At 43.5% G+C, this 135282-nt stretch overlaps 3 protein-coding genes and 3 long non-coding RNA genes across 26 annotated transcripts; 3 read left to right on the forward strand and 3 right to left on the reverse strand.

The window, feature by feature from the left end:
* The first annotated feature begins 21994 nt into the window (after window positions 1-21994).
* On the forward strand, window positions 21995-32933 carry LOC111936542 (uncharacterized). The gene is made up of 3 exons (XR_002868231.2): window positions 21995-22019; window positions 29241-29493; window positions 32509-32933. It is a non-coding gene; the product is annotated as an uncharacterized LOC111936542 (long non-coding RNA).
* A 14153-nt stretch (window positions 32934-47086) lies between these two features.
* Window positions 47087-51308, reverse strand: SDF2L1 (stromal cell derived factor 2 like 1). Its single transcript, XM_023937860.2, has 3 exons — window positions 51070-51308; window positions 50151-50347; window positions 47087-48951 (listed from the first exon to the last, which is right to left on the reverse strand). Exons 1-3 carry the CDS (start codon window positions 51236-51238, stop codon window positions 48673-48675), a joined length of 645 nt encoding a protein of 214 aa, XP_023793628.2. The 5' UTR covers window positions 51239-51308; the 3' UTR covers window positions 47087-48672.
* Window positions 51298-74329, forward strand: YDJC (YdjC chitooligosaccharide deacetylase homolog). 5 transcript variants are annotated; one of them, XM_023937547.2, is made up of 7 exons: window positions 51298-51640; window positions 54672-54886; window positions 60136-60308; window positions 67955-68114; window positions 68807-68906; window positions 69805-69982; window positions 71413-74329. In XM_023937547.2, exons 3-7 carry the CDS (start codon window positions 60151-60153, stop codon window positions 71720-71722), a joined length of 906 nt encoding a protein of 301 aa, XP_023793315.1. In that variant the 5' UTR covers window positions 51298-51640; window positions 54672-54886; window positions 60136-60150; the 3' UTR covers window positions 71723-74329. The 5 variants fall into 5 exon arrangements, with proteins under 5 accessions (XP_023793315.1, XP_086712514.1, XP_023793318.1 ...); XM_086856388.1 differs by lacking the exons at window positions 51298-51640; window positions 54672-54886 and adding an exon at window positions 59435-59521; XM_023937550.2 differs by lacking the exons at window positions 51298-51640; window positions 54672-54886 and adding an exon at window positions 59576-59718.
* Window positions 56314-68957, reverse strand: LOC111936540 (uncharacterized). Of its 16 annotated transcripts, none has more exons than XR_015277813.1 (7): window positions 68865-68957; window positions 61221-61440; window positions 60940-61135; window positions 58665-58801; window positions 58427-58540; window positions 57989-58244; window positions 56314-57436 (listed from the first exon to the last, which is right to left on the reverse strand). It is a non-coding gene; the product is annotated as an uncharacterized LOC111936540 (long non-coding RNA). The 16 variants fall into 16 exon arrangements; XR_015277819.1 differs by having other exon boundaries at window positions 56314-57372; window positions 61221-61343; window positions 68865-68953; XR_015277821.1 differs by having other exon boundaries at window positions 56314-57372; window positions 57989-58247; window positions 61221-61343; window positions 68865-68953.
* Window positions 73758-91219, reverse strand: UBE2L3 (ubiquitin conjugating enzyme E2 L3). 2 transcript variants are annotated; one of them, XM_086856391.1, is made up of 4 exons: window positions 91136-91219; window positions 82924-83019; window positions 79455-79641; window positions 73758-76444 (listed from the first exon to the last, which is right to left on the reverse strand). In XM_086856391.1, exons 1-4 carry the CDS (start codon window positions 91160-91162, stop codon window positions 76290-76292), a joined length of 465 nt encoding a protein of 154 aa, XP_086712517.1. In that variant the 5' UTR covers window positions 91163-91219; the 3' UTR covers window positions 73758-76289. The 2 variants fall into 2 exon arrangements, with proteins under 2 accessions (XP_086712517.1, XP_023793323.1); XM_023937555.2 differs by lacking the exon at window positions 91136-91219 and adding an exon at window positions 90487-90812.
* On the forward strand, window positions 91157-92922 carry LOC147649908 (uncharacterized). The gene is made up of 2 exons (XR_015277825.1): window positions 91157-91242; window positions 92686-92922. It is a non-coding gene; the product is annotated as an uncharacterized LOC147649908 (long non-coding RNA).
* Window positions 92923-135282: the final 42360 nt, after the last annotated feature.

Consider the following 135282-nt stretch of genomic DNA (forward strand, 5'->3'; position numbering starts at 1 on the left):
CATTGTGTCTGTGCAGGGTGAATATCAAGACTGTTTCTTTTTTTCTGAGAGAATATCTATTCCCATAAACTCAGAAAATTATCACGCAGTCTGATACATCTGTCTCTCCTTCAGAAATAACTATATATATGAGAACTAATTTTTTTTCCTTATTGAAAAGAAAGTACATGGCAAGCCCCCATTCCCCATCCATGGAAGGTACTGAAGCAAGGATTTGAGAAGGATTAGAGAAGTACCAAGGGTTGTTAGATGAACCAGAGGTACCTATCACATGGAAAGCAATTTGGAAATACCTGCCTTTTCCTACAAGCTGTATTCTCTGCTCTGGGAAAACACAGTTCATTTTTAGATCCAGTAAATAACAAGATGTTGGGTGACCACCGAAGACAGGCACTTCTCTTTTTAAAACCCTGCCAGCTAGCCATGCTCATTTCCAGAGTAACTCCTGGCACGATCACAAGCTGGTGTGATTTTAAACATAAGCACTTGGCTGTGGCCAGCAATGCCTTCAGCTGAGGAGAGGGAAATCCAGCCTTTTTCCCCTGGTCCCCGCTGCAGGAGCCTGCTGATCACACTGTGGGTCTCGCTCCTGGCAGCAATGCTCCCACAGCCCAGCTCCCTCCTGCCTCACCCCCTGAAAGGCAGCACAACTCTAATGACCTCCCATGCACTTACATCTAACAAATACATTTTTGAAAACAGAATCAGACCTCACACATCTACGACCACTTTAAAAGGCTTCTCACCACACCTTCTGGTCTCTGTTCTCTACACTGAAGTGAAAGAATGGTACAAAGCCCCCTCTCCCTGCCCTTCTCACCCAGTTCCTCCTGACAGAAGGAAAATCTAAGAAGAGCCAAACAAAACTACAGAGACAACTCTGGGTCCTATATACACAGGGAACAATTTCCACATCTGAATGCTGCTGCTAGAGGGCTGGGTGTAGCTTTACTATCACTTCTCTCCCTCTGTGTCCTCTGCTTGCCATGGATCCATGTGGATACTGTTTGTATCCACAGACAAACATTGTCAAGCCAGTCAATGGAAGAATCTTTCCATTACCAACTCCCAAAGACTGTCCTTTCCACCTGATGCTCACCCACTCATGCAAAGGGGAAACAAGCAAAAAATAATCACATAATCAGTCTTGGTTCACTTCTTCTTTCTTTGTTACTCCCAGCCATCAACTTTATGGATTATCTTTTATTGAACAGTGTGGGCTGAGCCATGTAAGGGCAAGTTTTCAGGGATACATTAGCATTTTTGTGATCATGTGTCACAAAAGGTACATGATCAGAGGCTGAAGACAAACACATGCGTCGCTGACACCTTACTGGGACTGTGCACAATTGCACTGGTTAATGTGAATAGTCAAAATTGGGCAAGAGCATAAAGGCCCTTCACACTAAAACAAACTAAATCTCTGTGGTAATGAGCCATGACATCCCACCTTAGCTGGTACACCCTTGTGCCATCTCTGTGGCAGAGAGCTGTGATGATGCACTATACCTCTGTACACAGAAAGCAAAGTCAAAAGGGGTACACTGTCCTTAGATAAGTCAGAAATAAGGAGGGAAACCATTTGGGAAGTTTTAATCATTGATTCAGAAAAGCCATAATCTGATAAAAATCACTGCTTGGATATAAATCCAATCTATGAATTCTTAATTGATGTTTGCTAGGGCAATGCTGCTCTGTGGAATTCAGTGGGACCACAACCATGTGGCTGTGCCTGATGACACCTGATGACACCTGAGTTTCTGTCCTTTACTTACTCTAATTGCGACTTCTTCAAATAAATAATTCAACAAGTTGTTTTGTGAAAGTAAACCAAAAAGATAGCTACAATCCATTTAACATTCAACTAGGGGAACACAACACATCTTTCTCCATGAACTCCTCTGCTTTGTTACAATCCCCTCCTTCTCAGCAGTCATGTCCAGGGCTCTCTCAGTCCAGCACCACCTAAACCCAAATGGGTTCTTGGGAATGGTTTCCCTTCCCCAGTGGAGACCTGAGGTACTCGTTACTTCTTACAAACCTCATCTCTTCCACTAATTATTGTCCTCACTTTTGCCTGCCCATGGCTCTCTTTTAGTCATCTCTTCCCTAATACCTCTTTGGTGACTAGAAGAGAACAGAAGGAGAGGAGATGATTCATACAAACTAAACTGGGGGTTGAACTTCGTTCAGTTCTGCATTTTTTTCTGAAACAGAGCAGGGGAAACTGCCAGCAGAGCCTCCTCAACCAGTCCATTCCCTCGCTGCCACCCCAATGCTACCCCCATTTTTCTGCAAGCCGTAAGAGTCACTGAAAAGAAGGTGGTGATTTTTCTGTCATTCTGAGCCCAAAGAAAGTCTCTGGCTTGGCTGCATGCAAGGTGGCAAATTTAATTCTCTTCTCTTAACTGCTTCTTCACTAAATCTATGCTGCCTGCTAATCTCCTGCATCCCTGTAGAAAAGTCACGACTGAAGACTCAAGTTGTCAAAACATCACTTGTCTCTTCCACCAACACTGGTGGAAGCATGGCTGGGCTGAGCCAGAGCGAAGTTGAGCGAGCTTTGAGAAAGTCCCTGTTTCCAATTTAGCACAGCTCCCAGGAGGTATTACATTTCCTGGTGCAGAGCAGAAAACGCTTTGAGATCCTCAAGCACAAAGCCTTGTTGTTTTATTCATTTGTACTGCTGAGCAAATTCTCCTTTTGAGGCTTCCAGTGGGGAAATTTCCTCCAGTTTCTCCATAGAAGAGTCCAGATTAAAGCTACCTTTACCCTTTTAAGGTCTAGAAAGCGTGATTTTTCAAAGACAGCCTTTATTTCCTGTACTCCTGGAAGATCTTTTTAATTGCAAGAAATACTCTCTTCCTAATTACAAAAGCATTTGAGCTCATCCTCTATTCAGTTGTGTTGGCAGAGCCTCTGGAAGAGTTCTTCAACCTGAAACTTCCAAGGAATCTGTTAGGAAACCCATCACAGCTTCCAGATAACACGCTGCCAGCTTTATTAAAAGAGCAATGCTCGAGCAGGCTTGCACTCGCATTGCAGTCATTCTTGGCACTCCTGCCGCCTCCTCCATCCAAGAATTCTGCACCGCTCATTCCACTGGCTGCCTCTTCCTACCATCCCCACAACGAATGCACCAAGCGCCTCCCAGGATCACCTGGAGCGCGGGATTTTGAACTGCTTTTGACAAAGACTCTGATGTGCTCCCCACTCCTCCCCAGGGAGCTGAGTGGGGCAGCAGCACTCGGAGAGGGCTTTGCAGCAGCAGCGTGTGCAGGGTGGCTTCTCATGGTCCCAGCCTCTCTGAGGTCCCACGTGTCTAACACAACTCCATCCCCAAGCACTGGGATACAGTTAACCAACCAGATCCCAAGGTTTTTCTTGAATTTTCCCCAGATTACAACCAGGGCAAGTTTGCTGCTGCTTCAAAACAATGTTTCTCTGATTACAACCTAGGCTGACAATTATAGTGATTTAAACCCTAACTAATTGTGAAGTACTTTGATCATGCTTAGCACAACTTGTGGTTTGTAGGCTGCAAATAGTTGAAAGGAACTCTTGGGTTCACAATTTCCTTGAATATAAATTTTATTTTGATATATAAGGTATGATTAAAATATTAAAATAAAGTTTGTGTTTGTTTTTTCCCTCATCCCATTTCTTTTTTGGTTGTTATTGCTGGTATAATTTTCTCTCCCTGAGCTTAATATTTACCACACAATTTGTTTTAGCTTAAACCTACTTCCCTTGTTCATTTGTTTTATTAAGAATAATTTCATAAAGGTGTTGTGGTTTTATTTTGGGGTTTTTGTTTTGTTAGTTTGGGGTTTTTTAAGCTGTGAAAGTTTTTCTTTTGGCCTTTTTTTTTGTATTGTTGCTCAGAGAACGTGGGTTGGCAGCACAAATGGCTTTCTCTGAGGCAGAGAGAAGGTATCCAGCAGCACTTGACTGACTCCAGACAGGGTTACCGAGAGGTTCTCTGCAGGCTTTGCAAAAGTCCCAGCCACAATTTGCACTGCACCAGTTCAGTCCATACAGTTTTTGTTAATGTAGTATATGGACAGTAAATCCTTCTATTTCTCTCTATTTTCTTTACATTTTTAAGAGTTTAGGACACTTGCTTTTACAACAGCAACGAGCTGCATCCATTGGTTGCAGCCAAAGCTCCTGTAAATGCTCCTTGCCAGGATATGAACATGGATCTGCACTGCAGGTCACATTTGCCTGCAGCATTCCTAGAGTGCAATTAAAGAGTGGTGCAGATGCTGATCCTCTTTAGGGAAGTTTTATCTTTCCCTCCTTTATGTTCTGTTGCTTCTGCCCATTGCTGGCACAAGCCTCCATCCAGGGCAGCCCTGGACCTTTCCCATCTCCAGCCCAGTGCGTGCTTGCCTTCCATGGGGTTGCAGGTATGAGTGGCTGGTTCAAAGGGAGGTGCACATGTTGGCCCCATCCCCGAACTGGCGCCTCTCTGCCTGGGAAACCTGAGAGTTTCTGTCCTTGCTTATGAACCGTGACATCTGCACATTCCTTGGGCGCTGACCCCCGGGGGCCAGAGGTCACCCCAAGGTCAAGCAGTTTCCTCTTTCACCACCAATAGAGACCTTGACTAGAGGTAAATTATGTTGCAGTTTAAGGAAATAATTTGAAACACTCTTGTAATTATAATAAATTTTGCTGTTTACATTTTAATCTTCAACCCTTTCACCTTCTGGTTCTCTTGCTTAAGAAAAAGAAGTGGGGAATTACATATTTAACAGAAAAATTCCTGCCATGGTAGACAGTTGAATAAATAGATGAAGTTCCAATAGCACAACAGCTCCAAGTCTTTGTCTGCCTTCAGCATGAGCATGCACTATTTTAAGTGTAAAATCTACTTACTCTTCAGATAAGTATGTTCATGCAGCAAGAATGGAAACATAATATTGTGTCAGGAATGTCACGTGATTCCCAATTCTCCATGTTGAGTAACTGTAAAGTTACTTGAAGAAAAATCTCGAGCACCTTACTCAGGCAAAATTCCAGTTGACGCCAATGAAGTTTTACAGTAAAACAGATTTTGACTCATGGCTATAGCAAGAGCAGCTGTTTTCCTGAGTATACGTTGTCATTTGATCATTTTCTCTTGCAGCTCACAAGTGCTGATGGGCTTGGAAAACCTTTCTTTCAAAGGAAAATGATCAAATAATTGCAATAAAGTCCTGTTACTTTTCAGCTGGGTACCGTTATTCCAGCTGATATTTTAAAACAAGACCCTAGACATGTACTACAATTCCTCATTTATCCAATGCACACTGTCATCTGAAAACTAAATTTAGAGCAACACAAGAAAGAAGCAGAGCAATTAGAGCAATAAGGTCTATGGTGATGTTCCGAGTTGAGAGAATGAACACTTGAGGAAAGCAGAGAAAACAACAAAACCACTTGGCATTAATGAACACACAGGGCTTTCCTTACAAGGACATCTGAAGTTTGTGCCAATCATCTTCTGAGAGAGAATGTCCTCAGGTTCCATCTGTAGGTGTGGGGGTGTTTGCAATCCTGCCTTGCTCCAAGGACCCTGTTTGTGTGCTCCCATAGTATAAGCACAACACAACAAGGCCAAGGAAGCGAACAGAGCAAGTGCAGTCGAGATCTGCACTCCATAATCTGTGTTCTGTCCCAGATGAGGTCTGGCTGTCTGAGGGCAGGCAACTTTCGTTCTCTGCTGCAGAAACAACACTTGCAAAGGAGATACAACAATCACTTTCATAAGATGCCTTCAGAGTTACAATTGCAACTGCTACTCTGAGCAACATTGTGTCTGTGTCTATTATTGCAGAGTCCACGTTTTGTGAACCTTGGATAACAAAAGCTCATGAAGTGATAAACACTGTGTTTAACAAAGGTAAAAAAAATAAAAGAAACACAGAGAAATAACGCAGGCTAAAGGTACTCACTCACCAGCAAGCAGAGAGGAACCTGCAGCAAGGAACAGTCATCATCCCCTCCCCAAGCACAGCCCTGGCTGCCCCACTGCTGCTCCCTCCCCACACCCAATTCTGTGAGCTGTGCAAGTGATGGACACATGGGGAGCTGTCCTTCTGTCCTCAAATGAAATAACTTCTGGCCTGAAGGGGTAATGGTGGCAGAGAGCAAGAGAGGAAGTCTTCTGCAGGAGGATGAGTGTAAGGTGTCTCTGCTCTGCTTGAGAGCACAGCAAACAGCAAGACACTCTCTGAAATGAGGCCCGATTCTGTAGCCAGTGAGTGCCATCTTTGTATTGGCATTACATTACCTAAATCTCTCAATCCTTTCTTTTTCATCCTGGGCTGCTCTTGTCTGCCCCCCTGGAACAGGGTACCAATGTCTTGGTCTCTTGTCTTGCCAGAAAAAAAGAATCATCTTGCAGCAAGCAGTGAGGATGGTGTTTGAATAGACACGCTCCTTTGAGATATACAGGCAGCCTCCTCAGCAACTGTTTTGTCCAAAAGTGCAGTTCCAATCCTCACACTGATCCACATCAATGATTTCAACAGGAGATACTGTTGGCTGGGTAGGAGCTGGAAGCCCTCCAGACCTCTGTTCTGGACGGTAGTGGAAAATCTGTTTCTTTAGCACTCTGGTGTACTTTTTGCACTGTACTGACACAGCCTGACAGTGTAATTCTACCTGCATTCAAAATCAGCAGCTAAACTCTCACTGCTTTCAGATGGAAACCGTTCCAAGCTCTTAATCTTAATTAAGTGCCCAAATTAGAAATTAATCAGCCTTCCATGTTCAAAGACTTGGAAACAGTGATTCTTTGTGTCTTCTTAAAACATGACAAATGAACTGTTCCTAAACACAGTGTATACAACAAATCAGTAGAGAAATGCACTGAGCTGGTACAGAGGCAGTAAAATAGAAACCCGTCTATATTGGACAGTACTGCTAAATCTGGTCAGTTCCCAGATCTGGCATTACACTCAGTCTGTGCAGAGTATGAGAAATGAAAGTTTGCTTCTGCAGTCCTCACTTTCCATTCATAATGCCCATCTGTTGCTGAAAGATTTCTGAAAAGCAAACTCCATCTCTCAGTGCAGAGGATGTCCCATTAATAGCTGAAATATGACTACAGGGACAGAGAGAGGTTTCCCCATCCTCAGTTTCTATGAGTATATTAAAATAAATCAGAGTCTTGATTTGGGATAAACCTAAGCAGATTACTCTTTTGGTGTACTGTGGCCTAAGTTCCTCTGATGATAGGTTATCACAGAAATCATGCAGGAGTTTCCAAGGATCCTCCCAAGGAGTAGCAAATATCTGTCATTCCTATCAGTAGTACTCAGAAAACTCAGCAGCAGTGCTGATCCAGAGTCTCACTGCACACATGTGCATCAGTGGAAACAGTATCAGACTCTTCATAAAACTGAAATGTTTTATTGTTTAACTCCTATGAGGTTTTGGGAAACAATGTCTAGTAAGAAAAGGCAAGCTAAAACCTGTCAATAGGCTGGACCACATTTTTGTCCAGCCTTGGGCTGAACTCAGAATACCACAGTAACTTTCCCCGCAGGAGATGGTGTCTCAGTCAAATTCTAGAGATGTGTTTCTCTGGGAATTCAGCCATGGAACTCCTGTCCTGCATTAGCTATAAACATGAGACAAAAGGATATAACTGAAATCCAAGAAGCCTGGTCTATGGACACGCCAGATTAGGAAAGCATCAGGGTACTGTGATCATTGGCAATCTCAGTGTCAAGTGCTAAGAACATGTATTTAAGCAGATCCACGTTCTGAGGATACTCTCATTTATTTTTCTATTGACCAAGACACAGTTTGTAAGATTCATGATCAAAACTTCAGCTCCCTTTCCCATCTTCTCTCTGGAGAGCTGTATGCTCCTCACACAGACAACCAGCTGGCATGACGAGTAGAGACCATGATATTTGCTTTTCCGAGGAACATATAAGTACAGGACAAATCAGGATAAGATGTGTCTGTGGTTTTATCCTCCAAGAAAGAAACAAATGTCCCAGCAACAGACTCACAGGAACCCAGTATTACTCAGAGCATTTTCTCTTTTTACATCTAAACATACATGATCACGCACAACCAAACTGTAGTCACAACACAAATAGGGATGGTCCCCCACAAGGAGATGGATGGAGGGGCAGAGGGACAGATGTGGAAACATTACCCTCAGTACCTTTTTACACAGCTCAGCCAGGTCCAAAGTGCCAGTGATGGCTATACAGCACAGGAAAAGGCAAATGGAACTTCTGTCCAAGAAGTACACAAGTTCTTTCCCTTTCCTAGCAGAGTGATTTTAGAAACTTGCTCCATCCATATCTGGAGACATCTGAAGTCGTTATTTTCTGTGTCATTGTGTGAAAGTTTTTAGGTTGGTCTGGAGAATACTTCCATCCCTTCTTTCTGATCATTTGTTCTCTTCTCTTACCTTCCCTAGTTTTAGTTCCATTCTTACAATTCATCACTATGTCTCCAGCTTTTCTTTCAGTTTTGTGATTATAAGTCTAACATCAGGGTTTTTCATCACAGAGTCAAAGACTCAATTTCATTCATTCTAGTTACTTTCTCTTTCTTGAAATAGCAAAGTTAGCTATTAAAGTATTTTGGTGGATATTCAAGCAAACTCAAAACTCAGCTGAAGCTTAGGTATTTCTGTGGACCACAGCAGAGCATGGTGAGGAAGGGAATGGAGAGAGCATCTAATTCATCTTTCTAACCCTCAGATTTCTGTCAGTGTCTGGCAGTTAGATGGAAAGCTAAATATGCTGCACACTTTCAATGTGTTGTCGTGGTCACCTGCAAAGCAACAACTGGTTGTGTTGGGATCAAGTCACAGGAGCAGGAATGGTCTGTCCCAGCCAACACTCAAAGGAAAACCAGAGCACAGGAGCAGCTGAGCTGACGTACTTCATGTTCACTTCTGCCTGACTCCAAAAGGACACTCAGCTGTTCAGCCAAGGCTGCCTGCAGCAGTAAAAGGATTCTAACCCCTGTGGTCTTGTACAGGATAAACTTTGCCCACTCTCTGCTTTATTGAAACAGCTATTCCTCTCCCAAATGAGTGCAAGCTGCTTGGGCTCTGACATTTCTCTCACCCTTCCTGCAAGACACAGAGCTCAGGAGCCCACTTCTGCTTCTGTTCAGGCAGTGCAGATTACTCATGTCTCTGCATGTTGTCTGACTTAACCCTTTTCAGCTCCTGTATCCCCATCAAATGCAGAACTTTTGTTCTGTTTTTCTGTTGTGTATGACAGTGCTGTTGGGAGCTAGCATGTCCTGATGCACTTGACATCTAAAGGACAGAACCGCAAATTTTCATAGGAGAAAAAAACCACAATAGCGAAAAGAAGTATTTCAGTCACATCTCATGTACAAGGGCTGCCTTACAATGAGCACCTGGCACCAGAAGCCCCCACCCCATCCTCTGCTGGGAGGCACGGTGGCAATGCAGGAACAGGGGAAATCTCACCAGGACAGATATTTATGCGAGTGACCTGTTCAGCCAGTGAAACCATTTTGAACAACAAGACAGCTTTTTTCAGTCTGAAGAAATCGGTACGTTCACCCCAGCCATTATTTATTTTATAAGTGTCCTGCATGTAATGAAAGGAACAATCTTTCTTACCATCTGCCTTGCTGAAAGGCAGATTTTGTGTGTTGAACAGTTTCAGAGAACTAATGGCAAAGTGCACATTACTAGCCCAGCAGTGAAAGCATTTGTAAACATCATCATCATCAAAGAGGCCTGGATCTGCAAAGGCTGTTTTTTGCCTTGTGAGTTTATGTCTGTAAATGACTAATTGGTAAAGTTTTATCTGCAGAAGGTGGTTGGTGGTGGAAGATATTTACAAGAAAGAAAAGCAGGAAATAATTCATCTTGAGAAGCTGAATCTAATCTGGGATGTTCATGAATTAAAATGAGCTTTAAAAATGGATCTATTTTCTTTTTAAAAATATATATAAAAATACAATATTACTTTTCATTAAATAAGAAATGAGAATGGACAGCCTGAGGGTATAAAAAACTGGAAAACAGGTGAGAGTGAGACCATATGTCTCTGTCATTTAGATCATGCAGGAGACACCACACAGGAGTGTTTTAGGGATGGAGGAGCTGACCACTTGCACCCACTTGCTGTGCTTACCACTAATTTATTAAAGCCAGAGAAGATACCATATTTTGAAAGAAACAACAGCTTCACTGTGGAAATAACCACTTAGATTTTGTTGCATTATTTAGTACAACCTCCAAATAGTCTTCTTCTTTGAAACAAAACCAAAAAGGAAGAAAAAGGTATAGCAGGCTGGAGAGCAGTATTTTCCTCTAGTTGTTAAAGTCATTTCACATGAGCTTGGTGTTCAGCTTCCACTGCAGGAAATATTGCTCTACCTGTCTAAAATAGCTCTTATCAGCAAAATAATGCTCACTATCTCCACTGAAATATCAAGAGGTGACTCCTTAAAACAGTTAATATGACCTCTAAAAAGTTCCCAAAATAAAGGAACAACAAGGATGCTGGAATCCCCATTAACTAAAGGGCCTCCTAGGCTTTCATTGGGTTATGGATGTGTTTAACTAATAGAAAACATTGCCCAGTCTGATTTCTGTCCTAGAAGCAAAATAGGGATAATTTAGTATCAGGAGTGATTAACATCATTTACTTACCCATTTTGTTATAGCTGTTACTGAATTTAAAATGCTACTCACAAATTAAATATTTTACAACCATTTTGCTCCTAATTAGTTGCAGATCACAGATTTCCTTTAACCATAATGGCTGTTTAGGTGGTGGGGTTTGCAATGCACATTGTTTTTTTACAATCGCTTCTGACATTTTGAGAATTTGTTTAATTTTGATTAATTTCAGTTAAATGAGATGAGACTGTACAATCTCTTTGGAATGGTCTGTTGTTTCAAAGTGTGGTTTAAGTGCACAACATCCTTTAGCTATCAATTTGCACACTTTGCCATATACATGTTGGACTTTGAGAGTCTGAATTAATGTAGCTTAAAGAGATGTTATCTTGATTGTTATTTGGATCAGGATAGTTTAACATACCCTTAATAAAAACAAATATCCTGTCACATAATGACCCTAAACTTTTTAGGGATTTCTTTTGATGATATCTTTTCATACAAGATTTAATTTGAATGAGAAATAGTGAAGTAGAAAGTGCACATCCTCTATATGAGCAGCAGAGAAAAGCTGGTTACTTTTTTCCAGCCACTACTGAATAGCAATTTTAGGATGCCAGGGGCTTCTGAAAGTTGTGCTGAAGCAAAGGTAGGTCTGCCAAGAGACAGGTAAAAGTAGTAAATGAACTTGATACTTTGAGTCTTCCCCTGTTAGAACAAAGTTTATGTGTGTACTTGGAACAAACCTTAATAGTTTGTTTTAAATATTATCAAGGTGTTTTTACTGTGTGGTGGTTCTCTTGTTTTGTTTTTGTCTTATTTTGTTTTGGCTTAAATCACAGTTGTTCTACACCTTTATTCTCTTTAAATTTTACATGGCAAAGAGAAAAACTGTCTGAGCTGGAACATAATTACTGCAGTTTCCACTGTCAGGTCTTAACAGAGAAAATTGTCTTTTAAATTCTGGACTTTTAAAAGGATTTTGGTGGTGTTCACAGCACCCCAGGACACATTCTAAGATTAGATAAAAAAATGTGATATCTCTGGTTTCTGCCACAAAGGCACCTCTTCATTGGTGATATTAAATCAAGTTTTTGGAAGAATTGCTGAACTGATTCTGCCCTGAGAATCTCTAGTTCCCTGTTAATATTTTCCACATAAAAATCAAAGCTCCCTTGAAGGTAGTGCTAATTCCTCCCAGTTTTAATCTGCCTGGTGGAATTGCCCAGTCATGAAATCCTTCAAACCTCCTCTGACCATTTGAGTAGCTGCTGTCCCTTCCTCCCTTTCCTACAGCAGCTCTGCCATGTGACAACCTTTGCCCACCTCAAATCTGTGTGTGATGTGCTACAGCAACCACGTTTGCCCCTTCCTTCCCAAATTCAAACATTTGCTCCCTCATCATCCAAATATTGATTTAAACATTCTTTGATGTCATTTGGGGAAAAGCATTTGAATGTTTTAAATGTGGATTCTACAAGGAATACTTAGAGGTTTGAGACAAACAGGGACCCTTTGCACTCTGTTAGCTAATGTCTTATTCCCTGCAGCATTTGCTAAAATCATTTAGTCACAAAGATAACAGTGTGGATAAGGACTATTTTTAAATGTTTTCAAAAGACACTGCTATGTGTTTGATCTTAACAAATGATTTCTACAAATTCTGAATTCAATCTCTTTGATAGAAAAAGCTCCTATTCTGTAAGAGAGTGTTTCTAGAGTACTGTATGTATCTGAATTTGTCCTGGGTTTGGTCACAGCTCTTGACCAGTTTAAACTCTAATTGAAAAATTATTTCTTCTTGCAGGTTGTTATTTTGCAGGTACAGATTTCAATTAGCACGAAGAAGCTCTCATTCTCACATAAATGTTCCCAGCTCCAGATTGGTATATTTAACCAGGACTTTCCAGCTCCTAGGTGTATAAACACCAAAATTTCATTGCTATTTTTCCCCCATTGACATGAAAGGCAAACATAAACATGCTCAAGAGCTAGCCACGTTGACTGAAATATTTCTAAAGGGTCTTTTACACCTAAAGCACCCTCCACTTTCGTGTGGTTAAATGCACAATGTGTGAGAGACATGAAGCAAAGAAATTTTGTAATTACAAAGATAATTTCTCAGGGCTTGTTAATTAATTTATTTTAATTTTTCCTCTTATGCCAATAAAGTCTTGCTTAACTAATTCAGCATCTTTCATTACAAGTGGTGAGGAATACTAAATTATAACAAAAGGTAGGTAGGTGCTCTTCTTGGTTATCTAGAAGTCCATGGAAACTGGGTGTGAACTTATAAATGATATTTTAAATATAATTGAACCATTAATCCTTGATGTACTTGTATAACTGCCACACAACTTGAGAAAAAATAATTTAGCAAAATGCCAATAATTATTGTTTTGGATTTGTGAGAAGAGCAAACCACACAAGTTGTAAGGGAAGGGGAAATTAATCTTGAAACAAAGTTTTTAACAAACATTGTTTAAATTTAAGCTTCACTGGTGCTAGTGAGGAATACAAAGATTAAATTTAACTTTGGAAGCATTCACTAAATCTGCAAGCTTAAAACAAAGTTATATTGGTTAACAGCTAAAAGCAATGGAAACGAGTTTTCAATTCAGTTCTAGAGAGCAATTCAGTAGCAAGCCAAGCAAAGCTGTGAACATTTTTATCTGCAGTTTTCTACTTCGTTTTGAAAGGACAGTTTATGAGATAGTCCAACTAAGATCACAGCCACATGTTCACCCCTCTAAAACACCCAAATTTAAGCTGAAGCTTCATGAGCCCTTTAAACTACAGTTTGATAAGCAAACCATAATTTCATAATTCCACTGAAATAGATCAGCTCCTTTTAAATATACCAAGTACATCTGTACAAGTGTTTACTGGTGGGGTTTTAGAGTTAGAAAAGGGGAGACTGATTTCAAAACTTAGCAGAGAAACAAAAAGCTCTGGTAACTCTGTCCAGAGACTGCTCTGACACCTCAGCTAACACAGAAGTATCTTCATGTTTAGCACCTATTTTTCAGCTATCAAAAGAAAGAGAAAAGCTTTATAGTTATTTCTTTTCATATTAAATGCTTAACTCAGAAGTGAGATGTGACCCTTAGATAAATCTCCCATAATACCTCACTGATTCCTCCCATTTGGTCAGGACTAACAGAATCATATTAATTGGCAATTCTGCTAGGGGGTGGGAAAGAGGTGGGTTTTTCTTCAGTTACTTTTCTTCAATGTCAGATTAGTGCCCTAAAATGCCTGGGAGATAAATATGGTGCAGTTTTCAAACAAATGAAATTCCAAAATAGTTTGTTAAGGTGAATTCAATGAATAAAAGAAATAACCATCCTTTTTTTTTCATGCTCTCTGAACTGCAAGTCATTTGCTTTATTTTATTTTAGGTTGGTGTTGAGGGTTTTTTAACTATTTGGGGAAGAAAAAAAAACCAACTAAGAAACAGATTTGGAAAGAAGGATATAACTGAATCCTATGTTCTGCTTCTGATTAAGTTTTGTGGATTATCTTAATTTAAAAGATAAATTAAATAAAATCATCTGAATGTTCTTCTTGACACTAAAACAAAGAGTACACTCCTGAAACACTGGGAGTTTTGTAGCACTAGTGCTCTCCTAAAACAATGCCTCAAATCCGTCACAGCTCAGCTCCCTCCTTTCCCTGCCTGTCTGAAAGCACATTTTAATTGTTTGGTAAAGCAAAATGACCTTTTAAATTTTGTTCCAAAAAGAGCTTAAAATACAAACCCACAAAATTTTGGAGATGAGCATGTCCTAGGGATTTTAGAAAGGCATTTTATTTTGTAAATATTTAGTTTTAAAATGTACATACAGAAGCTCGTAGAATGTTGAAAGGATGAACTTCCTGAAATTATCTAATAATGAAAAATGTTCTTTCTATTTAAAATCTTGTTTGTTACTAAGAAACATGGGGTTTCCTAAAAAGAAATCATCCTGTAAAATTTCCTACTGCACATTCTGGACAAGATAGAAATAAGTGTTGCACATTAGTATGAATTAATACAAAATTTTAGGGCAGTTTGCTGTAATAAAATCATTAAATAAAATTAATAAGCATTTGAACTAGGAATTAAATAAGAACTTTGAACTAAGATTTTTACAGTAAACTGTATATTAAAACATGCTCTTTAGATCTGATAGTGAGTATTAGATTTAAAAATAATTTTAAATACTCTTCATGGGTTTTTTCCATGTACAGCTCCACTTAAATTATCTCGTTCAAAGTAGTGCACTTTTGAACCACTGAACTCATTCTTAAGTTAGTGTTACACTGATAAACTAATTTCAAACAAATGTTACTCAGTGCCAACACACAGTTTCAACAAGAAGAAAAATTACAACAACAAATACCAAACAAACTATTTGACTGCTTGAGCCCCTGTGAAACCTGAGAAAGGTGGATTTCTCAAACAATTATTATAGGAACTTTGGGTTGTTTGTTCATTTGGAGCTTTTTTTCCTATTTGATGCAGACCTTCTACTGATGAAACACTTTCAAGTTAGGTTTTGGTTTTAAATTCTAGATTAAAATGAAGCTTCAAGGCACAGCTATGAATTTTCTTTTAAATGATGACTCAAAATTACTTGCTTTCTAAGGAGAGAACATAACTATTTGCTTTTATACCCATGCCAAACCTCTGCAGTATTTCTTTGAGCTAACCTTTATCCCCTTTCTGGACTTGTATTGGTCTCTGCTAGAAAGCAAGTCAGCTGTAATTACTTACAGGTGAGTTATTCCATCCTAATGAAATAGCTCTATGAAAACGATGTTATTGAATTGAAATGTAGATGGCAGAAACACATTGATTTATTTTGCATGGATTTTTAAACGCTTAACAATCGTTCCCTCTCCCCTCAGTGCTAAAGAAATTAAGATCCAGCAGAGAGAGAAGTGAAGTTCACTTGTAACTTAGACTGCTATCATTTTCACACAATTTGGGGACAGAATGAAAAATAAACTCAGCTTAATAGTTGCCTAATAAAATGTCTTAATTTTTTATTTCAAAAAGCCAGTGCTGGTCACAGTGAGGCACAGCACGCTTTCACTCTTACCTTCATCCTGACATTAATTGAAAGACGAATTTGTTTACTCTGTTGTGCTGTTTTAAAAAGTGTGGATAACTCCACCCATAACCCTACAACTTCCCACTCACAGTCCTTTTTAACCTTTTAAGCACTGCTTCTGACCCTCCGTCCTCCCTGCCACTGGAGCAGGCATTTTCAAGCCATATCCATTTTTATTGACCAGAACCACACTGAAACCTCCAGCTCCCAACTGCAGCCCCCTCTGAAAGTGTCCCCAACAGCTGTAAAAATAGGGGCTCTTTGCACACCAGCCTGACACTGCCTCTTCCCTGGTTTGGCAAAAGGAATCAACTGTCCCCTGCATGTGTCTGCAGGGAGGGGTGGCTCTTCTGGAGTTCTTTTTCCCCTTTCTCTCTCTCTATATAGGTATATATATGTGTGTGTGTGTGTGTATATATACATATATTAAATTGTTTTTTGTGTGAGGGAGGGACAGGATTTTGTTTTGTTTTTACAGCAGCCATCCAGAGCCCTGGGTATTGATTTTCGGGCACATGAAAGGGATTTTTTACAGGCCTTCCCTGTGGAAGGGAGCAGCAGTAAAAGGTGATACCACCCACTCCGAAGGAATGCTGTGCATGCAATTAGGAGCAAGCTCCCAGCCAGGGGGTTAGAATTCAAAGCAAGGGAAAAGCTCCCCACCTCCCACAAACAACAAATCCATTAAAACTACCAAAACCATCAATACTAATCAATGCATCCAGGGGCCATTAACTATTTCGGTGCTCGGGGTTTTTCCCCCTCGCTCCTTCACACTCCTCCTTCCACGGTTCCGCACTCCCGGGGGCTGCATCTCTGTGCTGAGCCCCCCCGCTTTCGGCTCGCTGGCGGATGGTTTGACCACTTTTCCCCGCTCCCGGAGCCGTCCGGGCACCGCCGGCGCTGCGGCAGCCTCATTAAATACCATTAAGTGCCAGTGACTTCAAAGGGCTGGTCAGGAGCGGCGGGAGCGCGGGGCCGGCTCCGGGCGCTGGGGCAGCGGCCCCGGGGCAGCCCCGGGCGCCTCCTGCCCGCGGCCCCGGGCGCGGCTCGCCCGGCCCGGCCCGGCCCGGCCCGGCCCGGCCCGGCCCGCTCGGAGCGGCCGCACAGAGGCAGCGCCCAGGGGTAGCAGCGAAGTGGTTAATCAATACCAGGGCTGCAGGCAGAGGAGGGGCGGGGTGGAAGGGGGATAAAAAATGCAGAAAGGAAGGAAATGGAGGGAGTGAGAATTAGACTCACTATAAAACCTCCTCATTCTGATTTACAAAAGAGGGAGGGGGGAGAGATGGGGGACGAGTAAAGAGGGGGGAGAAGAAAATGTGAGCCGAGGAGCACAATGCCCCTCTTTCCTGTAGCGGGGATGTGTGCCGGGCTTTGGGCTAGAGATGGGTTTAACTGCGGCTCCGCAGCCGCGGTGGGATCCGGGGGCAAAAGCACATCAATGTAAACCCGATGGAATTAAACTGATTTTTGCATTAGCTGCGCCCCCATTTTTTCTTTTTTTTTTTTTTTTTTTTTTTTTCCTCCTTTCCAGTCCCTCATTCATAACTCAAATTTAGTGACTGGTTTTCTCATTGCCGCTCCCCTCCCTCTCGGACACTGTCAAGTCGAGCACAAGAGCCTGCTTTGTAGAGGTTTGATCAGGAGAGAGCCGAGCTCTTTGGGCTGGCTGCATTTCGGTTACATTCAATCACTTTTGAAGCTATCGATTGGATATGTTTATGGAAACATGCAAGGTATTTTTGGCCATCTGTTAGCTAGGAAATTCTTAAGATTATTTATTTTTAGTGAAAGATATGAGATTTCTCTGACCTTTCTTGTTTTCTGTCCTGCAGATAGGAAAATACCCTGAAGAAAATATTGCAGTTTTATCACATTAAAACGATTGTTCAGTCTAAATAAAGATGTGGTTGGCGGGAATGAGTTTGGGTGCATTTTAAACTTTTAGAAATCGTTTCTGACAGCTTTTAAATTACTAAAATGTTTTGGGGGATGCCTTTTTGTTGTGAATAGTGCTTTTGGTTTTGTTTGGGGTTTTTTTTTCACTTAAAAAAGCCTTTAACAAGTTACATTTGTTGAAAAACTATAAGAATCTGGGGGAAAATAAAGAAACAATTTGAATTTCAGTGATATGCAGACATATATCTGGAGAGGAATATGCATACATAGAATAATTTTAAACTTTTATTCTCATGTGTCTGAATGAAAGCCCATTCAAAGAAAACTTTTTTTTTTGTTAAACAACTTGGGCAAGAATATGGGAATAGTGAAATCTCCCATATTTTAAGGGCAAGTTTTAGGATAATTCAAATAAGTACTTAAATAAAGAGCTCACTTAATTTTTCATGTTAGTGTGTTAAAACAGAACAGTCAAAGTAGCTGTGCTAAATGAGAATTACAATTTTAGCTGATCTCAGAGGGGACTTTGATTTCCAGCCTCTCTGAAGGATTGGTACTGATTTTTTGAAGTGGAAGCAAACCAAAAGTCCAATCTGTTTAAGTTTAAATATGAATAGTCAATGCTGCCCTGTGAACATTATATGAATCTATTTGTTCCTGTCTCCCATGGAGTTTTATCAATTAATTTTGAATCCAACCTCATAGTTTCATCCACAGAAGCAATATTTGCAACTAGGGAGCTAGGAATAAAAGACAAAACACAAAACCCAAATTTATCCTTCCTATATGTAGCAATCTTCCACAAGGATGAAGTTTAAAGTTAATTTATAACTGCTTCTGTAAATATCTTTGGAAACTTCTGTGAAATTTTCCTTGCCCTCTTCTCTTTGTTTCTGCCTGTCACCCACACCCACAAGGCATATGCATGTTCAAGACCTAATTAAGAGGGGTCTATATGAGTTTGTACATGTGTTTTCACACAGACAGTAACGGGGGAGCGTGTTACTGTGCTGCTCGTGTGGGACTGCATTAACCTTGCAGATGGGGAGAGTATTATGAAAGAAATCGTAATTAATAGCATTAAGAAGCTGATTAAAATAAAAAACGCGTTATTGCAGCGGGGGTCTCATTAAGGAATAGTCGTGCCTGTCTGCCACAGATTTAAGAACTTTCAGCCACAAGGCCTTGAACTGAGGCAGCTCCAGTTTAAGCAAACGTAGAGGAGACTCCACCCCCAGTGACATCAGATTGAGTTACACTGCAAAAACACCCCAAGATCTGGAGAAAAAAAAAAAATCAGCTTTTCTCCCTCCCCTCCTTGATGTTTAAAAATTATAAAAACGCCATTCTTCTCCAGCATTGGACAGTTGCAAGGAGCCCTTCTTGAAAGCAAACTAACAGCAGAACAAATGTCTTTTCTCAGCCTTCCTTTCCAAAGGGAGGGGAGAGCACAACTGCACATTTGCAGAAAAAAAACCAACAAAAAAAAAATCCAAAGAATTCCCCAGTGTCCCCCAGCCCTGAAACACAAAAATTGAATCAATTAATCCAGCATTATAACAGAGCAATCCTCCTTTCACAGAGCACGAAGGAGCCCGTGGAAAGGGCTGTGGTGCACAGTGACAGACCTGGGGCTGGGGGCTCAGGGTGGGCGATGGGGACCTTTCATTAATTTTATTTGCAGTTTGCTCAAAGTTAAACTGACAATGCCGTTTGGAGTTTGCTGTAAAGTTACACATTTTCCACGTAAACATCCAAGGCAGTTGCCTTTCTCTAGGATGTGTCATTTCCTGTGTAGCTATAATAATATATTAAGTAAAGGATAGCAATGAATTAGCATATTTACATATGTATAGACGCTGTGCATAGGAAAGATAGCAGCATGTTGTGTACATACAACAGCAGAAATCGGCAGAAAGCATTTTGTTAAAGAGTTTGGGAAATGACCACACTGAAATAAGAAACAGGCTTCAAATATTCTTGGCATTCAAGACAAGGCTGGCAAGGAAAGATTTACAGAGAAGTGTGTGGGACAGGAAAGGCTCAGTGTTTAAAGATTCGGGGAGGTGGATGTCATGCTAAGGACACAGGTCACCAAAAAGAGCTACAAAACAAATTTAGTTCTTACCTGCTCCCCACGGGCTTTATTTTACTCTGAATCGTGCAATGCTAAACCTGTGACAAGGCATGAGGAGACTCTCTGGCAATTGATAGCGAGCTGAAGGAATTAACTGCAGGGATATAGTGGCTCACCTTTGCTCCAGGAAGGACATCTTTCTTTTTGCTGTAAGATACCTACTTTTTTTTTTTTTTTTCTTTTTCTTTTTTTCTTTTTTTCTTTTTTTTCTTTCCCAAGCAGTAAAGTGTCAAACCCACAAAGGAAGCGATATAATTAGTGCTGGTACCTACTACAAACCCGGGTCTCTGAAGAGAGACCAGTGCAGCTTTTCAAATGTCTACCATTTTGAAATCAGAAAAACATTTTCTAACAGACAGAAGAATCCCTCTTGAATCCCCCCTGGCCCTTTTGAATTCACGCCCTGCCTTACATCAAACGCTTTTTTGCTGATTAACTGCACAATCAGGTCCCTGCAGATCAGGGGAAGAATGGAGAAGAGAAAAGCAACCTCTTTTCCAGAGAACAATACCATTATTTCAGCTCCATTGGACAGGAATGTGTGATTTCACAGCCCACTGCCCTTCTCTCCCATCTCCAAAAACACTGCCAGAGATCCACTGCTCCAAGTCCCCACCCATTAGTACCCAGATCCAGCATTTACAACTTGGGTTCAATGTTTGTGCGTGGGGGCTACACACATACATGCATACATATATGGAGAAAATATCCAAATCAAAACCAATCCCCAAGCCCAAGAACAGATACAAAGGAAGTTTAGTTTATTTTTAAAAATAGCTAATATCTTTTTTCTTTTATAATGTAAAATTTTAGTTCACGTGGACATAAGTTATGTTTTTGGGTTGGATTTGGTATGAAGGTAGTGAACAAATTAAAAGAAAGGATATTTTAAAATTAAAATAATACAGCAATTTAGAAAGAAATACACTGTGGGGTTTTTTTTGTTTTGTTTTTAAGACAGGTAACTTAATAAAATGCCAGTAAATACAGTTGAAATTTTAAAAAAGCCTTCACACCCACAAAAGTGTATGAAAGTTTAGTGCTTTTTCACTAAGCTTGCTGATAAATTGTTCTCACTGACGTATGGAAACATTTCCATTTTACAAACATCTGTTGAAATCAATTGTTGAAGAACTGAGGAACTATGTATTTGAAGGGGAAGCAACTGCACAGTCGTGAATTTGTTAGTTAACAATATGGCAGAAAACTTTCCAAAAAGAGACTCACCAAGACCTTTTCCTGTGAGAGGGACTCTCACAGTCAATGACTCTCTCAGTCTTTTCTGATTAGTGTTTCAACGATTCCTGTGTTTTACGATTTGCAGGGCAAAAGAAATGCTAGAGATCTTCCCTCCCTAGCCCTTAAACTTTGATATCTCCTGATTCCAGCTCAATCGCACGTACAAAAGGAAAGGCTCTTGTCATGAAAGTGCACTGAAGTGACCTGGAGTGTTTCAGTCGGTCACAATTAAATGCCCTGCTTGGCTCAGCCCGCGGCTGCGGGAGGAGCGGGAGGGGAGCGCGGCCGGCCAGGGCGCTCCGGGAGGGAGCGGAGCCGCCTCCCCCGTGGGCTCGCACCCACCGAGCCCCCCCGCAAACGCTCCCCACCCACAGCAATAATTACTATTCTAAATTTGACTAATTTAGCGGTTTGTTTTGCCCGGGCAGAGGTTGCTTTTCTAATTGCGGGAAAGAAGTCCAGCTTTGAAACCGAAATAGACACAAAATAGTTGCAACCTCTTGGGCAGAGTAGCCCCCACCCCCCCAGACCACACCTCTCCGATCCGGGACGGCTGGGGATCAGTTTTGTTCCCCCAACACCAGCACTGCCGAACAAAAGAGAGAAAGAGAGAGAAAATAATATTTGCTCAGGTCCCCCCTCTGTTCGCCTTTGATTTATCTGTTTACAACCGGGACCCCCTCAGTTGAAACAAAAAATCAATGAAAATGTAGTTGGAGAAAAGGCGGGCAAACTACTGAAAAAAAAAAAAAAAAAAATTTGTGAATGGAAGAATGTGTTTGTGCATTCATTGTTAAAATAAAGAGCGTGCCGTGACGTGGCCTCCGGGGCGCCAATGGGCGGCGAGGTAATATTTTTAAACATCCTCCCCGGGAGCCAATGGCGGAGGCGGTGGCAAAGACTAGCGCAGGGCCGGGCCAATGGCGGGGGAGGTATGCTAATGAGGAGTTGGTCAGGCAGGAGCTGAATGTCAACTAGTCAAAGATGGAGGCTGGAGCGGGGAGGCCATGAGGTTGGTACCGGAGGATTTGCCCACGTTCGGATCGATCAGGGACCCGCGCCGAGGCGCGCCCGGGGCGGCGGCGGCGGGAGGCGGGCGGGGGGCTGCGGAGCCGCGCCGCTCTCGCCGTCTCTTTTGCGCCTCTTTTGGCAACTTTCCCCCCCGCGGCGCGGGGACCCGTCCGTCGTCCCTCCCGCTGCCAGGTACCGCGCGGGGCCCGGGGGCCGCCGGCCCTGCCGCCGCCCGCGGCCGCATCCGCCCGCCCGGGCGGAAATGGCGGGAGCGCGGGCCCGGGGGGGCGTGGGGTGCCGGGGGGCGCGGCGCTGACAATGGCCCGCGCGGAGAGCGGCGGCGGGACGGGGGCCGAGCGGCGCCCCCCGCCCGGGGCAGCGAGGGCGCGGGGCGGGGGGACCCGGCGGGGAGCGCGGGGCCGGGCGGGGGAGGGGGAGCCGCTTGACGGCGGCGCCCCTCGCCCACCTCCCGTGCGGAGGCTCCCCCGGCGGGGCCGTGCGTTTCCCGGAGAGGTTTCCCGCGGAGCGAGCAGGGCGGGAGCCCTTTCCTCCCGCATTGTAAGTGTGGCGATTCCCCTAGTGAAGTTTGGCCGGTCGGTTTGCGTTCTGGCGTGCGATCGATACGAGGTGTTGAAAGCATCGGGCGGCCGGAGTCGCCGAGGGCGGCAGCGGGGCTGGGGATAAAACTTGGGAGAGGCAAGAGTGGGGAATGGGCGCCCGTGTCCGCCGGCAGCGGAGCGGGGAGCGGGGACGGCACGGAGCGCATCGCCCGTGCTCCGAGCAGCGCCGGGAGAGAGACGAGTGCCGGCGGGCTGGGCTGGAAATCTCTAGATAGTGGTGAGCTTTTTTTTCACCCCTTTCCTCCTCTCAAACATTTCACCTATGCAAACACTCCTGAGAAACTGAGTGGGATCCCACGAATGAAATTCCTGTCGCCGGAGCCGAGCGCTCCCTCCCCACCCCCAGCTCGCGCGGGGGCTGTTTCACGGGAGGGTTCGCGGCCGCTGCCCGCTCTCATTGTGCCACAGCGCTCCTCCTGCAGAATACTATTCACATTTTTAAACGTAGCAGAACTCCTATCTGTCTAGATACCACGTAGAATTGTTTTGCTGAAAGATCCTGTTTTAGAAGCCCCCTCATCTTTTTTTCCTTTTTTTTTCTTTTTTTTTTTTTCTTTTTTTTTGGTTAAACCCCCAAAGAGCGAGGCTATAAGTCACATGCTATCTCCAGCCAGTATTTATATTGGCTTAATATTTAAATCTCGTAAAAGTAATGCTTTGCTTAAATAGTCCAGAGTTTTTGCAATAAACCAGGGTGCGCAGCCCAAAGTGTTTCTTTGGCATTCTTGCACTTTGCCCCAATTCCGCTCCGTTTCCCTCCAGTGTGTGGTCTTTGAGTTGTGTAAGGAAAGCTCGTACCCTCAAATACAGACCTGGGGCTCTGGAATGAAAAAAAAAAACTTTCTAAGGTTTAACGCAAATTCTTTGAGTTTTCTTTTTCTTTTCTTTTTCTTTCCTTCTTTCTCTCTCTTTTCATTTTTTATTTATTTTTTTTTAAATCTCCAAACCAGCCTAGGTTTCTGAATTAGGGGTAAATTATTGTTAAAAAGAAAAAAAGAAAAAAAAAAAAAGGAGAAAAAATTAAAAAGAAGGGAGAAAACAAGAATGATACAATTTAAGATTCTAATTGGGTTGGGACATTTCCAAATCAATTGGCTTTGCGTTAATACTACTATGATAAAGTGACCACTAGAATTCATGTAGTGTATTTTCTCACTCAGCCCAAACTCCCCCAGAACCGAATTAGTTTAAGTCATTTTAGCATTTGGTATGATACTTACTTGTCTATACAGTTCATGGAAAGTTGTTTTCAAGTTTGGATTTCTTTGCATAGAATTTCTTGTCATTGTTTGAAATAAAATAATTTTGTAATTTCTCAAGTGATTCTTATTTAACAAATAGTTACATTTTCCAGCTTTAAGTTTGAAATTGTCTAGAGAAACAAATGGTAAAGAGTTTGAGCCTAAAGACTAAGTTGACTTTTAAATGTTACTTATTGCTAAAATTATTTGGAATGTCTGATTTGTAATGATTAACTGATGTTTTCTCCTTACTACCCCTATATTCTTTTTGAAAAAGGAAAAATTACAATAGTAATGTTTTCATGCAAGTAGGTGATTTTTAAAGGTCTCTCACTGCTGGATGGCAGTTGTTTTGAAAGCTTGTTTAGATGCCTCTAAAATAGCAAGACTTCCTTAGCAATTAGAAGTGAATAATTTAACTAGAAGCATGTATGTAATAAATACCAATTATTTTAACTGATATTTAAGCTGATTCAAATGAAAGCAAGAGAAAGGATGTTAACTTATCCTCCATTGTGTCTTTTAGTTCATTACACCTACTTTTGTAAAATACTGGGCTGCTAAAATGCAAGCAAGGACAATCCCAGTTCTGGTATTTGCTTTAACATGTTCTAATGCAGTACATTTACTATTGATAAGGGGGAAAAAAGTCCCTAAAGCAAGCTTATCTAAATTCTTGCTGAAATTAATTGAAGAAGCAGCTGTGAAATATTAAAATCTAATTTTAAAGAATGACATTAATTCAATGTGGTTGTTGAAGAAACTCCTTTTTTTTTGAATTTAACAAATCTGTTTTAGACTAAAACATGCACAGAAGCCATCACTTGGAGAAGTTTCTGATTTATCATTTATTTTGGAAAGTCTCTGAAGTATACTGTTGTCCAGAGCCCTTTTTCTGTTGTACTACTGGCAATTATGATGAGCAGTGCAATATTAAAAGGGCATTGGCTGGCAGAAACATGACCCCCTTTAGCAGCCCACCCTCTTCAGAGTGGGCAAACAACCCTAAAATAGATGCCTCCTCCAGTGTATTTATGCACGTGTGTGAAATAAGGTTTTATACATGTGGGAGTGGTTTTAAATAAGGAGAGAGATTCTGGGTTATACATTTTTATGTGTCTGTCTATAGAAATGGGCTGGAATAATTTAAACATGCTATTTCAGACATAAGCTCCAAACATTTCTGAGAGCTTTCAAGGCATCCCATGATCTGCTTTGTTTACCAATAGCTTGTGAGTGATTAGTTACTAATTTTTACACTCTTCCATACAATATCTACACTGAAATTTTTAATGATTTCCTTATAGTTTTCCCCCTTAGAGAAACTTTCTCCTATATGTTTAAGGTGTCCCTATCAATGTTTACAAGGATTTAATGCTGTTGATTTGTTTCTAAGAATCTGTGGTGTTTATGCTGTAATTTTTGAGTGGTCACACACACAGATGTGTGAGATTGAAGCACAGGCACTAGATATTTTTGTGCACAGGTCTCATCATTTCTGTAACATTTTCCACAGCAAATCAAAGCACTGTGTATTTATACCATTCTATATATACACCACACCCCCCCAGGCTTTTTCATCTGTACTGGTCAACCATGACAAAATCACAGCACAATTAAGAAAACTTCTGAAGGCACAGGAAAGGGTTGGCACTTTCTGTGATTTATTTAAATTGTGTAGTTCAGATTCATCTACTGACCAATTTGGGTTTTATGGAAGCACATACATTGGGGGATACTGAATTATGTCCCTTCTTGGTTTATTCTCCATTACGGTAGAAAAATATTTTATTGTATAAAACCTTTATAACGTACCGTGCCTAGATATACTGGGCGTGTAGCAAAAGACTTGAATGGTTTGTTTAACAAGCCATAATAACAGTGGTCTTTTTCTATCCCTCTCCCTTTTTTTCCTCTCTTTCTGTCATTTTTTAAACTAACTTTTTTGTTGTTTTTCTTTTTTTTTTGTTGTTGTTTGTTTGTTTTGTTTTGTTTTTACCTTGTCTAATTACGATTGCAAATAAACTTTGTCATGCAGAGTTTTATTGGGGCTAAACATAAAAACGTTATTGTGGTTAACACTGTAATGTAACAGTCCCTTACAAAAGGATGCAGGGACAGCTGTGCAGAACGTGACAGTGGCTGCTGGTATCGCTGGCTCTGACAATGTTGCACTACTGTCTGCACAAATAAAGCAGTGCAATAATATTGTCAAAGCATTTGGTTCCAGTCCTAATACATCCTTTATGATCAGTTACTGTTGCACACCCAGCCCCTGACATTATGGCATTCTGTAGTTATTTAATGCATTTTAGTAGGGAACCAGCCCCCTACTCTGATTTCTTCCCTCCACCACAAAGGCTCAAACGAGCATTGAAATGCCAAGATCATGTAGAAATTGCTTTAAAAAAATCCCTACTCTTGTGTTTGTTTGTTTATTTTGTGTTGGGGTTGAGTGGTCTGTATGGAAATTCCTTGGGTTTTGTTCCCCGTTTTGACTGCTTCAGTGTACAAAATGGATTGCCCTTTCTGCCACTAGCTTGGGTTTGTGTGTCCAAGTTGCAAAATAAAAAGCTGGCCTATTCACATTTTAAAGCCCTCTTGTCCTCCTTCAGAGCAATCACCACCTTTAAAAATATGCTGACCAGCTTTGAATATTTTCTTCCTTCTTCTCTAAAAATTAGGGGTTTATGAACCTAAAAATGTTACTGTTGTGTATAGAATTCAGTGACTTTAATATATACCCATGTATTTACAGACAATTTAATTTTTGCTTCCTATTGATGTATTTTTCAAGTTCCATTGTATTTCACTTTTAGAGAAATTACTGTTAAGATTAAAAGAATATTGATACCTTCATTTTAATTTAAAAAAAAAAATAGTACAAGATACCTAAATAATAATCAATAGGATTTGAAAGACAATCTGTCCCTGCGCTTCCCAATAGCAACGTGGAGCAAGGCTGAGAGACGTGAGGATGATGTAGGCCTAAGAACAGGAACACTGCATTCAGAATTGATCTTTAAATAACAATATGTTGGTGACTGTCACTCGCGGTGTAGTTGGAGGCAGATGTGGTATTTTCGCTTGCAGCTGCTAAGAAAGGGGTTTGGAGGGCTGGGGGATGGGACCTTCCTCTCTCTCTTTTTTTTTTCCTGAAGCCTTGAGCTGTTACCTTGGGAGCAAAGGGTGGGGGTGGGGAGAGCCGTCATATTGGAAATCAAATCTAGGTAAACGAGTGCTTTCAGATTGCACAGCACATCCCAAGCCAGGATGTGCTGGTGAGCGAGCCATGGGGAGGCAGAAAATGGAGGACCACATCCTGAGGGGGGGAGCGTGTCCCATTTTAGAGAGTTGAGGAGAAGCCGAATCCTCAATAATGAGCTCCAGTTCTCCAGTGACTGAGGGAGGAGACAAAAGACACCTTTTCAGCCCTTCTGTTTCTGGGGTGAGCTGAAGGCTGTGTCACTTTCACGCCCAGAGGAGAAGGCTAAGCCTCCATGCCTGAACCAGAGGCATGGTGCTGGTGGCCCATGCCATGCCATTCCCAGGCCTCAGTGGAGGTAACTCGAGCCGGCATGGCTCCCTTTCTCTAGAGCTTTTCTTTTCATCCATCTCTGCATTGTAGCATGGTTGGCATTTTTGTGTGTGTTAAGGAATGGGGAGGCTTATTTAGCTTTGGCACTTTCCCCTCGTCTTCCTTCTAATTCTTGATTAATGAAGAGGTAGGGAAGAGTGAAATCTCTGAGGGTTTTGCCAGGGAGTGTCTTCCCCCCTCGCCATCAATACGAGTGCAAGAGTGACCAGAGTGGGAGCATGAAGGGCCCTTTGCTGCCTCTGGCCAGGGAGGATGGGAAGGAGGGTGGACCAGCGAGGAGCTGGAAGCCACCCTGGAGCAGGGCAATGCTTTGTTCTGGCCCTTGTGTGTGTGTGCGCTCGTGTGAGCCCATCAGCGAGTGGAAATAAGTGCTAGTGAAAGCCTTGCTGGGGCTGATGCTGGGCTGTAAGATGGCCTCTCACAGACATGTGAGCCTGCCTTGTTTGGAGGTGGAGAAATCACAGGGGGAATAGATGCATAGTTATTTTCCTGTATGAAGTTATGTCTTTAAAAATAATATGGTCACTACGCTTTAAAACCTCCCCTGGGTGTGGGGGGAATTTGAGGCGTGTGATACAGGGAAAGGCCTTTGTGATGACAAGGACCATATCCCATTCGGAGAGGGACAACCTTCTGAGGGCTCCTGGCTCTGGCTGAGGCAATGGAGCCCACAAACGCCCTTAGCTGAGCGCCAGTTCTGTGGAAGGCAGGCCCCAGGGGTGTGAGGGGAGAGGACGGGGTTCCCTGCAGATTTGGGCCTGGGATGGAGGTTACACATTCCAAACCCTCCCTTCCCCACATTTTTTTTTTTTTTTTTTTAACCCTGCCTGGCTGAGGAATGTAACAGCGAAAAAAAAAAAAAAAGCACTGGAGGAAAGAAAAAAAAGAAAGGGGGGATTCGGAAGCAAAGGCCCCTTCAGGAGTCTGTATTTGTGCAAGGGAAACCATTTGCATGTGTGTGGAGATGCCAGAGTTTGTCTCCAGTTGGGTCGGAGGGGGAGGGCGCGGGAGGAATGCGGGGAATCAGGTCGGGCTGCGGGGGGAAGGGCTCCGGCAGAGCCTCCATCCTGTTGTTGCATAAACTTGTTAAAAGAACCCCTCCTCTGTGGAGGCAGCACACATAGGGTATTAGTGTGGTGGAGGAGGCCAGACCTGCGCCCTGGCTACACAACCAATTGGAGCGGAAAGTGAAATCAGATGGTTTAAGTTTTCAGAGGGATTTTTTTATTTTTTTTTCTTTTTTTCTTTTTTTCTTTCTTTTTTTTTTTTTTTTTTTTCAGGGGGACTTTTTGAGTCATTGCATTGAGTGCTAGATCTGTGTTAAGGTCGCTCCTGCTCTGGCCGCTCTTGGGTGGTTTGGGGAAGGGAGGCGGCCGGGCGGGGGCAGGAGGTGCCGCTTCCCCTCGTGCGGTGCCACCGGCCCCGGCTCTGGAGCCTCGGGCTCGGGGCCCCTGCAGAGACCACACCCCTGCCCTACAGGCATGGGCGGGTTGGGGGCAGCTGGGTGTGGGATGAGGGGAGTCTGGCCCTTACCGCGGGGGAAAAAGTTACTTGGGGGACCTCAGGATCAGCCCCACATGTTCTCTTCCCCAGCCAAGGCAACTACACGGCCTTTCACTTGCCCTGTACAGGCAGGGCCAACAGTGGGATCGGCACTTCCAGGGTGATAGTATTTAGTCCTATTTTGCTTCTGCATTTAGTACCATAAGTCGTCTTTTTTTTTCTTTTTTTTTTTTTCTTTTTTTTTTTTTTTTTTCCGTCAGACAGCAGAGCGCTGGTAAACACCATGCAGAAAAGCCGTATTGTGGGGTTACAAAGTCTGGGCTGTTTAAGGAGCTCTGTCATTCCTTTTAATGGAGCTCACTGACGCAGATCTGGGTTCTGCCAGCCGAGGAAATATTGCTGCTGAGAAAAGGGTTATTGAAACCCACAAACTAAATATTATGAACAAGAATCAAATGGCAGGACATTCTGGAGTGTAATCCCTCCTGATTTCAGGAGAAGGGGAGCGCATTGGTAAGTGGCTGTGCGTGACAGAATCCCTGAGCTTGGTGGGTGAAACACTCTTGGGAAGGTGATGTTTTCAGAGAGGATTATCAACCCTTACACTCTGGAGTCTCACACCTGGACAAGTTGACTCTTGCATGGAGGCAAGAATCCCCTTTTTCTCTGGACAGATTTGTACAAACTTGCTAGATAGACTTAAGGAGCCAGGACTGGAATGCTAAGAATTTTCTCTCTCTCTCTCAAAAAAAAAAAAAAAAAAAAGAATTAAAAAGGCAACACTTCCCAGTTTTAAAAAAATGATAAAATTATTAAATAGGATGGAAAACTCTAAATCAACTTTCAGCCTACAGCTGTTTAAAGTGTTTGCTTTGACCTTTGGTGATAGTGTCAATTCCGTTGCAGAAAATATATTGTAAACTATATAATGTATTTAATTGCAAGATGTCTTTTAAATGGTCTCCTTTCCTCAGGCTAGAGAACTGGCTGTGACCAGGGAAACAAGGCTGGACTGTGCCCTTCTATGTTTTGTGAGATTGTAACTGAGATGAAAATTTAAAAAAACCGCTTACCCTGAGTGGCATCTTTAACCACAAGAGAAATAAACAAACAAAACAGCAACAAAGGAAAGGAGAAATGGCTCCCTAAGCTAAACCAGGGAAGGCAAGGTCTGATCTTATGAAGAGCAGAGGCTTCTCAGCTCCAGAGACTCAGCTCACTACTTTATTTATCCCAAGGCTTCATTGTAAGGACACTTCAGTCTGTTTGTCTCCTAACATCAGAAAAAGGGGGCTTAAACGCATAGCAAGGGCTCCCCACACGCTGCCAAAAAAAGAGCTTCCATTATTGAGCAACATATAAAGTGTTATTTCCATACTAGTCTGGGTGACATTTCCATTTAGTTTCTATAACTGTGATTAAAGGCAAGAGAGGTTTCTAAACATATCTAGAGATGCTGAGCCTCACAGTGTATAAATAGCATGCATTTCATAATCTCGTGTTTAAACGTTTATTTTAAAATAACCCCCATATACATTCCAGAGAGTCTCCCTGCTATAGGACATAGTGCAACCCAGGCTTTGCATATCATTTGTGAACTAGGTGGAATACTATTGGAATACTATTGAAGGCTGATTCAGTCTTTATTTTTCCAGTTTTGTTAAAAAAAAAAAATGGCAAAGTGTGGGGAGGCCTGTGCCAATATACCACTTAGAGATAAGGATATTTTTGAGACACATCTAGGCTCTCAGCAGAGATCCAGAAACATAAAGTAACTTAATTGCCTCTGCTTGGAACTTGTGGCTGACGTTTCTAATTACATCCCTTGCCCTCCCCTGCCAGTTGTAACTTTTGCAACTACTGAAGTATTTAAGTTGGGAAGAAGTCATCAAATCGTGCTTTGCCCCACACTATCCATGCATCAGTAACATCACTTCATGTGCAGATTATGTGTTTCCACTGTGAACTTGCTAGTAGGTTTGTCTCTTGGGCCACTGGAGAAGTTAAATTGTGTGTATTATGTCTAAGTCTTGTTTGAGATAACATCGAGGCTGAAGAGTGGAAAAGACATGGTAAACAATAAACAAAATAGACTGGACGGGAATAGATGGAAAGGTAAGGCTGAGCCTAGTTGCATCTTTTTCTATGTTCTCAGTCCAGCTGGATGTCTAAGTTGCAGGGATTGTTGAGAAGCAATGGCAGGATTAAACCTGAGGTTTTGCCAAGGTAACAAGAATACAGAAGTTTGATAAAACTTAGTTCTGAGCTGCTTTCAGCAATCTCTGTGAATGTGGCCTTTCAATTAGTGTGAGCGAAGATTTAATATAAATAAATAACACGGAATAAAGATCCCTGTTTTCTTCCACAAGCCCCACAAAGGATGGGAAGAAGGAGGGGTTGAGACAGATTTTGATTACTGGGCATTAGAAAAAAACCGAACACTGAATTAAGCTTGCCTAGTTCCTTTTTCTTTGGCAAGTGAGGCAGCATCAAAGAGGATGCAGGGCTGCCTCACACCAGCATGCCAAAAGCCAGGGACCTCTAATGGCAAAGACCAGATCAATGTGGCATGGATAAATTAGCCTGGAATCCATGAATTAGGGGACTGTCCCTTCATTACACTCCTATTTAATCCACTGGAAAGCAGACTGAGGAAAGAGAAGCTTAATGTGTCAAAATCGTGATCTGTTTTGGGATGGCCTGGGAATGAAATTTCCTTCCCCTTCCTCTGGACTCTCAAGTGTTCCTACGTGACAAATGCACTGGGGCAGGTTAATTGGGAGCCAGAGTGCAGAGGAAGAGTCTAGATGGCAAAGCACCCCTGGAGCTGGAGGTGTCTCAGCCCTTCCCTGGGAGTAATTTCTGTGGCTGTTAGTGTGTTCAACACTAAGCCAGCCCCAGCTGAAGACTGTGCCTTCCAGCCTTGGACAGAAAAGGTGCTGGGGAGGGAGAAGAGAAGAAAAAGCCAAACAAAACAAGCTAGGGCAAAACACGCGTGCGTCTCCAAACACTGTTTAACCTGTGTGCATAAATGTGAAGTCAGTGCTGGAGAGCCAGCCCTGAAGATCCTGTTTTGCTTTCTAATTTTTGGTGTGTACTTAATCCCGTGATTTCCAGTGAAGGGAGGGATATTTAAAACACTGGGCTCTCCAAGTAGGACAGCCCTAGAAAGGAAGTTCTCTGAGGGCTTGATGCCTGTTACTAAGAGGCTCAAAATACAACTATCAGTTAATCAAATAAATAGCACTTCCCAGCCTCTGACAACTAGGCAGCTAATTGACTGAGGTTATTAATAAAGGAGAGAAATTTACACAAAAGAAAGAACTGGGGTTGAAGGTACAGACACCTGGATAAAATCCATACTGGAGTTAAATGTGTCCTGGGAGAAAGGGGTAGTGTCCGTGCACGCATTCTGTGGGTCAGAGATTTACTCCATTCCTGCATCCCGCTCTCCCAGGAGCACATGGCGCTGAGATCCATAGGGGCAGTGCACTGCTTTCTAACTTTTTACCCCTTCCCCATTTGCAGGCATGGAATGAAGCTCCCTCCAGTCACCTGCTGCAAGACACATTATCCAGCTACCTAACCTTAAGGATGAGACCCTATCAATATTGCCTCTGCTTTTGTGATCAGGGTAGTAGTGCAATATTGCTTATAGGGTCTTTTCTTTTGAGGGTTATTCTTCATGGAGAGAAGAAAGCCACAGCAGGAAAAAATTATCCCATGTGCCCACCGAGTTAAGGAAAAAAGTTGTGAAATGCTGAGTGTTGTTAGATAGGCAAGTAATTGTACAGAGATGTTATTTGTGACAAATAATCGTGCTATTCTGGTGACTCAGGTTGTGAGTAATGGGCATATTTTTGATGCTATCGGAGGATTCAAAACAGCCCCGTGTTTAAAACACAAGCAGTGATTGAAACCAGAGAAACCCATCATGGTTCCTTTTTAAAATAGTATGAGTTCTGAGACATTTGAAGGGTGTCTATATTGCATACTGATGTAAACACCCACCAAAGGATGGGAGGAGATACATAGCCATACTTGCTGTTTCTGTGCCTGATCCCAGGCCGAAAACCAGTGTGGTACAAAGCAGAGCACAGCACAAAGAGGCCGAGGCTCTAATCCCAATAACCTGTGCGAAACAAAGCTCATGCCTCTGCCCGGCTAGTGCAGCCCGCCGGGCTCCGCGACCGTGCCCCGCACCCGGGGCTATTCCAAGGTCGGGCGGCGTAGCGGAGCCGGGCACTGCCTCCGGCCCTTCCCGAGAGCTGCTCTCTGAGGTACGTGGGAATGGAGCAGGGATGGGGGTGTTAAATCTCCTCTCCGCTTTGTGAGGATCAGCTGGGGGCTGACAGCAGCCGGGATGGCCGAGTGGGTGGCCCTGGCTTCCATTTCAGGTGGTCCCCGCGGTCCCTTTCGGGACCTCAGGGGCCCAGGGAAAGGGGTGGTGGGAGGGGACTGAGGGCCGGATCAGGGCGCGGCGGAGCAGCCGCTGCCGCGGGGCCGCTGCCGCGCGTCTCCCCGGGGCGGCCGGGCTCGCCTCGCCGGCCCGGCGGGGTACGGGGCAGGGCCCGGAGCCATACTACGGAGCCGTGCCCGCTGCCTCCCCGTTGTACGGCTGCCGCTGCCCTCGGTTTAATTCCCCCGGCTCCCCCTCCCCCGAGCTGCCCCCCAGCATCATTCCAATGGGAGGCGACCAGTTCGGGGACAAAGCCAGGATTTTCCCACCCCACTCGGGCTCTCCCTCCGTGCCCCCAGCCCGGCAGCTGCCGCAGCTGCTGTGCCAGCGCTGGGACCACCGGCCGGGCTGCCCCTCTTTCCCTGTTGCACTACTGTCACGGTCGCAGCGAGCAGTGCAATAATGAAAGGGCGTCAGTGCGCCGGGGAGCGGCGAGAGCCGGGAACGAGCCGGTGACAGCGCGCGGGGACGGGACGTCCCGCCGCCCCCCGAGAACCACCTTAACGGGGCGGAGGGGATACACACGACACTGACGGACGGACTTTGGTTGTGCAACTTTCTTTGTTTAAACACGCAGCGGCTGAGAGCGTGCGCGCAGGGGCAGGGCAAGGTGAGCGGCTCCGCGCACCGCTTGCCCCTGTCCCGCCACCGCTCCCCGCCCCGCGGCCGCGGAGCCTGGGGCTGCCCCTCTGCTGTACCCGGCCAGCACTAAATAAATAAAGTGACCCCCGAGTCCCCTGTCCCTGCTTTTTCTTCCTGGGGGGTTTCTTGCAGGTCAGCAGCCCCTCCTGCCTCCCCTGCAGCCCCTCGCAGATAAAAATCCCCTCGACGAGGTTTTACCCTGCGATTCGGTGTGCTGCTCGCCCGTTTGGTCTTGTGGGGAGGGGCCGAAAATGCGAATAGGAAACGAGCGTCTTCCTTCACTGTGGAGCCTGAAAAACTCGAATCGTGCCCTAGTGCTGGGTTCAGCCAAGGGGGAGCACGGGTAGGGAAGTGAGTTTGGGGCGGGAGGGGAAGGGTTTGCAATAATGAAGATGAGAACAGTGCTTTGCATCTGGGAGCTGTGCTGGGAAGGCCAGGAAATAGCCCTTTGATTATTAGTGGCCATGGTGAAATGGATACTTCTATAAAAGAGGGCTGGGGAGGGGTATTTCCTTAGCGAAGGACCTTTCTGCTCTGGCCTTTTGAACCTGTGCTTCTCCCTGGCACTATTTCTGCTTCATCATGACTTTTCGCAGAGGAAGGTGAGTGCAGAAAGCAGGCTGGCTGTCGGAGAGGGACGCAATCTAATCCTGATGAAAAGGCTTTTAGAGTCTATGCTTCATTTCCTATTTCTTTTGGGTTCTCTCTATCTTCCATCCCTCACATGCACAAGCAGATACAAAAGCTGAATCCTTCCCTGCAGTCTTTCTCCCAGGGAGAAGTCAGCCCCCTCCCCAGCTTCACCTTCAGGCTTTGCGCACACAAAATGGCTGCAGCAGCCTGTGGGTGGGCATGGAGAGCTCAGGAAGCTGCTTTTCTTTTTCCCACCCTGCCTGCCCAGGAAGCCCTTCTGCTTTTATTTTCTGTGGCATTTTGCTCTTGCATAGCTCTGTGCAAATCCAAGGGGGTCTCCAATGTGTAATCTATGCATGGAATGGGAGCTGGGGAGGGAAATGGCCAGTTTGCATGAAAAGGGGACCTGTCGGGCCCCAGTGTTTATTTTTTTGCTGACCTTCTGGGGATATGGTCAGTGAGAGCTGTGACAGCTGCTGGAAGCGGCAGGGGCTTTGAAGATTGTGAAGGTTGTGACCTCGAGGCCCCTTTCCTCTCTCTGTCCCAGGAGCTGCTGAGTCAATCAGGGAAAAGGGGAGGTGAAATGGGGGCTGCTCTTTAGCCATTTTTCAATCGGTGAATGAAACAGGAAAGGACAAATGCAAGAAGAAAAAAGAGCGATTACTTCCACTTTGGTGCATTGCTGAGAAGGGGGAATCTCTCTTTGGCAAAAGATTATAACAATAATGGGAAACCACTGTGCTCCTAAGATCCAGCACCTTGAATAAAGGATTTAACTGGGCAAGGAGCTGATGGCAGATCAATAACAGTAAATTAGGGGGAAAGCGTACCAAACTCCTCTTGGTTCAAAGCAAGAGGAAATCCACCTCTTGTTTCCAACAGATATCAGCTCTAGATGTAGCAGCAGCAATGTTCCCAGTTGGCCCACTAGGTCCCACCATCTCCTTGACCCTACACTAACATATCTTCATCTATGCTGAGCTCAGCTGAACCCTGTGGCTGAGATTGCAGAGGCCGCTGACAACGGCTGCACCACACATGCCAAAATAAAGAGACAAAGTACATTGTGTGGGGCTGTATCCTTGATGTGCATGTGCTCTCAAATGGCACAAGCTCCCTGGCAATAGACACCCCTGGGCAGCCCACGAGAGGGCTCTCACTCAGCCCCAGATCCCTCTCTTAAGCCCAGTGAGAGGGGTTTAAGTCTTTTTCAATTTCTGGATAACATGATCCTATGGATCTTTCCTTTTAAAATAGTAATCAGAACAGCAAACAGAGCACCCGGCTTTGGTTGACCAATACACAACAGAGGCAAAGAAAGCAAACAGCAGGCTTTTCACTTAGTTTACACAGGGGGCACTTAAATACTGTATTGGTTACATAATACCATTTGGTGGTTGGGGTTTTACACATTCTTCTACTAACTATATCTGTGAGATTTGTTTTAAAGTGATCAACATAAATCCAGCCACAGCTTTGAGGCTATGATTAGATCTAATACCACTAGGTAGCTCATAGCATATTTACTGAAAACCAAGGCATAATAGATTTTTTCCCCTAGACCTGTTTCTCCACACTTCGCTCACTCCACTGCAGCAGAAGGTGTACATTGCCTCTAACAGGGCTGCCAATAGACAGCCACTTCCCTGCAGGAAGCACGAATTACTGGACTTTAGGGCCATATCCTGCCACTGTTCCACATACAGTCCTCAGAATTCATTTCAGCACAGACTGGGTAGGACATGTTCTGGCAATTACAACAAACTAAGTGATAAGAAGAGGATGAAGCATATAAAAAAAATCTACATCCTAGCTACAATTGGTCAGGAAAAAAGGTATACACTGTTAACTCCTCCAGAGAAACCCTTTTAGATGGGGTACCTGAAAGTACATTCCCTTCCTGAAAAGCCCTCCAGTAAACATCCTGTTCCCATCCAAAGGGAGTAGCAGGTGGCCAAACTGCTCCACTGGAGGTTTGACAATGGTATTATCTATCCAGCTTTTCAGCTGAAGCCTGACTAAATCTGTACACAACTTCTGAGACTCCAGCTAAACCCTTCCTAGGAATGGAAAGCTTCCCTAGGCAAAGCCTGGATCTAGCAGCCCTGCATTCTTGCAAAGGATGCATCACTCTGCTCAGAAATGAACAGATGGGGAGAAAAGTCTCAAAGCATCAGAGCTTTAAAACAGTGCTCTTCTCTTTAGTGTATTGTCACCAGAAGCTCCATGGGCAGGGATCTCTGCCATAAGGAACTAGCAGAACAGCAGGTGGGTGGCTAATTGAGAATGGAAGTTCCTTGGGGCAAACCAAAATAGTCTTTGTGTCACTGCATGAAACTAGGTACAGTTCCTGTGCTCAGCATCAGACACCAGATCTGTAAAATTCCTGCTTACTCACTCACCTGGGAGGTAGGAGAGCCTTTTAAACATCTTGAGACACACAGAGTAATCAGGTGACAGGGATAAGCTGCTGTTACGGTGCAAACCCAAATGTGTCATTTTGCAGTAATGTAATACGTAAAATATTTTAAAGAGTCACCCTGCTACTACTACAAAAAATAGCAGAGCCCTGCCTTCCTCAAACGCTGATATACAAAGAAGTAACACCTTTGCCAGGAGCTGCTACATCTTTGTGAACAGTTTTCCCAATTAAAATCTAAGGGGAGTTACACTGAGTACAACAGCCACAATCACACAGTTCTAGAAACAAACTGGTTTGTTCCACCACCACGAATTCCTGTCATATTTCAGGACTAGGTTGGGGTGATGGCCATCTGGGTTTACACAGCCCTCCAGCACAAGATTCTGTTAGCTGGTTTTCTTCTCACAGCAGCTACACCTTTTACACATCTCTAAATTATTTTGAAAAATTCAAACAAAAGGGAACTTGTGTTCTGAGAGCAGGAGAAAATAAAAAACTTCCCATTCTGAAAGAGAGGGAGATCTCTCACCAACCACAGAGAAATATGGAAGTCACCTTCATGTGCAAGCTGTTGCAGACACCAAGAAGGAGAAAACCCAAGGATTTCTCGCTGCCTATCCCCAAACATCAAGTGATTAACTTATGACATTTATAGCAGAGTTTGAAGCAAGTGAAAGAGTAGTTTTGGTTGAATATCCATCTGAATTCTCTGATCAGATCCTTTCTTCCCCTCGTTTCCCTGTTCATGCATAGACAACCTTACTGAAAAATAAATTTATACAAGAAGAAAACTTAACAAACAACCAGCAATCTCCTCCTCATCCTCCGACATCTCAAAAAGAAAAAAAAAAAGAAAAAAAAAGCAGGAGATAATTTAATTAGGGGTGGGAGAATCAGGTTAATACTTAAATCGGGAGAAGTGAAGCTGAACTTGTTTTCCATTTGCACCCTGTTTTACGGAAGCCAGTGGAGTAAGGGGTCTTCTTTAAAGCCTGGACTAGCTGAATGAATGGGTCTTGGCAGTAGCGGGTGGTGTAAAGCCCCAGTCTGCCTTCCCCCTCCGGCGGCAGAGCGGCTCCCCGGGCCGGGGGGAGGCTCGCCCGGGCTCCGCTCCGCGCCTGCTGCCCCGACGGCGCGGCGAGCACCAATGGGCTCGGCGAGCTGCACGGGCAGCCCCAGCCGCGCTGCCGCCGGCAGGAAGAAAGGGTTTCGGTGCCGGGGGCTCATTTTCGGTGCTCGGCAAAGGCCGGTGCACCGCAGCCGGCTGAGCCCGACAGCTGCTGCCGGGTGAAAGCGGCCCCCGCAAACGGATTGTCTGGGGGTTCCGAGGGTCTCTGGTTCGCGGCTCCTGAGAGGACCCCGCTGACAGTCGGTCCCGCCGCTTTGTTCGCAGGCTCTGGCCAAAAGGAAGGCTTCAAGCCTGAGGATCTTCCCCCGCCGTCACACAGGGAGGCAGAGGGCGGCCCCCTTTCCATCGGGGAAGGTGTGCTTGAAGCCACTGCCTGCCCCCCGCCGTGAAAGGCTGACGCCAAAAGTAACGTCCGCCAGTCCCAGCAGAGACGGGGAGGGCAGGCTCAGAGCGGGGGCAAAGGGGACACCGCTAAAACCACTTCTCGACATAGAAGTCTTCAAAGTTTTTATTAACTTGGGGGCACATAATAAACATAAATATGGGGGGAGACACAGCAGGAGTAAGTATTGCTCAGGCTATTCAGTCACACGTTTCCGATTATCTCTGCCCAAAATACCCCTGCCCGAAATCCAAGAACATCCTTCTCTGGCTCTTCTCTATTCAATTTAAATCCACTGATGCACATAAATTCCCCGGAAACCCGCCTGGGGGGAGCTGCTGCTCTGACCGTGCCGTCGGGAAAGCCCCTCCCGGGCCCTCCGGGGGGCTTGGGGGTGACCCTCCTTACTGTGTTTGACCGCATTTCCCTCAAAGAAGGGAGCGAAAGTCTCCCAGCGGCAGCCGGTCAGTCCCGGCGGCGAAAGCACCGGGCGGAGAAGGGCTGCGAGGCATGGGGAGCCCCTGTCACCCCGCAGCTTCCAGCGGGAGCCACACCACCCCTGGCCAAAGAGGCGCTGGCTCCCCGCAGAACACCAAGCCTCCTTCAGCCGGGCGGTAGCGGCCGTGCCCAGACTCGCACCCGCTCCCGGTCACCCCGCAGCCCCTGGACAGCCGGACGCGGACAGGCAGAAGTCCCTGCCTTGGAGGAACAGGGTGGCCGTCGCCATTTTAACCTGCTCAGAGCAGGCCCGCAGCAGAGAGGCAGCAGGTGATCTTCTGCCGCTCTCCGGGGCTCCGGGAGAAGGATATTGGGGAGGGCAGGGATTCACCTGGACAGCCCTGTCAGGGCATGTCATCCAGTCTTCCTGCTGGCTTCTTGGACACCTGCCCTGGAGCCCAGAGCACTGCCCACAGAGAAGGCAAAGAAAACCTATAATTTCCTCTCCCAGAGAGGACGAAGAAGCACCGACACGTTTTTGGGATCACACAGCTCTGCAGCTACAAACTGAGTCCTGCTCATCAGTTCCAGTTCAGTACCTTAAGCATAGCTCTACATATTCATTCCAAAAGATCTCTGGACTTTAGTATCCATTTAGGATGGAATTTTATTTTATGTATTAAGGCATTCTTTCAGTATAAACCATAGCGTCTCAGACTGAACAACAAACATTTTTCCTTCGGTCTCTTAAGGCACCAGATGTAAGAAAATATGATCTGGTGTCTAGGTGGCTTTCTGACAAGAACGATCTAGAGTCGGCAACTTTCCTGTGCAGAAGAGCACAGAAAGCAGGTTGAAATGAAAAGCGACATTCAGCATTTATTATTATTTTCCCTTCGAAACACCTTTTAACGTAGCATCCCACTCAGCAGCATCCTTCCCAGCCCTGCCCCGTGCAGCATCTCCTCCCCGATGGGGCCAGTACCCTGGCACGCAGCCGGCGCAACCTCCTCCGCCGGAGTCCCAGCCAGGAGCGTGCTGTGGGCAGAGCAGGAGCCGCCCCGGCAGCAGGTTAGTGCTGAGGATGCTGAGCCACCTTCCCCTGCCAGCTCCCATTGTACGTCCGCTCCACGCCTGCGCCCTGCCCCACGCAGCCCCCGCCCCTGCCCTGCTGAGCACCGCCGGGCTCGGAAACCCTCGTTCTCCGTCACTGACACCACATTCACTTTGTTCTGATGTTCCCCACGGTCGGGACCCCACCGCCCCGTCCCGGCAGAACAAGAGTTGCGGGGCTCACTCGCTCCCCGACTCGGCTTTCGGGTGTCGCTGGGGAGGAAGCCGAAAAAAAGCTGCTATGTCAAATTTCCAGTCTTGGGAGGGTTCTCAGGCTTTTCTCTGACACCCACGCCTGCTCTCCCGGAGGGCGGTGTTCCTTCAACTCCAGCTGCCGCTTCCAAAAAATCACAAATATCCCTACCTTTTTGGGTAGGGAGGAGGGAAGTTATGCCCTCCCAACTGTGAATTTGCCCCTCGAAGAGCGAATTTCTTCCCGCCGGTCGGATCGCCCCTCCCCGGTCCTTGCCGAGCAGCATCTCTGCCGTCCTCCGGCGTCCGGCTTTACCCCTGGGAATGGTAGTTTTCCTAAAGGAGGCGGGGTGTGCGTGTGTGTGTGTCACGAAGCACTTTTCCCCCGGAGCCGAGATCGAGGGGGTCCGAGGCTGCTGGGAGTTCTTCAGCAAGATTCCAGTTAATTGCTCACAATAAACAGCGCCCATAGAGAGAGACAAAATATTTTAACATTTTAAACTATTTTGCCCTTGAGACTGAAGTCTCTAAACTCGACTGAGAGCCAATCTCACCGTGGGTTTGTATTGCTGAGGAAACACAGCACAACATAAACGTGTTTTCCTATGCAGCTTTAAAGAAAATTGCCTGCAGCTCGACAGTAATCATCTGCACATCCGCACCTAGCGAAGGCAGAGGTAATGCGTTCAAAAGTATAATATTTGCAAGAGAGAGCATATGGTGCTCCCTTGGGTGCAATTTCAGGAGAAGCCTCGCATTCTGCACTTCTCGAGGTCTGTTTTACCCACACAGGTTTAATGCTATAGGAGCTCTATATTTTTTTTCTTTGGCGATGGAGTCACAAGCACACCCAATGCTAGCCCAGTGTAAGATGTTGCTGGAACGCGTCACGACCCTTCCCATTTTGAAGAAACAGGGAGGATACAGGCAGAGTAGACAGGTGATTAAACAAGTTCCTATGTGACTATTTTACTGCATCACTTCACGTGTGCCCGCCGAAGCCAGTTACTGAGCTAGATGGGTTTGCACAGGATGGGAACTGCTGAGAATGCATTAAGGTGTGTTTCTCTCACAGTGTCAGCAGCCGGACAGGGCCGGAAGCCCTCTGACAAGCAAGGTTAGAACACTGCTAAGCACGGAGGCCTCCGGGCATCCCTGATGCGGGATAAGCACTCAGGGCGCCCGTGAGCCTGTCGGCTCCCTCTCCCGGGCAGGTACTGAGTCGCCGCTCTGTTTTCTCGGCACAAGGAGGCAGTTCGCTTTTGCAGCCTTCCGGGCTCTTGAGCTACCGGGCTTTAAACTTGCCGCCTGGCCAGAGGAAGTCGGATGAAGGCAGCGGAGGAATCGCCCTCTCCGCCGACCCGTCGGACACGGGCGCTGCCCAACGCAGCGCCATCCCTGGGCGTCGGCGCTGCGGCCAAGCATTGCCGCGCCCACCCGCGAGGAGCTGTCCCAGGGGAGACGGGCCGCGCCCAGGCTGTGCCGGAGCCCGGGCTCTGCCCGCAGCCGGGGGCTCCGGTGGGGCTGACGCACACCGTGGGACCTCCCCGCTCCCTCCACGCCCCGCTGCGGCGGGCGAGGCTGAATAAAGAGACGCCGATCGTGCTCGGCAGAGAGGAGAGGGATGGGGGCAGAGTGAGCCGTGAGAACAATTTCGCTACGAGAATGAGGGTCTCCTGCCAGCACCCAAGGATCGCCATTACCAGTGGCTAGCACGCAAATACTGGTACCCGGGATCGCGGAAGGCTCCTGTGCGAGAGCATCTTTCCGCTAGACATGAAAGGATATCGGCAGGCGGCGGATGCTGAGAAACCCAAATTGTACCGCCAGGCAGACACGCAGGAAAAAAAAAAAAACAAACCTAACAAAAAAACCCCAAACAAACCCCCCTACGTTCTTTTGGCACGTGAACAAAGCTCTCGGCAATAACTGCGCTAGCAGGAAGGGGAGTTGGACCCGCCGCTTGCTGTCCCCTCTGAGGACGGCTGCTGAGGCGCGACGTGGCTGACCCACGAAGCCAGCGGGAGCTGCAGCCCCGCAGGATGGCTGGGAGAAATCTCGCAGCAGCTCGCAAACCGACACCGTGTCGGTAAGAGATGGCTTTCATCCTCATGTCAAAGGGAATCCTCGGCGGATGACACAGGATCTACACCAGGGGAAGTGGTCCAGCAAGAGTCGAGGAGAGCCAGGTGAGCTACCTTAGGCATAAGAGGTATTCCTGTAGCTACCACTGACGTGCAGCCTATTCTAGTTAGGAACAGATAGTTTCGTTTTAGCTTTTGCTATCGAGATCTTGCAAAATGCAATGCGTTTTTTCGTACATGACAGGACAAGGAGAGTTCCCTTTTTTTAAGATCCTTTTGTGTGTTTTCTTCCCCCACCTAGCAGAAACTGGTATTTAATTTTACAATACAGATAATTGCCTTAACTGTATATTGTAAGCAAACAGACTTCATCCTTGGCCGCACTTCAACGATCCTAAAGAAAAATAGTAAACAGAAACGCCTGAAGCACCGCTTCAGAGCTTATGCTAATGTTTTAAACTTCCCTTTCAAATAACCGAGCAGTCCATGACTTGGCAGAGCACACCTAAGGAGGCACGGCCGCACGGGCGGTCTTACAGCAGCTGATCGCCTTAGCAGTGTAACGCGGGGGAAGCGGATGTTATTTGTTTCCCCCCGAAGAGTATAAATCTGCGGCGATCAAAGCGGCGCTGCTGAAACCCTGCCGGGCTGCCAAAGGCACACGGCTCGCAGGCCGGCAGCGCTGGGGAGCGGCGCGGAAGGCGGAGGAGCAGCGCTGACTAGCGGCCGCAGCTCTCGGCTCCAGCACCGAGAGAACGAGACGCGCCCGTCCCTTTCTCCTCGGAGCGGCCCTGCTCGCATCCACCCCACGCAAGTTTTTATACAGCTCGTTCACAGGGCTGTTGTCTAGGCAGGACGGAGTAGCCACCAGCCTTTCAGCGCACAGAAGAGAAACTCTCGTGTAGGGGCTGTCTGTGGGCACCGGCCAAAGCAAGCAGCAGCGGGAAGGCGGCGGGTCAGCCCGACCCTTCCAGGCTGCGGCGGCCGGGCAGGCAGAGATGGGGCTGTGAGGACATCAGCAGAAAAAAAAAATAATATCGGGCACCTACTGCGTCTTATGTTCAGCTGTGGTTTGAGCTGCACTTAGATTCAGCCCACCGACTTCGATATTCAGTACAACACACACTTGTACCTATTATTACCCCCAGAAAATGAGGCTGAGGCAGATAAATACATAACCATCATGAAGATCAAGCAAAGAGCCATAGATCCAAGCCAAAGCTCGACAGTCCCCCAGACAGACAAAGCCAGCAACCACACATTATTTTTACAATTTAAAAAAAGCACATAGGAAGTAATCATGCAGCTTTACAGCTTGTACACATTCTGATTAATTTGTAATGTGTTTCGTAAGGGTTTGACACCCTTGAGATGTCATACAGCTTCTAACACTTCTTATCCTAATGAAGCAGGACACCATTTTCCCAAAGGACAGGAGACAGATGAATCCCTCACAGAACAGCAGCTTGAATCAGTATCAAAGCTATCACAGGATTTCACTGTGAACTTTATGCTAATTCAGAATTAGCACAATACCAAATATAGTAAAAAGGTTTTTATAATCAGTTCAATTTGAAGCAATTTAAATAAAAAGAAGCATTGAACAGTGCAGCTGCTGAAGTCTACTTTTCAAGGTGCTCACTATATTCCCTCCTTGCTCATACACACCCAAAATAAACTGGTACTGTCCTCAGAGGAATTGGCTGACCATGTCTCATCAATTCCCACACATTACTGCAATTACAGCAAGTTTGATTCAGGAAACAGATGAGAAAGAGATAATGCTGGGTTTGCATCTTTTGCACAGAAAGTAAAAAGATATTATTAGGTGTAAATACTGCACATACTACCAAAGAATTATAAACATGGGAGAACTAAGATGCTTAGAATATCCCAGGAAGGAAAAGAAAGAGGTGTGAAAATATTTATTCCTTTAGAGTCCTAATGCTTAAAGTTTATAACTGTTTGTGACGTGCATGCATAATAAACCCTAAGATAATGTTTAAATTGCCTTGTGTTTTCTATGTAACTCCAGGTTGGTAAGGTTGAATGTTTTACTCTTCTTTGAGGAAGAAAACCATCCCCTGTGCTTCCTATCCCACAGGATAGAAATAAGCACAGTGAAGAGGAAAATACTTCCTTAGCTTCAAGTATTTCTGTTTAAACTCATATTTGCTTCCTTAAAAAGCTTAATGACACAACCACAAGTGCTGTCTTGTAACCCCAAAAACAGGGGTTCCTGAAAGGCAGCTGATGAAATAGCCATGTTATGAAGCAATTAATAATCAAAGATAATTGATTAGTGGCCCAGGACTGGATTACAGGAGACATTTCTGAAGAGAAAATTGCAAAATGAAAAGGGCACAGATGTGAATGCAAAACTAGGAAAGAGGGGCATTAGCATCAGACACCCTACATACACAAATCTCTGATAGGCTCTCAGCCAGCTCTCAGCTGCCAGCAGGGAATTTAACAAAGAGGCAGCAAGGATGCCAAGCAGAGTCAGACACCAACGGGAGGCTGCTGCTGGAAGAAGACACTGCTACAGTTCAGCCTCTGTCTAGGCCAGGTGTGAAACGTGATACATCCACAGTGCCAGCTACCGCTTCAGTGCTGGGGAAGGCAGGCAGAAGACAGAAGATTCAGGCTAACAGACTTAAAAATACTGCTGAGCAAGAGAGTAATTCTTACAGACTTGTTTTGACTGTTTTTTTTCCTCGTTAAAAAGATATGCTAATTTAACCTAATAAGAACAGATATACCCAATTAGTATTCCTAAACACAAGAAATTAAATTATGGTTATACCATTTAAATACAAGCACTGGTTTATATTTAGCCTTAACATTCAGAATGAAGAATCAATGAGCAGCACATCCCTCCCAGCACACTGGAAGAACTAAACCCAGGTCTCATTCATCCTGACTGAAAAGTCAAAACATGTGGCAAGTGTTCATATGCTGAGCAGTTGTACAGAGCTTTAAAGAGCTTCCAGAAATAGAGTAAAAATATCTGTAGGCACACACTTGCCTCCAAAATTAACACATCTAAGGAACTCCTTGTCATTTCATATTGAGCTAGATATATACATATGTGTAAAATGCACTATTTTGACAGATGGACTAGTCTTTAGCAACTATTCCTGCTGAGAACAATTATAAATACAGATCACTCTAATTCTTTTCCCAAAAGCCCTTCTGGTTTCTTAAAGGAAGAGTACAAAGCAACATTGGTGCATCTTTTCAGAGAGTTCTCATAGTAGAAAAGCAAGAAACAGGAAAGCACCTGTCAGTTATTTGAAAGAATTATTTCCTGCTAGCATCAGAAGTCAAAATAAACAGGTTTCATTTAACCTTGAAACATACAGAGATGATAGGAGGTATAAAATTTATCACCTTAAAATAAAGGAAAATAAAGAAACAAAACAGCCTTCCCAAGTTTTATATCTGCATCTCTCAGTATTTTGTGTTTTACCCTTGAGCCCCAACAGCTTTAGGCAGAAAATAACATCATATGGAAAACAAATACCACCATACAGCAATATAAAAACAGATTCTCCAAGTCTCTAGTCCTCACCCATGGGGACAGGACTGAAAAGTTGAATTATGAGCAGCCAAAGAAAATAAAAACACCTGAATCACACTCTGGAATCTCAGTACTTACACAGGAGCACAAGCCACCATTTTTCACAGCTATAATGTTTGCACTTCCTACATGAACGTGACTTTTGTAGCCAGAATTCAGCAAGCTAGGAGGACCAATAGTTTTTGAAGTACTATATTAGACATTTCCAAAGTAAGATATACTTACCAGCCTTATTTGAGTGTCCTTCAGAACAATGCTTACAGAAATAAAAACTGGAGAAAAAATTCCAACCACACAAAACCCCCTCAACTATTGTGACACACACTCAAGTGAAATATTACAGCTAAGTGACTTTTACACTTTGGTCAGAATCAGAAGTGGAGGAAACTCAGTTCACAGGAATATTGTTGAACACGTCTTTAAATAAGGCATTCATGGGTATATTTGTGTGTTGCAGCTTGGTTCTTTAGGAACAAAAAGGGTTTTTTTGTTCCTAAATAAAAAAATATTTTTCAAAACAGAACATATTAGAAATTAACAATAAGGATTAAAAGTCAGTTTTTTCACAGCCTCACCAAACCAATTTGGTTCAAATCCAGAATAGAAAGCCAAAGGTCCAGTGAGATCCCATTAAAGCATAATAAATAAGACTGAAAACCACCTCTGCTAGGGACAGAAACATCCAGGCACAGACAATCATTGGGTGGGGATAATATCTGGCACACAGACTAAGATAAGCCCCACAGCTCTATCTCTTTTCAGTCAATTTAGTGTTCCACAAGTGCACAAACACTAAGCCCATATGGTGTAGGCACAAAGCATTTTAGCTCTTAGTGACAGACAACTCATTGCCAAAACTATTTCTTCCTCCTGTCAAATGCTATCACATTTTTTGTGTTTATATATATACCACCTTAGAAAGAAAAGCTCTCCTTGTTTATGCAGGCTTGATTGGTTTTTAAATAGTTATCCTTTTATAGCCATAACCTCAATACTAATTAGTCAGGAGTATCATCAGTGAACCTGAAATATTAATCACATGAAAGTTTATTTCTAATACAAAACAGCAAGTCTACTTAACCTTCAAAATGCCTGCAATTCTTAAATACACATGTGCAACTAGAATTAGTAGAAAAACATTTTTATGTTTTTCTTTGAAGAAAAATAGCAAGGTACACAGAAGTGCTCTTACAGAGGTTCCTTGTTCCATATGGACAGATCTTCCCTAGCAGAAAATCCTTAAATAAAACCTTAAGCCAGCCTAAACAGCACTCTGCATGAAGTACAGAGAGCAGCTGCTGGATCTGTAAAGATGAAATCGACTGCCTGCTGCACCCTCTCAATACAACACCAACACTGCAGCTCCTGACCACAGCTTCCTGCTTCTTTAACTGATTGACTAATGAGCACCGTAATCAGTAAACTATTTACACATGGAAACAAGAACACCTGATTGTTCTGACTTTTCTCACTCATTTAGTGAGATTTCAATTTGAAACAAAATCGCAAATATATGGTAGTTTGAATTTTAATCAGTATTTCCAGTAACACTGTGTAAAAAACACACTGAAAAATTAATTTCTCTTTTCACAGAGGAACACAGAAATTCTTAACTTGTTCAGTGAAGATTCCTTGCTAGAATTCCAATGCATACCACTCTGTCAAAAATCCATGACCAAACCATTGTCTCAGATTTTTTTTTATTCTTCTGGGTTCACACATAAAAACCCCACATTGGTGTATGCCTCACTATTTTTTCACCTGGATTGTCATACTGATCTTGTAGAGTGTCACAGGAGTAAGCCAAATTCAACTCTTCCTTTGCACCGTAAGAAAGTTTGTAAAATTCTAATATTAATTAAGCAAGCAGCAGTTTTCCACACCTGTTCATAGAGCAGAGCAGCCTTACCAATGGACAATCAGCTGTACCACCACTACTAGAACATCCAAATTTTTTGGATGAAGTGAAAATATTAAAATTTTGCCTTCTTACTCCAACATACACAATATTTTCAAGTCTTCCAATATAATACAGAATGAAACTCTCATAAGACATTGGATGCAATTTTCAAATGGATACTTTTTTTTAACTTAAAGACTGAATAGCTGACTGCAAGGCATTCAAAAAACACCATATTTCAGAACCATTTTTCCATTTCTAGACTCAATCCATCTCCTTATCAATAACATTGTTTCACTAGGACAAAGAAATCTTTGGAAACAAAAAAGTTTCCAAATATTTAATTACAGCTGGAAAAAGATTACAAAATACAAAGTTTTATTGAGACTAGAGGAAAGTACTACTTTCATTTTCTCATTTCCTTCAATTTTGAGAAAAAGTAACAAGCAAATAAATGACAACAAAACCTAACAGATGTATGAACTAGTTTCACCAATAAAGCTTGGAAATTCAGAAAGGATTTCACCAAATAAATGTCAGTGGCTGAACCTGGCAGAAGCCATCCACCACTGAAGTGCTGCATTCCTAGAATGAACTAATGCCCTTCAGTAAAACAGAAAGTCAGTCGCTCAGGCAAGGCAGGACTTAGAAGAGACCAAGGATTAGCATCTCCGAACACTGGAGTCAAATGGAGCATTTTGGATCCTGTGTCAATTCAGAGCTCATCATGTTTTGCAGGGTCCAGACTGGGTTTGATGAAGACTCCCTCCATGGCTTTCCAATAGTTGTGGTGGTTGGCAGCAGGCATGCCATGAACTTCCCGCTGGCCTCTAATGGGGTGGCCGTACTGCTCCCCCGTGATGGACAGGAACACCTCAGTCCCCACGTGCTTGAAGCGCACGGCATCCTCCCGCTCCCAGTAAGTCCCACTGCACTGCACAATCCAGAAATCCAGGTCATCTCCTTCGCCATCATCCCCAAAGGCACTTACTTCCTGTTAGAGACACAAGCTTCCTGAAGTGAAAGTGTAAGCAAACACCTCCAGGACACACAAATAACAAGCACAGACTCAGCAGAGTTCAAAGACAAGGATGGGGAAAGAAGTGTTGTTTTGCTTTGTCAACAGTTACCAAAGCCAGAAGCAGTAAGGTTCTACCACTGCAATCTGAACACAAAGTGCCAAGAAACTCAAACCTGTAATCTGAGCAAAAAGTGCTAAAAAATCCCCAAACAAAACAAAACCCCACAATGACAGTTGAACATTCTTACCTTAATGACAACATATGACGTTCATGTCTATACTGAAAAATGAAACCTGGGGGGAGGTTTTAGACTAAATCCTTCCCAATTCTTTTGAAATGCTATTTTCCCATCACTTCTTTTAATAATTATGTTATCTAGACACCCTACACAGAGCTGGACCTTATTGTTTCAGCCATTTTACCCATGGTGAAAGAAAAACTTTTCCACAAAGAGTCAGATCTTCCAAGTTTGAATGTAACAACCTATCAACATAGCCTGATGGAAGACTGACAGGACTAACAACAAAAATCTTCCAACAACTGCAATATTTAAGAGAGATTTTCAATCTTGGAGAAGTAGATGTTCAAGGACAAGACTGGGGCTGAACTACAGTTAGAAATGACACTCTTCTAGATATGTACAAAATTATAAATAAATATGATTGCAAGAGCAAATTAAGTTTTCCTGTGGAAGGGGGACAGATAAATAAGAACAGTGAAATGGAGATATCAAGAAGACAACTGAGACTAAGAGACTGGATCACCAAGGAATGGACATAGGAATGCCTAAAGTTATAATACATGATTAGTTGCCTGGCTCTAGAACAATCTTCACAATGTTGAGGGAGATACTCAATCTCCTGCATCTTGAAAACACCAAACATTTCAGGACAGTCTTCCTAGTAGCAACGGTGCAGGAAAAAAAAGCAGATCTGTTAAAAGTACTGTGAAATACCAACTCTGGCACATACTAAATATTACCTTTGTCAAGAACTGAAATACATAATTTCGAGATGCAGAAAAGCCTATACTTGAATCTGGATATGCACAGACATACTGCTTCTGGCAGCTGGTACTCAAGCCTGATTCTCCAAAAATCCAAGTGACTGGAGAGACTATTGTCAATAGCATGCACTACTTACACAAAAGCTTAAGATTTAAACCGACTCACTTGGTTATTGGAAAGTGGTGATGGGAAGTGATGAGTGTGCAGATTTTTCCCAGTGTTAACATGGGTAAGTCGTATGGCTTGCCCACATTTCACTGGTGTCCCACGCTGGCAACTGCTGTCACTCTTCCCACGGATCCGCCAGTAGCTGTTGGCATCATCTGAAGCTTCAACTCCTGTCACTGACTGCTGCCCACTTCCTGTTTGAATAGAATTAAATGACACAAGACTTATCCCGCTTCCCCAGTTGAAAAACACACAAGAAAACTACAGAAATTTGCTTTAATGTTGTCATGCCTTCATGTTTATGAGCTGCTTAATTCTCACAGCCCACTTACTGACTGCAACAGGAATGCAGGCACCAAATAATCTTTCAGAAGGAAGCAGTGAAACAGCATGTATTAGCAGATGCAAACTGTCAAAGTTCATAGCAAACACACATGAAAAATTTCTGATCCATGACAGGTACTATTCACACCATCCCACCTTTATCAAAAATACTATCAAGGTCTTGGTGTTTCCGGGCAGACCAACACCCTGGTTGCCAGAAACAGACAGTGGGAAGGTACTGCGGAGGCCCTTGAAACTGAGCAGGGATTACCTCAGGGACGAGGACAAAGCACCCCTGCCACATCCTGATTGCAGGGCCCGCAGAGCAGCTGACACATCTTCCTGTCCCCTAGGCCTCAGCATTCCCCTGTCCCTGCCGTGTCTCCAGCCCACCCCATCCCTGGCCTGCCGCTTCCCCCTGCACCAAGGACAGGAACCCCGAGAAGCTCCAACATCCCCCACCTTCCCCACCACCCTCAGTGCCTGCCCACCCCCGCCATTTCCTTGCCAGGCACAGCCTGTCCTCCCACGCTTCCTCGCCCCCCTCACAACCCGCGCCCCTCCATTTTCCAGCCGGCTGGGCCCTCCTCACCGGAGCCGTACTTGACCTCGTGCGAGTGGAGCCGCACGCTGTGGCGGGTGTTGAGCAGTTTCAGCACCGAACCGCAAGTCACGGCGCCCGGCGCCGGCTCCCTGCCGTGGCACAGCGCGGGCAGCAGCGCCAGGAGCAGCAGCGGGACGAGGCGGCGGCTGTCCCGCATCGCGCCGCACCCGGCCGGCCCCAGTGCCCCCCCCCCTCAGCCCAGCCGCCACTGCCGCCCTCAGCGCGACGCTTCCGCTCCCCGACGCGGGCCCACCGACCGCCCGCCAATCCCCGCCCGTCCCCCTCCCCGCCGCGCGCTTTCATTGGGCTACGGCGAACCGGCAAGAGGAGAAGTGACCAATCACAGCCCGCGGCGTGGCGGCCCCCAGGGGAGGACGCGAAAGAGAACTGCTGCCGCTGCTCCCTCACGGGGCCGGGCTGGAGTTGCGTTGCCGCCGCCCCCGGGCGCCTTCACCGCCGGGCCCGGAGCGGTGTCACCGCCGGCTGCTGGGCACCCCCGGGGCAGCGCTGACACGACTCTGCAGTCTGCCCTTGCTGAGAACGTAGGAAGGGAGGCCAGGTCTGTCACTGCTGCCCTCTCGTCTAATGGGGTGTGGGCTGTATGAAAAATTACAGCCAGATCAGGCTGAGGGGTTGTTAAAGGGCCTTGGCGGAAAACGTGCTGTGGGTTGGACTATTCAGTTACCATCGAAGCCAGGGAAGGACAGTTGTCCTCACCGTGAGAGCCGTGTCAGAGACACACTGGCTCTGAGGTCACAGCCCAGGTACGGGCAGGGTTTACAGCCAGCCTCGGGGAGCCGCGCTTGGCACTGTCAGCTCAATCAGCCCCTGCTGTTCCATTCAGGCCACTTCTGGCTCAGAGCTGGCAGGCGGCACATTTAGGTCTGCTCCTCCCTGCGGTTCTGGCTCTTAGAATGGAGTAAATATGTACCCATTTGGGGGATTTATAGAGAAAAGTAACACAGTATTGAAAAACAAAGGAAATTCAAGTTTGTGGAGTGACTTGGATGATAATACATCACAACTCCAGTCATTTCTGGATTATATTAGGGCTTCTAATTATAGGGCATAAACGCTACACAAAGAAGAACTAACAATGGTTGCTGTAACATTAAGGTGTAGCAATAACATAACCTCTTTGCTTTTGGATCCCAAAATTCACCTTCTGTGTTTCAGTCTCTTGCAAAGTTCTTATTACAAAGAGATTATTAAGATCTCTTCTGTAGAGAAAAACCTGCATAAATTAACACACATACTGTCCTTTATTGCATAGTTTTCCAAACTGAAGAAATACCCCTTCCCCCAAAAAAAATCTCAATAAGAGGCAGCCATTGACAAAGGACATTTGAACTCCTACATAGTTCTTTTGTCTCTGAAACTCCTTGGATTGACCCATGTACCACATCGCAGCCTTGTGTGAGTCCCACATAAAGACTTCAGAATTGTGAAGAATTCAAAGTAATTCAAAAGAGAGAAAGATTTTGATCTTTGTCCCAAGGAAAGAGGTAGAAGGGCTCCCATCTTGAGACTTAAATCTTTGTAATAATGGTATTTTGTCCTTGAAACAGCAAAAAATTGAAACACTGAGCTTGGTAATATAGGGTGATTTAGAAAGCACATTAGTGTTGCTGGGTAGTCCAAGCATCATAAGATGCTCAGCTGATTCTCTCTTCCACCAGTCCTGAAGCTGCAGGGTTTTTTCCTGCTCATGTGATACCATTCAATTGAATGGTTAGGTTTTTTGTGCTGACTTTGGCCTGTTTTCCATAGCTATACCTACATTTAAGAAAAATCTCTGACTAAAATGCCAGGCCAGCATTAAAATAAATCCAAGTGCTAAACTCAGACACATACACATGTGTCTATACACATACAAACACACTCAAGTGTGCTTTTCTCAGGACAAGAAAACTCATTTTCTACTGCTGGAGATATAAAGCTTTACTTACAGGAAAGCAAAAAATCCCCCACCGATAGTCAAATGCCATATTTTTATGTAATTCTAAGCAGCCTTGCTGTTCTAACTAAGACAACAGCTCACATTTGCCTCTGTTGTTGTAACTGGGGCAAAACCAGATGTCTGTGGTTGCCATTTTAGCCATGGAAAATCAATCATATGGGGCTTTAGCAGGCACCTGTCTATCTTTCTGGGAGGTCGCTCAGTCTCAGTGCATTTAGTGCCGTTTACATGGTGCTCCCTACAATGCTTTTCAGTCCCACTTTAGAAACATAATTGGGTTAGAACGGTTGCCAACAAAGAGCCCATCAATGCCAAACACCCATGGCAATTAACAACCACCTCATTGCCACAGGGCCCTCTATTGTTTCTGGTAGACTCCTGTAAGCTCCAGGTAAAATTGCCTCAGAAATTATGTGGCTTCACCTTGGTCATGACAACATCAGCTTTTTTTAATAGAAATCTCTTTATGATTCTTGTTTATGCACAGAAACAAAATAGTTCAATGGTGCTGTAAAAGAGGAGAAAGAAAAATGCAACTACAAAGCCTTCAGTTACACCCCTTGTGCACAATTGATTTTCAAGCACTTTGGAAATTCCTACCATTTTCACTCAGGTGCAGCTGTAGGTATAACCTGGCCTCCCTGAAAAAATGATTGAGCAGTGCCAAATGCTACTAACATGCAGGAATGAAAAATCTGTGGCACAGAAAAATTTCAGAGGGCGAATACTTACCCAAAGCAACAGATTCTAGAAAAAGGATATAGTTTTTATATTGGCCTTTGTTTAAGATGCTTTGAACTTTGTTTGCTTTGCATGATTGGAGCAGTTACTGACAACTAAGGTAGCAGAGCTGGCATCTCCTGGGTGTGATCTGCAGCCCAAAAAGCACTGGTACATCTTTTGGTATTGACATCCCTTGATTTATGGACAACACTGCAGCAACACTTGGGTTCTTTCTCAGACCAACACAAACCTTAGGCAAAACAGACAGGGACAGTTCTGAAGCCATTAGTACAGAAAGTATGTTAGTACCTTATACAGAAACAAGCCCACATGAGCTCTTCCATTGGCTTTTCTCTGCATCTGGTTCCTTCTCTGATGTCAATAAAGCTGAACTGCACTGAGTTCAACAGAATAACTGTAGACAATCAGGTCTGCAAAGATTCTGTGCTTTTCTTCTGTCTCCTTCTTTCACTCCACACTGAGGAACAGCTGGTTATAAACCTCACTTCAGATGAAACAGTTGTCTCCCCTGGCATGCCTCACAACAGAGCTCTTCCAACTGTGACCCCTAAGCCTCATACAAACAGTGAACAGGAATAATAATGATAAAATGCTGTCACCCAGGGAGAAATCCAAGTGAGAAAAAAAGGCTTGCCAAGAATTTATAGAATTCCAGTTTCTTATCACTCAGCCTAAGTTAAGGTATAGATAACCAAAATAATTTGCTTAGATTTTTGGATTCAGTACATAGAAACATAATGTAAGAATAAGCAGAGTAAGTAAATAAGCAGAAGACATTTGACAAAAAAAGTATTAACATATGCATATTTACATATTTAGATTGGAGATTTTTTCATGTCCAAGATGAGATGATTTGATGTTTTTTAATTCTGTCTTCTATTTCTAGTCTTAGAGGTAGAGAGGATTTCCTGAGAAATTCTGCAGAGTCCTGGCTATCTGTGTCCATCACTGTCGCCATCTCTCAGCCACTCTCCTGTCTGATGCTTGTCCTTCAAGAACAGGTTCCCCTCAGAACCCCAAAGGAATTAATCTGTACTTCCACTCAATCAACTGAGATTTTTCACTTGTTTTCAATGATGCTGGGAAGTGACAACAATCACTGTAAGTGATCTGCCAGATTAACTTCCAGGTGTAGTAACATTGCTGAGGTGTTTCTGATGTTTGCATTAATTCCCTTTTTTCCCCCTTAACATAAGGACCTGCGTCTGGTATCTTTGATCCACATGACCTCCTGATCAACATTTGTAAAAATCAGGTTTAGGCTTAACTCTGCTTTTGTTTAGACAGTAAGTTGAAGCTGAGGAATTTATTTTGAATTTGTAGAATGATTATTATTATTTAGAATTATTGTTAGACTTATTAATTATTATTTAGAATTATTTAGAATTTGTAGGCATGGATTGGAATTGTTGTTTTGAAGATTAGCTTCTATTTTAGAATAAGAATGTAAAAATGCAATGTACATCAGTTCAGGCAGCTTTTAAAATAACTTAGTTCTTCATGGAGTTGAAAAAACCTCTAGACATCTGTTTCCTTGGTAGGTAAATATTAATGTAATCCTGAAAATTTCTCTGAACATCTATGCATCTTTTATATAACCTGCTCCTCTCTGACCTCAACAGAGATAATTTCCTCTAGGAACTGTTATTATAAATACCAAGAAACGAACTCCAGATAGTATAATAACTTTCGGAGAGGTCAAACTGAATTCCTGATGCAATCAAACAGGTAGTGGAATCAGTCAGTCTGGGTTTAGCTATTAATGTGCACAGTTAAACAGTACCTATTTTGGACCTATCATTTAATTGTCTATGAGAAATATTCCCCATCTCAAATCTTTTTTGACCGGGTGTCTGTATATTTAATAGACCTCAACATCAGGCAAAAAGGCATCTGGAAAAGGAATGTGCAGGCTTTACATCATCTCAACCCTGGTTAGAAGTCACAGATGCTATAGCTTAGTTCATATTCAAATACTAATTTTTACCACACATTAGACACTGAAGGAAATGCAGCACAGAGAAAATAACCCTCTGAAAAAAGGGAGAGTGGCTTAAAATTCACCATCAATGTGCCACAGTATCACCAAGGACCAAGGCCTGCTAGGTGCATCAGAAGGGATTTGAGTTTGGTGCTTTTAGCAATCCTCCATAATTTAATGCCAAGTGCCAAGTTAATAAGAAGGTCACAATGGCAAATTTTGCCTTTCAGCCACCTTGCTAGAACCACAAACCTTGCCAGGTACTGGCATGATTTTGTGCTGGTGTTAATTCAGGTGTTTCAGACATGGGCCAGGGAAGGTGACAGGTACTACCTGGCTGTGTCACATGGTAAGCAGGGAAACCTTTCCCTCTTAGCAGATGTACTACAGAGTTTGGGGATTTCAACCCTTTCTGATGCAGGATGCAGGAAGCTGTTCTATGGATGAAAAAAACCATAGTTTAAGCATTTCATGGTTCAGAAGCAACTGAACCTTAAAGATTTACAAAATTTTTGAGGCTGGGACGGAGAAGAAAATATTTACATCCTTTCATTTAGAAAATGGATTTTACTTTGTGTCATTTCAATGCCTTTTACAGTTCACACTTTCAACAAAATTTCATGCAAGGAAAAGACAAACAAAGTCCTACTGTGCTACCATTGTAATCCCAAATGAACTAACCAGCTGCAGCCAAGGGAACAAGAAAAAGAAAACACATTTTTTATGTCAACATATAAACAGATGCCTTGTTGGAAGCAGTAATTGTTGGAAAACACTTTTGTGAAATACAGGAAACCTCAAAATTTGCTACTGATTAACTCAAAGTTCAGGGAAAGAAATTCAAGCTCAAAAGCAGTAAAGCACTTGAGGAAGGTGAGAACTCCTGCTGGCTCTTGCAGCTAAACTGAGGTAGGGCTGTGTTTTGTTTTAGTTAAGCTGGAAGATGCAGCCTTTCCTTAGTCCATGTCCTAGTTTATGCAGCTCCACCAGAAATACTGGCCAATGTGCCTATCTTCACTGCAAATGAAAGACTGTCCAGGGGAAGTCAGCCTTGCCTTTCAGCTCTGGGTTGAATTTGTAAGGGCTTTTCCCCGCTGGGCTCTGTCGGGGTCAGCTGCAAGGGCTGTCCTGGCAGCCAGCTGTGAGTGCCGGCTGCAGAGGGAGCACTGCTGCTATCTAAGGGGATGTGGCACAGGGGCAAGGGTTGCTTGCTGGGGAATGTTTGCTTCCAGTGGCAGGAAGAAGAGCTGGATAAACAGGTATGAAATCAGAAAAGAAAAGCCTCCAGGAAGTGTATTAAATATTTAAGAAGGATGTTACCGTTAATAGCATTAAATGCATACTAAGGTTAAGAAGGCTGAGAAGCCAAGCTTTGTCTAAGATTCTTATGTTGTGCCTGTTCTCACCTGTGCAGAGTCAGGGAGCACTGGCACTTCTAGAAAGAGGCAGAAAACCCCAGAGTTTGCATTGGCAAAGAGAGGAGATACTTATTTTGTGATTCATGACATTACTTCAGAGTTGTGCTGACTTCAGCTGTTACAGTAACAGCACTCATCACTGAGTGAAGACTCCTGGGGAATGTGGGCAGGCTGTGACGTTCATCTCCCTGAAAGGGAAGCAAGTAGCAGTTGCACAAATATCCCCTCTGAAATGCCAAGGGCACTGGAAACCTTTACAAAACATCAAAAACTTTTCAGTGACAGAGCCATACGACTATCAAATGACAGAAAAGCTCACAGGAATTGCCTGAATGAAGATTTAGCAAGTTGTCTACAGCATTTTAGCATGATCCGTTTTGAATTTCATTTCATATGGGTTTTTTTCTAAGAGAAAATGTCACTGAAGAGGCAGAAGGCTGTCTCCAGCTCTCACCATCATTTGCAGTAGTCATTGCTCATTTACATGAACAGGAAAGAGCAAGAAAGAGTGAGAAAGTGACAAACAGCTGATGTCCCCTTTATGCAGCAGAAGTCTCCCAGTGCTGCCCATTTTAAGGCCTGCAGGGAAAGCAAAGCCTAGGAACCAAATTCTCTCATAAATAATATTGCTACTACCCATTTTATTTTTCTCCTTCAAAGTATCAAAATAAACTTACAAACTGTCATCCAAAATTTAGCTACCCCTCCAAGTGCCCTCAGGCTAATGGAAACAAAGTTCTGTAGCAGTTTTGCTAGGTGGACTGCAAATGATGAGACCCTAAAGATAACAGGGCTGCAACCTACCTCAATTCAATGATTCCAAATTCCTTCTTAGGAGACAGATCTGGAAAACCACTACTCCCACAGGTGTTCATGCCCCCACACAGATGTTTCAAACTTCAGATGTGAAAAGGATACAATTTCCTCTGCTGAAGTGTGCTTCTGTGTCTCCAATCAGCTGGTTCTTCCTTTGCTGAAGACAGTCTCTGGCAAGTCTCAAAGACAAATCATGTCTGACTTTGGGGCATGGACATGCCGGCCGTCTTTTAGGAATTTAACTCTGCTGAAAATGAGACACCTGAAGGCTTTGGTTTCTTTACACTTTCTTTACACACTAATCAAGCAGCAGGATTGTCAGTCCATTCCCACAGAAATGACCCTTAAAGTCTTTTCCAACCCATTTCACTCCAGCTGCTCTTCCAAGAAGCTGGTGCTTGGCTTGTCAGCTGTTTCCGCACTTACCTCCACACTGGCACAGGTTCAGAGGTGTAAATCGCCATCGTCACGCAAGAGTCCCACTCCCAGTGTGATCCCAGCTTCCTGGAACAAGTTACAGCAAACACCAAGGCAGCTACCCTGGATTCATGGACATGTTACCATGGCACTTTCTGAGCTGCCATTCTCCCTACACCAAACATGAGTTTATTGTTTCTCCTGAAATATCAGAAGTGGGTAAATGTTTTGGGATAACACTACGGACCAAGAAGAGGGTTGTTCCGCTTTGATAGAACTTCATCTTCTTCCACAGGTGAAAAATGCTGGCTAATAGTATCTTCCACTCTCCATTTCAAGCTGAGTACTTGGCACTTTCATTCTGGTAGATCCAGAGTAGCTTTTCTGCAGTGAGAAAAAGCAGCTCAATGGGAGGACAAACAAGATTTTACATGCAGCCTGATGGAGAACTGGCTGACATCCAGCACTGAATGACAGCATGTCAGAAGCTGCCCTTCGTGAAACTCTCGTCTGTTCTCCCTGCCCTTCTCTAGCCCAACACCAAGAGCCATGTGACCTCCTGGCCAGGGTTTGCTGCCCTGTGGCTCTGAAGTCAGACTGAATGCACACTGCCACCAAACCAAGGTGGGGGAAAGCAAGCAAGTGGCTACGGTGATAGTCACCGATTGCAGGATTATCTATCCATGGCATCGTTGGGATCGTCAGTTTTGCGCTGAAGGCAGCACAGAGCACGAACTGAATTGCTTGTCCCACCCTCAGCCGCAGGCGAGTCTCTCCTCGGGAGTGTGGAGCAAAGACCGCCACAGAGAGCGGCACGGGTCCCGGCCGAACCGGGCCGTGCGGCGCTGCGGGCCGCCGCCGCCAGGGGCCGCTCCGGTGCTCGCCGCGCTCGGAGGCGCCGGCGCTGCGGCGGGACCGCCCTGCGCTCGCCTCGCCGCGGGAGCTCCCGCCTGGGACCGCTCGGAGCGCGGGCAGGGGGGATGCTCGGCCGGGCGGCGCGGACACAGCTCCGCCGCCGGGGCCAGCGTTCCCCCCGGGGCAGCGGCGGCCGCGGCCGCCCACACCTGGCGGCGGCCCTGGGACCCGGATCGGGCCGGAGCGGAGGTACGCACCGCCCCGGGCGCTGGAGGGGAGTGGCGAGCCCCCTGCTCCCCCGCCACAGCGGGAAGGCGGGGCCGGACCGCCGGAGGCCGCTCCGTCCCGGTTGTCCCCGGGGACACGGCCCGCACCCCCTCTGGCCGCGCCCGATGGAGCCGGGGATCGGTGGCCGCGAAGACGTCACGGCTGCGGGCTTGCCTCAGGTGATCCGCACCCGTGCCATTTCGCTGGGCACCGCGGGCGAGGGTGTGCTCGGGAATGGAATTTGACCCTCTCTTGTACCCTCGATCGATTAAATCATCCCACCAAGTCCCCGAGCTTTCGCACGCTCCTCATCGCCCGAGGTACAAAGTATACGCAAGGGTTTGCCCCCGCAGGGGAGGGCACGGCGGGTGCTCTTAGGCAGGAGCAGGCAGGGATGGTGTGAGCCCGGCGGCCACACGCAAATTCAACCACTGTGCGAGCTGCGAGACAGCGGCGGGCTGAGGTGGAGCAGGAGGAGTTAGTCAGGGGCTGAGTCACGATTGGGTTCGCCCCCGGTAAGCCTGTCTTTTCCTGTTTGCCTGTGATCTGCAGACTGCCGAGTCTACCATTAAACCTCCTTTTACTTTTTTTGCCAGGGATGACATCTAAGGATGCTTCAGGTGAAGCTAATAATAACTGGAGATGACTTCGGCTATTGTCCTCGGAGAAACCAAGGCATTGTGGACTGTTTCCTGGCTGGTGCGATATCTAACGTGTCCCTTCTAGTCAACGGAAGTGCTGCAGCAGATGCAGCCAAGCTGGCAAGGAGGTAAGCTACTTTCTTTAGCTCCTTTGTGGATAGCCTCCATGAAAAACCAAGCCTGGAAAATGTCGTATTTTGTAGCCCCAGAATAAACACTGTATCATAGCTCAGGCTGGTATAACAAAACTGTATTCAGATACATTTACTAAGACTCTTTATAGTAAAAGCAGTGATCTTCTAATACTAGTAGTGGTCTTTCTCTAGTATTAGCCACTGCACCTTTCCCCCCCACCCCAGGATAGGAAGTCATTTCCACTATTTGCCTAGTAGAAATTGGGTTTGTCAGACTTTCTCCTTCCACACTTCTAAGAGATACATCATCAGAAGGAAAGTGCACATTATATAGTTAGACCAATCTTACTACCCCTAAAACTATAAGAGCATAAAAGCACAAGTCTTTAAATCTACTATAATTGATCCATTTCACCCAGGCCAAATACAAGGTCAGACAGGCTCATTGCAGAATCAGGGGAAGGTGTGATCCTGCAAAGGCTGATTTATAAATCTGGACAGTGGAAAACTTGACTTTTTCCCCACACCATAAACCTTTTTAAAAAAAGCACATCAATATTTATATTAATTCTAGGCTTGATAAACGTATCTGTAAAAAATGCATACATAAATAAAGGAACAATACCTTGTACCACCTTTACTTCACCAACTTCAGAGGCTGCTGGCACAGTTAGCTCTGCAGCAGATCAAGTGCTCCGTGGCAGTCTCATGGTCTAGTCTAGCAAATCCTTTAATAGGAAGCATTATTTGTATTTAGGAGGTAAAACCCAGTTTATGCTTTATCTCTGGTGTGGCCAGGCACTTGGAAGCAGGAGTATATCCTGAAAGAGAGAACATTAAGGTTGAGAAACAATTTAGGAAAGCAGAAAAGGAAAGGAGCTGTACTGCTGCTAAATAAACAGAGACCTTATGCTTTAAATGTAGCTGCTGTGGGGGAGAGTTTCATGAGAGTCCTGCTGTCCTTGTTCTCATTGAGCACCTCTCCTCAATTTGCTGTGGTTTTAGAGGTATTTGGAAATTGCTTCTTTGCTGTAGAGCAGTGGAAGAAAGCCAAGGTGCAGTGTTAGTGGCAAACTGGTCTGTAATAAGGCTAGAGATTCCTCACAAACATCAAGGGAAGAACTGCCTGGGAATGAGAAGGGGAGAGGCACAACACCAGTAAGATTCTTAAAATCCTATTAGTAAATGAAACAAAACACAGAGATAAAGCCAGCACATCTCTCAGACACAGAGGCACCGTGAAACCCTTTAAGCCCCAGTGGTCTGGTAATGTTGTCAGCTATTTTAGCCATGGTCTTTAGCAGGCTTTTAAAATAGAATCCACCTGGCCTCATTTCCATAGCCAGGAAGTAGGCCATGGAATCAGGGGTTTAGAAAGCATCTTTGAATCCAGGTCATGACACTTGTGCTGGCAGCTGATATGGGTGTGAAAACCCACTTGGGAGAGCAGGGGACAGCAGAGGCTGCAGCCTGCTGCTCCAATTTGATTTTTTCTGGGAGATGGGCCTGTGAGGGGGTGTAATTTTGAATTATCAGTGTGAATGAAATGGATTTAAATCTATTTCTGAGCATATAAGCAGGGTCACTTTGGGAACATCTGCCAGCTCTGAAGATCAACAGCCCAGATTCTACAGTTCCTCATCTGTGTAACTATCTGCAGGTGAATTCAGCCATACCCAGGCATGGGGGGAGTATTAGCAGGTGTGGAGAAGTGATTTCCTCATGTTGAAATGCAAGCCCAGCCTCAGCTGCTGTTAATTGGCACCTGTGTGTGTAAACAAACCCCTGTGTCACCCCTGAGATATTTGTTCATGTTACAAAGGCTGACGCAAACTCTTTCTACACAGATGACAAATAGGTCAGATTTGCTAGAAATGTCATTGAGTCCTTCTCATCTTGTGGTGCAGAAATTGGAAAGTATCATTTGCTTGTCTGCCTTGCCAATATTATTCCTTCTTTCCCCTGCTTGGTCATCTCCCATCCCACTGTAAATACTGAGGCTTTTCATTTTATAGGATTAAAGTCTGCCTGTTTTTTTTCTCCCCATGTTTGTCTTCCCCTGTTCAGCCTTGACCAGTGGTGTAAGCAGGAAGAGTGGATCTATCCCCAGCTGAGAGAAGAGGCTTGAAGCAAATAGCTTGTCCTTTCCTGGGGCACATTCCAGTGCGGTGGAATTTGGTCTTTCACACACATGGTGCCAGGATTGTCAGAGTGATGGACTGCTTTTATGGCTTCTTGATAAACTGTCTATGACATGATTGCTTGTCACTGCAAGTCTTAAGCTGTCACTCCTCATCTGGTATTCAGATAATTGGACACAGGAAGAGCTAATTAATAAGTAGGCAACTTTTCCTTCCTAAGCACCTCATGCTGCTCTGCAGTGTTAGGACCCAGCATCTTTCAGAAAGGAACACAGGTCTTCTGAAATTTCTTCATTCCTTTCATTTTCACAATAATTCTGTAGTTTCTTGTTATACCATCTGTTGCCCTGAGTCTTGATTAAAAGCCTTGGCAGACGTGATAGTCAGCAGATCTTTGTATCAGCTCTAACACAAGCCAACTGAGCAGCAGAACCAAGCAGTAAAAAATGTACCTTCCTTAACATTCAGGCTCAGCACCTTGGGCTTTCCTCATCTGCTGTCACAACTGGGCTGAAAGAAGGGGCACACTCATTTCTGGCAGCAGAGAAGTTTCAGCAGAGGCCTGATCCATCACCAAATGACAAACCTATTGATAGCATCTGCCAGAGCAGAACATAACCAGAACAGCAGGTGGGAGAACAGACTGCCATTGTAGGTTGAAGATTTTTTTCAGTAACTCAAAGCTTTTCTCTTTATGGGGCCTTGACTGACTGTGATTTCCTGCTTATTCATATAATATAATCACAATTTTCTACTTAAGAGGCCCTGCCTTGAAGTCAGGCTCTGGAATAATCACCAGGAAGTCTGTCTTTCTCAGAAACTGGAAGGGTTATTTCATAACTTGAAGAGATGCCTTAATTTTTCCTTAGAAAAGTTGAGATATAAATAGAGACACCTAAGACAGTTTGCTGCCATATCCCCTTTACATCAAACAGCTCAGGTGTCACTGAGCCTTAGGACCCTTTTCCATTTGATTGTGTCCAAATAGCTTATGAAGAGTGACATATTTTAGAACACAACCTCAGCCTTCCTGGGTATTCTTTTGTGGTTTAAATACTGAATATCAGCTGAAGCCCCCACAACATCTGGGTACATTTAACAGAAGAATCTAACACAGCCACATTTAATTGCTCCGTATTTTCACTTCCTTTCCCATCAACACTAATTGCAAAATATGTGTGTAAATTGTGACTTAATTCTGACCCTCACAGTCAACATCTGACTAATTTAGAATTCTCTTATGCTTTCTCGTCACCCTTTTATGTGACTGTTAATCACACAGCAGACAGTTCCTGTGCTGCACTGTTTGGATAGGGGTGGGACCCAATCTGAAGCTTTACACTAGAATCTCAGATCATATTGACTTTACTGGCAACAGCCCATTTTACTAACATAAGGCTACAGACACAGGAGCTGCACTTGATACAAAGATGTAATTACAACAGAAACCTGGGCCCCTAAGCTAAGTTACAGCAACCAGCTCTTAACAGTGCAGAGGGTTTAGAGCATTTCTGGCAGAAGAAATAGGTTTTTAGCAGTAACAGAGCAAGAAAGTATGCTATTTGAAGATAGACAGATATTCCTGAATGGTGAAAGTGTGTGTGAGGAGGTATGCAAATGCCAACATGAGGAAACTAAGGAGTGCACGCTTTTGCTCAAATCCTTGCTTTGTTTGGCTTCAGACACATGGGTGTTCACTGAAGCGAGATGTTTAGATACAGATACGTATGTGAGGCTCTGACTTGGGTCACACTTGGGCTGAAACCTGATGATCAGCAATTTCCTGGATGATACAAATAGGATGTTGAAGGTGGAATTTGTTTACCCATCAAGGGAAAGGTGCTATGCTTAAGCCAGAGCATGCAGCCTTCAGCAAGCCAATTGGAACAGTGCTTGGCAAATCTCATAATTCCCACAGCCATTGCAAGTGCTCTCAGGAATACACAGAGTCCCATGGCATGGGCAGGCAGAACCCAGGACACTGTTGCTCATCCAGCCTCAGAGTGACTTGCTGCAGCTACCCATCTCCAGGGTCCCTTTGCTGCCAAGGATGTCAGTGAACAGGGATTGCAGCTGCACATTGCCTCAGCAGAGACATTTGTTCAGAGCACTCATGTGGCAAAACAAGCAACTACTTGAAAAGGAAGCAGTTTAAGCAGTTTACCTGATTGTATTTCCTCTCTCTTTGATAACTGAACTGGGCCTGCTGACTCACAAATCTTTCCAGGGTGAATTCCTTCTTGCTCCTCCTAGCACTTGCTGTAAGGATATTTCCTCCTGCACAAGCCTCTCCTTTTCTGCCCCCACCTCTACAGAAATGCTGAGAAGAGAGCCATAGATGTAACAGCCAACTTTCAGTGCAAAAAGCTCACTAACGCATTAACCTGAGTGGCCTGAACCTCTTCACCACAAGTGCCCAGGCAGATCAGTCTAATGCTGATCCTGCTGCAGGAGCACACACCTGACTGAAAGGGTCATTATGGCTTAAAAGAGTAATCAAAAAGGATTTAGAGACACCAAGTTGATTCTTCACATAATTTTGTTTTGGCAATGGTGGCTGTATGCAAAAACTAAACTGTTGCCTGAAGCCCAATGCCAATCCTTTTATTTTGCATCTCGTGTGAGCAATTAGCAATTCATGACCAGCAATGACCAGCAGGGCTCACCCTGTCCCATCTGGAAAGGGCTTGGGCAGAGGAGTGGGTATGAGGCCAAACCCACAACAGCTGAGCTCTGGTCCCAGGGCAGCGTCACATGCCATGTAAGCTGCTTGAGCTGCTGGTCTCTGCTTCAGTATTTCAGCCAACAAGTTAGCAGGTAGTTTACAGTCTTTTGAAAGATGTGGGCAACTACAAATTATATTTCTGTAGCAGAAATAATCATATGTGCTCTGAAAAGTGGGCCCTTTCAGGATATTCCTGCACCTTGACTTTTCTCCCTCTGAGGTTGCAGTAGAACTCTGCTGTACCCACTGAACTGTCCTCCTCCCCATACCCTTACAACTTCTCAGGATGCCTTCTTCTGAGCACCTCCCACAGATGAGTATTTCTGAACAAGTTTCTCATGTATGGCATTTTGAGTTTTGCTTTCAGTGCCTGTATCCCAGAGCCATTAAACACGAGCAATTCCTCTCCAGACGCCTCAGCATGCGCAGTCTGTCAAACCAAGACTGACTCCATGAGCAAACTATTAAGATATCCAGCTGGTGTTAGGGAAAGCTCTGAAACATGCTCTAATGTTACAGTCAGGGTCTCCTCTTACCCAAGGACAAGGCCAGCTCTCTCTGCACTTCCACATTCTGCACATTCCCCAGCTCAGGGGCTGGCTTCGGCTCTGGCCAGGAGCTGCTCTCATGTTCCCCAGTGCAGCCCTTGGCTCCTTGGTGTCCCACACCTGTCAGAGGGACTTGCCTTCTCCTGGAAATAGCCTCCCTCACAGCATTTGAGGAATTGCACAATTGCAGGCAGTTCATTTGATGCTCCTGGGAGACAGCACTGAGAGGCTCAGCTGTTCATTTCTTGCCCTCCCACAACACATGAGAAAGAGAGTACTCAACAGAAAAAGTCCATCTGCTGATTCATGGTAACACAGGAATCCTTTTTTTCTTGCAAACTGGCTGTGCTACAAATAATACTCCAGCTGATGCAGTCAAGAGCTCCCTGGAGACACAATAAAGAATCTGGGGTGGACTTCTAAAAGAAAACCAAAACAAAACCACAGGCTTTCCCTCTGCCTTTGGGCTCATGCAGGGTGCCCAGCAGGATACAGGATGGAGGGGAAACCCTCCTGCCACAGCACCCCTTTTGCACTGTAGCTGTCTCCTGTGCTGCTCTGCAGCCTGTCACCCCCAGTGACACACCTTCCACTTCTTGTATTAGCCAGGAGTTGGTGTACACATGTGTTCAGGCCTCTGTTATGATGAACATTTTTCATCAGTGAAACAATCAGGCCCTGCTACACAGAAATCACCAGATCAGAAAAGCCAGAGAGGACCTTTTTCTCCACAAGCTGTTTTGCTCCATGAAACTAACATTCAAGCTCTTTAATCATGCAATGGACTTATTTTTTTCCACAGATCTGTGCATTTAACTTGACTCCTAACATATATGTCTTTGAGAAGTAGTGTCTAGCAACTGATTGCACCATCTACCTGGTTCACAAGACATGGAAGAGCCATGAAAAAAAGACTTTCAGTCCTGCAAGGGCCAAAGCCTTAGGACATGAATGAGCTAAATGACTGACTTGGTCCAGTCCATCCACGGTCCTGTCTCCAGTGAGCTGTCAGCTCAGATGTCAGACAGCACCCTTTGCCTACATGGAGATTGTTTTTGTTTTCTCCTTGCCATACAAGGGCTGTACCAGGGACCGACCACACCCACTTTTAACAGTTCCATGCAGATGTTCCAAGAAGGTTTTAAAGCATCACAGATTTGTTGTCTTGAAATTCACTCTGCACCATGACTCAGACTGGGCAGCAGAGACAGAACATTGCAGTTCTGTCATCCACTCACTGGGTCAGCCAGAGGCCACGGGTTGTCTTGGGAAAAGTTTCAAAGCATCATTTTGGCTACTGATTCTGAGGATTTCCAGAAACATTAATGAGACCCAGCACAAGTCCAAGCACGCACAAGTCCTGTTCTCATTGTAGGGGAATCCACAGCAGACCAAGAGGGAAACACCAGCACTCTGCTAAGCCCTATGCTTGAGGGGAGCTCTGCAGCTACACCAGCTCCACAGTTTGTTTTTTGTTTTGGTTGTTGTTGTTGGTTTTTTTTTCTTCTTTTTAAAGAATTCTACAGAGTGCAACTGGGTAATCCATATGCTCCTTAGCAAGGCTCTACACTTCCCTGTAGGCCTCCTTGCACTAATCCTTCTTTGGCTGTGCCAGGGAGATGCTGTTCTGTACAGCTCAGCTTTGTCACTCACTGAGTGATTGCTCCAGTAGACAGAAGCCTGGCCACTGCAGGCAATTCTAGCTGCAGCCCCTTGTATTTACACCTGTATCCTCTGCTGTTGCCATAACAGCTTCCTTGGGCACTGTTTATATATAAGTGACTGGATTCTTCTTAAGCGCAGCTTTAGGAGTCATCAAGTAAAACTCAAATGTCTCATAAATGTTCCATCTTTAACAGGATGAACAACTCAAGGGGATACCTAGCAAGGGCTAATGAGGTGCTTTAGAAAAACTGCAAGATCTGGATTTTTCAGCTGGTTTCCAGTGCCCGCAGTTACTGGAGCGCAGTTACAGCATTTAGCCCAAAATACCTCGTGAGCCAGGGTTGGGGGGCACTCACAGGCTGGCCCTGGGTAGAGTGCCCAGGGGGGTTACCTGGTTGGGGTCACTCTGCCATCCTTTCTGGCAGAGCAGAGATACAAAGATGTACTCTAGTGAGTACTTCAACACCTCTAAGATCAGTCTGGTTCTTATATTTAAATCTCCCCTTCTTTGACCACAGTGAGGGAGGTGCAAAACTTAGCAGATATTTCACTCTCTTCCAGATACAACATCCCAATAGGCCTGCATGCCAACCTCTCCGAGGGCTCCCCTGTATGTGAGGTGCTCAAGACGAACTCTTCTCTGCTCAACCAAGATGGATTTTTCCATGGAAAAATGGGATTCAGAACAGCTCTGTCAAAAGGTCTCCTGAATATGTCAGAGGTAGGAGAAAGCCACATACAGCTGTACAACTTGCCTTCCTGATACAAATCTGCCTGCATTTATCCCAGCATGTAACAGCTGAGGATCTTTCCCAGATCCCAGCTGTGAGCAGGCTTAGAGATGAATCCTGCCTGTGCAGCTTGAGCTGGCTTTTAGGTCCTGGGCCTCATTCTGCCAAAGGTTCTGCAGCCTTTGAGAACCCATTCCTTCCTGATTCAGTGCCTGTATATACTGTTAAATATTTATCTGAGGAGGTAGAAGGGGCATTGGAACAGGTATTTTCAAAGAACCTAGAGATCAGTAAAGAGCAAATGACAGAAAAATCCTAAGTAAGCACCATCAGCTTGTGAGAGGTTTTGGTTCTCTAGGGAGATGTTTGGTTTTGCCCCATGAGCAAGGATGAACGTGTTCAGATGATCAAAACAGCACCCATTTTAAACAGAAATGGGCGTTCAAATATGTATTTAGAATGTCCCCATCAGCACCATCCCCATAAGCAGTACCACAAAGAGCCCCATGCCCAGGGGAGGCTCTGGGCAGCCCAGCAGTGCTGCACATCCCTGTACAACCACAGCACCTGCTGCTTCCCAGAGCCAGGTCCTGGCTCCTGCCCAGTGAAGTCCCAGCAGCCCCATCACTCCCCTGCTCTCAGCCTCTGCCAGGTCTTGCTCTGACCCTTTTCTGCTGCACAGGTGAAGCAGGAGCTAAAGGCCCAGGTGGAGCTGTTCCATGAGCTGACAGGTCACCTACCTCCTCACATGGATGGGCACCAGCATGTCCATGTTCTCCCAGGTAAGAAGGAAATCTTCCCAGCACCAAGCAGGTGAGAGAGTCGGCTCAGAGGGGACTCCCTGTGCTACAGCTCCCTTTATGGGCAATAACCCCACCATGAGACACCTGCTGGCAGTTGCAGTTTGAATGTTCCCACATGACCCCACAGTCCTGTGCAGACCCAAACTCTTCTTGGAGGCCTGGGTCTTCCCATAGCAGCACCAGGGATTAATGGCACAAATAGTCCAGGTTACACCTCTTCCTCCAAGGGGTAATAATTCTCCTCAGCATCTTAATTCCATGTTCTCACCCACACTGAAGGAGGCAGACCAAAGTCAGCAGCAGACTGGCCAGTTTAAACTGGAGTGCTGGAACTTGCAGTAGCTGGTGGCTCTTTCAGATCCTACAAGAACTCCATCCTGTCTGTTGTGTTCCCACACCAGTCCCTGCCTGCAGGTCTAAGCTGTAGAGATGAGCAAGGATTTTTGTCCTTGTTTTACAAATAAAGTCATTATGGTACACAGATGGAAAATGGAGTGAGAAAAGAATCCAGGTTTTCCCACTCCAGTATTAACTGCCTCTGGATAACATTGCTCTGGCTGTACAAGGACTTGATGAAGAATTTGTTCCTGACAGTGCAGACCTCTGGTGCACTCTAAGACCAGAGTCACTCACTTAGAAGGGGGGCTAGACTAAAGGCTCAGTGCTGAAAGGAAGACAAGGCACCTACAGCAGAAGTTCAGGGAGAAATGTTTCCAGTATAGCAGGTGACTCTCATACAGATGGATTTCGGCAGAAGATAAACCAAATGGAATTTTATTTTCATAGAAAGGAAAGAAGCCTCTGTGCTAACAGCTTGCAGGGGACTCAAGAAGCTGATTATCCAACTCCTGACTGCAGACTCTGGTTTTGCTTACAGAGGTCAGGCACATATTTGCAGAGGTGTTAGAGGAATATGGGATTAAGTACACACGTGTCCCAATAGAGCCAGGCCTTCATAACTGTGACTGGATTCCACCATCCCTGATGGACTTCTACCTGGGAGTAGAGGAAGATTCTTTTAACACAGTGGATGTGTTTACAAAGCATGGAATAAGGTAAGACAGGTATTAGTCATCCTTTTTTGTAGTAAAACATTAAGATTTTATCAGTTCCTGATAGTATCTTTCAAAACTGGAACACCACCTTTCTCTTTCCTCTTAGGACTTAAAGAGAGTTTCAGGAGGAGCACAAAACTGCCAGGGGCACAAGGGCATAGAAAGTTTTGTTTGAACAGAGATGAGTCACTTTCCACTTGAAAAGGAATGTTATTTTCAGGGTATGCTTCTCAGCCTTTCTAGTGAAGCTGCATCAGCCTGGCAGTTGGAATGTCAGGAGAAATGCTGCATCAACGCTGGAATTTTAAAAGTATTATCTAAGGAAAATTTTCAAGAACTAAATTTTCATCTTCCTGTCATAGTACAGAAAGGGTTTTAAGTAGCAGGAAAGAGACTAATTAGAAGCAGGTGTTTGTTAGGGGGAAGCAACAAGCTCTGAGAGGTGGCAGTACCACAGCAGGTGATCACTGCTGTAAGCAAAGAGCCTTTGCTTACAGCTTTGAGCCCTGCATCTCAGGGGCCAAACCCAGAAAGCTCAGCCCTTTCCCCAATAAAATCCTTCTCTTAAAAGTTTAGACAGTGTTTTGTGTGTTAAAGGCCTTTCCCTAGAGACCCCTGCAGTCATCTGTCCTTTGGTGCAGATGTCATTATGTCCTCAGTCCACTGGAAACATTATTTTCTTGGATTTTTTTTTTTTTTTAAATCTGTTGTTCTGAACACCAGCAGCAGGCTGGCCTTTCTCCCTTCTCAACAAGAGCTGAGCTGGTCTCTTCTGTGATCATTCAGGTAACGACTCCAGCCTTGATTTCTTCCAAAACCATTTTCATTCTGCCCTGACATGCAGTGGCTCAACTCTCCTGGACTCGTTCAGGCCACACTTAGAACTGACTCTCGCAGCCAGACAAAGAATTGTGTGAAGCGAAGAAACAGGGTGTAGGTGGTATCCTCTAGGAGTAACATTTTGTCCATTTATTACGGCTTTTTGATACATTCTGGCAGAAGGCTTCTTTAGCTGGGTGGTTGCCATTTTATTTCAGTCATTTCAGTTTCTACTTAGCTGAGGGGTTATTATTCAGGCTTAAGTTATTTCTATAGTGTGGCATTTCTCAGTTTAGCACTGCTCTTCCCTTTTGGGACAATAAAATACACCTGTAAGCTCACAGATGCCAAACACCCCATGTGCCATCACACAGTGCTGGGGCTGTGCTGGGCCTTGCTGTCCTTGTAGAACTGCTGCTTGAAATAGGATCCTGGTTTCAATCAGGAAATGTTCTGGTTTTACTTCTGGTTATAGTTAAAAGTTTAAAAAAAGAGGAATGTTTTTCTATCTTAAATTTTAGGTATATTTTGATTCCTAACCCAGTGGATGTAACACAATTCTCTACCTACCTCTCTAGCATTAACAGCTGTGTTCCCTCCTCTGGCTGCAGGTGGCCAGACATTTACATAGGCCTGAGCACCATGGGCAGGAACATGTCTGTCAGCAGCATCCGGAGCGCCATCGACAGCGCCGTCCTGCAGCTCACGGCCAAGGCACCGCAGAGCAGCACAGTGACCATCGAGCTGATGGTGCACCCAGGGTACCCCAGTGTCCCACCCGCCGGCGGCTGTGGGCAAGGACCAGATGATTTCTCACAGTCCTGGGAACGCCTCCATGAACTCCAGACATTAATTAAGCCGGAGCTGCAGAGCCATTACAAAAGCAGGAACATTCAGCTGTGTTCATTCAAAGATCTTTAAATAAATGAGCAGACATCCATCCATCCATCCATCCATCCATCCATCCATCCATCCATCCATCCATCCCATCCATCCCATCCATCCATCCATCCATCCTCTGAAGACAGGCAGTTGCAGATGTCCAGAGAAGCTTCAGAAGAAATTCTCAGGGTCACGGGCCCTGGTACAGCTCACAGGAGCTGTGAATGGCCTGGGAATGGACACCACCACCCTGTGAGCAGTGCCCCAGTGCCCCAGCTACAGGTTTAAGACCACAATGTCTGCTCAAAATGTGCCAAACTCCTTCTGTGACACCACCTCCACAGCGCCCCAGCGCAGCACACGCTCCCAGGATGCAGCTCCAGCAAAGGAGCAGCACGAGGACAGACTTGACTGTGAGACACTGCAGCACAGCACCCTGAGGAGTCTGATCATTTCCCCTTCAGACTTGATGGCAAAACAAGAACTGTGCTGGGGAGCAGGTGCTGCTTTGGAGCAGCCACTCAATGTCGGTCACCCACTGGACACCTGCAGCACTTGGTTCTCTGAAAGCAGCCAGTCCCTGCCCCTCCACTCGTACCTGTGCACCGATGGTGAGGGGCGCAGGGACATTTCACCCTCAGAGCCTTCCTCTGCTCAGAGCAGTCAGGTCACACACGGCCCCAGTGGGATCTGCAGCTACCTGGGAGCCACCTCAGCTGGCAGGAATTGTGTCTCTGCCTGTTTACGTTGCCTCTTGGCATTAAGCCCCCCCCCCTAGGAAAATAACATCAGCCACAGCCCTTTTGGAGAGGCTTCTTATTTTTGGGATGACTTTGCAGGAGCAGCAACTGTTGACCCATCTGCTATTTTAGTAACTGCTGTGTATGAGAGCAGCAGCAACTGGTCCTGCACCACCCACTGCCCCTCAGGACAACCATGAGCTGTACCAGCCACAAGTACGGCTGCGAGTGGAGAAGGTCCTTGTATTTGTCCCTTTTATTCCTGTCACCAGAACATTCAAACTCCAATAGCCCCAGTAGCACTGCAGCTCTGTCATTCCTGTAAGGACTTTCACACGGGGAAAAATTAGTTTAGATTGTTTGTGCTCATTCTCTGCACAGGAGTGATTCTAGTTAACATAATTGGTTTTGTTAACCATGTTTTTTAATATAAAAAAATATCAGTATGGTCATCATTCTTTTAAATGAAAAATAAACTCAGGCCTTTTCTATTGCAAAGCTTCAGGAGGCTTTCGAGTTTAGTTATATCTGGTGAGTGAACTAAACCCACTCAGCTGCCTGCTCCCACACCGCTGGAAGGGCCTCCCTTTCTATCATTAATGGGAACTGTCTGATCTTTCCTATAACACATCTGAGGAAGTTTTTGTCCTGTACAAGTAGTAAAAACACCAAGGATCCTGTAGAAGATATTTTCCCCGATTCTTTCCTATATTCTATAAAATGCCTTATGTCTGAGCCGGGCGGGGTGAGAGCAGAGCCGGTGTTACCCCGGGGATGCGAAGCCGCTGCCGGGGGCAGCGGGACAGAGCCGCGGCCGGAGCGCTCGCACCCGCCAGCGCCACCCCGTGCCCGCCGGGCCGCACTGCAGCCGCAGAGCTCCAGCGGTACCCAACTGGCCCCGCGTTCTCACGGACATTTTTAACTTAAAAACATTTAAACCGCCCCATGTTCTAAGCGCTGGATTGGCTCTGATCGCACCCGTCAGCACGTGACACACCTGTGAAATTCTGGATGCATTTCCTGGCAGCTGAACGCTGAAAACCTAAGGGCAGCCTTTACCTGAGGGCTCTAGTGTGAAAAATGGACTCCAGAAATTCCTTATTTTTAAATGTAGAGCATTAAACCCCAAAATTCTGTTTTACTAGAGAAATTAATAATGAACTACTTAAAAGGCTACTTAACAGGGAACCTTTCAAGTGCATAAAGTATAAGGAGATAAGGAAATTTCTCAGTGGTTCTGTGAAAGCTTTAAAGACAACCCAAGTTCAAACGAGAACAGTACAATCCCAGTTAACTCCCAGACCTCTGTGAAAATAAAACCATGCCACAAAGCCTTTGAGAGCAATTTTTATTAGGGTAGCAGAATGGACTTGCAGAAAGCCTATACCAGTACTCCTGGGTGTAGTTTCACCAGTGCGCTGCATTCACTGTGGATGTTCAACTGCACATTTAGAATTCAGCATGGCTTAGGGAACCAGAGAGAACAAGAGCTTGATTTCCTGAGTTATCATAGGACTTCACACTTGGATTTCTTCTCCTCAGCCTTCAGCCACACAGGTGCTGGATCCCTTTGTTCAGAGGCTACCCCAGACACGCGCCAGCACTTTGTTTACGCGTCTCACAGTTTAGCAATTGGACGATGAAGAACACACCAAGAGAACCGATAGCGAGATCTGTCTTTGTGTGAGCTCTGCAGCTGGATGGGAGCGGCTGGTGCGGCTCGGCCGGAGATCCTGCGATCGCACAGCCCCTCCGTCCCTTCCCGCGGCATCCGATCACAGCCAGGCAGACAGATGCAGTCTTTGACCTGAGAGGCTTTACAACCACAGAGTAACTATTGAGTAGCAACAAGGGCAGCAAACTAGTGCTACAGATTTGTTTCAAATAAAATTTAGAGAATGGTAAAGTTTCCATGCCAATAGACATGATCAAAGGTACAGTGACTCAGGTGATGCAGAAGTTACACACTTCAGTTTGACAGATAATTTGGCATTATTTTATTATGAATCTGAGTGAGCGTGAACGAAACAAAATCAGTACCAACTTTCTGCAAATGAAGACACAAAGATGTGAAAATTTGGTAATAGTGCTCTCACAAGCCTGAAAACACTTAGGAAATGCAAGTTTCTGTAAATAAGGTGAATGTGGTTTAACTTTATTTACCTGCCAAAGAATCTGTCTAAGAACACTTAAACATAAAATTTCTTAGCTCCCTAACTTATAAAAAAATTTACTTTCAACAGAGGTGAGGTACTGGGCTGTCATTGTTTACACTAAATTGGAAATGAAAGCCAGAGGAGAGGGACAAATGAGGAAATAGCAAATACACAAGACATTAAAAACAAGAGAGAGCTACTTGCTTGACACACTAGTTCTGAAAGGTTGCAAAGGCATAGGCTGTATTAAAATTGAATTTAGGAGTACAGGCAACCACCTAGGTGTCAGGGTTTTTTTAACTCAGCTTCCTGCACATCAAAATGATATGTGCTCCCAGATACCTACAGATTTCTGGAAATAATCCATTCACTCAGTAGCAGACCCCAGCTGCAGAAGGGGAGACAGCAGGTTGACTGTGTGGCAGTTTGACTGGTGCTAGGAGCACGCTCTGGGCTGGGGACGAAAGGCAGCAGAAGCGGCAGAGACACAGCAGAGGATGCTCAGCTCTGAAGGGAAAGGGCTCCCTTTCCTTCAGCATGCGCAGGAGTGCCCCGGGACAGCCACGGAGGGACTCCCCTGACACTGAACACTCACTGAATCCCCTGCCCCATGTGTTGAACACAGCAGCAGCAGCAGCAGCAGCAGCTGAGCACACCCTGGCACACCTTACTGCTCAGGCCTGGCCTCGCAGCCGTGCTGGGGCTGGGAACGGCTCGAGGGCCATCCCACAAACACAGATGCTCCTGACGCATTCTGAGGGAAAATGTTCAGAGAGGACAGCAGTGCTGTCAGATTTCTTGAATTCAAAATTAATATTTCCAAAATAATGATTTTAAACTCAAAAGACAGTTTGTCACTTTGGTACCTCTTGGTCCCCAGTTTCTGGAACTCTCCTGGATTGGTTGCAATGTTGTTCTGTGCATGTTTCCCGCTACTCTGCATAGGTATTAAAGATAGAAGTGAAGGAAGTTTGCAATCACATTCCAATACTTATTTGCTACAGATTTTTTTCCAAAGTTTTCCAAGAGCAGAACATAAGCCATATTCTAATTCAATGACACACACAAAAACTTGGGTTTCCCCGTTTAATGGATGTTGGCCAGATTTACATCAGACCCAGACATTATTTCTGATTGGTTTTGTGGGGTTGGATTTTGTTTATTATGTTACAAACTGAAGTTCAGGGGAACTTTCAACAGGTCCCACAAAGCACAGTGCAACATTTAGAAAGAAAAGTAAATGAAACTGCCAAACACTCAATCATTTTCTGCCAGAACTGGGATATTTTTCCTAAGACATCACTTTGAGGAGGGAGTTAAAATCCAATGAATGAACTCAAGATAGTGGGAACTGCAAGGAAAAATAAGAAATGACAGCCACAACCTTTTCAATTTAAGGGCAGAATATAAGTCTAAGATATTTTTGATAAATTCTGACAAGAAAAAGAAAACAGCATACTTTAAAGTATATTGAAGCAGTGATTTTTAAACAAAGAAAGCAGAACTAGAACATCTTAAATTTTAATCCTTTCTTTACAGGTTACCTAGCCCACTTTTGATTAAGAAAACTGTAGAAAGTTAGTAACAGCCACAAGTTCACACCAAAAGGTGGCACTTGTCAATTTTCCATAGAGTCCTGCTTTACGGGGTGTCTCAAATGCACTGCTCCGATCTTCTATCATAGGTTGCTGACAGCGCTTGTGTCAGATTTTAGTCCACTGGTCGCTTTTCACCATATTTCTTTGTAAACTCTTCAGCATTCTTACAGAATTTTTTACGGTCCTTAGAGTATTCTTCAGCTAGGTCAGCCCGGAGGGGGTGCTCGGGCTGTGGATCATTCACCAGTGCTATGAGGGACTGGATTACTGTCAAAAGAAGTATAAATACGGTCAGAGACTTAGATGGTTAATTTTTCAAAATCAAAATGTAAGCAAAATTCCCCTGTAAGAAAAGAGCTTTAACTGCATTTAAATACATCCCCATAAATCTCAGGCCTTTTCAAGCGCAGGGCGTGAGTAAGCTGTAGTGATATGCCAAGATTTAGTTCAATGACCATGAATGAACACCAGAAAATCGTATTTGTAAACAAAATCAACATGAATAGAGACCAAAGTGCACAACAAATGATTTCCCATGTAATTGGCATCCCATCTAAAATCCTCTCCTATGGCTGAGAACAAATCGAAGTTCTCAGACAGGTTCACTGAAGGGATTGGGGAAAGACAGAATTTGCACCATGAAGCATTTCCCAACACCTGTCACAGTGACACAGCTGTGACCCAGACTCTTCTGGAAACTCTTTTTTCCAGCTTTATTTCCCTATGATTCTTCTCCTATGAACAGCAGGCAAAGTCTTCCCTTTACTCTGCCCAAGGCAGCCAGTAGAGATGCACTGGGCAAACCACGGGGTGAGAGTGACAAGGTGCTCACAGCAATGTCACCAATGTCCCTGTCACTTTCTGAAGGAAAGTCATTCTTCAGGAAATGGAAATGCACCTGACATTTACACAGTGAACCTCACACCCCACAGTGCCATTTACTGCTACATTTTTCTCACACACATCCTCACAGCCATTGGAAGCTCACAAGGACCAGGAGTCCCACTGCCCAGCTGCCCAAAGGTGTCAGTGTTCCTGGGCAGGAATGCAAGTTCATACAATGATGATCACTACAGCAGATGCTTCTAGAACACCAGAGTGGCTTTGTTTGGGGCACTGATCTCAGTCTTTTCCACTCATGAGCAAACGTCAAAACAAATACTCAAAGCCACACTCAAATCTGACCTGTGTCTCTAAACTGCTAAACAGGAACGTTTCTTACCACAAATGCAAGTTTAAACTGCATCAAACTATCTAAGGAAAGTAAAATTGATACCAGCTTCTCTCACAGTAACTCACCAGTCCTTACAACAACTACCATTACATTGCTGAAACCAGCAGAAACACTTGAGTGGCAATCCCTTCTCACTGAGCAAGGCATGCAAAAACACTACAGAGAAAATGTGTGTTCAATAACCTTAATAACAGTAACAAGACAGAAAAAAACAGGCCTGGCAGAACAGGAGCTGCCTCAATATCCACAGTGTTTGAAGACTATTCTGCTATAACAATTGTTTCTAATATTAAGCATAAATTTACCAAAAGTACAGCAGTAAGATGCACTTTTAGTATGTGAAAGGTAAGTTAATGATTTATGATGAACAATCTCTTTTTGACACCTGCATGAACAAAACCAGTCACTTTGATGCTGTACTAATGATGTCACATTATTTCACTGAGAAAAGCTGAGAGCGAATTTTTCAGTGCAGAAGAAATCTGAAGGAAAAGGAATAGACATTTAAACAGGGTTTTAGTAACATTGTCCCAGGTTCGTACAACCATGTAGTAACAACAGAAGTTGACACTAAAACAACTTACTGAAGAAAGAGTGAGGACAAATAAAAAACCACAACACAGCAGACCTTGAGAAATTTGTAATGTTTTGATACCCAGGATCGGTTCCAAATTCTGATTTTAGCACAGCTTTTATTCACTCTCTCAGATAAAAAGGGAATTGCTACTTCTCAGGGAGACACTGACTATTTCCTGCATGCAAACAATTGTTATGAGTAGTTCCAGCTAATGACAGCTTGTTTTTCAAGCTGAGTAGAAACGTGCAAGTAATTTAGTTAACTAGCAGGGGCTGATAGCACCAAGACAGCTGCTCAGGTGTGGAATAGAACAGAAACCTTCCACACGTTCTTTCCATCTCCTCTCTCCCAAGGATCTTTGTCCTGTATAATCAGGGATAAATCTACAACAAATTGAAGATCTTGGCTGTCTTATTTCACAGGTTCCTTTTGCTGCCAAAAGGATCACACCTCCATTTTCACCAACATTCAGCTGCTTCATCTCTTCTAAAACAACTACAGGAATTTTCCTCTTGTCTTTGGGCAAGATCACACAACAGGAAGTACTTTCTTTAGCACACAGGGGTGCACAGAAAAAAGAAATCTTAAATACAGCATTGTTTTCTATTGGGAACACAGATCATGTGAAAATAACCTTAAAGAAGAGCCTGGAATAGAGAATTATTTTCTCCTATGGAAGAAGATATTTTAGTGTCACTGAAGCTCTAGCACTGCCCTAAACTGCTACTCATTTGAATTAAATTCAAGGATGTTTGCTTTACATATTTATAATAATGAAAGTGCCAGACAACACAAAATTCTCACCCCAACAATTCATGCAAGCAACAACAGGAAAAAACCCTACTTATATGACACTGAAGTCTGCCACAGAACCTGACAAAACTTTTTTCCTTACAATATTTAGATTCTCATCAAAGACACTCTACAAGGCAAACCCAACAGCAATAATCTTTTAAGAACTACAAGTTAATCTGTGGTATTATTTCAGATTTTGTTTACGACTCCCATGATAATTCAAGCCATATGTTCAAATAACTGAACCGCATGGCAGATTATAAAATAAACAAAGCCTTTAGACCCTTTCTTTCAAACATCCAGGAATTTACTGAACACCTTTGGATTCTAAAGTCACTGTTTAAAAAGAAACACAGAATAACCCCCACACAAACTACCAGCAAAATTTTAAAGTATGCTGAGGACACTTCCTTAATAAACTCCTTAGTCATGAAGTGGTTTCCTGGAGGTGGAAATGCCACTTCAGTGCCAGTACCTCCCATTCCAGTAACACAATGAGATTCCACAAGAATTATACTCTGTGCTCATCACATGTGATTCAGGAGACAAACCCTACAATGAATATACCCTCAGAGCACTGAGAAGCTGACAAGTGAAACATTATTAGCTTTAAACTCAAAGACCCTACAAAGTTTCTCAATACCCAGTTCTTTCTCCACATGGAGTCCTACCTTGGTCAGTTTTGGTTGCTGGCTTCCAGTTTTCAGCACTAATTACTGGCAGACAAACCTGCCCCTTTTCATCGATGTTAGGGTGATAGATCTTTGTTTTAAATGTAATCTTAGGAGGTTTGAATGGATATTCTGCTGGGAAGTTGATTTCAATCCTGAAGGCTCCTTTATCATATGGAGGATTGTCCTGCAACAAGAAGGCAGAATGTCAAGAATGTGGCACATGCTAGTGTGACACTAGTGAAAAGCAGCATGGTACAGATGTGGATTTCTTTGATCTCTTGTATGACCTCTTTGAAAGGCATTTTCTACCAACACTACTGCCAGGTTTATGTGTCAGGAAACATCAAAACCTATGTGAGAGGCAATACAACCTGCACATTTGCACCCACCCAGGAAAAAACAGGTTGCCATTGTCCTACAGCTGGCTGACATTTCTAGAGGTAAGAAAGCATCCAGCTCCATTTACTTCCAACTCAAGGCCCTCTCTGTCTCTTGTAAGTAGTTTTATTCCCTGCTTTGTGTTTCGAAAACATAGTAAACCCTTTCTGAGACACAAACAGCAAGCCTGACAAGGGAAATGGGTTTCTGAAGAGTTATTTTGTGCGTCTCACAACATGGTGGCATGAACAGCAATGCAATTTGGTTTGACAGATCTCCCTAAATGTTTCGAGAATGTTTTTGTGCTGACTACACAAAAATCTGCTGAGCATTCATTGGTACTAAAGATAGATATTCACTGTGTTTGCTGATGAGAACATTCTGAATTTGTATGCAGTTTTAGCACCCACTCTTATCAGATCAGTTTTGAAGGAGCAGGATGAGAGAACTGTGAAGTGAGCAAAGCAGTTCTTCATGCTGAAACAGAAAAAACAATGCCCAGAATTTCACTTGGAAAAACCTGTTAGACTACTGATACTGATGCTTCAGATACTGCACAAGAGAGGCAGAACAAAAATAAAACCATTGCTACTTTTAAAGCCTATGAAAATACTGTTCTGCACTGAAAACAGTAACTACGGAATGAAGCCTTTCCAAACACTCTGGGAACAAGAATCAAAGGATGAGAGCTTCCAGTTGGTGTAAAGTATAATCACACACACTCTTCATTAGCAACCAGACCCATCCCTGTAATCAATTCCACTCCAGAATTTACCAATACTTGGCAGTGGGGAGCATTCTATTGAAATATTTGTCAACAGAAAACATTTCATTTTAGGCTCATCCATGTGGAGAATCTGGTTGTGTGTTTGCAAGAAATACAGCACAGTTTCTGCCAGAGAGGCAACTACAGCGCCTTTAAAGTAACTTTTTACCCAAGCAATCCTAAAAGCTTTGGAAGTTGAACTAATAACTTGTGGCAGTGGTGACAACTTAGGCAGACACTGTCCATTTCCCCCACAGCTCAGCTGTTCTTGCCTGCATCATGTGCTGTAATTTGTGAGGATGTTCAGTGAACTGACACAAGTGACCTGCCTTCAAAACATCTATTTTCTTCACTGTACCTCTTACATGAACATGGAGCATGGGCTACCTAGTCTTTTTTTAATGTTGAAATCAAATAAATAATGTACCCTGGCCACCCACAGGACAGAAACTACTTCATTCTACAATTTAGAACATGAAAAGAAGTCGACCGGGTATCTTCAGCTTCTCAATTGAGTGAACACCCTTAAAAACTAACACTTGTTCTGAGGAATAAAATATGTTACAAACATGATCTTTACATTTTCAAGCTTAACAGCTCATCTTTACGTTATCTTTCACAGTAATTCTGTAGGAACACTATTAAAAATAATAAGCCTTATCTTTCACACCATCATTAAACAGCTGACCAAGAAATGCCCAATTATAGCATTTAATAATCTGCAGCTGGTTAGTCCTACTGAAATATGTTTCTTTAAACCCTAAGTAAGGACATTTGCAAAAATGGAAACAGCACGTGAAGCAAAAACACAGAGAAGAAAGTTTAACTTTGAGTGAGCTCATGTATTGCATTTTTAAGCTATCAACTGCAGTACCAAAAATAGCTCAAGAGACAGTAACACCAAAACATCTATAGCATAACCTCAGTATAGAAACTTATACTACTCTTTGAACACAAACAATACATTTTAAATTACTATAGCAAGTGCAATTTCTTAACAAAATTCTCCCTTAACTATATCAGCAGTGCATTTGAGGTTATTTCCCCTGTAACAGGACATATTACAAACCAAAAGGCAGATCTGGAGCACAGTCCATTGTGCCAACATTTAAACACTTGTGATGCTGCAAAGCTTTGCAAAACAAACAGCACGCTCATCCTCTGCTGAGCAGAAACTGTTAAAAATAACTGCTATACACCACACATTCCTAATCTTAACAGGAATAAACAAGTATTTTCGTGTTTTGCTTTATTAGTCATATTTACCAACCTTATACTGCTTCAAAGTATTATCAAAGCACTAAACTGTTACACTTGAACCACAAAGTGGCTGATTAAAGCAAGTTGTTCCTCAGCTCTAATTTCAGTGTCAGATCCTGCTTGCTTTGTTTGCAGTAGTGTCAGCCACTCCAAGGAATCACTTGCAATCCATAAGCAAACAGTAAATGTAATGTATTCCACAGCATTTAAAGTGTAAAGGCCCAGCCATTACCTCAGCCTGTGCCATGTGAGCTCCAGAGCAGCCTCTGACTAACGAGGCAGAGGCACTGCAACAGAGATGTCTCAAAGTCTTACTCATATAATAAAAAGACAGACTTACACTGGTTGGGGAGGCTTTATGGCAGCACCCACAGAAAACCACAACTGCTGCCCCCATGGCCCATCCCCTATTGCTGCAGACTAAAAATAGCTCTAAGAACCAAACCAGCCATTTCCCACTGCTATGGGCCACAGCAGGGGAAAAAACAAGAGGTGAAAATCCAAGTGATTTTCAACCAAGAAACTAACACAACACATTTCCTGCTTTCCCCTTAGTAACAAATCCCTCTGTATTCGACTAAGAAAAGGGTTATCTACTTTGATTAAACATTCCCTAAGAAGACTGTAGTGCTTTTAAAAAAACTAAGTGAAATAGGTTTACTTTGGCAGTAACTAATGCCTAAATAAAGATACTACTTTCGTTTAAAGAGCTCACTTTGGAAAATCCAAACCTTTTCCTCGCATTCCCAATACTCAGTTATAACCTACTAATAAATCTAGTAAATTAAAAAAACACATTAAGGAGTTTGTATTTCCATTCTTTTTCCTCATGATCATGTACATTTTGTACTCTAGACTTAATGTAAAACCAAACTTCACTTGCTTCCCCCTTCCAACACCTCTCCCAGCAGCCCAGAGCCACCATGGAGCCTCAGCCATGTGTCCAGGCCTACAATAACGAATCATTTCATGGTCACCAGCAGCACTGCTGAGCTGTGGATTTATGAGATTCAAATGATCCTCGTTTTATTTTAAAGCTCATAAGGAGTAGTCTATACTCACAGGAACAATAAGCCCTTGCCAGGTCAATAAATTAGCTTCATCAACCTGGATATTACGGAAGTTTTTCATTCCACATTTGCGGATTTCTTCAAGCTCCTGGAAAGCAAAACAAAGTGTTAAGTGTAAGTTAATAACTGTATTAACCGAGATGCTCACATCATTATAGACAAAATGAAGCAGAAGTATTAAAAAACTAGATTTAAAAATGTTTTTCTATCTCAAATGTAAAATAGGGCCTTTGGTCACAGACTATTGATAATACTCTGACTGTAGAAATAAAATGCATCTTAGGACTTGGGTGAAGGAAAACAGTGATTTGGAAGAACTATTTCATAATAGTTTTAAACAGGGATAAAACCACTGAACAGGCCAATTATTTCAACTGAAAATGAACAAATTCCTGCATGAACAGCTTAAAGTGATCCAAACCCAGAAAAATATCAATCTAAGATAAACAAGCCTTGTTTGGAGCAGTAACTTGAAAAGATTCAGCTCTCTGTTTAGTACCTCAAAGCTCACACTATTAGTACCTCAAAGCTCACACTACACACTAGGATTTCTCTCTTTAAAGCTGTGTCAGTCTTGAGCAAGGTTATCTTTCTGCACCAGTCAAACTATTTTTAATCAGTTAGCAAACCAGGTATCAACAAAATAAATATTTCAGCATTTTTATATTTAAAATGACATATAAGCCCTACTGTAGGGACTATTTCATGAAGTATTTCAGAAGACCTAAAAAGAAACACCTCAAGGTTTCACTTTTATTTCCCCCACAACATTACAGTCCTTTGTGGTTGAACTCTGCCATTTTATCTTTAAAGAGAATTTAACCAAATATGAATTCAAAAATCATCCATAGCAAAACATAAAAGTTTCTCAGTGCTTTCAAAACTGCAGCACACGCCTGGTGGCTGCACAGGTTAGGAAAAATGTTGCTTATACAGCAGCACTGGGGTGCTCTGACAGTGTTCAGCTCTGCACTAGGTGCAGGCATCTTGCAAAATTAGGCTGGATATAATTATGATAAACTCTCCAATTACAAGCAAAAGCACTACACAACGAAAACTAAAAAAGATCAGTTTTTCTGCTACAAGTGCTGAACTGTCCATGGTTTGTTTTCTAAAATACCTCTATGTTCATCTTGGATCAAACCTCTCTGCACTTGACTGGCAGATTTAATACTTGCAGTAACCCCTTGCATAAATTCAGCATCTTGATAAAATTCAAAACCAAAGGGAAAATGGGAATTCCAAGTGCATGTGAAACAAAAATCACGAGAGCCACATACCAGCAAATGAACATTTATATTCCTACCCACTGCAAGTTTAACCTTGGAGGTTTGGATACTGAATTGATGCCTAACACTATCCTCATGATACTAACAGTGACTTTTTAGTCTAGACCCATGGATTAATCCCCAAATTCTTCTGCTGCTCGATTTATGCAATGTCACAGACAATTTGGGTGCTTTTTTTTTTAAGAGCTAAGAGGATTATCCTATTTCCTTAGAGCAGGAAAACATAAACCCCCCCAAAAATAATCCCATGAAGCATATTTATATGGATAGAAAGAGCAAAACAAAATATTCAAAAGAAAATAACCTTTATGATCGCAGCTCTGAGAGGTGCTTTACCATCACTCAGAGTGCAAATCCCCCCAGTCCCTTGAGTGCTCCTGCACAAAGCAGCAGCTCAGGGAGAGCTGGCTGGACCCCAGGCTGACTTTGTCCTGACAGGGTCAGGAGAGGAACTTGCTCTGAGTTTTGCTGCTCACTCCCATCACATACAGACATGCAAACCACTACTCTACAGCATGTAAAAGGAATAAATTCCACTCCACACTAGATGTAACACATCAGACACTGGGAACAAAAGGAAAATGGGTTTAGACTATTTTCTAGTTAGTATAGTAAAAGCATCATGCACATGACAGAAATCTCCCCCATTACACCCAGTGGGACTGCAGCTTCCATGCAGGAACTTTTGTCCCAGGTTCAGGCAATAGCATTGTACCACTGCTGGCCCAGAAAACAATCTTCCAGATGCAAAAAAAGGAAGGACTATGACTCTATAATTCAGGTATGTTATTAAGCTAATAGAACAAATTAGAAAAGCGTGGCTTCACATTGCTGGAAGTTCAAACACCTACATTTTATAGTTAGATTCAGGTTAAAAAAATTGGATGCTGAATTAAGAAATGGAAGAATCCCACACAGAGATCATTATAAAATTGTAAAACTTTGTATGTCATCAATGAAAAGTTAAAATAAATATACAAATTGTTTCCCATTTTTTCTCAAGTCCACCATATGAGGGAGGGAATTAAACAGTACAGAGGCACTAAAGTAGACAAAAATTATTCAGGCCATCTTCCTCTTTAAACTGACATGTGAGGCCTTTGCAGGAACCCACTTCCAAAATCAAAGCCGTGGTAAATTACTGGAGTGTGTCAGGCCTGTAGCGTGCCCTTCTCCTGCGGGAAGAGCTGACAGCTGTGTGAGGGACAGCCAGGGATAAAGCCGGCAGCTCCGTGTCTCACACGCAGCCAGGACTGCAGAGGTCAGGGACAATCCAGCCACCTTAGCAGGGCACACACCTGAACTATGGGCTTAGACAGATTGCAATTTATACTAGAAACTGCTTTTGTTATACTAGGGAGTGTTTCAGACTTTGTATGTCACTCCAAATGAATCAACTCCGTGGTGGAGTTCTTTACAAACAGCTCTTTCCCCACTACAGTCCCCACAACTGCAGTTTAACACTACACAGGCCAGCAGCTTTCAGGAGTGGTAAGAGCTTCACCAGTCACAATTTAAGGGTATGAGGGGAGGTTGTTTGGATTTTTTTCTTCTGGCAACTGCCAAAACCCATAATAAAGATCTAACTGCCTCAGGGCTAGGGAGGCAGACACAACTGCAGTATAAAAGTACTGTTAAAAAAGTGAATGAGCTACTAAATACTTTCAAGCGACACAGATTAAAAGCTAACAATAAGTTTAACGTGGGCTTGAGCAACTCCAAAGGGACAAAAACTATTTTATGAGATAAAAGGATACAGTCCAGATATTTATTTCAAAGTAATACTTACGAGTCTAGGCAGACAGTAAATAGATTAATTCCTTTTCTTGTCCTCCACCCCCTAATTTTGTCAAGTAACATAATTAAAGGAGCACAAGAGGAGCATAACTAAAGGTTAGATGACTGCAGTAAATTTCAGTCTTCACTCCCCGCTCCTTTATCAACCTTGCATGTGACCTTGGCCGCTTTGGTTTATCCACTTGAAAAACTGAAATGTCTTAGTTCATGGGGCTCTCTTGAGAAATGATCTTTTTAATTTGGAATTTGATGTTCGAAGCGTTATACACAGCACATGAAATGGAGAAAACACTGTTTTAGAGGAGGTACCTGATCCTCAAGCATATAATGCAGAAGGTAGTCAAAAATACATACTACTTCTCATATATAACCATTAAAGGTTTAAAAATTGTTATTTTTCAATACTCTGTGCTGTTCAAATCAAAAATCAAATGTTTGAAAGTAGAAAGAAAAGGGGCATCAGCTTAAAATATAGCTAAGTCCTTTAAAAAACCTGCAACTATGTTGTCTGTGCATCTTTCAAGTTTTGGGACTTCTCTAAAAACCCAAGCCAGAAAGGAAAATGCAGTGAAGGCAAATACTTCTAAGAGTGCAATCCCAGAACATGGGAAAAAGTGTAAGAGCTGATACTGACTTTAGTAAATTCTGCCTCAAGCCCAGAATGCTACTAAATTCACAAATAAAACCAAAAGTCTCCTGAAATAACTCTAAACCATTATTACAACTTATATTTATCTGCTTTTGAATACATCCTCTAAAAAATGCCTGTAAGTCAAACAGGCTCCAAAACACTGATCAGGAACTGGCCAGTTTCACTTTCTGCATTTACAGTACAGAGAAGTCTTAATAAAACACCTTAAAATCTGATTCTACCACACACACACAAACCCCCAACCCATCACAAATCCAACCAAAAAGAGAAATAGAATTTAGTTCTTTCAAGAATCAGCAGTGTTTCCTCTGCAACATTACAATCCTGGATACTCACGTCTTATTGACTGAGCAATTCTATTTTTTGGCAAAGTAATTTCATTTGATTAAAAATCCTTTTGTCAATTCTCAGTTTCAAAAAGGGAAAATGCATGGATATTCTCACTTCTGCCTAAGGACAATCATATGTTGCTCAAAACCGTATTTCCCTTGTTACTAAGAACTGAAGTTTGGATCAATTTAAATTCTTTTTCAAGTATCAGAGTTGTTTAAAACCCCTTTATTTGGGAGCACTACAGTGTTTACAGGACCACAGCATCCTGGAGATTGCAGGCAACCTACTTGGGTGTGGTCCCATGTTTGTGTTTTATCATGGAGTTCAACAGTTGCATAAATGTTTGACTATGGAACTATGGAAGCAGCATAAAAACAATAACATTAAAATAATTGTCCACATATCTCACCTCCTATGTGAAGTGTTATTTACTATTTAAGCCAATTTTCAATTTCTACCCCTAAAGATACTTTTGAACATCTGAAAACCAGGAAACCAAAGCATGCATCTTACAGACACCTGAGCTCCATCCCAGGCAGTCACCATGGAAGGGCCCAGCTCCACACCTGGGGCAGCACAGCCTTCTCCAAGAGCACCCAGACACCCTTTGGGAGGTGCAGCTCAGCACCACATGCTACCACCCCTGCAAGTACTGTGAGTGTCCAACACCACAAGAGCCTTTCCTCTGCACCACACTGCACTTAGCTAGGGATCCAGCATGGAGAATGGCTTCTTTTACATTAGTAGGTGGCAACTGCGCAAAGCCTTTCCTTGAAGTCTCTGGCATGTCTCTGGGAGATCTGTGCTCCCCATCATATGGCCTGCAGACAATTTCCCTTCTATGAGAAAGGGCCATGAAACCCAGCACCCCTTTTAAAGAGAAGCCTTAGATCCTCTCCTAAATATAGTCACTCCGTATTTGCCTGTTTTAACCCTGAGAGACTGTCCACACCACCACATCCTTGACAAAGACTGCTTCATTCCCACCGTTCACATTTCAAAAGGAGTCAGGATTCAACAACTGGGGCACTTAGAAGAGATGCAAGGGTGGCTCACAGACCAAACCTCCACCTCAGATGTCATTGGAATATGAGTCATTAGCCATGTTTATTCCACGTTTTTGCTAAGCTAGGTGTGCTCCTGGAAGGACACACCTCCACAGAGATGCTGTGAATCAGGGGAGAAGACTTCAGTTAGATGGCACTATTTGATGGGACCAAGCTTGGCAAAAAGAGGCCATAAAAAAGGTCTTTGGCCTAGGGAAGGTGATTTGTTCAAACACACACTCAGTTAACAAGCCGATCTTGTTGTCTTTATAACTTGAATTCACGTTTAAAATTGACCGGTACAAGTACAACGGCAAAATTTATAATGCTTGTTTCACATAGAGCTTTGTGAACTGAAGATGCAAATGGCTTCCCCAACTGGAAAAGGGCATCCATTCCCACCTGGACAGTGGACATGACTCCCAGTTTTCTACAGGCAGACAGCGAGTTATTATGGATGTACTGCATCCAGTCTCTTTGAGCCATGGTGATTAATATGAATAACTATGATGCATGATTTGAGTCCAGAAAAAATGCAGTACTTCAAAATGTTGGCAAGACCTTAAGGAAACAGGAATTGCTTAATTTTATATAACTATAAAAGGTTTAAGGTTTAGTCTCATTTATCAAAGACAAACTTGATTATTTAGCTCAAAGAAAAGACAGTTAATGCTTATCCTAAATTATTTTAAAGGTAATTGACTGACACAGAAAAAAACCCTATTTCCTTTAGTTATAATCACTCATCATTCTAAGGCCCTGACAAAGACACCCCAAAGACTCTTCCCAATTGCAAAACTTCAGCATTGAAAGACTTTAAATGCAAGTGAACCTGTAAATCTGGGACTTTAACAGTGATATTAAGTTGATACATGTGTGAGTCTGGACCTTCACATCATGCTGCAGCAATCCCGATGACATCATCCCTACGACAGCTCTACTTTGTTCCTACCGAGATGAATGGCAAAGCCAGAGCCTTTTGGGCTGCCTTGACTCCCCAGAGCAGGAAGGGAGCTGCTGACTGAACAGCCTCTGCAAGTTGTGGGACAGAGCAACCCACAGCTCTTCAACTGCATAAAACCCACACATAGCACGAACAACCCACAGATATTAGGCAACAAAAACAAAAGTGAAAATATAAGAGGTAAATTATCAATATCTCCTTCATTCCCACGCCACTCCCTCTGAGAAACAAGTGCCACACCAATTTTCTGGAAAATCACATCATCAAAACTCATTTTTAGTGAATTTTAGTGAAAGACTGAAGTACTAATGTTTCAGAAGTATAGTGAAAATGAGGAGGGGGGCTGAAAAGCAAGAGACACTGAAAACATTAAGAATAATTTTTCTTGCCTTTTCTTGTTATTTTAAATTAACAAAAAAATTTGCAAATATATATTATTCCTACCAGAGTAGTAGTGATGTGCTTCTGAACAAAACTGAATGTATTTTTTCAGAACAGGCAGAAAAGCTGCCTTATAAAAATAGTAAACAACCATTTAATTTTATATCTGAAAATAAGGGGAACTTTGAGTATGAAGCAACAGACACAGTGATTATGATACTAAAGCCCTGAGAACATATAGAGCTATCAAAAATGAATCCCATCTCACCAGGATCCTTAAGGACAATTAAAGGTTTATGCCTACTGATTTTTAATATATATGAATGACACTCCACACAATCTATCTACTACTTAATTTTTAAATGTTCCATAGACTATTTAAACCAACAAAATGAGTCTTATAGAAGCACTGCTGAGTTATTGGTTTATTCCAAAATACCCAAGTTATAATGGTTATTTATACATCTGCACCATTAAGGAAATACAACTTCAGGGTGTGCCATGAACATGTCCTGGTGAAATCCCAGCCCTACTGGAGGTCCATGTCCTTGAAGCCAGCTGTAAAACTGGTATTAAAGGATTAAGTTTAACAGAATCACCCAAATATCTATCAAATACCAGTGCAGGGTTACTTTCCACCCCACAGGGATGGGTTTTTTAATAAGGCTGAAACATTGCTCAACAGTTATGGGGTCTTCCCCCTCCATTTCCCAGGACTGGCCTGTGAAGTTCATTGATTTCCCCGCAGGCACTTTGCATGCAAATTTGGGTTCTGCCATAGCATTTTACAGATGAATAAATTTCATGCTACTATGTGCGTGTGTCCTAGGCAAACCTCACTGCTTACAGTTTGTGATGTTAATTAGCAATTATATACAGCACATAAAAAAATTTTGAGTGCTTTGGGGGCAACAGTTACTATTTTCCTTCTAAGTACCTTCCTCCTCAAAGAAATTAATGAGAAACATAATCCCGAGTGGTATTTAACCATAAACTCTAGGTGCTCTTGGTTAAAGCCCAACTGGGGCCGAGTTTCCATTTCCAAGTATCATTCACGATTCAGAACAAATAAGAGTGAAGACAAAAACATTACCACGTCCGCAGCGAATGAAGAAACTTCTGAACCCAGGTCCATGTTTCAGTGTGATAAACCTCTTACTCATACAAGGAAGAGGTTACTCTCCGAAACAACGAAAACGAAATTATTTCATCCCTGGGCGTCTGGGGACGGTTCCTCACCGGGGCGAGCGTGGGGGAGCGGCGAACCTCCCTCCGCAGGGAGGAGAGAGAGCTTCCCCGCCGAGCCCTCCCCCGGCAGGGCCGCCGAGCCCTCCCGCCGTCCCGGGGATGCCCCGGCCCCAGGCGGCGGCGTTTCCTTCCCCCCGTCCCTTCCTCTTTGCTTAGTCACCCTGGAGCCCCCCGAGACAGGGGGTCGGGGCAGCCCGCGGCGCCCGCCCAGCGCCCCCGCCCAGCCCCGGGCGGCAGCCGGGCCCGCGGGGCGCTGCCGGAGCGCGGGGCGGCGGCGGCGGGGGGGCGGCGCGGCCCCTCACGGCCGCGGCCCAAGTGCCGGCTGCTCCCGCTCTGGCCGCTCGGGCGCGGGGCGCCGCCGAGGGGCGCGGATGAGGCCGCCCCACCGGGGCGCGGCGGGGGAGGCGGCCCCGCGCTGCCAGAGGAGGCCGGGGCGGAGGAGCAGCCGCGGGAGCCGGGGCCGCCCGCCCGACGGCCCTGCCCGGCGCTGTTACCTTCATCAGCCTCCTGCTGGCCGCCATCTTGGCTCTGCTGCTGCGCCCCACAATGCATCGCGGCGCGGGCCGGCCGCTAAACCCTGCGCTTCCTGGGGCGGGGCGGGGTAGGCGCTCCGCTGGGCTGGGCTGGGCTGGGCTGGGCTGGGCTGGGCTGGGCTGGGCTGGGCTGGGCTGGGCTGGGCTGGGCTGGGCTGGGCTCGGCTCGGCTCGGCTCGAGTCGGCGCGGCTCGGCTGTGCTCGGCTCTGCTCGGTTGTGCTCGGTTCGGTTCGGCTAGGTTCGGCCCGGCCCTGCTCGGCTGTGTTCGGCTGTGCTCGGCTCGGCTGGGCTCTCTTCTGCCCGCCTCGGCTTGATTCGGCCCGACTCGGCCCCCGCCGCCCTGAGGTCTCGGCGGTGCCTTTTCAATAAGCAGTCACTGATTTGAAAGTGTTGCTGTGCCTTTTTCTGTTTACTGTGCATCCCCCAAATTCCCATGCATTCCCCATTCCCCCATCTTCCTCGGCGGGGAACAGACCTGTAGTTACATGCTTTCTCAAAAAAGCCCATATCCTCTTCAGAGCCCTTTGGAAGCTTTATTTCTTAGTTTCTTCAAATACACTGAAGGGAGAGGGAAAGGCGATTTGAGAAGAGGCATCTGACCACAGAACCATCCCCAGCTCTACTGGTGTCTGATAAAATTACCTTTGGCCTTACCTCACCTCGAACAGTCCAGCCTCAACCCCTGCTTCCAGCACCCTGACACAATCTCCAAGGGAAAAGTGCTGTGGAAGAGGAGAAAATCCACTGTCAGAACTAGTCAAGCCTATAATTTGCCATGTGCTTTTTAGCTCTTTAGTGGAGCTCTTACTGTAGCTGCTCCCCAGCTCTGAAACACTGGATCCAGCATCACTGCAGGTGTCCTCAGGTATCCAAGACACAGGGCTGGCAGACTCAAGTTCCTACATGGGCATGGGACATAAGTTACTACATCACATCTAAAATGCCACCAGACATCTGTGTTCAGGTATCTGACATACTCCCTGAAACCTTCTCCATTGACCCAGTGTACTCAGGAATTACTCCAGGACTGCTGGATATGTGGCCTCAATTCCCCTTTCCTCCACCCTTGTGTCAGTTCCTATTCTCACTCAGTCTAACACTTATTCTACAGAACAAGTCACCAACAAAGTTCTAAGCTCTAAAAGGAACTTTACAGACTCATACAACCTGAAAAAGGGAATGTGGTTATTACAACAGGCTTTCAAAAACTTGTAAAAACACAAAAGAAGTTTTTAATTATGAAGCACAGGATCATAATCTTAAAATTAATCCTTGAATAAGGTATTTTCTAATCAATATTTACATTAATATAGTGCTTATTGCTAACAAAACTCAATCAGCATTTGTTAATGAAATAAGTTATACTGCACTTAGAGGAATCACCTTAATCCTCATTTACTTCATATGCATATTATGAAATAGTTTGTAAATAGTTGTGAAATATATTTGATGATCATGATAACTTTATTCTATTAGATATGTAAAGATTTTTGCATTCATTTTACTCCAGGAAAATGGAGTCAGAGGAAGCTGAAAGAGGCAGACCCTCGTGGGGAAGGAGTGGAGAGATGCAAAGCGAGCCTGTGCTGACTGGGTGGAGAAGTTACACACACGACAGGCAGGCATGGCTGTGAGAAACCAGAAGCTGCAGAGACTCTCTGAGGATTCTTGATGTGCTGCTGAAGTGGGATGCTGGTGATGAAGATTTTAAAATGCTGACATCTGATAAAAGAGCTAGTTCAGATTCTATGATTGTGAAATGTAGTAATACCTAAATCTGATACCATGGTAACTTGGAAGAAGTGTTCTTACAACTGATTATCCAGATGTCTACAAATATGAAAAACAAGCTGCTTCAGATACTATCCTGATTTCTTTATTTGCCAGAACTCTATTTATATCTTCAGCTCATCTTTATTTGACTGCACAGTTTTCCAAGACTACCATATGTCTTTGCATATTCTCTAAAGATTATTTTCCCCAAAATACAATTATTCCATTCCTCAACTATACCTGCATTGAGACACAGTCACCAAACACCAGAGAGTACTAGAAGTACCACAGGAAATTCTGAAATTACTATCTGTAGTTTTAATCCATGAATTTACAGCTTGTAAGAGAGTGTCAGAAGTAGCTGGGATAATTATAAGATAATCCGCATTTCCTTTAACAAGACAAAAATACCGCCCACACTACAACTAACAACAGCCCAGCCAGCTCTTATGAAACTGGTGTTGAGTGTAGCTATCCTAACAAATTGAACTTAATGTTGAAATCATTTATTGCAGCAGTGTTTGAGAAGTTTACACAGAACTGGACACATCTCACACACCTGCTGCCAGTACCCTGGATCCTTCCAATGCCCACACCAGGCGGGACCCGAAGCAGATCTGATGGTGCCAACACTCACGTGCATCTTGTGGATAGAGGCTGCAGTCGTGCTCCCAGTGCTGGATCTCACCTGGGTGCCACTTACTAAGTCAGGACATGCTGTTGTACAATCCTGGAGAAGCAGCAGGAATTTCTTTTCAGACAGAATTTCATCAATTATATTTCGTACTCCTCTGTCAGCAGCAAAATCCAGGCCATTTGTTACATTGTTCGGAAGATGGTTCTGCATTTTTAAACTTGCCTTTTGGTGTAGTTTCTAGGTTGTATCTATTATTTTACTTGACACTTAAGAGTATCCAGAATGCAGGTTTTAGTGTTTATCCTGTAATATCTTCAAAAGATTGGACACTAATACCTGCCCTCTGCCAAAGATAACTTTCTATTACATTTCCACTTTTTAAAGCAACGTAACTGTTTCACTTCTAAAAAAGAAATTGTGCAAACACACTTGTGTACAAGTGAGCCACAAGAGCCCAACTGTGATGTACTAAGAGTGATTAAAGTGGCTGAGGCTCTTCCACCTACAGGGGAGGAGATTGAGAAAATATGATCAAAGCTTATGAAATCATATAGGCAGGGGCTGAAATGAATATGAAGCTGTTATTTATCAGACTGGAATGAAGGTACACACACAGAGACTGATCAGGCATTATAAACTGCCCAAAGACAGGGCCTTTTTCCACAGCAGATAATTAATGTTTGGAATTCCCTACCACAGGCTGCAATAAAGGCAACAGTTAGCAGGTTCAAAAAGAAACTAGTCAAACTGGGTAACAGGTCTGTTCATGGATTAGAAAATAGAATAGGCATGGACTAGTCTAACATCTCCAATTGATGCCTGATCATGATTATGGATACTTGGAAGTGTGAGGTGGCAGCTGTTGGTTGCATGGTGGTCCCTAAATAAACCATCCCCCCCTGCCATGGGCAGTGAGAGAGGGGAAGGATAGTTGGACCTCTGTTCTGGTCCAGCTGGACACTTCAGACATTCAGGATTCCTTGGATGTGATGGTTTCTAGAATATAGACAGAATTCAGATTTCAAATGGGTTCTAATACCTTGAAAATACATCAAAGGGAACTGTAATCCACAAGGGCAAAATTAATCTCTAGGTAAAAGGTAAAAAGATAAGATTAAAAAATAATTAATGCCTTAAAAAATTATAAGTCTCTCCATTGGAATTGCTAAATCCAAAATGGTTAAGGAAAAAAAAAAAAAAAAAAGACATAGTTTATTATTCTGTTGATAGTTCTCCATCCTTTATTCCTGGCCAACAATTTAAAGTTTTTATGTAGGTTTTCTTGTGTCTTCAGTCTCTTAGATCTCTAATGACAAGCATTTAAAAGCAATTAATTATGTATGATGATTGCCATCTGACATTTGTTCTGTCTAGTAAGTATCCATTATAAAATTATAAACTCATTGTCTTCCTCCTGCATTTTGTGTGTCATGAATGTTATTAAAATGATTGTGTCCTATAGAGATGCCTTTCCCCTTGAATGCAATATTCCTTAACTTAATAAAATCAATGCATTAAGTCCCCTTTGATGCTGGAAACTGGTCTGGAGATGGCGAGGGGAATGTGCAAAGTACAATAATACCATGAACTTTATGCTCCTTTCTATTCATGCTTCATTAGTTTCTATCAGTCTGAATCAGAGGCAGGGTCCCATGGTGCTAGAAACTCTGCACATCACAATGAAAAAGACCATTTCTCTCTGAAAAAAACCCTGAGCAGCTGTGATAGCTGGGGACGATCACCCCCAGAGAGACCTAAAGGGCCTGGAGGGACTATGGAGTGTTCTTCAAAATAAGAACTGCCTTGGAGGGCAGGGAGCTCTCTGGAAGTGTGGCAGGAGGCAAAGCAGCACAAGAACACTGAACTGCTTCTACTGCTCAGCAACTGGAAGAAAGAGACAGGTAATGACATAGTGACATGAGACCACTTGCAATGGAAAGAAGCTCTTGGCTTCTTTCAGATGAGGCCACTGAGACACAGGAATCCGTAACAGACAAGTATTCCTTAACCCTAGAGTCTCCAAGACAGTAGGCTGCAAAATTTGGAGTATTAGCTCAACATGGCTATGACCCTTTTAATGGACCTATGGAGCACCCTGAAGTAGAGCTTCCTTTATCTGCTGGATAAGTGGCTTCATTCTTTTGAGACTTGGATGAGGATGGTTGATTTAAGGGAGAGTTGGCAGATGGCAAAGAACAGGTCTCCTCTAACGTGACAGAAGTTTCAAAGGATGACATGGTGAGCACTGAGCCTCCATAACCAAATGAGCTCTTGCAGAATGCAGATCATGAAGTGAGATTTTGCAGCAGAAGCATGAGCAATGAAGGTAAAAGGAATGGTCTTGACAAAGAAATCTGTGTCATTGTGTTGGCTGATAGACCAGGAGATACAGAGATTCCCCTTAATCATGTGTCAGTACCTCATCCAAGAAATCTCACTCTAGTCATACAATTTGGAAGAAGTATTGTTGTTGGCTGGGAGCCTCCACTTGTGCTGGCTGTGTAGATATTAAATGTGGTTTCTATAGCCAGACTGTCAGCTCAGAGACTCAAGCAGAGATTGAAGATTTGGATTTTGAAAAGTCAGACCTACCAAATTCTACTTCAAAGTGTAATATAAAAAGGAAATTCCTGTTAGAGGCAACACACCATCCTAGTAGGGAGAGACTTCCAAATAGCTCCAAAATGTTTAACACTTAGGAGCATCATCCTGTTTCAACAGAGGTCACTTGGATGCCAAGCAGCAATTATTTACATGTTGTGTACCCTAATGAAAGGTACATGCCATGAGGCAGAGGTCCACTGGTCTGTGTTCCAAAGCTTGTAAACCAACCCTCAGCAAAGAGCAAAAGTGGAAGTGTGACCTCAAGATGAGAAACGACACATTAACCAAGAGCAGCAGGAACAAACCTCAGCATCAATGGGATTTGTTACTCCATCCATGCCTCATAAGTGAACATTCTGTATATCAGCTGGCAACAATGCTGGAATCTTCCAAAGGAATGGTATAAAGGGTAGGTCACAGCTAAAATATATGAGGAGAATTTTAAAATAAGTGAACATTCAAATATTTAAATTTAAATAACATTATTTAATATGGTTATTTGTTTAGACCAGTGGAAAGTTTACTAGTTTTTAAAGCACTGTTGGTTTTTGTATCTGTCTCATTATTTGTTTTGAGATACGAATGTGTTTTGTGTTTGGTTTTTGCAAACATGGATGTTGGAGATGGCTTTCTTGTGATACAGGCTTTCTTAACATCTTTCTTGTAGTTTTTCAGTATTTGCTTTTAGGCCTATTATTTAGTGAAGGATAAACCTGCAAAACCTTATGAGAGTTATCTTGCCCTTGCACTGTGTTTAGTTTCACAGTCAACTCATGAATGGATCTCTTTGATGAGAAAGGGATTTTGCAGATGTAAAGTGACAAGGTCTAGTGTGGGTTCTACTGATTTGTGTGGAGAAGCCGATCTGTCCCTCCCAAAGGTGGGGACACTTGTGTGCCAAGATCATCCTGCACATTCACAGCCAGGAGCTGCTCTGGCTTCTGTCCTGTCTGTACAAGCACTTAAAGCTCTATCAGTAATTTAGAAGGTGCTTTTAAAATCTTTTCAATTTGTGAGCCTTAGTAGTTTTACAGCCAGGTACAGAACACAAGAAACTTCACCTTACAACTGGCACAAAGCTGCCCTTTATCCCTACTGCCGGATGTGTCAGAGATAGTGCGTAAGCCCCTGTTCAGGCAGTAGAAAGGGGCAGAGGGAACAGCTGCTCCCAGAGCCCAGGCAGGAGAGGTTCCCAAGGCTGGCTCGGGGCTGTGGGTACCATTAGGTGGCAGCAGAGCCCGGGGAACGAGCCCCCTGCGTCCCAAATGTCCCTTCTCTCCTCCATGGCCCCAGCCTTTAAAAAAAGGACCTTTTAAAGCAAAACACTTCTCTTCATCAATATGATACACTGCAGCTCCTCTTTCAGCATATAAACTCGTAGAGAGTTTCTAGTCCTTAAAATACTTTTGATACTCTCCCCTGAACATACCAGTGTGTTCAGCCCATCGAGGACACAGGTCTGCAAAGCGACCAGGGCTGAGAGGCTCTGCCAGACACACACAGGACAATCCACAGGGTGGTCCCAAGGTAATCCCAGCAGCTGGAGCTCACACACTCGTGCTTGCACAACTGCAAGAAATGCTCTTTTACAGCAAGGCTGACACAGGCTGGATGCACTGATGGGTGCCCTTCTCTACTCATAGCTCAGTGTGATGGAGCAGACCCTGTGGAATAACATAATATTACCCAAGTCTAGTTTTATAATTCCAGTATTTCAAACCCCCTAATGTTGTTCTAACCAAGAAGAAGGAGTATCATCCACTGAAGGGGATACACCTTGCTATGACTTTTACCCCTGACCTTTCCTGAACAGCACATTTCACTCCTGTGACCCAAGCACAACTGTTAAGCTGTCACATCCATGCAGAAGGAGGAATTAGAGCTGGCATCAGCAACTTGCTGCTTATTCATAGACTGTGACAGGAAGACAGATCCACAAAGTAGGATCCAGCCCTTCAAGCTGGCAAATTTAGAGTATGCTGGTTGGCAAAAGGATGAATTTGTATTAGTTATTTGTCTTCATCTAAGTTTTAAATCGAACTCATCAAACATGAACTCTAAAAGGGCTCCCAGGTGACAAGAAACAATAATTTTTCAGCAGCATTTACATTGTATTCTACATTGCAAAATAGCTCTCCAAATTCTAACAGAATTCTCCATTGCTTATCTTACTGTACTAAAGAAAGACAAAGAGCCCAGGGAGAACAGAGCTTCCATGGCTTATGGCTTTTAGAAATTACCTGCTAAGTGTGTAATTTTAAAGTGATTGTCTTCCATTAGGGCTACAATAAACAGCATGGTGGAAAATTCTATCTGATTAGCTTTTCTAATGAGCTGCAGGAGGTTGGGGAGGCCAGAGTGTAGAATCTTAAACATTTCATCACTGATTACAAACCTGCCTCTGAATTAATCAGATAATGTACATAGATTTAATGAACCTTATGCTGATCAACAAATTATCAGTGATCCTTGCAGATTTTTAGCATGCTAAACACCTTTTTTATAAGATTTCTTAAAGTAGTACGTTTATAAAAAGTATGTGCTCTATATATAGTTTTTAATGCAATAACCAGTAGATATAAACTTTATAATTTACACAATTATTTAATTTACTCACAGTGTGTTTAAGTTCCTGTTGGGGCTCCGGGGGGCTGTTATTATCACAGATGCAATTTAACTGAGACAGCAGCAATTAAAGATGAGCTAAATCTTGAGAACTTTTAACTACAATCTCACTGGAACAAGTGGAGCTCCGACCTGGAAATGAGAGAACAGTTTTTAGGCATTGCCAATATTTGAGCTGTGGACCAACATGGTGCAAGTCCAAGTTCCTAAACCCAAACCATCTCTTTTGATAGAACTACTCTCCATGCCAGCATCAAACTTCCCCAGCCCTGACCTCCTGGTGTCCACCCCGTATTGTTCCCCCTCCAGCCATTTCTTTTCCCTCCATGTTCCATTTCTGTTGCTGGAGTTTAATTACACACTTCCATTTTGCAGAACAACTGCCAGCTTCCCCAAGCCATTGTCCCTGGCTGGGCAGGAGAACAAAACAAGTGGATGCCACTGGAACAGCAAACACATTTGCCATGTGCTGTGCCCAGCCAGCCTGGGGCCTGCTCCCTGTGAGACACAGCCAGAAATGGTCTCACCTGCTCTTTCTCCTGAGTTTTGGAATGTTCTGCTCTTGGGATCTCTTTTGATTTTCTGCTTAGTCACCAACTTAATACTCACTGAAAGATCAAAGTTATTACTGTTAAAATCTAACGTACTGTTCTTGGCTACTGACGGATCTGGGGTATGGACGAGACAGACCTTTGCTCTGATCCAGGATGGCACATCTCATGTTCCTATTATCACTTAAAATTTACTTTCCCCAAAGGGATGTGCTTGTGAAAGTCCATCTGTCAAGTGATTCATGAGAAGTGGACATAAAAGAGAACCGAATATGACTGAATACATTAAAAAAATTAAACAAGTAATGGCAAAGGAATACTTGAAAGATCTTAAATAAAACCACTAAGAACTTGAATTTATCACCTCTCTAGTCTCCATTTTGCATTTTAAATGGTTGCACCTTTGATGAAACGTTTTTTAATGTTATGTATTACCCTTTTTTTATAAAAACATATGTGGCTTTTCCTTTCTATCTCAGTTGTTTTGGATTAAAAGAAGAAGAGGCAATTACAGAGATATCAAAGAAAGAGGCAGAAGCAATCACATGGATCAAATTATTATCTCATTGAAATCCAGGGACTTGTTATTCGCAAGTTCAGTCAGACCAGGATTCATCCTCAGTGCCTGGAACAGTGGCAAATTGGTTTTAATTTCTGCACATTTCTCATCTGTGCCCAATATGGCTTATTCTGCTAGGTTCTTGGTATTTGTCTGGATGGCTTTTAATAAAGATTGAATGAAAACACCAAACTTCTTTTGTAAAGTATATTTTGTAAGAAATTTCATTTTAATTTCAGTTCCCAACTTCAAATGCTCAGAGTCACTGTGAAAGTAGAGCTGTTTGATAGACTTTTTGAAAGTACTTTGTACAATGCTTGCTGCTGAAGAGTGGGAATAAGCTCAATTTTATGACAATAATCATTTTATACAGGAAATATCAGTGTGTATCTTTCAAGTGGTTCCATGTGTGTGTTGTAAACAAGGTATCATTGTGATTCTGATAGGGCATAACCAGAATAGATCAGCCAATAGATATGTGAGAGGTGAAATGGCAGAACACTGACACTCTCATAAAATAATCAGTCTGATTTTTCTGCCAAATGCAGATAAAGCATTGCTCACTGTGGGTTTGTGGGTGACGTGTCTCTAAAATGTCTTTTCCTAAGCGTAATTTTGAACATCAATTGCCTCATTGCTTTGGAGTTTTCATGAAAGGCTTAATTCATAATATTAGAAACAAAACCATACCAGTTTTAGGAGACAAAGATACATATATGGAAACAGGAGATTGTGTTTATCCTCAGCAAATATCCACACACTCAGAAATGAAGCCTCACTATTTAACATAGTACCCTTTGCTATAAATTAGCCCACTATCTCTTATCCTGTGTTAGTGTACCTAAGGAGTAATGATTTTAAAATATAAATATAAAATAGAAACACCATTTACATTTTTGGAACCTTACAGCTTCCCTCATTATTTTTCTAAATTTAGTGGAGACAGTTCTTTCAGCCTTTCCTCGCAGGTCATGTTTTCTCAATCTCTTAGTGCCTTAGCTCTCCCTCTCTTCCTGTGCTTCTCCACTTTTGCTCTTTTCAGACTGCAGAGTCCAGAGGAGATCCAGCAATCTGGCTCAAGTCTCACAAGTGCTAAATTCAGCAGAGCAGCCACCCCCTATTTCCATATGTGCCTTTTGCAGACACATTCAGTCTGGGATGGATGGCAATCTTCATGCCATGCAGCTACTAACCAAGAGGGAAAATCATTCTTGATTTTCAGCTAATTAAATGGCTGAGAGTTACCATATCTCCATGTGTGCCAGTGCTGAGCAGGCTCTGTGCCATCCCAGCTGTGAACTAAGGTAAGGCAGTCCAGAGAGGTCTGTTTGCTAGAGCATTATGATGGGTCAAAGAAAGTTCTTGGCAGGCAACACAAGCTCTTGGTCAGATGTTATGCAGTCCTGTTTTATATCTTGTCTTTTATGTATTAAATTCTTGTGAAGTTCTTCAATAACAAAACTCCTGTTGCTCTTCTGCATGCTGTTCCAATATCTGAAAATCTACGGACTGAAAATCTAGGTGCTTTTGTTTACAGATGCTTGAATTGACATATTTGCTATTGAAAGTTATTGCCCATCCATTTAACAAATCTAACGTTTCCATGTGGCTCCCAAATTCCCGCACCTTTAGGTCTTTCAGGGCACATAGTTAAAATTAGACAGGAGGTCTGTAAACGGTGTAGAGAGATACTGCGTTTATCTGTAAATCTTTCAGCAATGGAATATATGCAGAACACTAATGGGTCAATGTATATTTGTTATATGAAGTTGAGAATTCAGGCAAGTCTATAAAGTGGTTTTTCTTTTTAATTTTCTCCAATTTTCCTGTGTCTTCATAGGAAGTGTTTTGGGGCATTCAGTGGACATTCACAAGCAAAAACTATTGCCGTGCAAGTGGATTAGAATGTGGGTGGGGCTTTAAAGACAATAGAATAGATGATAGAATAAACAGGAATAGAATAGAAAAGAAGAAAAATAGATCCATTTATAATTATAATACATGCATGGACAGGGCTAAATTCACTGCTGCCATCCATAGCTCAAACTCTCTTGATTTAAATTAATTTCTGTCCATTTACTCCAGTCTGACCAGATGTGCTGGCCAAGTGAATTCGAAAGCTTCCAGAGTATCTGATCACACAACTGAGGACTCTCTAGATTAACTGTATGTAGAGATTTGAGTGACTCAGCCACCACACATTCACCAATCAGGCCTGCTGGCACCCTGGACCTGTGGCAGCTTTCTGAGTTGTGCAGAACTGTGATTTGACTGCAAGTCAAATCTACTTTAGCTGAGCTAAGTGCCTCGGATGCCAGTTTTTGAATGTATAGCTCTATAAATCTCAACATGGCCTTTTGAACTGTGTATTACTATAGAACTGTGGGAAATCCCTTTTGGGAGAGAAGTGGCACAGTTGATATTTATCACTACAAAGTCTATTGCAACACACTGTCTCTTTCCTTTGAAATAAAAGCTTTTGAATTACAGATGATCAACTATATTCACACCCCAAGCGAAACCTGAATATTTCTGGCATTTTGCCAGTATCGGCTTGGGTGTGAAATATTTGACATTTTGCATTAATTTTTTACAGTAATAAAAGCACTTTCTCAGCTAAAAGCTCCTTTTCCATCCAGGAAGTGCCACTGGGCTTGCAGCTCCTCCAGACCCTTACTCAGTAAATCTGTGTCCCATGACTGAAGGGAGCTGCAGTCCTGGGCTCCCTGAGCACATACAGATGCCACCATGATACAATCATTGACACCAACTACAATGTGACAGGTTAGCAAGAAGCAATACTTTGGGATATCTTTTGATAAAGGTAATTGCATTAATCTATTCACATGACCAGTGAAACAAGGCTGCTGTATGGTCTGTGTGCAATGTGGCTGAGTTAGCACCAACACAGGCATCTTACCTCAGCAGTTCCAAAATGTCTAGCTCTGCAACCTGAATGTAGCATTAACTTATCTTCCTCTCTCATGTATTGACATTTCTTTCCTTTGGGGAAGGAGGCATAAGATTTTAATGAACTGAGAAAGAAGATGTTAACCTTGTAAGGGGGATCAGTCACAGAGTGAGTTCTGAGTTCATTTCTATCACCAGTGGTCATTTGGGTATTGCTGCTAACAGGGTCAGTGTTCCTCTCCCAGGAGATGAGCAGCCACCCCACCAAACCCCACTTTTGCATAGTTTTGGGAACAGAGGCTGACCAATCTGTGAGGACCCAGGGAGAAAAGGCTGGCAGATTTCAGACCGTTGAGCTGCCCAGCTCCTGCTGAGATGTAGTGAGGGAACAGATCACAGAATCTCTGCAGGACCTTCCTGAGAAAGCAGAGCTGTCAGTCCTACTTCCAATATCTCAACCAAACTGTCTTAGCTGTAATTAAATGGAAATAGAGAGGAGGAATAAATATTTCTCTCCCTACTGCAACAGTCACTTCTAGCATTCAATTAATCTCTAAGCAGAGATCTGCCACTTGGAATTTCACAGGACAGAAAGAATGCTGCCACTAGTGGACGTGAATTTTTACAAAGGAACACTTGTAGGTATCAGGTTTAGGGTCTCACTTGTGGCTTATTTAAAGACAGCTACCCTGGGCTTGATTTACAAAGGCATGGAAGCCCCTCATGATGCAGACAGAACCCCAAGACCCTTGACCCACTAAAACCATGATCTGAACAAGAGTTTTGTGCTTAAATTGCTTAGAAGAATTTCTAATCACTTCAGAACTTCTATCCTCCTCCTATAGGTGAATCAGGAATGGTTTCGTACTCCAAATGCTCTCTTACTTGAAAGGAGTAAATAACTGGGTTTTGCCTCTTTAAACAGGAAAAGTTGCACCATGAGACATGGCCCCATGAGATCTCCAAACTATGTGAGGTTTCCTTCTGGTCACTGGACACTGGACACCGTCAACAGCAGAACTGCAGTCTGCAAGGCTGCAGAAGTTTGCATATGGATGCTCCTAACTTCCACCTAACCCTATTCTACAATTATATTTCTACCCAAAAAAATTGGAAAAAGGTGTAAAAAGAAAAAGGCCCCATACCTTAAAGGTGTTTAATTCTATGATAATGGATCTACATAGGTATCTGCTGGCCAGAAGACTTCTCTGTTCATTTATGATGTTTAGGGTTGGGATACATGACCTGGTGTACAGGAAATTAGGCACACACAAAACATACCCTCTTTTTGACTCACACAGAAACAGGATAAAGAAAAGCTGGTGGGGGAAAGAGGATGGAGCAAGAGGGAATGAGAGACGGAACAATCACAGTTGTTCCAGCTCCTCATCACGTCATTTTTATCCACAACCACCTCCAGGGATGGATGCTTTGCATGGGTTGCTTTGGGAGAGCCCTGGCTTGTATGAAAAACCATGGGCATGTGATGCTCAGCTGAGAACAAAAGGCGCTGTGAAACCTGTGTGCACTCCGTGCTGCCTGAAATGCTGAAAGCCACTTTTAGGAGACAATTTACAGAAAAATAAAAAAGTTTACAAACCAGTTTACAAGACAGTTAAATGGCTCTTGAGGGGGGGTCCTTATAATTGAATTATAAGAACAAAAGAAATCTGAGGAGCAGACAGAGGCTTAAGGCCCAACATGCTTGACCTCATTTGGTTTAATTGTACTGCTGGCCCTTTCACTATAACCTTCACTTGGACAACAATCTCTGGAAATCATTTAAACTCCTTGCTTCAGTTGCCTTTGCTAGTGATTTAGTCAATAATTTTATTACCTCTTTGGTAAGATAGCTCTGAGTGCCCCAGTCTTTAATTAAAAACCTCTTAGGTTTGAATCTTTTAGCAGTGTGAACATATTTATCAAAGATCTTTATCAGAAGCTTTTGTAAATTTGATAACTTCCTCCTAATCATCTTGAGGATGTTATTTTCCATTGTGGATGAACCTCAGCTCTAGGCTGAGCTCTGCAGAGCTCCTGGAGGAACAGTGAGGTGCTAGAGGGAGGGTGCCCAGGGCAGCAGGGACAGCAGGGGCAGCAGGGAAGTTTCTGCAATGGGCTGAATGGGGCTAAGGGAGGTACCACAGCACTGGGAATCCCTGTGCCAGCCCTGCCACCTTCGTTACTATAGCCAGGGCTAGCAGGGTGCAGATTTTGTCTTCCTGTGTGCTGTTAGTGGCTATAGCAACATTGATGCCACAGTCCCCAAGACTTTTCCCTTCCTTTGTACATAGCAAGTGTTAAATTTGAAGCAAGCCCTTCTTGAGGGTCTTAGCTTCAGACTGTCTCATATCTGCTCTCCATTAACTTCTTTATTTTTAATATTCAGGTTATTTCTTTTTACATCAGGTCCTGTTCTTCAGGAGGGTTTCTGTTCAGCCAGCGACCTTCCTGAATCACAAATTCAGTGCCATACGATTTCAACTCCAAGTGATTGTAATTGAATGCTTGCAAAGCTGGAAATAGTCATTCCTCTTCTGAACATGGTTGTGATGTTCAGTTTTCTGGAAGCAGAGCAGGGGCCAACAAGGAAATGGGCACCATTAAGACACTAAAACTCCTATTAAACTGATTCTGACAGAGCTCAGTGCTGCTTTGAGAGGGCTGGGGAGGATGGTTTTCTTGGGAGAATGTTTTGGAAACACTTGGGTCTGATCCTGACCTGTCTCATGCTCTGAATCCTTATCCAAAATGTGCTTGTGTCTCATGCTCCAAATCCTTATCCACTGTGGTCCCTGGGCAGGCTTGCTCAGCCTGACTATGAGGATGGGGTTGGGAAAGATAGGAGCAGTGCTAAGTGGGTCTGTCCCCACGGTCTCCAGAGAGGGAGCTTAAGCTTCCTTGCCACAATATACTCAGAGGTGGCACTTTTTTCACCTGTCCATAGTCTTCCAGCATCCTCCCAGGGCTGTATCCATCCAGGAAGACCTAAAGAGGATTTCTTGAAGGCTACAGCACTCAGCAGCAGGCTCCTCTGGCTCCTCACTGCCTGCAGGTAATGGGAATGCTCAGCAGTTCCCTGTGGAGGTTCTCCAGGGCTGGAGAAACCCTCCTTGCACCTCTGTTCCCACATCAAATCTGAGAACAACCCGCGTCCTCCCTTCAGAAGTTCACCCAGCTCTCTCATATGGAGGATCCTGAGCACTAGGGCTGGCTGTCACACTGTCCTCCAGCCCCAGGATAAGGCACAACCTTTCTGCCTCAGTTTCCCTTTCTGCAAAATTACAGTAATTGTGGTGGACACCTCACGGGGGAGGGGGTTCAGAGAGATTAATGAGCTCATTATAAAGTGCTTTGAATATGAATATTGCTATGGCTAGTAAGTGCTAACTATCAATTATTAAGTGGGAGTCAGGTTTCAGGAGCTTTATATCAGGGAAAGGTTAAGGAAGTGTAATAGCAGAAGACATGTAATGAAGCTCAGTACTGCCCCATAGCACTGGCTATGAAAAGCTAATATCCACAGTAAAATTCCAGCTCTGTAGCCTATGCAGAGTATTTTGCTCTGCTGCTATAATGATGACACTTAGAATTAGACCGACATAACCTAGAGAGCTCTGGGGACTCATCATCTCCGAGATTTCACTTAATTATTGGCAAACTCTGTCATTTAGTATCCCAAGCAGGCTGCGCTATGTATAACCAACACATCTAATTTGATTTCATCTTGAATTGCTCCTATGAGTGGTCTTGAATGGGACTGCATCTGGTATCTTGGCAACGTCCCTTCTTCTCGTGGAGAGAGCTGTCCTTGAATCTATAAAATGGATCTCTTACGGCAGGGGGGTGAGTGTGCACGTGTGGGGGGAAACCCTCTGGGAGCACACAAAGGGAGGCTTGGCTTACATGCACATTTGACACGTTTAGGTTTTTAATACTTTTTTTTCCAGATAAATATTTTCCATGAATCTTGGTGTAAATATATTTTTTTTGGAGCTAGGGCAGTGGATTTAAGAAGCACTTTGAATACTTGATCCTTAATTGAAGGTTTCAAGAAGGAATTGGTTACTGGCTTGTATGGACAAAACATTATTTCTTTCCTCTCTGTGATAAACAGTTAGAAGGGAGAGTGGGGAATCAAGTGTACATTTCAGGGAGAAAAGCAAACTAATCATAAAAGTATAGTCAGAAAATGATTTTTCTGTGTAACAGAATGAGGTTCAGAATTCTGGCATGTAGGATGTAAGGATCACTAGCTTCCCACTAACTCAGGATTTCCTGGCAGCTGATTTGTGGAGAGGAAAAATCACTCCTAATTTTCATGTACAGCATAGAAATGAGAGACAATTCACAACTCATTTCCTTCTTCAGGGTTTTAGATCTTACTGTTTATATAGGAATAAGCCCAGGTGAAGGAATGAGTGGTTTCCATAGAGGATGTGCATTTCACTGTGTTCATGGGAGAAATGTTCAGATAGAGAATATACATATATATGTGTGCCACAGTTTCAGTAACTTCACTCAATTTCTATTGCTCTGTGATAAAATGACATTTTCTGAATTACAGGAGCTTATCTGTCACTTAAGACTTGCTGTTCCCTTTTGCTACAGCAAATCACTGCATTTTCCTACTGGTCAATAAAACCTAATCCTGTAAAGCTGAAAGCACAAGGACTCTTGTTCTATGTTTCCAGAGGAGGAGTATCTTACAACATTTGGGATCTAAACAGACACAGGGAATATTCTCCCTTTGTGTCACAAATTGAACATGCTTAGGAGTCATGTCTCAGAAGGAGTATGGTCCTTCCAGCTGTGAAAGACAGAGGCATTTCAAGAAGCTCATGACTAAAATGAATTAACAGTTCAGGTTTTGTTTTATGTTCTGTAACTCAGAAAGTGACACTTTTTTCAGTCTTCTCTTGGTCATTCCCAGACTACCAAGTTAAAGTTTCAGTAGGACTAAAATACAGATTAGAACCTTGAACATTACCAACTACTTGGTGATTTGGTGAACTACTTCCTTACTTGACAAGCTCACAGAACTTTTTATTTTCTCACAGGAAGATCCAGTGTTTTCCTATTCAAAAGAAAGCTGTGGTCATTTCTTGCTTTAAAGACAGACCTTTTACCAGCATCTAGGATTGCAGAAACTGCTTATTTGCAATGATAGTGTTTATTTACTCCTTTACCTTGCTCTGATCTCTCCAGCAGAGTGAAACCACAGTACCACGTGCACTTGTGAATATACTGTGTTTGAGTGGTTAAAGTACATTCATCAGCTCTAATAAAGTGCTCGGTGCTTCCTGGATGTACAGGATATGAATCACATAATGGGAAGAAGATGACCACATAGCATCCTCATTACTGAGCTGGGTTAGCGCTCCGCTGCCTGCAGAGCAGCTGTGCTGGTGTGTTACTGTGCACATTTCATCAGACTGAGCAAAGGGAGGGAGACGGATGCAATCCTCTCCTCAGGCACACAGGAGTTAATTATGAAAAGGTGTGATTTTTGATTGGTATTTTCTTGTGTAATTACATCCCTGACTTAACATGGCTTCGTTCTGACTGTCCCTCTCAGTAAGAGCATGGTTTCAAGTACAGAGTGATAACTGGTATTGATATTTTGCACTTCAGGTTTGGTCAGATAGAGGAAGTTCTATGACCATCCAAATAAATGGATAAAAAAATGATGCTCACATCAGGATATTTTGGTTGATTAATAAAGGGGACAATGTTTGGAATCAGGATGGAGTTGGCAGTGTTGCTGGGAGATCTCCAAGTAACCCCACTGCAGCAGAGTTCCTGCAGCCTGAGAGCTACACAGGGTGGGACCCTGTAGTTCATGCATTGGTTCCACTACACTTCAACAAAGCTGGACTAACTAGCAAAGAAAACACTTAAAAGCATCTATGAAAATAAGTGATGTCAGGATAAAACTAATCAGAACAAAGGGACTTGTGCCTATTTTAAAGTATAAGCAGATCTGGCTTTAATTGCTTTTTTGAAAACTTTTGCTTAACATGGGCCTTTCTTCAATTTAGAGAATAAAACACAATTTTTGGTTACTTTTAGATTCAAACCATTGCTGGCATTGTGCAATGGAACAGTTTTTTTAAAAAAAGTTCCAGGGCAGTAATTTGATTAAAAAAATTGATGACTGCCAGACTAGACAATCTCTCGGGGTCTCTGCCAGCCTTATGGGTTCCATGATTTGTCATCACTCTGGAAAAGTCTCTGCTCTCATTCCTATCTGTGTAGCTGCATTGTCTTCATTTTACACAAAGAAGAGATGTGGAGAGGCTGAAGTAGCTTGCCAAGAGCCAAAAGGGGATTGGTGATTAAATCTGGGCAGAACTTAGCCTTCTTTTTTATCTCTGTATAACCAAAGAGCACGGTCTCTGTCAGAACTGCTCAGCTCTTGGAGCTACCTTCTCTACAGACCTTGGTGCTTCACCTTTCCAGTCAAATGCCAATTCCACAAACAATGGTTTTCATTAATTTATTTAGCATTCCTTCACTCTCCCTCCTCCTTCCCATCTTTTTCCTAATTCCATCTCTTCACACACCCATGACATCACCTGCACGCCTTCCCGGGCCTCCATGGCCACTCTGTTCTCCAGGTCAATATTCCCATCACTTACTTCCCAATGGCTTTTGGGGTCACAGAAAGAGTGAACACATGTGCAGAGGTGGGAAGAAGAATTGAAGACATTCATTTGTGGGAAAGGAAAAAAGGCTGAAGAAAAAGACCCTGACTGTGCTGGCCTTATCATAAACTGAAGCTTATGAAAATTCTCATGACAGAATTTAGGAATTACCAGGAAATGCCAGGAACATTTCAGACTCCCTCCTCCCTTTCACCATCAGGTACAACATGCCAATGCATATGACACACTCACAGCCACAAGACTGCAGAATTCCTGTCCTTATTTAAATTAAACCTGCAACAACTCCTCATTATTTGGCTTCCAAGAAAAACGAGGACTGTACAGTCATTTTGTCTATCTGTTCCTTGTCCCCGTAATGTTTCAAAATTGGATGGCAAATTTCTAGGGAAATGTTTCAAAGCTATTAAGTTCCCACATGTTTCATGAAAGTGAGTGTCTGGACAGAAGATGAAAGCCTTTGCCATAAAAAGTTCTCATGCCTCATAACAAAGATCTGGAATGTGTGGTTGCCTGTCCTGCTATGAGTTAGGTTCAAACATTTTCCTCAGTGAATCGTTTTTGAGTCTGAATCTATTCTGGAAAGCCTCTAGCAAGGGGATGCCTCATCATGCCCTGACCAACCCAGAACTTCCACCTAAGCTTTTCCTTCACACACTGCAGTCACGTCAGCTTCGAATGGTAGACTGTTTTAGGGAAATGTAAAAAAAGAAGGAAAATAGAAAAAGGAAAATACTTCTGGCTAACAGTGGCAACGTCAGCTCTGTATCCTGATACAGATAACACAGCAGCTGCCTATAGGGATCCTTTCAAAATTTAAAAGACTATTTGGAGAAATCAGTCCCAAAAGTCCCATAAGCACAGAACAAAACACATCAGTGCTGGATGTTGCCAGTTTGTTGCCAACAATGCTTTGTGTCACTACCCTCATTTAGGAACACTAGATGGAAAACACAGTCCTAATACCTACTTATCTCCAACAACCTCTGCCCTTTGTTCATTTCATTTTTGGTATAAATCTCTACACGCCATATCCTTTTGTGGGAGTGAGGGACCTGGTGCTCAATGTGTATAAATATCACCAGACGCAGCCCTTAGCCTTGAATGCAGGCCAGGCAGCATTATTCCAGTTTGAGGTGTGGGAGGTAGAGCAGCCAAACCCATCTCCATGGTGGCCCTGGACAGGGAACAGCAGCCCCTGTGAACCCAGCAGAGGACACTCAGAAACAAGTGCCAGGAGCCGCTCTGCCAGGGCAAAGCTGCTTGAGGATCTTGCTCCAGTGAGGTTTGAGGACTGGCCAGCTCGCCTTTCACACACACTGGGGCATCCAGAGTGGAAATCCTGACAGAAAATCTTGAACTTTCTGAGAAAAAAAGCAGACATTCGCTGGCGTGTTGCTCCCCTCATGAGTGTTTGGTTTGCCAGGGGAAAAAGTGATAGTTTTCCATATCCTCCAGCTCATGGCTATGGCTCCGAGTGCAGTATTTCTGCCAGGTTTTCTGGCAGTGTCTAAGAGCTAAGGGTTGTATTTCAACATGTATTAAAGTGAAAGAATATAGGGAGGGGCAAAAAATATTGTTTTAATGGGAAGGGAGAAGGCAAGTCTTTGCTTTTCTTTACATTTTGTGCTAACTGGTCGCTTACTGGTTAATCTTCCCCTGTTGCTGCCATCCTGCCAGAGCAGCTCATATTGCCCTTCCAACCACACAGCAGTGAAAAAGAGGTTTAAAAATCCACCAGCACTCACAGAATGCATTCAGCAGTGCTGCTCAGCTCCCCCTGCCCTCAGCAGCTCCTGTGCTTTGATTGCACACTGTGTGCCACAAATGTCCCAGGATAATTAGGAAGTACTGAGGGGGTTTAGTTCTCGCTTTGCCATTTCAGAGCTGTCATTTTCTCTGCTTTTAACTGCTTATTTTATTTACTCTGTGTTGAATACTCTGTCCCTTGACCTTTCACCTTTCCAGGAAAGTTACTTCAGGATTTTACCAAACGTGAGCGTAGGGCAGAGGCTGAGCAGGGAGAAAGTCAGGCATTGCCCCTTCCTCCCAGCAGCCAGGCTCTGTGGGGTGCCAACTCATGGCAAAACTTGCTGGCGCTTGCTAATGGGCACTGCCTCTGCACATAAACTTCACAGCAAAGGTGTAAGAAAGATTTTGTCAAACCTTTTGGGAAATAGGATGCCATTTAGAGGTTAATCCCAAGGATTCAGGGAGAGCTGTAGCCAGCAGAAGGGTGTAGGAAAGTAGAGGAGAGGCCCTTTTACTTCTGAATACAGCCTGATTTTATACCTGCAAGAGCTGAAAAACTTCTCTTCCAGGAGAGAAGTAACAGGTATTAAAAAAACCCTCAGCTGATTTAAGTGACAGCAATGTTTATTGTGGCTCAGCCTGGCTGCACAAAATCTTGTCCATCTATTGCTGGGTGGTTAAATTTGCAGGTTTTGAATTCTTGCAGGTGACTCAAGGAAATAAAATTTAGTGGCTTTTAAAAAAATTATTACTTGTAAGAGACAGAAGGATTGCAAACAAAGGGCTGGTTCCTGCTCCTGTTGAAAGCATGCGGTAGAGGCACCAGGGTTCATTCCTGACTGCCTTAGGTGTTCATGGAGAAAGAAAGAAGTAAGAGAGCTGTAAGGCTAAAAGCAAGCACTGACTTGCTGTAAGACCTTCATGATTACCTCTAAGGGGAGAAACACTGCTTGTAAAAAAAAAATTATAAGAGGATAACTGCACCTTCTTCATGAAAATGAGCAAATTCCAGAGTGTTTCTTCTGCCTGCTATGCAATTTGCTTCAGCTTCATTTCACGTGCTGTCTCACACCATAGCCTCCGGGGCTTCTCAGGGAAAAAAATTTAGCTGCCTCACCTTCTATGCCCAAATCCTACCTTCCTGCAAGGAAATTATTTGCTGCTTCCCTACCAAACCTGCTTCAGTTGTCACTGTAGGTAAGGTTATGTCAACACTCCTATTATAAACTCTTCTTGTCAGGAATTTACAAGTCGGCTGTAAAAATTCCCTTTGCACTTAATTCTGCCAGAGATGAAAAAGCGCCAAGAGCACATTAAAAAAAATAAAATTCAACATTTACATATTAGATTTTAACACTTTCCAAGAAATGAATAGTTCAGTGTTAATGCAGACACTGTATGACCAGACAAAGACCTAAACAAATGGGTCCAGTCAGGGAGGGAATCCTCGACTGAAATAAGTCACCCTGGAGTGCCCTGCACACTAGTGCTGCAAATATGGAAATGTCACTCTGAGTGCCACCAGAGGAATAAGAACAGAAGTACCCTGAAAAACCTCATCTACTTACACTGCAATACTAAAATACAAGCCATCCTGTTTGTGGAGGGATACATGCTGTCTGTCATACCAAGAAGCTGAGTTTAATGTTTGAAGGTTTCACTGGAGTTGAGGAAGGATTTTTTTTGGATCTGTTTAAAGTATTTATCTCATCTTCATCCTCATTTGAGCCCCTTGTAATCACCGGCACATTTAGCTTTCTTGGTGCATTACTGCCGTTTATTTTCATTTCAGAAACAGAACAGTGATATGGAGAGAGGTTGAATGACTTGCCCAAGGTCACAGAGGACAAACCTCTGCCCTGGGAAAAGCACTTGCCCATGTCTGGGATCCACCCCAGCAGACTGTCCATCCTCTCATGGCCTGCTAAGGGGTAAGAGTAATTTATCGTGCTTAATACAGCTCTGAGCCTGCAGTTTCTTTTCTCTTCCCTGGGCTACTACTTGGCAGGATTTAACAGTTACTGGCTTCATTCTACCTCTCCACTCCCACCCTTGTTTTTTACAGGTCTAAGAGGAACCTGAAAAGGTCTGATTTTGGATCTGAGGAAGCGTAGATAGCCTGAATTCTTTGTGCATAAGAAACATTGCTGCTTAGGGGCTGAAACAGAGACAGGCCAGGATGTGCTGCGTGCACAGAGGTGTGTGCTTTTATATTCTGTCCAGTCCCATATTGAAAAGGAGGACTACATGGCACTGTGCTAAATTCTGGAAGTCTTGAGAGAAAAAGAGGGGAAGGCCAAGAAATGGAAAAAGAAGACGGAGAATAAGCAGTAAGTGGTTTTAAGTCTTTAGTTAATTTTCAAATGTTATAGGGAATCAACAACTGAAAGAAATTATAATAATCCAGTTAGAACTAGTGCAGCTTCAATAAGACCACATTTTAAAAGTATGATTCCAGCCCTCTAAACTCTTCCACATATTTAATGCATGCAAATATCTACACCCATGTGTATGACTGAAAAGTTATGTTTGCAGCCTTGCAAACCACATTTTAAACAAAGACTCAGATCTCCATCTTTTCCCTCCCCTTTACTGTTCACTACACAGACAAGAAGTGCTGCTTCCTCCAGTGACACCAAGCAGGACATGCACTACCCTGGGACACCTCAGGCCCAGTTCTGAGTGAACAAAGGTGTCAGTCTGCCAAGGAAAGGACCAAATTCTGTGGAACAGTACAGGCCCAAGAAGCGCAAAAGGAATTCAAAATGCAAGATTTTCTGTAAAATGGTCCATTGGCTTTTGATAATAAAAACCACATTGTAAATGGCCAAGAAATTAATCTTTAAGAGGCAGCTGTAGCCCATGTGTATTAACTATTTTTCAAAGACATTTCCTCTGGATTTTTGTTACCTTCTTTAATACATGTTTCCAGCCAGCAGAGATGTTATGCTCTGTGGGTGAAATATAATATGCATTTTTAAAACATTTATAAATATGTATACACCCTATGGATTCACACGGCACTGTAGGAGCTGTGTTCTGGTCTGCAGTCTTTAAAAATTAATTACAAATATACTAAGGTGTATGTTCTACACAATGGGGATTTAGCCACATAAATTTCATTAAGACTGATGAGAGGCATACAGTTAAAGCCCAGCATATCAAGACATCATGCATAAAGAAAAGCCTGTCTAATTATGTATTTACTTATTAAACCAGAACAGCTCTGAAGGGCATGCATGTTTATCTAATTTTATTTATTCCTTTTCAAAACAAATGAAATACACACATGAGTGCACACATGTGCACACGCACACCCATATTCTGCAGAACATGGAATTTTAAAATTTGATATGTTAATATATTAAAAAATCAATTAAAATTATTCTTCAGCTATCGTTAATTTTTGTAACAAGCGAGATTAAAACATCTCTTGAGGTCACAAACTAAGAACATGAAAATAACCCTTTTATGTGGAATTGCATTTTTGGGGTAATAAAGGCATTGGCAGCACATTTTAGTAGAGTTGCAATTGTGACACACAGTACTCAAAGCTGGGAAATTCTCAGTTCCCCTACCTCATTTCCTCAGGTCTCACTTTTGTCACCATAAAACTTCTTTACTCTTCTTAACAGTGGGGCATGTAGGCAGCACACAGCCTGCATTAAGGTAAAGCCTTGGGTTTAGCACGTGCATGTGGGTAGAAACTGGGTATTTTGCATCAATTTTGTTAATTTCTGGACATGAAGAAATATTTATTTTCTTCTCTAGATTACTGAATGTCTCCAACATGTGTTTGCTGCCAAGTTCAGGATCCAAAGATGTTGCTCCAATGTCTCTTCCGAACACTTCGATGCCATCTACTAGATCATTGTGCTAGGGGCCAAGTTAAGGCCAGCAGGGTAAAGGCAATTTATAACCCACATAGTGACATCAGTCTAACCTAGCAACCTCCCTAGCAACACTGCCAAAGCATCACAATGTGGCCCCCATAGCTCAGATGATATGAAGATAGCAGCATTGTTAGGGTGGGAGGTTGTCCCTTTGGCCTAGCAACAAATAACAGCCTGACCTTGGGATCTATTGAAAGCTGAGAAGCCAAGCAGAACAGAGGGAGAACCACCAAATGAAAACCCAAGGGTTCCCGTCCATTTATTTTATGTAACCTAAACAATTCTTCAGAGAAAAATATGGCAATGCTTCCAAACACACTGCATACTCACATATTCAACATTGCCTTTCCACATGGCTTGTTAAGAGCTGAATGGATTTTACATTGTGATCTGCGAATCACAAAACCTGCGTGCAGAAAAAGGATGAATAAAGAAATCACTACAGCCAATTACAACGAAAAGGTGACAAACAGGCTGTGTGTTGCTGTTAAAGTGCACTGATGTGAGGGCTCCCACCCCCAGGTATCTCACAGGGTGATCTGGGAGCTGCACACACACCAGGCTTTGGGTTCACCCAAGAAATCCAGTTGTAACCAGCTTATATGCAGCATTTTGTTACTGAAAATAATGAAATAGATATAAATCACATCCCCCCCTTCCTTCTCTTTCTTCTTGTTGCCCATTCAAAGAAGCCCCTTGTCCACGCCATTGTGCCAGCTCTGCACAGGCAGCTGCCGAAGCAAGGTAACTTCTCTCTCCCAAATACACATCAAGAGCAGGGCATTCTCTAAAGACACTCTGAGGAGTTGGACCTGATCTGCTCGATGTTTCTAGCAGTGATCCCATACTCCTGGTGTTTGTAAGTGAATACCACCTACAGCAGCTTGACAGTTACAGTGATTCAAAGACAACTGAGAGAAACAAATGGCAAGTATGGAAAAAGTAAGTGATGGGGCCTGAGCCAGTGTGTGGTGCTGGAGGTTGCCTGATGCTGAGCTTCCAGACACCATTTGGCCTTAAGAAAATATAAAACAGTATTAGCCCAACAGTTCCTAGGAGAATCATAACCCTCAGAATTCCAAAGCTATCCTGTACAGTGACCACTTCTAAGACCAGCCAGTGGGGATAATTCACCTCCCCCTTCTGGTTTGCTGGCTTTAAGCTACCAGCTGGCCACTGCAGAGAAGCTCAAATTGCAGCTGCCTTCACCCTCTTTAGCTGTCAAGATAAACAGATGACTTTGATTTGCAGCAACAGAACATTGAATATGTATTTTCAAAAATGTAATTTCTTCTGAAATTTCAATGAAACATGCTTTCACATATGTGTGGCTTTGCATATGAGTATGTGAATAGACACACATTTTTATATAATTACATTTTTTTAGTAGGTATTTTTTAAAGTAATTTTAATTCCTTCAGTTTTTATGCATTGTTTCCCCCTTGTAAAATACTTGGTATCACTTTCAGTTTATAACTTCTCTTGAGACAGGAGTTACAAGCCACAAATAGCCAATTGTCTACTTGCAGCAGCCTTTTACAAAGGGACTGATAGAGCTGAACTGGACATGGTCTGTCTGTCCTGCTGTCACTGCTGCAGTAACCACAATTGTCGTGTGGGTAACAGGAAGTCAGGGGCAATTTATCTTATAAAACCTTAGTGCAAGTTTCATCACAGACCACAGCATCTGCCCATTAGCTCAATTTCTATTTTCAGCCAAGACTGTTACACATTCAAAGGCACCGTATGAAGCATGTGAAAGTTTACTCTTTTGGATCTTTCTTAAATTACAAGCTTTAAGTACATTGAAAAATAGAGAATATTGGGAGAAACCTCTTGTGTTAGTGCCACTTCCTCTGTTTCACACTTTTACAGACTCAAACTGGCCAGCTGAAGCTTTTTTAACTCCTTGGCTTTCCCATAACAGCCCTTGCTGGAGATTTGTGCATCCAAATGGTGAAGTGGAGGCTGCAGTGGTATCCAAACTGCTGTGCCTACCTCCCTAGGATGCAGATGTGCTGTAAATCCTACAGACATAAGGGAAAAGGAAATTTCAGCTTCTCACAGTGCTTCCCAACCACACTGCCCTGACTCCTTCTGCTGCATCTCTGCACTATGGTGTCCTCAGAGGCTAACTTCCAAACTCTCAAAGAATGGGAGGAGAATGGGAATGGGGATGAATTCTTATGAACTGACCATATGACTTTCTCCATGTATTTCCTGCTAAGCATCTTGGAAAGTGCTGATAATCTTTCTCAAGCCTTAATGCTGGCCACAGGTTTCCCCCCAGGGCTCCACATTAGCATGAGCCCTGTCTCCCTTTTCCATGTAATTTCCTTCCCTCTTTGAACTGTGCTTCCTGGATGAGGGAAGGCAGCAGGGTGGGGAAGCAACTCCTCCACACAGGGCTGCCAGAGAACAAATGGTCAATACTGGCTGCGAGTCTTTTCCTTGGCACCATATTTTGCCAATCTGTAGAATAAAATGTGTGAAATACACTTGCAAAAAATAGCTGAGAATCTCATTTCCTCCTTCCTCATCACTCAACAGCTCTATAACTCCAGCCATGGTGTTATAAGTCCCAGCCATGGTGTTCAAAAGCTCCAGCCCCAGCTCTGGCTGTCCTCTGCCCTCCCACTGCAAATCAAACCCAGAGTAAGAGTCTGGTGTAATGAGTAACCCAGAGGAGATTCATTGGGATCAACACCAGGAAAATTACTTGATTTCTCTACTTTCACAATTCAGCGTATTCATCATTTTGCCAGTTCTGAAACTGAGTAACTTTAGCAAATACCAGTCAGTCTCAGTTCCTTAGAGGAGACAAAAGACTTTACCGTTAATATTCCCAGAGCCAGCTATATTTTTAGACAATGGAGGCTAGGACTGCGTTGTGTGGGTTTCTTCATGTATATAAATTTAACATTCTGGATATCCCTTCTTTTTAAAAAAATGTAATCACTGTCTAAAAATAAATGCACCTTATTAAATACTTAAAATTCCTATCCTTCCCTCTAGAGACTGTGCCTGACTAGGATTGAAGCTGGGTCATTGCAACCAAAAGAAACGAGCAATTCTGATCAGCAGATCCTGATTGAATCAGTGAGCTGGTGGGGCTGGGGAGATTATAGCAGAATTGGGATGTTTGGATCTGGGTTTTGTTCCACCAGTTTATGACAGATACAGAATCTGGGATCCAGTTTAGACAGATTTCGTGTTTGATGCCAATTTATTTGCCTCTTTGGTGTAACTCTGAGTAAATATCGTGCACAAGTGCTGAGGAAAACAGGCTCACCCAAACCCCTTCATTGTTGCCCAGGAGGGAAAAGCAGTGGCCCTGTATTTGTGAGAGGATTGCAGGGATATATAAGGATCTCCAGTGGCTGCAGCTAATGCCAAGGTCAGCTCCAGCTGACATCCGTGCCTGGGGATGTGGGGGAAGGGATGGCTGTGCTCTGCGGCCAAGCCACAAGATGTCAGGAGACTGCTGCGCTGGGCTGTGATAACGCTGTGCTGCTGTTGAGCTGTGCTGTGCTAACACTGAGATGTGCCGTGCTAACACTGAACTGTGCTAACACTGAGCTGTGCTAACACTGAGCTGTGCTAACACTGAGCTGTGCCGTGCTAACACTGAGCTGTGCTAACACTGAACTGTGCCGTGCTAACACTGAGCTGTGCTAACACTGAACTGTGCCGTGCTAACACTGAGCTGTGCTAACACTGAACTGTGCCGTGCTAACACTGAACTGTGCTAACACTGAGCTGTGCCGTGCTAACACTGAACTGTGCTAACACTGAGCTGTGCCATGCTAACACTGAACTGTGCTAACACTGAGCTGTGCTAACACTGAACTGTGCTAACACTGAGCTGTGCTAACACTGAGCTGTGCCGTGCTAACACTGAACTGTGCTAACACTGAGCTGTGCCGTGCTAACACTGAGCTGTGCTAACACTGAGCTGTGCCGTGCTAACACTGAGCTGTGCTAACACTGAGCTGTGCCGTGCTAACACTGAGCTGTGCTAACACTGAGCTGTGCTAACACTGAGCTGTGCTAACACTGAACTGTGCCGTGCTAACACTGAGCCGTGCTAACACTGAGCTGTGCAGTGCTAACACTGAGCTGTGCTAACACTGAGCCGTGCTAACACTGAGCTGTGCTAACACTGAGCCGTGCTAACACTGAGCTGTGCAGTGCTAACACTGAGCTGTGCTAACACTGAGCTGTGCTAACACTGAGCTGTGCCGTGCTAACACTGAGCCGTGCTAACACTGAGCCGTGCTAACACTGAGCCGTGCCATGCTGTGCTGTGCTAACACTGAACTGTGTTAACACTGAGCTGTGCTGTGCTGTGCTAAGCCTGAGCTAAGCTTTGCAGTGCCGTGTTGTGCTTTCCTGTGCTGAGCTGCCCTGTTGCACTGCTGCCCTGGCAAGGCATTCTGCACTGGGGTCTGGGAGCAGCTTGGAAGCTCCTGCCATCATTTTTCAGCCCTCCATGCTTTTCTGCATCCTTACCATGCCACTCTGGTTCTCGATGAAAAGATGTGAGCAAGAAAATGAGGCATTTCTCCTTTTTCATGACTTTTCCCAAGTCCCTATTTTACAGCTTGCCAACTCCCTTGCTGTATATCTGCATGCAGGTTCCTCTCTTATATGTCACTTTACATGGTTAATTGTGTTTGTATTCTCCACAGGGTTCCTGGCATTTAAAGCAAACTGCGAGGTCACTGATTCATCACTGTGTTTTCAGAAACCTGCCTCACCATCCCCATGTAAAACTGAAAACGAGTGGAAAGTGAGAAAGCAGCAGTTTGCGGGAACGCTCACGATGAAAGGGTAAACAAGATCGTACACAGAACCATGCCTGGGCTTGCATCCAAACACAGTGTGTTACAGCTTTAATATAAAGGGATGGCTGTAAGATGCATTTCATTCTCGCTGCATGCACTTTGCTAGTGAATACTCTGATCGCCAGACACTAGCTGTGTGTTGTACACAAGTAATGCAGGAACCTGCTGGTGGAATAAATCCTCTTCCCACAACTACAGTACACCCCTGCACCAGTTTTTGCATGTCAGGCAGCCAGAGTACAGCCATGTGTGTTTCTAAAGCAGCAATGGCAATTCCATGAGGTCCAGTTCCAGCAGGTGGTATTTGGGGTGTACACAATTGCTGGGAAATTTAATCTAATTTAATTTCTTAAAAATATTCCTTCAGGTCCAGTCTGGTTCCTAGTGAATATCTATCTCATGGATTGATAGAATACTGTCCAAATTACTCCAAATTTTTTGCCACTGTCAGATCAAACCCCAAATGGTGACCTGCTGCATCCTCTCCCTCTCACACCAACACACTGCCACTTACTTGCCTGTACTTCCTGAGTGAAACCTTTTATGAAGAAGTCATTTTTCCAAGTGCAACGCTGCCATACACAGAGAATATGTGTGGCTGAGATCTGCACAATTCACAAACTTAACTGGAAATTTCAATTTTTCATTATTCTCTTCATGCCCTTGCTTTGGCTGTAAGGTATTAGCCAGCTGAATTGGTAACTGATCACCCTCTGTGTGAAGGTGTAAACAGAAACAAAAGTCACTCCCATGCAGGGAAGTCCCTTATTTTTCCACACCAGAAACTGTAGTGCCCTACACGGAAAGTGCTTCAAAAGCTCAATAGCTTTAGACAACTCCAAGCTTAAGACACTTTTTAGTATATGTTATGTCTGATTTCTCAAATGGTTGCACCACTCCCCACCAACCTCTCTCCATGACTTTGGTGAGACCTGCTAACTTAGGCTGCATGCCAGCACCAGTGGTGCCACGGGAGGATGAACCAGAGCCACTGAATCTGGAAACTGCTGTGAAGCTGAATGTGCTGTGCCTGGCCATCCTTATGAAACCTGGTGTTCTGCTCAGCAGTCTGTGCAGCAAGGGATTCACTGCTTGTTCAGTGCAATCACCTGTGCAATACCACCACTTCTCCTTGGATTACATTTTCAAGGAGTTGTGAAAGCACATTTAAAAAACTCTGCCATTGTCCTGTACTGTTATTAACATATGAAAAATAGTTTTCTGAATCTCCCTGCTGCTAAGTTTAGCTCTGGTCTAGCAGGAATCCCATCCTGCTCAACGCCTTATTTTGCTTCTATATCCTAGTTCCTGAGTTTCTGGATACAAAATGGATACACTATACACTATACTAAATGGATACACTTTTGATATTAAGTGGCATCTGCACACCCCGGTCTTGGGTGTCATGCTAAGAGCTAAGAAAATCAGAAGACATCAGAAAATAAAAGAATATCAACATTGTAAGGGTGATAGCTCACTTGCCAGAGTGACATCAAGAAATACAACACACCCCTCTGTATGTCATGCTCCAGTTTCAAGAAGATTTCACCCATTGCCATGGGTGTTGTGGAATGCAGAAATGGGTGTCAGATACAAAGAGCACAGGTGCCATCATACAAGGTGTTTACACAAATTAAACATTGAAATGTTCAGTTTGGAAATGAGTGGAAGTTTTTGTTCCACAGATTTGGAGTTACTGTGTGAAATGATACGAAACCCACCAAGTTTATGTTCACATAAAAACAAAACAAAACAAAACAAACCATGGACAGATGGCATCTCGTCTTTCTAGCAGAGTCAGCAGGTTGGACACAGATTAAGCAGGTGAGTGGAACACAGGCTCTGTGGCTGCCACTCATAGAACTCCCCTGCTAGAACTGACTTGAACAGAATTATGATTCTTTCTGAACAAACCGCAGCCCTGTCCTGTCCCCTCTGTGCCCAGCCTCTCCACCAGACCTGCAGATCATTAGTGGGGCAGCACGGGATCCCTGCACTGTCACTCTGAATTTGGCACCTTGTAACCAGAAAATCTCTTCATTCAGCTCTGTCAGCCCAGTTCCCAACTAGGAAGTCAGTCATGAAAATGAGTTCTTCTGGAAACACGATGTAGGGATGAGAGGAGGCAGGAAGATAATGAGCAGTGAACGCTGAATGCAATTGAGGAAGATGTTCACAGGCGGGGTCCCAGAACCCTGTAAATCAAGTTCTCTGTCCAACCTGTTACTGTAACTGTGCATTTGGAGTTGAGCACTGATGTGTAAGAATGAGCACAAGATCTGCAGGGCAAGGCTGCAAATCCTGAGCTTCTGTGTCATAGCTCTTACCCCGCATTTGATATCATCATCAAGTAATCATATTTTAATGAGGGAGTAGAACATGCTAATTGTTTTTCTTCTGCTATTCTACATGGCTGCAAATTAAAGGGACACCAGGAAAGCAAGAATTACAGCCCTGTGTTTTAGGATAGTGCACACTTGCTCAATACAGCTTGAGTGTTTTGTCACATTTGTACAATGTGCTTTGTAGCCTAGGCTTGTAACAAAAAAATAGATGAATTGCTTTTGTTGCACCATTGTTACTGTGGCACCAGACTGGTGAGGAAAATACTAATGGATTTGGTAGCTTAAAGTGAATTTACTTCAGGAAGTTATGGAGTTTTCATTTTATCTTAACAGCACATTTTCTGAGACTATCTGGGGAAAAGCTACTAGATACCAAATTCACTCTCATATTTTACAAAGAATTGTAAGAAAGTAAAAATAATTCTAAGAGGAGTTGCTAGGTACTATTCTGGTCCATAACTAATGTAAATTTGTCTTCTGTTATAAATGAAATATTTGGTTCTGTAAATTCTGACCCCTGTTTCAACAGGTCTACAATTGATATTCTGGGACACATTTTAGAATCATCTAACAAAAACTGCTCCGAGTTTGGTAAATCCTGACAATTAAATAAATTCCTGTATTTCAACTAAGACTTCCTCCCATGCACTGAGTCCTTGGCACACCCCAGACACTGCAGTACCTTCCTGTCAGAGCTTTCTTGTGCTTACAGAGCTCTTAAAAAATGGATTCCAGCTTGAAGAAAAATTTCTGTTGACTGGTAACTGGTCACCAGCACATGGTGATGATACCTTGTCTGAACAGCAAACTGAGGGCTAGCTGCTTGCAGGGCTGCAAGCAAGTAAAAAATAACATTAATTTCTGTGATATTTATTTCTATGTACAGAATAAAACAAGGGAAAGAGACAGCAGGTTTGAAAAAACTTCCCTATAAATATTGGCAATTATTTTAAATAAATAATTCTTATTATCCAGTAAAAACCTTGCTGTCATATATGACACTAAATGGTTGAACAAGTGAATTTTCACACTGCAGAGAAGGATTTAGCACTTTCTTACTTTCTGGGAAAGTTTTTAGCAAAGCCAGCAGGCTGAGGCTGAGTACTGGCATGATGGATCTTTTTAGAAATAACTGCTAAAAGAAACTGTGTTCTGCAAGTCCAACCCTTTTACAGGGGAACAAGGACAGCAATGTGTGAGCACTGCTGCATGCTGTAGTGTGGTTTTGTGCCTCATTTTGGCGGAAAAAACAAGTCGATGGTGGCACAATTTGTAAAGCAATTACTGCTCCTGGAATTGATAGTCTGGCACTGCTAACAGGGGTCTAATGGAATCAGGTGTTTGATGGCAGCACTGCCCAGACTAGGACAGACAGCAAATTAACTGCTGTCCTAAACAGGACAGAAAATATGACACTTTTTTTGCTCTGAATAAGCAACACTGTAGTTTTTATTTGGACTTCAAAGGCTTACATAGAGACCAAAGCAGTGTGTTGCTCTGTGGTCAGTTTACATTAAAAAAAAAAAAAAAAAGCAACAATGTTAGATTGAAAAGAAAACAAAAAGTCACTGAATTTGCTCTTGCATGGAAAAGACCACAAACTCTGGGAGCATTTGCCACTGTGCCATGTGACCGACCTTCCCCTGCCCGTGGATGGTGGATTATCATCAAAACTATTTGGGCATATGCACATGACCTCACAAAAATGTGCACTAGCAAAAATATACTTTTTCTCAAGCCAAAAAGGGAACAAAATTTTTCATAAAAGAGACCTAAGACTTGCTCTTGTGCTAGTGATTGGATTAGGTAATGACTAATTAGATGAGGTCATCACTCTCTATGTCATATATATATATATATATATATATATATATAGTATTTATGGAGAATTTACTCTTTCTAATTAACAGAGTAGAAATAGTTTCTTGACAAACTTCACTTTCCTGAAACTAAGAGCCTTGAATTTGTTCCACTTTTGATCTTTCTTTGGTGGCTATGTTTGCTTTACATTAAAATAACTTCTAACATTCCCATTAAGGATAATCCCTGCAGCAGCCACAGTATGACATTTCTATATTAATCTTTTAAGCATTTTAGAAAAGCAAGGTTTCATGTTTTAATAATCACAGTGTTTTTCTCTGAGGAGTTGTAAAAATTTATGGGGCTTTTCTATCCTATTTGACTTCTACATCTTTAGAGTTTGGTGCTAATGGCCCATTCAGCCCACTTACTCTTTGACTCCTTTTTTATTTCTTTTTCATCTTCTTACAAAAGAAAAATTGCTTCCGTGCCTTACACTGTTGCAGATGCTGTTCAAGTGGTGAGTAATTTCAATCTAACTGGCTGAAAAAACCCCAGTTCACCCTCATCTCAGAATCACTTGGGGTCTTCAATCTAGACATGTGCATACAAACCCTTTAATTCATAATTTAGAACAAAATATCTCCAGTTGTTTAAAGCAGGAGCAGCAACATCAATATATGTGCACACATTTTTAACAGTTTATCGGCTCGTCTTAAAAAAGTACATTTTCCTGCTCTAATATTTTATGTCATTCTTGCTTTTTTAGCAGGAAAATAAAAGTAATAGAAGAACTACATTTGTTATAATAATAAGATGACCATAAAAATGTCTCTCCAGTGCTCATGGAAACATTTTTGTCCCATACTACTCATACTTTGTTCTATGCAGAGCCATTGCATCTAATAAAAATCCAGCCATGCAATCACAGTAACAAAACAACCAAATTCCTCACTTTGTCACTGAGATCTCTCACTGCTCATGCTTTCACTTCCTGAAAGCAAAAAATCCTGGAACTTTTTGGACAAAGTAATTTCTGAAGAAAACTTGCCTGCCTAAAGTCAAGATTGCCTCTGGTGATTTCTATTGCTGAAATCCCTGCAGAAAAGGAGCTATAGCATCTCAGTTAGGCAAGTCTCAAAGCATTTGTGGTTACAGAGAATATAACAATATTATCAGTTCCAATGCAAGTGGAAGACAGTGAGATCAATTTCTTGTGAGATGTTTCACCTGATTTGCTCAAGCAGCAAACTGTCAGAAAAAGGGTCTCACTCCTTACTCAAGCCACCGCCTTGGCTGCCCCATAGAGAACCAGGAGGCTCAAAAAGGGCTGAGAGGATAAAGAACTGAGCAGTCAGCAGCACATCAGAATGTTTGATAATGAAGGAAACAGGAGTTTCAGGGGTTGGGAACACCCACCAAGGAAAGTAACTATAGAGGAGTGAGAAAATGTAGTTTCTATTACATATTCAAGACAGTAATCGAAGAGATAAGTGCCAAAAGATCTGCAGCATCCAGAAATTGTCAGAGTTGTCTTGCCACAGGTTCCTCAGTGATCTTATCGTGAGTGTTTCATAACAGATGGAAAGATAGCTGGAATGCATGTTTAAGAATAGACAAGGAAAAAGCAGCTCTGTTTTGTACCAGAAGACTGAAGCTCTGTTCAAAACCAGCAAGCAAGGGCATGGTGGCAGCTCAGTCACCACCAGCAGCATCGGCCCTGCTCAATGCCCCAGTAGGCAGCAGGCAGAGGGGACTCCCCTCGGCACAGCTCTGTGATTTACTGCACACACACAAAGCTGGAGTAACTTGAGTGCCTCCTGGATGATTTATAGAGGCGTGGGCTGCTCATCTAAGCAGAGGAGTGGGATGCAGAAATGCTTGTGCTCTAACCAGTTTCCGATGTGGAATCCCGCGGCCCAAGGCACGTCAGATTGTTTCTCACCCTCTGTGCAAGTTCCCAAATCTCAAAGTAAAGCCCAAGCCTTTAGATGTGCTGTTAAAGGTTCCAGGAGAATGGAAAGAGCTTGCAGATGGGTCCAGCTGTTCCAGTCCCTTTTCTCCTGTGTATCCAGCTCTCCCCTAATTCATCCCCTAAGAGGGAGTGAGTACTTGGTATGCACGAAGGTGCACTGATTTCCTTCAGGAGCCTCTGGGACAGCCAGTGCAGCATATCTGTTGTGCAGGATGCAAAGGGCAGTGTGGTTGTTCATTGGTTTCACAACCACACAGTTCTGGTCCTTCATCTTGCCAGAATCTTCCTTCAGCCTTTGTCTGAGCACTGGGAACAACTGTTTACTCCTTTGTTTCTTTATTTGTACAATTTTGAGTACAACACTTCCTTCTCTGCATCCTTTTCCGGTGTTTGTGAAGACACTGAAAAATGCTACATTTTTACTAACAAGCTAAAGGTATTTTTCAGCAAAGAGTCTTGATGATGTCTATTGTTTTACTCTCTGTGTCAAGGTTGATCTTAGGTGCACATTTTGGAGAAGTAGACTATTATTTGGCAAATGTTTTAGCAAGAAGTGGGGCCAGCATTATGGTTTAGAACATTGAAATTGTCACCAGAAGTTAAGCAAAAGTTGAAAATACTCTCCTCTGATTCAGTCTAGAGTCCTGCTAGGGACACTCAGCCTGTGAATGCTGTATGGGTGGCACTAGGTGGCTACTGTGGCATCTTTTGTTGTATCATTTAAGCCAATGATATCTGCAGTTGCCTGTCCTTGCACCATCCTGTCACCCATCACTGGTTAAAGCAGGCTAAAAGCTGCTGTAAATGATGCACTGGCCCAAAGGAAATAGGAGAGCACCAGAAATTCCACCTTTAACTGGGTTTCTAGTATGTTGCTTTTTCACTTGCATTGTCCTTAAGCTAAAACAAGAATACTGCTGGAGATTTGTGCCTCCAAGAGAATCAGAAAGAAAAAAACCAATGCAAATACGAAAAAGAGGGAGCAGCAGAGAGTACTCATTCCCATGCATAACCTCTGAACTGGTGCTGGAGATTTGCAGGAAAGCACCACTCTGTCCTCAGTGCTGATACAGGCAACAATAAAACTAAAGCGCCCCAAACATTCATAACCAGCCCTCTGTCTGTCCCTGAAAACACCCCAATCTCACGTTCTTTGTCCCCTGAACTACAGTCACCTTGCATTACACGCTAGGAAATGACTGGCCAGGCTTTCCATTGCCGCTGGCACTAATCACAGAAGATGAATATGAACTGACCAATGGTGTTTATAACCTTGTTTAACAATGTCAGGAGGTGGGCTGGAGTCTCCCTCCCTCTCACCCATATCATTCCAGTGGCTCCAGTGCAGTAATTTCAGAATAATTTATCCCAGTACCAGTGAAGTCAGACTCAAACAGGAAGGTGCTTTTAGGACAGAAAAATCCAAACACACTTTTGAAGGGTAAAAATAATGAGAAGTATCAGAACCCTGAGTCAGAAGTATCAGAAACAGTGAATTTCTTTGCTTTGCAGCTCAGGTGTACCCATGAAAACAGCACAGTGTATACTAGAGTGAGAGGTCTGGCCTCTGAAGCAGATCCCCTTGCCAGCATTAAGAAAAACATTTTACCCCCGTATATTTTCATGAACACATGAAAAATCACAGTAAATACAGTTCATATATGTACCAAACATTAGAACATATCTCTGGTGGTAGAGAAACTTTTATCTTGGGTCACCAGTGCTCTGCTGGCACTGTAACATATTTATTTTTTAGCATTCAGTGACCTTTGATACCAGTAACTACTGAGGCTGCCAAGCTGCCCATGGGCTCTTCCATGCCAGTCTTTATCTGCTTTGTATGCTGGGCAGTCTGGAATTGAACTCTGCCTGTTTGTGAAGAGGTGGGCAGGGGAGGGAGCAAATCCTCTGGGGACTCTGCCCTGTCAGTGTGTGCCTGCATGTTCTGTGTGTACCTGAGTGTGTGACACTGATTCTGAGGCCCCTGATACTCAGCTAACACACACCAATGTCTGTGTGTGCATATTCAAGGGCCCTGTAGTTTCTTTCTCCTATACAATATGAAGAGTGGTATTTGCATGGCTGTTGGCTTTAAAGGGCAGCCTTCAGCTGGGCTACAAAATATCCAGTATTCTGGTGTCCACTTTGGATGGAAAAGAGTTTTTTTTGTAGTTCTTGTGATTATATTCTCTACCACATTAATTAAAAACAGTGCTGTGACTTGTCTAAAACCAGAATGCTCCCTGGGTTTGCACTTTACCCTGGGCAGTGCCAGCCTTTGGGGAGTTTGCACAGCCCAGTTGCTCTACTACAGTTCCATTTTTTTCATCTAAATTCCCAGGTGGAGAGGCACGTGTCATCCTGATCCAGCTGTCCCTGCAACACCAGGACATGGCTCACATTCACCTAGAACATATTCTCACTCACTGAGAAAATGCCAAGCTAGGGAGGGAGGAAAAGGTGCTTTTTAGTTAGACCTCCACCAACTAAATCAAGCTAAAATTATATCTGCCCTTTGCTTAAGTGCCACTGCTTGAGAAGCAATCTCATTACATGTGGTAACACGTAAGCTTAAAAGCATTCAGCTAAAACCAATCCTTCTGCTGTCCCCTGGTCACCAACTGGCAGCAGAGCTCCACATTGACACCAATCTGGCAACCTGTAGAGTTTGCCCTCTATTACATTTTGTTTCTATAAGTGCAGCTATTATTGGAATTGCTTACTTGACCATATTGCATGCTTTACCTCCATCTGACAATAATTCATTCTTCCAGCTTGCAACATTAATTACTTATGCATACTATACACACTGCCTCTCTAAGTATATACATATGAAGTAAGCAAAAAGATTTTATGTACAGCTGAATTTGGTGGTGGTTTTCCTATTATTTTTACCTAATGTGAGGACAAGAAGAGATATTTATGACTTGAAAGTCATCACCAGAAATACTCAAAATGCAGCATATCAAAAAATACTGGCTGACTCTGTGGGTTATTACAGAAAACACAAAATACACCTCTGTGTTTCTATTCTGCCTAATAAACAATAGAAGGAAAACTTCACTTAAATATGTATTTATGGATGGATGTGTGTACACACATACATGTACTTATATGTAAACAAAAAAACCCCAAAAAACCCTAACAACATATGACTAAGAAAATGCTGGTCAAAACCATATGAGTGTTCTTGATGGTGAACACATCTGTAACATTAGAAACATAAGACTGGAAGACATTCTGAGACCTCAGAAATTCCCAGCTACCACCAGCAAGGTCTTGTACATCACTCACACCCAGGGTCAGTATCTGTAGAGCATTGCTTTCAGCTCTCTCCTCTTGTTGGAAAGCTCAAGGCTCTTATGACTACATGGAGCATCCTGCCAGATTGATACCTGTCCTAACACCGGTGACAAGATCCTGCAATAGACATGATGGTCCAGCAGTGCCCTGTGCAATGTCAGCAGTGCCTTCCCATTGCTGCTGGAAGAATCTTGTCTAGGATCACATTTGTCATTTCTCTCACTGCCTCAAGCACTGATGGTTCACAGCCATCCACTGACAAACTAATACAGAGATTTGTTGTCTTTTTTTAAAATACTGTAGTCAGTTTTTTTCCCTTAAAGAGACTCTATTTTTCTTTATCCTTCTGCCTAAAGTTCTGTATAGCTAACAGAGAGACTGACTGACATATCCACACAACAGTTCCTCTTACCCTAAATCAAGAACACAGAAGAGGCAGGATAGACCTCCATTCTCAGGGAATCTTCCTCTTTTCAGAAGAGCAGAAAAAGCCCTGGATTAGATTTGCTTGAAGAAGATGCTTAACTTTCAATTGCTAATGGTGAAGTGCATCCCAAATGTCTGGGGTTTTTTTGTATGGAGTTGCATCCCATTTCCATCACTTTCACCATCTTCCAGCTCACCAGCCACAATTCTCTGATGCTGTTAATGATGGTACCTCTTGACTCTTTCATCAGAACATTTCTTTGCCATTCTCCATCTTAAATGACACTAGCTCATTAGAGTGAATATTAAACAAGTTCAATCTTGAATTACTAGAAATCTCTATCCCAATAGCAATCTACTGGCATCTCTCCTTCAGACAACTTCTTTCACATTTTACTGCTCTTGTACTAATCCCCATCTTCTCCATCTTAATGAATAACTTCCTATGTGGCATCATATCAAATGCTTGACTAAAATCCATATAGATTAGATCTACTACATTTCCCCTTGCTTAGACAATCAGTTATCTCTGCAAAGATAAAGTGTCCAGGACACTTGGCAAAATCAGCATTGTGGTTGCACTTTATCCTGTTTATCTCCTCTTGCTGTCTTTAAAAAAAATTAAAAAAAGTTAAATATATTTTTCTTCAAAACTCTTCTGAAAGTCTAAGGTGGTCTCAAAAACAATGAACTCAGTGGCTTCTAAGACAACTCGCTAATAATTTTTAAAATAAAAGTATTATATCTACTATTTTCAAATCATGCAAGAACCTTCAACTCAAAAATTTATTTCAAACTGTTGCTATCAAGCTCATATCAGTTTCTTTGGAGTTCTGGGATGAAAATTACTGCTCTCCCTCACTTGAAAATGTTAAGATATTTTAGATTTGCTTTCACCTTTATTGTGATAACTTCCATTTTCTTCCCCTCTTTCCACCTAATCATGTTGGTTTCGCTCCTTTCTTCAACTCCACTGTTCCTCTTAAAAGCTACAGCAAAACTTCATTTAGATCTTGAGTAAAAAGTATTTTTAATCTTTTCCTTGTCCACTCTTCCAAGTAGCACCAGTTCTTTTCTTGTTCCCTGTTTATACAGGCTGAAGAAATGTTTCATTTTTTTGTTTTAATCTCCTTTAACTTCTATTTGAGACTTATTTTCAGCGAATCTCTCTTTACTCTGAACACTCACAGGTAGTGGGTTTGTTCATCGCTTGTTTCCCTTACTCTCATTAACTCTCCCACAGCCCAGTGCAGTGATGCTGTTGCATAGACTGTATTAATTAGCAGGGTAGACATAGTTTAATACAGATGTTTTGGAGATAGGTACAGAGTGAACATTTTTGCAATGAAATTCACAGGCCAACAGAAATCAAAGATCTTTGTATAATGGAAGCAGTGTTTTTATCTGATTAGAGTTGCAAAACCCCTTGCCTCAGCCCTGCCTATGCCAGAATGTCTCACAAAATGCTTCAGCTTCTAGCAACAAAAATAGTGCAAGTTTCTTCTCTTCCAAGGAAATGAAAACTTTGATCAGAATGAACAGAGGCAGAAGTGGACAAAATAGAACAAGCACTAAACCACTAACCTATTTTTTCAAACTGCTACCTTCTGTTGTGTGGTTTGGTGTTTTTGGTTTGGGTTTTTTGTTTTGGTTTTCTTTTGTTTCATTTTGTTTTGTTTTTTGGTGTTGGGTTCTAAGCTCATGATTTTGAGCAGAACCCTCACAAGGCAGAACAGTGCAGAGCTGAAGGAACCCGTGACCAGCCACAGCATAAAACTAACTCTGAAGCAGGGATCTTTGTGGCAATTTTTGATACTAAGGATTCAGGTTACATTTAGTGTTTCTGATTTTCCTTAATTACAAATGTATTTCCAAAAATATTTCCTTTCCCTTTTTAGATGCGGAAAAATTACTTCTCAAATTTGTGTTCTATCAAGTTCTGAATTAGTAAAACCAGGAACAGATATAAGAAATTAAGATATCATTACACAATGGTCAAAATGTAATGCTCTGTGCATCATCCACTGACTGCAGTCAAAAGACCAGAAGTAGCAGAGTGGGGAAACCAAGTAATCCAGTGAATGATGAAGGAACTTTACTGAGGATTTACACTCAAGCACAGCACACTTGCAGCTAAGAGAGAAAAGATTTTCCAAACCCATCTTAGCATAAAATCAGAATCTTCTCCATGAGCACTTCTGAGTGTGTCAAACAAGACCTTCCAGACACATAGATCTGACTGTAGAGGAGGATTTCTATGGAGGGGACAGTGAAACAACTTTTTCATTTCATGAGCTATTCCCAGCTGTTTGATACTATTTGAGCACAGTTTCCTGGGTCACTGCAATGCCTCACACGATCCCTCTACCACTTCCAGACCGACATTCTGGCCCTCAGCATTTTTTGTGGCGCTGTCAGGACTACCCCACTGCAGAGACAACGAGTGCAAACCTCTGCTAAGAAACTGTTTATTTTTAGATGTAAATAATTATCTATTCTTGACGAGCAGACTGGTTACCCCTTGCTTTAACCTTGCTATCAGACATAAACCCTAAAGTGGCATTCTCTCTCCTGTATATTTTGCTTAGTTCCTTGAATTGCAGTTTTTTGCTTTTCATGTGATCTTTTCTGCCCAGCTTTACCCATCGGCTCGCTACTGTAAACAACTGTTTGCCTGCTAGATGGCACTGGCCATCCACTGGCGCTGGGACTGAAGGCAGGTGGCACTGAAGAGCCGTAAGGGCACATAGCCACCCTTTGCTCGTTATTCTGTTTACTTTCTGCAATGGCATTTTCTTTGCTCAGATTACTTCACTCCTCACCCACGGTACTCGCTTGCCACTACAATAATTCTACCCATGTCCTCTTCCTGATCTAGGATGAATAGAAACTTGCTGTTAGCACTGCTACAAAAGACTGGAGCTGCTTCTGAACCATCAGTTTGTTGAAAACTGAAATGATACCAAAGCCCTGAAATTCCTCTGGGTTTCAGGCACTGACTTGAGTCTAAGTATTTTGCAAACAATAACTTATTGGGGAGGAGTGGGATGAAATTCATTAAACTTGTCTGCTTGAAAATGGCATTACAGAGCTATTGTGAATAGATACTAAGGACTAAGATACAAGAATGGTGCAAAATCAGCTTGTTCTTTGTATTCTGTTCTAAATTCTTAATATATTTGTAGGGCAAAAATCTGTTTGTCATAGTTACCTTGGATAAGTTGCATTCAATGTACTCATCAACACACCAAGGAGGAAGTTGAAGTTTTCAACTGTGTCTGCAGAGCACCCAGAACAATTCACTGTTGCCATCCTCACCGTACTCTTTACAGTATAAGTGCTGAAAAACTCAGAGTCAAACAAAACTAGAAAACGAAGTTAAAGACAAGTGTCCAGCTGGAAATAGAAAAGCCTCTTTCTTTAAAGTATTCACAAGCCCAAACCATGCTCCAGAACGTGCCCATTGTGCCACAGTATCTGCAAGCAGAGTGCCACCATCACCCTTCTAATCCAGCCTTTCCTCTGAGCATGCTGCTCTCTGCACCTGAGCAACCCGTTTGCTTTTCACACACAGGGGCACGTTTTACCAGTGCCAGATGTGCCCACAGTGGGTGTGATTTCTCAGAACTTGAGGGTGTACCCTCTGTTTGGATGGCAAATTCCCTGGCTGTGGTTGCTTGGAGACATTACAGGTATCATGGTATCTGCCTTGCGTGCCTGTAGATGTTTTCCAGGTAGGTGTGGCCATACTTCAACTTGGCTCATCAGATTCTCCACAGATGTCCCTGGTTCTAGTGACAGTGCCAGGTCTAACTTTCTCATTAGTTATTTTCCTACCTTATAATTATCACCTATATATGAAGCTGAATGAAGTGCTGTATCATACCATATCATTTCCAGGTGCCAGACACCTAATTTCTATATTTTTTTTGTCTCTCTGCAAATGTGTCCATCTCTCCATTTCCTGAGGGATGCTGCAAACTGATCATTCCCAAACCTAGAGAAGATTCAAATACAAGTACAGCTTTTTACACTAAACCTTGTAGTCACATTTTAGGATGTTTCTGTCCATCTTCCCGACCTTCCTTCTCCCCTGCTCTCCAAAGTTAACACCTGCCTAGCAAAGTTGGCAGACAGGCTGAAATGCTTGTGCCTCAAGCCATTCCTGTGAAAAACCTGGCACCTTTGTTCAAATGTCTGATGAAAGCGGGTTTGAACAAAGATGTTGGTTTGTGAACTGGCAGGGGTGCACGGATTGTGCTGAGGTGGAAAACTTCAGCGGAAGGAAGGAAGATGAGGGCAGATGGTGGCATTGTTGAGGTCTTGAAATGCCACACAAATATTCACAAAAGTGGGTCTTTCTAAACCCAAATGTCTAAACTTACCTGAAAAAATATCTATGATGCATTTAGCCCCTGTTTAGACAGTGCAAGGACTTCTGTGTATTTGCTTACCAATTCCTCTGGCACAGCGTGAAACAAATGGTGTGAAACACCTTCCTGGCTATTTGCAAGGCCACTTAGCTTTAAAATACAGCTCGAGCAGCACCACTGATCTTAAATTAACTTCCCTGGTGGGGAAAGAGTCTTGAATTGATCCTTATCTACTTCTCTCGGTCTTGTGCTGACAGTCAGGTTTGCTGTTCTCACCACTGTTAGTGTTCCGCTCTTTATTGGGTGTACTGTGAACAAACCACCAGTCCAGACCCTTCTGATATGGCTGTTGTGATTTGTCTTATCTTTATTTGCTCCTCAAGCCACTTTTGTAAAGCTGAAGAAACCATGTCCTGCAAAAACTTTGAACTCTGGATGAGCAACTAGAAAATATCTTTATTATCAGAGATGGAGAGCTTAGGCTGCAGCTGGGATCCAGCTGAAGGGCATGCAGACTGCAGGGGTCTGCACAGGAAGTGACTGAGGGAGTCACTGGCATTGTGGCTATTAGGGAATTATTAGACATGTGTTAAACGTGGGCTTCATTCACTAATGAATCGCCTTACTGAAGCTACAGAGAATTTTGGTTATGGGTGGCTGTGAGGGCACAGAAGGAAAGGAAAAATCATCTCATACTTGGAGCTGATACAGTGATTCCTACATGGTATAGTGGAAGTACTCCTGTGCACGATTACAATCAAAATGTTTTTGTGCATTTCTCCTGCTATTATAGATTAATTAGCTAGAAAGGAGAGAGTGCTACAAAGGGGTAATTCAGATTTCTGCAGATTTGTACTTTGTGGCAATGGTCAGTAAGATTAAGATGTAAAATGTTAAGTGAACGTAACATTTTACGAAGTAATAGGTTGTGTTTGCAGGCTGGGCACACTCTGTGTAAGCATCTGAGTAGCCCTTCTTACTCAGCGTGATTACTGATGTGCTTTAAGTTAAGCATGCATGGAAATCTTGCAGGACCAGGAACACATAACACAAATAACTTTTCTCTCCA

This window comes from Cyanistes caeruleus, chromosome 18 (assembly GCF_971803275.1).
Source record: "Cyanistes caeruleus chromosome 18, bCyaCae1.hap1.1, whole genome shotgun sequence".
Lineage (NCBI taxonomy): Eukaryota > Metazoa > Chordata > Aves > Passeriformes > Paridae > Cyanistes > Cyanistes caeruleus.

Bases quoted from the DNA above. Each gene is read 5' to 3' on its own strand.
- SDF2L1 (XM_023937860.2), bottom strand. From the start codon at position 51,238: ATGCGGGACAGCCGCCGCCTCGTCCCGCTGCTGCTCCTGGCGCTGCTG. The intron at 50,348-51,069 runs GTGAGGAGGGCC...CTATTCAAACAG, and splicing joins CGAGGTCAAGTACGGCTCCG to GAAGTGGGCAGCAGTCAGTG. The intron at 48,952-50,150 runs GTGAGTCGGTTT...TGTCTCTAACAG, and splicing joins CACCACTTTCCAATAACCAA to GAAGTAAGTGCCTTTGGGGA.
- YDJC (XM_023937547.2), top strand. From the start codon at position 60,151: ATGCTTCAGGTGAAGCTAATAATAACTGGAGATGACTTCGGCTATTGT. The intron at 68,907-69,804 runs GTAAGAAGGAAA...TTTTGCTTACAG, and splicing joins GCATGTCCATGTTCTCCCAG to AGGTCAGGCACATATTTGCA. The intron at 69,983-71,412 runs GTAAGACAGGTA...CTCTGGCTGCAG, and splicing joins TTTACAAAGCATGGAATAAG to GTGGCCAGACATTTACATAG.
- UBE2L3 (XM_023937555.2), bottom strand. From the start codon at position 90,528: ATGGACCTGGGTTCAGAAGTTTCTTCATTCGCTGCGGACGTG. The intron at 79,642-82,923 runs GTGAGTATAGAC...TTCTTGTTGCAG, and splicing joins GGCAAGGGCTTATTGTTCCT to GACAATCCTCCATATGATAA. The intron at 76,445-79,454 runs GTAGGACTCCAT...TTCTTTTGACAG, and splicing joins AGCAACCAAAACTGACCAAG to TAATCCAGTCCCTCATAGCA.